We start from the raw sequence: 144,179 nt of genomic DNA on the forward strand, positions 1-144,179 counted from the left end.
ATAATTTTCAAGTATACCATTTCTTAAACTGACCATTATGCTGTTGGACTGACGCAACCAACTTGGCGGATGATTACGTTAGTCCTAGAGTCAAGGGCTGGCCTGTGTAATACACAGAGACCAACCAGATCTTCAGTTATACCATCGATGTAGCGGGGACGGTAGGCCTGCAAGGCTGTTAACTCAAAGAGACGAAGAAAAAACATCCATCGTCTCAAAAAGTCACAGTATATGCCTGTTTCCAGAACATAATTTCAACAAATATAAATATGTACAGTTATCCAAAACACGCACAAAATCAAAGTAACACGTTTTTTTTTTTACAGAAGGCCATTTAAAAAAATATTCTAGCTTGCATATTCAGGTGGTATTTTTGAAACTTGAAGAACAAGTTGTTTTCACAATCAGGTTTTTTTTTCAATTCAAGATGAAAAAAACAGTATTTATCAATAAAATCAATGGACTGGGATATTTAGTGTTAATTTATCGTTCGTGATCAACATAATTTTTTTTAAATGGCCTATATCTAGAAGCTCTACCATTCTATCTATAGGGGGGTGTAACTAGGTAATTTCTAAACATTGCATGGAATTTCTTTTACAAAAACAAGCAAAACAAAGTAGAAATTGGTCTACAATTAAAACAGGAATTATCCTATAATACATTAGGAACCAGCGTAACATTACCACAACAGCACAGTTACTAAAATCAATGTTTAAAACATCAAATGGGAATTATACAGGAAAGATGGGAAAGGCTTGAAAATTTCACCAAATCACAAAATCCATTTATGTAGTCATATACATATAATACATGCTATCAGTCTGAGGTATGAACGTGTGGATTTAACCAACTTGTACTATCTTATATTTACGAACCTGTAATTTTGAACCCATAAGTAAATTACTTAAAAGTAATTACCCTTATTTTACAATTTAGTTGTAATGTATATATTTCAAGCAGTTTGTAAAATACTAATTAATAACTGTAGATTTTGAAACTGTACATTTGCTTGTAAACTACAAATAACGCATACTCTTTCATAAAAGCACCATAGGGCTATAAACTCTCCAGCTAACATCTCTTTAAACACTGCTTAATAAAAACATAAAAATGCAATCTCTCCAAGTATCACACTATTTACATGCAAACCTATCTATTGCAGAAACCCTGATATCTACAAGAACTCCGCTAAAATATATACAAGGATCGTCAAATTAAAATGAAAAAAATAATATGTCTTCAATTTCAATTTCAATTAAACCAACTATGGCACGGCACTATTTCTAGGGTTTATCAATTAACTAAAATTAACTATTTCATTCTCAAGGTAAAGACTATGAAAGCAACCAACAATTTACCTAATTTTTACTAATTTATGCAACTTTTAAAAAATACTTTCATGGTCTGATTGTTCTGATTGCAATAATCAGCAACGTTTACCAAAAAAAACTGAATGGTATTCAAATACTAATAAACTCATTCAGAATTTTACATTTTATGCAAACTACTATTTCCTGCTGACAGAATTTCAGTGCATGAACAATAACTTGTTTTTTTTTCTCCAAGAAATTACAAAGCACCCTCCCCTAAAAAAAAATTGCAATAGTTCAGATTGATCACAAAATAAATTCATGCTTGGCACTTGCTCTAATATAAATTATCTCATAGTATTCGCAACAGTTTTACTTTATAAATATCAATTTGACTTTTTTTTAAAAACCATACACGTAAGTGTAACAAACATTTGTAATTCATAATAAGTATGTTAGAAGGGAAATGTAGTACCTTTTGAAAAGGGGGGGTGGTAGCTTGGGGCTTAGAATGGAAAGGGAAATTAGAATATCAAAACAGTTATGAACAACATTTCAGAGTTTAAAATTTAAATATAATGCGACTGATTGTTCAAAGCATTATAATACAAACAGTACATATTTTAGCATTTCAATTTCATCTGTGTGCTACAAAAATCAACACAAACGTTGTTATTTACAACAAAATAAATCATACACAGCAAACATTTCACTAACAGTCTAAATAAAATTCTGTTGTAAAAAAAGTCCTAATTTTTAGATACATGGAATTTGTTCACATGAATTCTGTACAAATTTGTACCTATAAATTGTTTACTTTTTTTAGTTTGGTTTGGAAAAAAACCCAAAGACCAATGACCAATTTGCTGATGTCATGTATTGTTAATTTAATTGTCGAATTTTGGTTTCCTGGTAACCTGGTTTCCATGGCAACAATATACTCTGTATCTGATATCATGAGGTAATCAAATTCGTACTAGAGAGGAATATGGAATGCTCTTCTTCATCAAAAGAAATGACAATAGCTAACCGGGCTGTACGTGGACTCGTACAGTTTGTTATAACCCAATGTCATAGCCACCGCAGCCTGATGCTCCATAGCACTAGCTGATAACGACACGGGGACTTTTTCACTGGCCACACCATTGTGATGCTCGGATAGGTCCATTGTTTCTACACCACCATTCCCCAGAGGAGGTTCCATTTGCATAGCTGATTCAGATTGGTGTTGGGAATGGTTAGACCCCAAGTCAGCTTCTGTGTATCGAGATACCAACTCACTGGACTGCAGCTTCTTGGGGTCTGTGTCTTGTGGGCGGGGCGGGTGCATGCAAGAAATGGGCGTGGCTTGGGTTCCATTACTGCAGTTGGGATGAGGGGCGGGGTCACCTATGGAGGGTGCGGACAGACCATTTGAGGTCAGAGAATCTGTAAGGAGATTGGGAGAATCTGGATTTAATGAGGTCTTGACTTCAGCGGAGTTGATGATGCACTACTGTGTCACTCAGAAATGGATGGTGTGTCATCTACAACTACATGTGCATTATGTTGAAACAATTACAGCTACATATGCAGTGCCAATGATCAGCATGAATGGAAATGGGCCAAACTGCCACCACATGTCAAAATGTAGAAAACATCTATGTGCACATGTGTATCTTGTCAGTACAAATCAATTTATCAAATGTGGGTGTGGTACCAAACATGACTAGTGCTGCTTCAATACAATACAAAGTGAGGATGCGTAAGCAGGATGTACTAATTGAAGTAATACCAAGAAGTGTGTCATAACTGATGACATACAAGTTAATCCCTGGGCAGATTTAAACTTGCACTAGATGATAAGAGCTACTTGGAGGAATCTGCAGTAGAAACTGATACCATCTTGCAGTGGACACAAAACGATGTCTTGGAGAAACACAGATTGCTGAAATTGTCTGGGAAGCAGGGGAATTTGGAAAGGCATAGGAGAACAGTTTCTTAGACATACTGTCCATTCAAGACATCCAATCTGCAGCAATGGAAACCAATCTATTTGATCTATTATCTCAGTAAGTTTCTAAACACTGAAACGTGTTTTGGAGACATTAATGAGAATCCCTCAGACCAACATACCACTTCACCAACAAGCCACCCACGCACCAAATACAAAGATGCGATCCTTCTGTTACCATAGCAACCAAACTACCATCACTCCCAGCAACCAAACCCCCGGAGATGCTAAGAGCAATCACAGGTAGTGGCCCATGAGCGCCCGACACTTCCTGGTCACTTGCTGCCTGGGCACAGAACACTGCATGAGATAATCCTCAGACTGACCAATCACACCACTGGCTTGACCATCACCTTGACCATTCAGTTGACCTTTGACCCCATCCACAGGAAAATGCTGACCGAATAGTCCATTACGTTGGGCGTTGCCATTGGTCATTTCCATGTCTGAAGGTAAAGACATTATTAAAAGTGGAAGGAAAAAATGGAAAACTACTAAGTTTTTTTACGGAAACTAAATTACACAAATATATTTCATCTATGTACAATTTTACCCTGTATTTTAACAGGAACAAATTACAACAGATATGAAGTATCAATGACGCATACAGTTTGCACGTACACTTGCTTTCATTATTTAGTCGACTGACCAAAACAAATGTCTGGATATCCTGCTTGCTAGTATAACAGCAGAGGACTTGATCATCCAATTCACCTGTGCCAACCGTGAAAATCCTAAGCTTTTAAAATGTACAGCTTCGATATGTATACGTCTACCACACCTAAAACACAAGCCTTACAAGTTACAGATAAATTTTTTTCAAGATGTCGCATATCCACAACACAGCTTCTGACTATTTTCATAACTTTCATTGCAGATCCTAGAAAAACAGGGGATATCTCCATCCCTTTTCTCTCGCAGATAATTTCCTTGAGGTCGTTGCCATGGTTTCTGGAGGCAATCTGGTGGGGCTCCCTCTATCTCCCCCACGGGCAGAATCTGTCATTGTGACATGATTGTCCTCTTTGGTTGCTATGGGAACACTATCATCTACATTCATTTCTGATGCAGATGCTGCCGTTTCTGATTCCTGGTTTGAAGCTATTTCTTCAACGGAGGTCCGTTGGCAAGCTTGGAGGAACAAAGTCAGGGTAAAGCCGGTTGACTTTTTGTTCTTTGTGGTGAAATTTTAAGTTTGCTTCCTCAAATGTTTACTATGATCACATACAATGGACAATGTTCGCATGCATACCGAGTACCAACAAATGAACAAAGACCAGCACATGCACTGTGAAATACTGAAATGAAACAAAGCTTAGGATTCCAAAATACGAACTTTCAAAGTTTTTGTGGTCATATAAATACTGCCTCCCCCCCCCCAAAAAAAAAGGTGTGACATCAAGCAACTAGTTATACAAACGTGTATAATCCTTACCCCATTTGGGTTTATCTTGGCATCCTTCTAAACGTAACCAAATCTAACACGAAACAACTACATGCACTCAGATCGACAAGGTCTAGAAGATATATATGCCCACTACTGGATTTTGCATGGTAAGGTTAAAGTTGACAGTATTACAATCTCACACATGCAGATAAAATCTGGGGGTCTTACTCTCTGTTCCGTTGGAGTGTTTGCCGTTGAACGCAGGTTGTGAATCCATCCCGTCCTCTGTTCTGGCCTTCTTCAACTCCCCGTTTGTGATGTCATCGGTACCTCTCTTTCTGCCCAGGTCACGCTTTGACGAGAAGCCATTGGTAATATGTGGGGGGCCCTCAACCTGCTGGATGTACATCGCACAGGATTTGTTGTTGCAGGACAGCGCCAGGTCCTTGGGCATATGGCCATTGTTGTTGGCTATCCTGAAATTCAAATGTGTTAAGATATTCATAAGACTGTATATTTATGACTTGAACTTGATACACATTTTGGATTAATATGGGCTCCGTGCACAGGTACCCCCTCACCGACAAGAAGGGGAGAGTTGGGGGATATCACTTGGAGTGACATTCGAACGCATTTTTGATGACGCCTGACAAACCGGTACCTACACGCTTCTCTTTTGTTGATGCACGAAGCCCATTGATTCATAAACTTTATTGGTCTCTCTGTGATACATACCTGAACATTGCCCCGTTGGCTTTGAGGATTCCTAGGCATTCCAAACCACCACTTCTTGCTGATTTATGGGCTGGGGTTTCACCAAGGTAATCCTGCGAAAAGCAAACGAATAATTGACAATAGATACAAAATGTAGCATTAGGCCTACTCATTCTTTTTGAAAATAATCAAAACTCATTGATTTCTGCAAATGCGTAAAAAATAAACAATTGTTCACATTTACCATATATGCTATTTTGTATTTTGCAAATGTTTTTAATTTTTTTGTCACTTTTTCCATCAACATTTTCCTTTTAAAGTTAATTTTGAGTCAAATTTTTTTAGTATCCACTATCACAGAATGCCGAGTGGAAACTCCAATTTAATTTTATAAATGCTGATTTTGAAAGTACAATCAAGGAATGTCTAATTCATGCAAATGAAGCCATTTTACATGTACCTGAGCATTAACGCTGGCTCCTGATTGGATAAGCCACATGAGGCAGTGAGGTTGGTTGCCAAACGCTGCAACATGGGCAGGAGTTTGATGGAAGCGCTGCGTTGCTACGTCAAAATTCACACCAGCAGTTACAAGCAGCTGCAAGCAGTCCAACTGTTCCAATGCAATAGTTAAACAAAACAGACTGAAGTGAAGTCTGAAAAGTAATCTAACAAAGTAGGCCTATGATGAGCATGGTGTGTATGAAAAATGTATGTCAAAACGGGAAATAAAAACTAAGGCAAAGTTAAGTTAAATACGCCTGAACATGCCAAAGCTGAACATACATGTATTATTTAAAATATTATTGAGAAAAGGAGTTTAAGTTACATGTTTAATCATTAAATATTCATGATTGATGGGATAATGACATTTGTTTTAAAAATTATTATGCATAACTTTGGGGAAATCATTTTCGAATATTTGATGCAACATGGCAATCCCCGATGTTTGACTTTGTTTGGTAATTTTGTTAGGCCTAAATTTAGTAAATAATGACATTTTCATGATTTTTGTTATTTCAATTTAGGCCCCTCAAGTCTTAACTGGCCTAAGCGCTAAGTAACATCACATTTTAATTTATAACACAACATTCCAAATCCAGCATTGTTCAGCAAATCAATTGCGATGCAATGGTTGCATTTGCATTGCAGTGAATACTGAACAGAATAACAATTTATTTATTAACTATTTATTAACATTTGTTGTTTTGGGTATTAACAAGTTACAAAACTTTTTTTTTTCTGTTTGATCAACGTTGATATACCTTGCCATAATACGCTGACCAGTGTGCAGGAGTCCACCCGTAGAACTGATCCTCCGTGTACAAATCATACTCGCCATGCGCCAGCAACACAGACAAAGCCCCCGCCGCTCCATCACGGCACGCACGGTGAACGGGAAACCGACTGCAGAGATGATCTTCACTCGATTTATCCCAAAATCCCAGGGCTGGTGACTGCTCCATCATACGCCTGATGCCCTCCAAGGCAAGCAGCTGGAATTTAGAGAGATTTCTCACCGATTTGGGTTCATTTTGAGCCTCCAGTTTGATCAGGAAATGCCCACAAACAAAGACTACAGTGCGCCTTCACATTGTCGCCGATCAGTAATTTTCAGGGCAACAATGGCGCCTTTTTCCTATTCAATTTAGTAAGTCTGGCTCTACACGCATACCCGACTGAAATTTGTTCAAAATCTCATTACGGGGGTGTGGGTAGTCTGGGTACCAGGTTACAACTTAAAGGCGCAGTCGTGGACCGATTTTTGGAAGGAAAATGTTTTCGCCAGGGTTGGGGATATCGAGGGGAGGCGGGGGCAGGGAAACCCTCACAGCATCATTTGAAGTTAGACTGTGAAAACCTCTTCTCGTGTGCCATGGTTTTTCCAGTGATTTTTTTCAAGAGATATATAGGCAGTGGCGGATCTGGGGGCGGGGGGGGGGGGCAAACCCCCCCCCCCCGCAACCCGTCATTTGCTGAATAATGATGTGATACTAGTACAATTGGGCCAAAACAGTAATTGGATGCTAAGTTCCTAAATTTATTCCAGAAATTGCTCACTCACCCCCCCCCCCCCCTCCCGTTTCCGGTTAGATCCGCCCCTGGTACGGCAGGGGTCGCGCTGGGTAAAATGTGGATTGCAATTTTGCATTTAATATGATTTGGACTTGGTTAATTAATGTTAGGCTAGAAAGAACCCCTCCCCGTCATGTGATATTTTTTTAGAGTAATACAAAAAAATGACTCCATTCTAAAATTAAAATCGGACAAAACGATAAGCAATTAAGTGATTGGTGCGGGGTGGGTGGGTGCATTGATCTCCATACACACAGCTACAGACGGGGGGATGCTGATGTTGAGAAAATAATTGAGGAACTGAAAAACGCATAGCGCCCTCAACAGTTTGGTAAAGGTAACTAACTACGTTAAAGGTCATTCACCGGATAGTATGTGCGATAGTGCATGACGTCCGATCACAGATCAGCGTTTTTTAGTTTCCTGGTAAAGGTGAGTTTCTCCAACTTTATTTGAAAATCTTTTTGATCATGTAAAAAAGCTTTTGCTGATCGCGTTTATTCGTAATATAAATAAAAAACATTATGACCTTTCGTTTTAAATGAACACTAGCACTGCATCCTTTTCGAGAGAAAACCAATAAAGAACTTAAGTTAAGAAGTCTACACTACACAGTACAGGAAAAGAATATAGGCCTATTCATTAACAAAAAATATTATTATGCGTATTTGAATGTTGGACATATGATAATCATGTACATTTTTTTTTAACTTTCTCGCCGAAGATAATCATAATGATTTTTGCCTTGGGCCTAGCCCTAGTATTATTTATTAAGTCAAGATCCTCAATATTTAAATTTTTGTGGTATGCATGTCATCGTCAAACAGGGGAAAAAATCCATCAGAGTAGCACTTTTTAGGAGCGTGAAATACTACTAGGCCTATGGTTTGAAAATAGGATATTTTTCTGTTGTCAACCAAATTTGTTTAAACAAAAACAGACATTGGTCACTCAAATCTACTTCAGCCTTTGGGTGTTTACAATTGTTCTCTCAGAATATGACAGCTCTAAATTGACGGATCTTATTTTGTTTTGTCAGAGAAGTTTTGTGTCTAATTTTACATTCTGTGATTGTTAGAAATAAGGTCCTTTATTTCTTATTTGTTTCTGTAAAATCCAACCAAACCTTTGAACTTGATGGTGTTCAATACTGTCAGAGCAAATATCTTACATGATTAATTTTTGACTATCTCTTTTCTCAGGCCGAGATATCAGCCAATCAAAAATGGATAAGATTCTGCTTGGCATTGCAGCCTCCACCCACTCTGAGGCAGTCAAGAGAGCTATCATCGAGAGAGTCATAAATTCTGCTGGCAAGGGTCATCCTGAAGATTTAGTCAAAGCGATCCTAGATATCTCATCTCACTGGATCACAGACAATGATTCTGAGTTCCTGCAGCAGATTGGGAGGCAGCTCTTCCACGCTTGGGCCAAGCACAACCAGACAATCTTTGAAGAGTTCTTCAATCACCAGTTCCTGGTGAGAATCCTCGGCTTGGAGATCCTGCATCCAGAAAGGATGGTCCACTTTGTCCATGATGGACTGAAGATGCTTCAAAATCGGGCCACAGCAGTGAAGATCGTCCAGATGCAAGTTGTGGCACTGGTCAAGAAGCACAGAGACCTAGTGACATTGGTAGAAGTTAGTCATCTCCTCCTGGCATTCCCAGACTGTCTACCCAAGGGAACTGCGGCTGGCTTGCTGTGTATCTCTGCTGTAGAGAATGTCGGCGCGCTAGAAGTTGCTCCATCTGAAGCCACCATGAAGGCTAACCTTGAAGGCATGATACACATCAGTGCTCTGCTGCATCACATCTGGCATGACAACATGGTCACGGTCCTGCCATCTCTTGCAGCCGTCTTTAACCTTATCTCAACGCTGCCCTCTAGTGACAGACCTAGTCCTTCAGTTGCCTTGGGTGCCCTCGTTCAACATGTTCCTGTCGAACTCATTGCAACTATCACCAAGAACGCAGCATCAGACATGTCCATTGTGGATGAAAGAATGACCACTGCCTTGACCAGAATGATTGAGTGGCTATCATGGCCTCGGGTCCAGAACATTGACCGCTGGATTGTCTCATTTCTGAAAAATCTGGCATTGGCGCAGAAATTTACCATCTTGATCAATGTTACCCTTGCATCAGTTAAAAAGGTAAACATAAACATTGTAATGATAGGATGTCAATGGCAAAGATAACTAACCTCAACTTACTATTATTTAATTGAAATATTTAAAAATTAAAAATGACTAATCAGTTACAGTGCAGACTTCCAAAACCTAACCTCCAAATATTCCAACAAAAATGAATTCATGTGTCTCATTTATATAACACAACAAAATATCAATCACTTGTCAATCTTTTTGACCTTGACCATATCCCCAGGTGTTTGTGAAGCTGTGTTTCCCTATTGTCAGGGACAGTGCTTTGCCTGTACTCACCCACATGCAGCTGAGTTTCCAGCACTCGCCTGAAGCCTTTCACAAGGTACTCCATCAATTATATTTTATTCTTCCCCATCCAGGTATAAATATACCTGTTTTCAAGGTACAGATACGATTTCATTTGTTATCTTTTAAAATCCAACAAACTACAAGCAACAAGCAGTATAATTTATTTTCAAGACACCATATTTGTTAATGTCAATAAAGACCTAAATGCCATGAATTTTATCCACTCATCCAGAAATCAACCCTTGCTAATTTTGTTTTTCTCTAAGATTGTTGCTCATGTCCCTGAGCTGATGAAGCGACTGAAGACAGAGAACTCAGCGTCAAGTCAAGACTGTACACAGAAGGTAGCGGAGCTGATGTACTGTCTGATGTACCATCATGCCGGCTACCCGGATCTATATGAACCAGTCCTTGATGCACTCAAGGTTTGTTGCGAATAAGTTGTACGCTTACTCCCTGGCAACTTGGCAAGGAACCTTCTACTTGTTCCAAATCTGCCCAAATTTAATATTGTAACAACACAATGGCAATGGTCGGTTCTTACCATCCCTGTATAAAAGGCAGTTAGAAACTGATTTGATGTGTGATTTCTTAAATATCTGAATGTCAAACAGAGGATCTTTAATGGAGTGTTTTGTATCAATGTTATCTTCAAATTAGCCCTAACCTTCTAGGGTGTATGGAAATCAAATTAAAATTTGCAGGATTCAGGACTGTTAGGGTATCAGTTAAATCATTTGTTTAGTATTTGTGTTTGGATATTCGCACATGTATGTTGCCCTAACCCTAACCCCTTGAGCACTTTTACTATAAAGTATCCTGAATCTGCCAAAATCCAACAATTTTGTCATGCAACAACTTGTTGGTGTCCTGAGTCCATTAGAATTCACCAGTGAGTACATCAGAATCCACCAGTGTTGTACATATACTCATACACACCAAACACATACATGTAGATACGGAGTTAAACTGTTGAGATCCTGAATCCATCAAAGTCCCCCAGCTGCTCAATATGGAGGTATCCTGAATCCATCAAATACTGTAGTACCGCTAGGCTTACTGTCCTGAATCCACCAAAATCCCCAACTTTTTCAATATGGAGGTATCCCGAATCCTCCAAAACAGGGGTGTGGATTTTGATGGATTCAGGCACACGTGCATTGGAACTGCTGAATTATTTTTTTCGCATTTTTTGAATTTTTATTTTTAAACCAGGACATCCCTCGACCCAGCGAGGAGGCCATGAAGGAGACTCTCAAGCTGAGTGCCTGGACATCTAGAGCACCGGTCAACTCGGCCTTCGCTACCAGATTCCTACCGCGGTCCGAAACGGGAAAGACAGGACTGGTCAACCTGGGCAACACCTGTTATATGAATAGTGTCCTACAAGCTCTGTTTATGACCAGTGGGTGAGTTGAACACTAATCATTTAATCAATTAAGGCAATTATTAATCAGTTAATCAATTTACAGGTTTAGGGTAGGCATGAAGTCAAACTGGATGATGATGATTAGCGGCGATGTCCAGTCAACTTTCTAAGATTCTGAGATTCTGAGAATGACTTAAGGAACATGTGCTTTATGAAGTTTCCGGCAAGTGCTGGTAATGGCTAGTGCTTGAGTTGAGCAGTTGATCAATTAATTAGTCAATCGGTCAATAAATCAGCTCATCAATTTTAAGCTATAATGATTTTCAAAAAACACCATCTTTGGAATTTCTTGCTTGACAGAATGTATCACAGTCATAGAAATGGGGCAAATGTACAAGGTATCCCTTGATTAGTTGTCACTTTCATCACGATCTCTTTTATTTTTAATTGTAAGTAAATTTCGTTTTTTTTTCTTTTCAGATTTCATGAAGCTATCATGGCCTGTCCTGTCTACAATGACCAGTGTGTGGTTGCAAGACTACAGACAGTGTTTGCCTTCCTCACACATACACAGGTAACAATAATCCTGACCCACAGTAGACATTCCCTCAGCACCAACTCAGTCTGAATCATGTAGCTGCGTAACAGTTAGCAGAAACAGCTACCGAACCAAAACATTGAAAAATGAAACAAAGAAAATTACGTTGATAGGCGTTTATGTTAGCATCTGTGATCCCTTTGAATGTGTTAAGTAAACAGTTGAAAAGTAAAGGAGTAAAAACTTATTAATCATGATAAAGTTCCTTGCCCAGGGACACAAGTACATTCTCTGTCACAAGATCATGGTTCTAGACTAGAAAACTACTGGAAGGAACAAATTAGTTAATGTATCTTGTGGGTTTCTTTTCTTTATGCAGAGAGCTGCTTACTCGCCCAGGGAGTTCTTGATAGCATCCAGACCCCCATGGTTCTCACCCGGTACTCAGCAGGACTGCTCTGAGTTCCTCAAGTATCTCCTAGACAGGTTGGATGAGGAGGAGAAGTCTATCCGGAAATTTGAGGCTGGGCTTCAGCGGACAAGGGAATGGGTGGAACACATGAAGAGGAAGAATGCCAAAAAGATGGAGGAGGAAGCAGGGAGGATGAGCTCAGAAGAGGGTGAGGTTGGAAGACGGAGGATTGGAGGAGAGACTGACATGGAAGGATGTGGCAGATTGGGAGTGGAGTCCTCGACTGAGATGGATACATCATCAAATGAGATTGCCACTAAGGAAGAAGCAAGCAAGATTGAGATGGAGGACAAAACTGAAAAGAGAAAGATGATACCGGAAAGAGGAGAAAAGCAACCTAAAGGATGCGATGAGGTTGTCATGGAGACATCAGTCAGTTCTCCTACAATAGACGCATCAACTATTTCATTGTCTCCATGCATTATCTCTGAGCAGGGACATTCAGTGTGCACTCCGAAGCCAGAGGACAACTCTGCTGCAACCAAATTGGTGGCAGTCAAATTATCTGGAATTCAGAGTGATCAGGCTTCAGGCGACACAAAGATAAAGTTTCTTGACAGAAACACAACGTCTGAACCACCCATTGGCCCATCAATCGTGGAGGAGTATTTTTCTGGCAAGTCAGTCACCCGCATCCGCTGTCTAACATGCAACAGTGTCTCCAGCAGGACTGAGGCCTTCTTTGATCTACCCCTTGCCTTCCCAGGATCCGACACAACCAGTAGCATGCGTGGAGGAGAGAGCTGCACCAACAAGGATGATGCCAGCAAGTCCTTGGGGCTAGCAGCTGACAGGCTAGCCCAGGAGGAGCTAGCATCAGGTAGTAAGCAGTGGGAGTTAAACGGCGGAGCAGCTGCATCCACCTCAGCCATCAAGGACCTGATGAGTGGTCCTGGACAGAGCGGGGAAGGCAGCAACTCCTCCACTGCTCCTCCGAGTAGTCTTGAGGAGCTCCTGGTTCACTATCTAAACCCGGAGCTCCTTACAGGAGACAACCAGTATCACTGTGAGAAATGCCGATGCCTTCGAGATGCTGAGAAGCGTATTGAAATCTCCAAAGCTCCAAAAGTCCTCATGCTTACCCTAATGCGATTCTCCTATGATGTTAAAACTCAAAGTCGATGCAAAATCCTAGCTGATGTTCGGTTTCCTAAGATCCTCAATCTGGTCTTAAATCATCCAGAAAGGGACAATGGTGATAAAGCTAACACAGAGGCAGATAAAGTGTCTGATGAACAGGACTTGAGCCAAGATCCTCCTTGCTCAAAACGATTGAGACAAAACAGTGAGAACCTAACTACCTCCAATGACGAAGAAACAAAACACCGATTTGCTCTATATGGAGTCATAGTTCATTCTGGTTTGTCATCAGAAAGTGGACACTACTACTGCTATGCAAGACACTCAAACTTTTCACCGGACTCTCAGAGAAAATCCAAACCATCAAAGATTAAAACAGAATGTGAATCAGGTGACAGTAAAATGCAAGACTTACTACCGGAGGATGTTGAAGAAGACCTTTTGCCCGACCAGTGGTTTCTTTTCAACGATAGTCGTGTTTCGTTCTCATCGTACGACTCGTTTGGCAACGTCACCAAACGCTTTCCCAAGGACACTGCCTATGTGCTATTCTACAGACAAGTGCCTGAGGAGAGTAACGAGCAGTCAGGATGCCAGACAGGATCCGACACATCCCCAGTTGAGCTACGTGAGAAGCCTTTGAAGAAGAATCTACAAGAACGTGTCAAGAAGGATAACGCTCAATATCTGAAGGTAGGAAGATTTAACATATTGTGTTGTGTTTCACACTACCATTGGTGTAAAAATTACAAAGTGGAGATGAGGCCCAAAAAATCATAAATTAATTTGTGCTTCCGATTGCAAATTAATTTCAAAATAGGGTTGGTTTGTCAGGAAATTATTTTTTTGCACTTTTGTTATGCTGCTTACCTTTGGTCATGCTTTTCTCGAAATAATACACGAAAATCTTTGCTTTTTTTCACGTATGGTTTTGTCATTTTTAAAGACTTGCTAACAAAAACGTTAGGGTCGCACCATAAAATTAGGTTCAGTTGGATAACCAGAAGGAGAATTATTACTTTTGTTCCTTTTTTTGTTTGTTTTTTTTTGGCCTTTTGATGTGATAAGAGACTAATTTTTCTTTCTCAGGCATGCAACTTTTCCTCAGATCCGCTGATTTCCTCGTGTTTTACTCCTCACGAATGACATTACAAATTGAAAAATACTGTACAAAGTCTTGTGTGGTTTGGAGTTTCCTCTTTTTTTGTAAATTCCCAGTTGCATGCCTGCTTTCTGAATCTTGTTATTTTTTTTATTTACAACCAGGAGCGTGAGTTGGAGGCCAGAACAATGGCTCTGCGGACCTCTCAGGGTTTGGAGAATTTCTCCTCAAACCGGCGGGATTTTGACGACAGGAACGACCCACCGAGTGGCTGTGGGGGTGGTGGAGGAATGGAACCGCCTAGACTAGTGTTCTGATGTTGGTGAGGACGATAGTCTGAATGAAACTCTAGAGACATTTTATATATTTAGGTGCAGGGTGACGCCCCAAAAAATGCATCAAAATGAATCTACCTTCGTTGCTCAAGAATTGAACAAAAACAGTTAAATTATTTAGCCAGGTCATCATTTATCTTGGATTGAAAATACAATTTTAATTGAATTTTCTGTTGTATTTTGTTCAGTAGGCTGTATTATTTACTTCTGTTGTGTATAAATGTTCAAGTTTTTTTTTTTTTATGTGTAAGCCACTGGATCATTTCAAAACGACCTCACCACCATTCTAAAGAGATCTTTCCATACTTCTACATGTAGAAACATTTTTCAGTTTTCTTCACCATGAAAACGTCGAATATGAATGTTATCTTATGTTGGTTTCTGTTCTGCTTTCATGAGCTTTAGATGTGTGTGAGGGGTTTCTTTGAAAATCAGTCTTGTTTCAAACCAAATGTTTATTTTATTTTATTGGTGAAACCGAGGTTAACGAACGTATGATTACTGAATTTTAAAAGACATTATGTACTATAGATATACGTCTGTTAGTAATGGATATACTAATAAGTAATAACTTGTCTTTGGTTGAATATCTAGAAAGGTTGTTATCATCTACATGTTTTCATCTTATTTTTAATTTCAATGACAGGGTTGATGTAACCACTGTACAATGCTGTATCACCTAAACTGATGGTCTGGTATTTCACATATTTCCGTTTTCTTTTACAAAGCTGGTCTAGTTAATTTATTTTGAGAAGATGAAAACGTTTACGATGCATTCTGTATTTTGCTGACAAAATGCTGACCCTGCTTGGTCAAGTATTAATAATAAATGAGCTTTAGCAACATAACATTAACATTTAACAGTGTATTAACAAAAGTAAAGTGTAGTATTGTACATGTGCAGTGTTAAAACATTAAAATGAAAAGATTAAAGATAAAGAAAATACCAAACAGTGCCATTACAATGTATGTTACTTCTTTTTGTTGCATGTATTCCAGTTAGAAGAAGTAGGATTTAAGCTATTAAATGCAATATTTGGTTGTCTATGCAACAACTTAAGGTATTATGCCGATTTGCCAATTTCGTAACACGAATGTTGCCCATAGGACAACTCAAGTAATGCATTTTCATGAAACCTTGCAGAACTCTTTCTAATTAAATTTAAGAGAAGTTGCCACGGGTCAATTCTTCAGTTCAGGGAAGTTGAGATATAAATCACTGACTGCAACATGTGCCACACCTCCAAGGTTGATTGCCTGTAAATCAGTTCTGTCCTTACCTTCAGCCAGTAAAAGACCCCAGTTCGACTTGGCCAATTTCAAATGCTGTCCATACAATAACTCAAGGAAGACTCGATGAATTGTCATGATAAAAGTCACGGCCAATATGGTCATAACAAAAATAAAGTGCACTTTTTGGTCGCTCTATTACTTGTATTAGTATTACGTAACGACTTCACATGCGTTGTATTTCTTGCGAGCATTTAATTTTTAATGCACTATCTGTCTTGATTCACTTGAGGGCGCTACATAAGTTTTAAGGACAAAGTTTGCAACCAATTATATTTCTTGAGGGGCTGTTTGAATAAAATCTACATTATGTAGCGCCCTCAAGAAAGTACACATTAAAATTTTTTTTATCTTTTTTGGAAATGTCCGCGTTATTTAAATATCCCTCCGTTATTTTTCACAAACACCCACCCTCTTTTAAAGTAAAGAATATTTTTTTGTTTAATGCCGCCCTCTATGAAGGAAATATTTTTTCTCTTTTTATTAAATACCGCCCTCTAGGAGAAAGGGTGTTCCCCCTTGTCTGTAAACACCGCCCTTTGGAAACAGTTCATCAATGAATTCAAATCTTACAAAAAAAACTTCGAGGAGAAAAAAATAGGGGATTTTGTTTTCACTTGCGGTATTTTTGACTGACCTTTTAAATAACTAAACAAACCAACGAGGCAAACAATTCTGGCCATTTCAATTTATTCTTAATCTTATTTTAAAACATATATTAGAGGATTATGGCAAAGTTCTAACTCTAAGAAATGTTTCCATACAAACTTTAAATACATGGAAAATAGTTGAAGACTACCTTTGAAAGTTATTAAATTTCATAACTTGATTTTTTGCATTTCATTAAATGGTTTTTCTTTCAAAGTTAGGGGAAATCATTTTCGTATTTGATACGACACATTTATTGTAAGTGTTACACGGTTCGAAATTAGCGGTACCCTGCTAGCCAAATGCAAGTCACAACAGCGGCGGGCTAGTCAAACTATTCCTTAAGTAGCCCGCCTGGCGAGACAAAAATTATTGGGATACGGCAAAGATGAAAGGACAGGAAGAATTAAATCATTAAATTCAGAAAGAAAACCTCATTAATTTGTGTCTAATTTTATGGTTAAATTATTAGAGCCGTTTCATAAAAACATAATTGCCTCAGAATTGAGCCTGAAAATATGCCATTTTGTATTTGAGCCACAAAAGAAAGGCGGGCTAGTGAAAATACCCGAGAGCTAATATTAAGAGTCTGTTTCAGTAGCCCGGCTGGCTAGTGAACAAAAAAGTTAAGGTCTGTGTTGTAACCTCAGCCTCATAATGCACGACTCTCGAGTGTTGTATTCGAGTCACCTACATGATTAGTGACCTACTTCAGAAACTACAAAACGACATCATTACCCTTTGTAACTGGGAGTCCAAGTGGCAGATGCGATTCAACATCACCAAATGTTATGCCATGCACATGACCCACAAAAGAGAACCTCTTCTGTCATCTTTTAAGATAAATGACAATCCTCTCCAAACAGTCACAAATCACACCTACCTGGGAGTAGAATTAAACAACAAACTGAACTGGGCTGAACACATAAGTAACTCTACTACTAAAGCAAACAAAGTTCTTGGACTGTTGCGCAGGAATCTGTTCAGCTGCTCCACCAAAGTTAAAGAAACTGCATATACGACCCTGGTCAGACCCAAGTTAGAATATCGCGCCAGCATATGGGATCCATACCATCAGGACCACAAAAATAAACTGAAAGCTGTCCAACGCAGAGCGGCAAGACTCGTCTGTAAGGACTTCAGGCGCACAAGTAGTGTCTCATCCATGATCACCCACCTCGGATGGAAATCATTGGAGGAATGCAGAACCATATCCAGACTAACCTTGCTCTACAAATCCATTCACCACAAAATCGCAATTGATGTTGATCAGTACCAAGTTGATTCCAAACGGGACAAAATCTTAACTAGAAAATTATATTCATTATCCTTTGTTCACCCTACATCTAACAAGGACTGCTACAGATATTCTTTCCTACCAAGAACAACAGCTCAGTGGAACCTACTTCCTACAGAAGTCAGGGAAGCTACTTCAGTGGAGTCCTTTAAGTCAAGACTCCATGAGATGCAGTTGTCTTCAACACTAAGGGCGCCTACTAACAAAATTGTTTAGGGATGCTGCTAGCCACCACTCACCTGCAACCTTATATCCCATAGTGGAGTTTGTTTGCAGTATGCTACAGATACAGATACTATTTCATTCAACAGAGCACAAAAAAATCACAAAACTGGTTTTAGTTTCCAATGATAATTCTCTTTCAGAGATTATTTGATTTTTTTTTTATAATTTAACACATTTTATGCCATACGGGTGGTTTACTCTTGCTCAAATGTTTACTACTGCATTGGGAAATTAATAGATTTTTTATCAATATTGGAAACAGACGGCAGCTATCGTAATATTTGAATAAACATGCCACAAAACACACAACTGAAACTGCAAATAAAATAACTAAATTGAAAGTTAGAAATCCCAACTAAGAAAGGAAATCACTGCCAAACATTTACTTTGTAAATGAGCAATTTCCCTCACCAACCAATCTGTTCTACTTTCGCATTGCAAACAGTTGCTCGGCCAGGCCCTTGATTTCGCCTGCCTTGGTGGTCTTACTCAGCCAATCAGAAGGCAGGGATTCGACCCCACCCTGAGCTCCCAGACAAGTCCCGATGAACATGAGACGAGAGACGTTGTCTCCCCCAGCAACCATGGAAGGACGAGCAGAGGTCACGAAGTCATCGGTGGCATTCACCACTCCGTGAAGGGCATTCTTGAAGTTGCCCGGCATCGCTTAAATATTACAAAAAATTTAATTTTTGGTTAAAAGTTTGATATTGTATGTTGTCTGTAAATTTAGATCCAACATTTTCCTTGGAAACAGCAGTTCATGTCCAGAGGGAGAAATTACAATCAAAATTTGCTCGAAAAAATGAAAGAGCCCCTTCACGTTTGAGATGTTGAATGCAAGGCGTCAAACGTTTTTACTAATTTGAAGGTATTCATAGGATGGAATTTTGCGTCGGGGTGATGTAAATCAAATTAGGTTTTGCCCCTCACCGATGTATAAACACTGTTTACTCAGTGTGTTACCTCCCGAGTGAAAGTTGGAAAAAATCACTCCAGTGGGACTCAAACCCACGACCTCCTGCTTTCTAGTGCAGATGTCTTACAACTCGACCACCGAGCTAACGGGATCGGTTGGCTGGTTCGAATCTGATGTACATAGCAGTGGGTACCGCATTAACTATTCATAAGATGTGATTTTTTCCAACTTTCACTCGGGAGGTAACACACTGAGTATACAGTGTTTATACGTCGATGAAGGGCAAAAGCTAATTTAATTTGAAGGGACTGCATGATTCGACCAAGCACCTCCCTTTTTGGGACAAATATGATAAAAAGTAAGACATCATGTCGGCCATAATTTGAGCCCTATACAAGTTTCTCCCACTAAGCAAAGAGACCTTTGTTCAACCATCAACTGCCACTTACCACAGCTAGAGCCGTTCTTCTTTACCACCTCAGCATGGGGTTCGGTCTTGGTCTTCAGTACCTCTTGAATGGCATCCTTAGCCTCGGAATCCACAGAGCTCATCATCTTGTCCACAGCCTGAGGATTGGGACCGTTCAAGACGTAGTCCTCCACAAGCTTAGCACCTGTGTGAGAGAAAAATAGCATGAAACAACTGAGAATATTGCTATTACCCTGGATGGGATGCCAGTCCATTGAAGGTTACTCTTAGCTAACGCGGGTACCCTTCTACTCCTGGGTGGAGAGAGGCAACTGGGGGTGAAGTGGCTGGATGTGAACCCTTGACCCTCTGATCATGAATCACAAACTGTATTCAGAGTACCAGGCAACCACATAGATTAAAATTTGGACTTTATACCAACCTGCCAGTGCAAACCTGACAGCGATGTCATTATTCTGAGTGATCCTCACAACAGTCTCCACGTACTCCATGAGTTTAGGATCACCAGCGTAGAGCGCCACCAAGGGACTAATCTTGCACACGCCATCCATCTAAGGAAATATCACACAATAATATGTGTTATTTTATAATACAGTTATCATGTCCAATATTCCCCTGTTTACATTACGCATAAATACCTGAATGTCAATGGGTCATGAAGAACAAACAATACAAATTTTGAGTATCGACTTCAGGATTTATTTTTGGGGGGGGGGGGGTGTTTAGGGGGAGGAGGATTTTTGCTGGTGTTGCCTAACTGAACTTTGATCAATAAAAACACTGTAACCACAAAACAGCTGTCAAGTTCCTTTTCTGTTCTTCCAAAAGAACTCTCTTGTTGGGAATATATCACATCCTGAAATAAAAACTCTTGTTGCTTTTCCATCAATCAATGAAAGGATGTACCAGCACTGCCTGTGCATAGTTGTCAAGCCTAGGCATCTCCTATGGTCCCTCCTGGACAATCATTCACAGAAGCACTGTGGGAGTGTCTGGCAAGCTGCTGTGAGGAACAGACCACAATGAACAGCAGTCTGACGACATGCCAGGCAAGCAAGATACACGGTCCATACATTAAAGTAATGGTCACAAAGTGAGTCCCATGTATGACTGACAGAACTCTAAAATATCAATAAATTTGTGTGTGAAGTGGAAAAAATGATATCCCCTTTTGTCAGGTGGCAATTTCAGCAAAGTAACTTTAGAATAATATCAATTTGTTGGTTTTTTAGGGGGGGGGGGGGTTGGGGGGGGTGTTAAGAAGACACATTGATTGATGATATTGCTAACTTTCTGTGCTTCATTCCAGACTCAGACATATTCTGTCACCATGATTTCAAGACAATAATTTCAGAACTTCTCTGGAAGGCCTGTCTTCATAACATCTTTCAATGTCAAACTCAATTTCTCATTGAGCCTTTTCTTGCATGTCACGTCAAGTCCCCCTGTGGTGCTCAGCAATTCCTACTTTAATTACTGCAAGAAGTCTCAGCTATTTATGGGAAAACAGTCAGGAACTCCAGGCCAGTGACTTCCGAGATAATTAGCAGACAATCGGCCATACTACAGGGGGTCTGAACCTCAACTGATACATCTTGGAAGTTCAAGACACAAGCAAGTTCTATCATGTATTTTTATGTTTGTGGATTTAAAAAAAACTATACTGAGGTCACCAAATTCCATTTACTGCTAAATAGAAAATATCTTTAAGGAAAAAGTGCTGCTGCAAGCTACTTACAAACTCAGATGATCTGAAATACATTGTGAACTTGGGAGGACCTTATGTTTTTGATTTTATATGCAGGAAGGTCTCAAGGCCTGAAGATAGGATGTTTGCACTTTTTAAAAAAAGTGCAGAGTCTTTTTTACAAGGTCATTTTACTTGATCCCAAAGAAAACTTCGACAAGTTCAAGATTTTATCTTTCATTTTGTAAAAGGGCATCCCTGTTTCATCACATCTTGAGGTCATCACAGGTTTAATAACTGCCCCCGAATTTAATGCATATCAGTGGCCGGGGATAATTTGGTAATCACACATGGAATTTGCATGCCTGGAGTTACTGCCATTCCGACTTCAGTTTTGCAAATACCGAGATCAAGCACAGACCATGGAGCTAAAAGCAATTTGAACCTGTAGGCGTCTCAACAACAACAGCGATGTACATTGTAAAACTAGATGTCGTAAGGCGTGTTGGTAAACCCACTACAAATTTTCTTTGGGATAATACCAATGCCCCGAGCAATGCTGCTGTTTTCTAACAGGATAATTTCTGTAAATAGAACAGGGCACCTGGACTTGGGAAGAGTTTAAACACCTGGATGGAGCTAAGAGAAAATGGAACGTGGAAATGTGGGCCCTTGGCAAAAAAAAAACAAGGATTATATAAATAAAAGGGGTCAGAAATTTTGCATTCCTGTTAAATGGCCGCTTTCAATTTGAATTTATATTTAGGTTAGGGATTTTCAATTGTCTGAATACAAATACTATTTGTTTTTCTTAGGGAAATGATTATTTTATCCATGCTATGTTTGTGTTCGTTTTTCATTTTTTTTGATAAATATATTAAATTCAGTTCCTCAGTGACTGTACATGTAGAAGGTAGATAGGTAAACAAATTTATAAAACAAAGTGATTTTAAAAGGTTAATCTACGAAATTAACTTAGCAATTCAAAAAATAAACTTTTAGAGTTGCAAAATTCATAATTTCCCAATTTCAAAAAAATAATTTAGCAATTCTGAATTCAATTTCTCTTTCAAACTCCCCACAAAAATGCTCCCTAATTCTCTTCCCAAACTAGTCCATGCCCTATCCTCCTTTTCAACATTCTCTTACGTTGATTGGAGTTCTTCAACGTCCTGAGGGGAGTATTTGAAAATGTTCCATGAGTGCCTCTCAAGGGCTCTGTGGCACCCACGAACACACAGGGATATAAACAGGGGGAATTACGGACCCAGACAACATGTCTGCTACTGAATGTTGGCAGTTATGACTTGCGCATTAAGTCAAGTGCCGTCTTGCACCCCCACAAAAATGAAACTAGATATTTAGGAATAGAAAGACGCCAAAAAAAATTGAACAGACGGATTTTGACTCAAGAGCCTGACTGTAAACCTCAAAGTCTGACCCTGACCCCCCCCTCCCCACTTGGGCCGCAAATATAGGAAAATCATTCAAAAAAAAATTGCACATCTGCTAAACCCACCCCCACCCCCCTAACATAATAGCTAACACCCCCCCCCCCCCCCCCCCCCCCCCCCCCAATGAGCCAAAGCTGGATCTGCCCCTGAAGACTGTTTTGAGAAAAGATAGAAAATTGTCTTTCTTTCTCAGACACAGACAATAAATTACAAGTGCCTCTTCAACTTTTTTGGGTGGACTCTGGGGGTGGGGGTGCGATGAGTTCCATTTTCAAGAGAAATACACTCAAATATTTCAAACCAGACTTTCAACACTAATAATCATTACCCAAGTTTCAAATTCAAGTCAAGTCCAATTAAACAGTCAGACCAGAAATCTTATTAATTTCTAACCAAATGTGACACAAACCTTGCTAGAATAGACTTGCATTGAATACAAAATGACGTCACGCTTTGTTTACATGTGCGCTTTCCTATGAGGTGGAACGCATCCCACCCGACTCTCATAGGAAAGTGCACATGAAAAAAACCGTGACGTCATTAAGTCTTAGGTCTATTGGGATTTTTGGGTTGCTTTCAACAGATAATAGAATTTCACATTCATCCCGTCAGACGCCAACATGTCTACAGTAGCAGTTTACTGCACTTTCCCCCTTGGTGATCCTTAAGTAGTGCCTCCATGGAACATCTAAGAATGTTTTCAGCTTACATCCTTCCTACATGCTTCTGTATCGCCCATGACTGTCCTATTTATCAGCTAGTCCACTTGAACACGCTGTGAATGCACTCTTCAAATTAGCCTACATTTTCTACAAAACGGTGTGAAAATAGCTGGAGATATTTGACAGCATGCATTGTTAGATGCTGAAAAATTGGCCACTACATGTATATGAGGTCAGTACACTTTCTGTGGGGTATTTTTTTTTGGAAAGAAAATGTTCCAATTTTACCTGACCTCTTTCAAAATTCTAACTGGATGTCGTTTGTGCTTGTATGGACCATTAACTCATTTATGTTCGCAAGCGTCATTAGTTAGATGGCGATGACACTAATGACACCTCGGAGGGTCGTTTGCCACCATGCTTGCCATCCTTCATGACACATTGTCATTAGGGTGGGGGTTATTTACTGGGCTAATTTTCGGGCACCTGAGATAAGGCTACTGGACCATAGTATATGTCAATATTTTTAAATGACTCTCTGCCAAAGATGTGAAATATATGCATACATCTCAAGATATGGCACAATAGACCGATATGTACGTGAGATGCACTATTTAACCCCTTAACGCCAGCTGATGCATGGCTGCAGTCCGCTAATCTGTCCTGTATGTTGTAAGCCATGCTATGCCGTGGAATGCGGTCTGTGGACAGTGCAGCTGTCACCGGACAAAGGCCGATGTGCAGTCATGCATGTAAGCCGGTAAAGTGAGGCATGACAATACCAGTGTCAAGGGGTTAAGAAAAGAAATGTCTACCTCCTGTTTTCCCGAGTACCTACTCTTCTTTTTATTTCTCTTGTAGCCCTGTACCTGGAGTGGTTTTCAACCTTGTTCCGGGGAAATATGCATGAAACACAATCCCTTGTTAATAAATTTCCTATTTAGACCAAAACTGGGAATTTATACTGATCAATTCATGCATGCACAGTATTCGAAATGCAAAAAAGACTTTGTTATCATGATATCACAAGTACACCCAAAGCAATGTGGAAAATTTGAACAGATTTTAACTCTGGCAAATTTTACTTCAACTGATTCTGGACCTCAAATTACAATGTACAGTGTACATGTACCTTAAAAATTGCATTGGTGTGAAGACCACGCAAGTCCACAAATGTCATGATGTCCTCTTCCAATCCTGACTTTTTTTAAGTTTCAAATCTCTGATTTCAAGGCCACCATGCTCACTTACATCTTTGCTTTCCGTGTCTCCAGGTTTCTCCTTGTTCTCATTGCAGTTTTTCAGGAAATTTGATATATTATGACTGATCCATGGTCCGTTGATTGGTTTGGGTCCCGAGTGGTCGATATCGTAGGCACTGCCGGGGCCAAAGGTGGACTTCAAACTGGACTTGTAACTGTCCACATTCAACCCTGAATAGAGAAATGAAGAATGAAACAGGAACAGAGGAACTATGAGTCTTCACTTGACTTACAAATGCATCTTTTCAGAATGTTGTCAAACATCTTTCTTGATGAGCTTAAAATTCATTGTTAAATTTGTACAATAGTGCCTTGAACCTTAGCTGAAAGGAAAAGTCCAGACGTTTAATACATGGCATGGTGTATGGTATTCAAAATATCGGTACATGGATAAAATTGTACAAATATTAGCAGAATTTGAAGGACATCCTACTTTAAATTAAAGTATAATACAAAACAAAGACATTTAAGAACCTCGACACCAATGAAAACATATTTAAACATCCGATTTTGAATATCTTGGACATTTTCAACGTCCAAGGAAAGTGCAAGATTATTGTTTACAAAATCTGGTAACGGGGCACGGATTTCATGATCAGTTGTTCTATCCAGGAAGCTACTTTTTGTGACAAACCAATCATTTTTAAAACAGGGATTTCATGCATTCATATTTTTGAGATGGGAACAGGATTTTTTTCCCTTTCCCACAGGCCAATCCTATTTGCAGGTGTGAGGATCATGCGATGATACTCCCTACATGGCTGACGTGCTTTCGTTGAGGTCAGCATGGCTGCAGTGTCAGGTGCACTCACGTCACATCGCGATGGACGCTTACTCACACCTGAGTAACTTTGCCATCTTGTCTCTTCTCGGGAAATTATATCCTCTTGGAGATATAATCTTATTTTCAAAATCCTTCACAGCACATTACATTTGCCATCTTGCGGGTGTTAACTGAGTCGCAAAGTGCATTATGTTGCAGAGCACAGTCCTGTCACAGTATTTTTTTAATTCAAAGAATAGAACTCAAACAAACAGAACAACATTGATTTTTTTTTTGCAGTTTTAAAGATGCATCTTGGAAAGGAAAGAAGCTTTTTTGTACCATGACTGCATTGAGTACCCTATGTGTGTACATTTAATAAATCTTACGAAATATAAATTACATTACCATCAAATTTCTCTGTAAGTAATATCTTCACTGAAGACAATCCCAGCTTTCTTTGTAAATGGTTGTCTACTATAAATATTCAGTCTCCTCACTATGACTAGAGCAGGCTAGTCGAAACTTTGAGACCAAAGACAATTTCTTTTAGAACTAAGCAGGACTGTTCTTATCAGAACTAAAACTACTTAGCGAAAGTTGATAATAAGCAGGACAAGTTCTTATTAGAACTAAATATCTACTGAGCGATTACCACATGGCATTACCACAAACCAATTCGATAATGATACTCCACTATGCAAAGCCTAAAATCTTGCATGCACTAATATTCTGTTCAGCTTATGAACTGAACATCATTTGGAAATCCATGCATGTACCAACACAAGGTGTACTCTTGTAGCCCGAGAAACAACATTTCATTTCTACCTGGCCAGCATTGGATTCCCCGTCTCCCAAGCAGTTGCCGTAGTAATAAACCACCAATGTCACTACCGGTAGAGCACTGAGGCAGAACACACACAGAGACACACTCCAGCACAGTCAGTGTGGCTCAGGATACCTGCGTCATTCCAGCCTTGTGAATCATCTTCATCCTTCTAGCTCTGTGAAGATGCCGGCCGGTCCTCCTTCCATCAATCTTGGCTGTCCCGTGTGAAAACATTGCAAGAGGAAGTCCACGAGGACTCAGGATTTCAAAGAAAAATGGATACGTTCTGACACCTTTGACTTGACGGCATCTTTAAGGTATGTTGAAACATCTTTTCTTTTCGGGAATAAAGAAAGTGAAGAAATACAACACGTGTCATGTGTGTAATATGATAGGTTGTGATGGAAGCAAACGCAGGTTTTTTAAAGTATAGGAAAATGACGAAAAACCTACGTGTGACAGAGTAGTAAAATGTACTTAATACAATAAGTCGGCTAAAGGCCTTCCACCTGGGGTACTGTTTTAATTGGGAAGAGATATAAGCGCCAAAACCCCTGCATGTTCAAACATATAACTCCAAATACTCCTTGAATGTTTGATGTGAAAACTGAACCAACGTCTCAAATTTCATGTTGTCTTGAAAACTGACGCCACTCATCAATGACTGATTGAAACACTAGAACAACTCAAGCAATTTGTAGAAGGAACGGCCATAAAACAGCACATGACAAAATAAGTCTTGAATTACACTGAGTTCCAACGACCAAATCAGACAGACCCAGACATCGATTTCCAGGCAGCGATTCGTCTGAGAACTTGATCTGATTGATCTTAACTGAAATTTAATATTCCCTTCCCCCTGAGGGCCTAGATACATAATCTAGGGTAAAGTGATTCTAATGAATATTTCAAGTTGCTTGACATTTAGAATGTCAGTTCTAAGACTCGTGGTTAAACAGACAGTGATGAAGGCTTAGTGTGTGTGGGTATTATGCTAATAATCAATATTCATTAGATGCATGGAATTCTTAATTGAATTGCCCGTAGGAATGTGATGTATTAGTGTTTCTTACTTTTGTGGCTTGACTTGAGGACGTAAAATGTGGTTCTAAATGCCCTCTCAACCTTTTTTTACATTTCTGATTTCATCTTTGATTACATGAATATTTGCTTTGTTTATTCCTGACCTTTTTTGACAATTCCATAAATGAAATCTGACATTATGTGGACTTCAGCTGTACAATACGTTATATAATTTGTATTCATAAATACCTCAGACAGTTTAGCCATTCCTATTGGTCGAGAGCCCGTCACGTGGCCGGTATTAAACGGATGATAAAGACATGGCTAGCTGGTCTTAAACACTTTTCCAGTGTCACAATAAAATGTGGACTCCTAAAAATCCAGTGCCTCTTACCGTTTCATTGGTTGAACGTCCACAATCCTCACGTAGGCATGCGCAACACTACAAGCGAGTCAGAATTTTATAGTTCTAAATTCAAAACGCAACGCCCCAGGTGCGTTCTGCGTGACATCGCGCAGAACATGTTACGCGCGCGTCAATCTCCATAAAAGGGTTGTTTACATCTTACTCGCCAGCTGAACACTCCATTATTTTGCTAGAGGGATGTTTCAAAAAGCATGAAGTGAACTTGTTGAACAAAATCGGGATTTTTTGAACGAATTATTTGAAAAATTTTTACGGATAAGGTATTTATGAATGGGAATAAATATGTGCTCGGTCGGTATTTATCACTCGTTTAATACCGCTTAGAGTCTGGGTGCTGATAATTACCCTCGCCTCCGGCTCGGGTAATTATCAGCACCCAGACTCTAAGCGGTATTAAACGAGTGATAAAAACCTCCAGAGCACACATTTATTCCCTTAATAATATGGTTATATTTAAGCTATTATTTTTTTTAAATAATTATTTCCTGTGCTACCCGTACATGTAAAAATGTGTACATGTTAATACATCTTTCAAGTTCCTGATGTTGTGACATGTATAATCTTGAATCATCTTATAGCAATTCTAGGCAACCCTAATTTAACTACTGGTACAATGTATTGTATCGAGAAAGCATTGTAAAATTGTGTTAGGAAAAGAAACATTACAACTCTCCACTTGGGGCGGGGCCATAATTGCTGATTAAAATTCACAAAATACACAACCCCTTTAATGATACACATCTCCCAAATTAACCCTTTTCAGAGAATACCAATTTTCTTTTATTTATCCTGCCGCAATCAGAACAAAGGCCTCATATTGGATTTGCAATGTGACCAACTCTGATACAAGATGCCGTCCCCATCAATAAATATCTCATCCATAAAACACGGTGACACAGCAACCGCGGAGTAGCCATGCAATCAAAATGTGTCCTTCTGTCATATCCGTTGACCGGTGCTTCTAATGACCCCCCCCCCTTCCCCAAAGCAATGCCTTAATGTAAAGATCAATATTCTTAACAGCACGAATGTAATTAACTAAAATCCCTCCATACAACTGACCAAATGAAATCATCTTTGCAACGGATGTCACCTTCATTAAAAAGATGGGCACGTATGAAATATTAGAACCCAAAGATAACAGAAGTCCGTGTACCAAACTTAGGTTTACAAACGAACTCCAAATCAGGATGTTTGAGATGCTTTCTAGACTTACCAAGGAGTGTATTTAAACAAAGTGGATCGGGCGTATTTCAGATTAACAACGTACCACTGGAGTGAATTTACTGATGACCCTTGCATTCCGGGCGCAAACCTGCTGACGGCCGCGCCGCTAATGACTAGGTATATTTAGCCACCGTGCCCACGGGATGGACAAATTTAGACAGCGCTAGACTAGTGATATTGTGTTACACGTTCAGTCTGCATCGGGAAAGTAAATTGTCAAGCAGTCTGTCTATGGACAGAGTCAAATAAAGAAATGATTCCTTTCAATGTGAAAAAACATTAGTGCTCAGTAAAAAGTAAGTTATTTTATTAAATTAGTTGTTATCAACTTACACTGAAGGTTTACCTAGCAAGAAAATCTTGAAAGTATAACAAAGTTGGAAGTTTTAAATTATTTTGGTTAAATATACAAATTAATTGAGACTAAAAACTAACTTAGCCACAAACTCTTGACAATGTAAAGATTGGAAATTGCAAAGTGAAAAATTTCACATAATATCCAGGTCTTATCATTGAGAAACCCCAAGATGCGATACTCTCTTTAAGCCTCCCATCCATCAGTCTCCAGTTTCCTCCCAGTTTTCCTTGACGCATACCCCCACGGGCCTTTCCGTAACAACCCCTGTCAAATATCTCCCCTCCAGCGCATATCACATAAATGGCCTGTCTAATCTTTCAAACCTCGGCCCAACATCACGACCCAGTACAGCAAACCATTCACAAGAAGAAAAAAGGGGGGAAAATCCATCCATTAAGTTACAACTTGAATGCACTTTAGCACATTTTGGAACATAAAAACCTGTCCCACGGCAGAAAATTCTAGCAGGTGGAGTCTACACACGCAACATGAATGGATCTCCCCAATCCCTGAGGCAAATAACCCTCAATTTAAGGCCGGGAAACTCTGATACCCAAACCGTTCGCAGACTCCAAAGTTCTTTAGTCTTAAAGTTTTTTTTCTTTTCGTTTTATCCATGTTGTGATTCATTCCTCTACTTAGAATCTGTCTCCTCTGCTGTCTGGGAACTAGCTGCTTTATATTCATGGAGTGGAACGTAGCATGTCGTGATGCATTAGTCGTTGGGTAATAAGACAAGACGAACCACTGTCACACCTTGCGAGTGTGCCTCGCGCGCTGACGTGGGCCGCGATGATCAATATTTCCCGGCTTTGTTTATCCCAACCGTTTTTACACTAAGCGGGAGGTGTTCGGAAACGACCTTGCTGATTGGGAAATCATGGAATTTCAAATGAGTGCTCTGCGGGAAGCTTTAAATGTAATGTAAAGTATTTGTTTCTTCCTCCTGGAAAAATTATGAAAACAATTAATGTATGTGCAGCACTGCTGATTTTACAAGAGATGTTAATACCTCCACCCTATTTAGTCAAGGATTAAACACTTTCATTTTCTCAATCAATAAGCACAATTTTTGGGCTCACAATTTGAACAGAAAAAAAAAACCTAAATTGAAGAATGCATGCCTTAAATGGTTTGAAAGCTTGTCATCATATTTTATTTTTTTAGTAGTCTGTGAGTCGGTACTTCATCTTTGAATCTTAAAGTCTTATTGTTCTTAATGTAAGGCGCATTTGATCAATTTTATTTGGATAATGCGCAGTAGAAATTTTAATATTATTATTATTATTATGAATGCTCGTGATCAATTTGAGTAGTTTAGTGTAGGCATTACATCTTTAAACGATCACTCTTTTTACAGCATCAATTAACTGGTTAAGCGTACCTTTGTTGTCCACCAAGGACTTCAGCAAGACATAGCACTGGTCACCATAGGCACTCAGAGATCCTGTGGGTACTTTGTAGAATGGACATTGACCCTCTGGAATGAACTCTGGCTTGTCATATTTGGCCACGATGGCACCGAGGTCCGCTGTGTTGTAAATCCAGTGAAGAGGAAGACCTTCATAAGTTAAAAAGAAGAAAAAAACAATAGGAAATTGTTCATGAAAATACTGTTACAAAGAATTAAATGCTATCATGATATTCAAGGCACCTTGCTTAAATCAAGGAGAAAAACTCAACACAAAACAAAGCCAGGTTATAGAAAAAAACTGGAACAAATTTAACAGCCAGTACATTCTTCACTCAATATGACAATATGGAATCATACAGATACAATGTCACTATTAAGTTTTGCCCTTCAGCGAGGTATAAACACTAGACGTCAGTACAACGTCCCTGCCAAAATTCACTACAATGTTTACATGTATGTATATATCTACTGCACAATTGTGAACTTTCCTTCAATTTTACACGAAATTGTGAAGTCAAAAATTCTGAATTGTACCAAATCTAAGTCCCAAGTGACAGCCTACTTTCATTCAGCTACTGTGCCAAACTCTGCACCAAGCCACATTAGAATCACTGTCAACATTCTCATGTGAGGCATTGAGGGAGTTTCTTTGCCAAGAGTGTGGCGTTCGTCGGTCTTAATTGGGCCGAGCTCTGCTGAGGAGTCCATCCTGCCACAAACCGGTAAGCACAGGATGAGCAAGCAGCTGTCCCAATACCAAGTCAAATAATCTGCCAGCGTTGATGGAGTCTTGGTGTCTAGATCTATAGTAATGTAGACGGAGGAAACATCGATAGGAAGGGATACGTGCAATGCAATCTCTCATCCGTATACAAGATACTTTTGGTGGGTCTATTTTCAGTAGTTGTATGGATTTGCTGCATAATATCTTTTACGTACATTTAAACCACATGATGTGATGCACTTGTTTCCTTGATCTGATATTAAACATTCACAAAAATATCCAACCCACAATTGACTGGTTTTTTGGTCATATCCATGACCAAAAAAAATGGTACAATATACTTGTTTCCTTGATCTGTAATAAATATTTTACACAAAAAAATATATACTTCCGATAATAAAGACAGAAATGACCAATAAACACATACATGTGTAATTCGATACACTTTAAATATTCTAAATCCCGTCTAACACGAGATTGCGTTTATTGAGAATGGCCAAGCAGGAGTAATATCCCAAGGATTAATCTGGAACAGTGAAACAAGCAAGTGTTCCTAATGAAATTCTTGTCTCTGAAGTTAAGTTAAGCAATATCGGGGTCTTTTGTTGGTGAGACGGGCCGGTAATTATATTTGTTACAGATATGAGTAATCGGATCAGCTGCAGCTGAGCGAGAATGGAGGGGAGGATGTAACGTGGGGCCTTGTGTGGTGGGGGAAGGAAAGACATCTTAGACGAGGAGAGACTGAAACAAGGATGAAATAAGCGGAGGTTATTTCTGTTGTGAAAACAAAAAATCCTACAGATGCTGGAAGATGTAAAACTGATCAGTTGGAATTTGAGAAAGATACCTTTCCTCAGATCACCCATCTCATAATATTAATAATTTCAACATGATTGACTTAATAAACATCTACTTTGCTATTGGCAGTGACATAAACCAAAGCACTGAAACGTCAGAATAAAACTCTCACATTTGTACAAATTTAGTCTCCTTGGCACAAGAATGTTGTTCGGTTGTTGATTTCACAATTTGATATTAAAATCACAGTGATAACCGCAACAAATAATCTATCCTAACTTTTACTTCCAAATTTGCTGAACTAGAAAGTTCTTGCCCAAGATTTGCAGACTAGATTGAGATTCAACTCTGTTTTCTTCCAGCAAATTATTTCCCACTTCCAAAAGATGAAGCACCCTGCACTTGACATTACATTGCCTCCTGGGAAATCTTCCAACATAACGACGATTTCTGGGATTAAAAAGATCCCAAGCATGATGTCATCTAGGGTGATGAACTGCTGGGGAGAATTGAATGTTTTGAAAACAGTCCCGTGTTTGCATAAAGTCTGGCGCTAAGCTAAACAGTGCAACATTCATCTCAGGCAGTGGAGCATTGCACTTTTGTCCAGAAGCTACTGTTAAAATGTTACATTTCTTGTTTATTTTGAAAGATTTTGTTTCCTGCACAAGGCAGTGAATTTTTAACCTTTTTGAAACTTTTTTTTTCAACTTCCACAGAACAGTGGGATTCTGTTAGGTTTACTATAAGAATGTGGGAATTTTTACCCAAATCTGAATTCAATGTCTCTTTTTATGTATCCTTTTAACACTTCTATTTATTCAATAAACCACCCTACACTGAATTTTACATGTACATTAAGTAGAATACTTTGTTTTCAACCAACAATGTAATTGAAATTCAGTTTCATATTCTGTAATCAGAATTTGAAAATGAAAACGCCTTATTTCACATATGTACATGCTACATACTTCATTTTCTTTTCACAAGCAGTGAAATTTAAATCCAATTTCAAATTCTGTATCGAAATTTTAAACTGAAATCTAATGTTTATGGAATGCATTACACATGTGGTACCACACACAAGCTCACTGTAAATCAAATGTGTACATAAATTGTGCAGAGTTTTTAATCACAGGGCTCAGTAATATAAGGTTTTAATCATCTCACTTAGTCCGACCAGCAACTTGATGAATGGAAAAAATTTAATTGAAACTTGACTGTCACTTCCTAAACAAAACAAGCACAAGGCTGAGAAAAGATACCGTCCTGAGACACTCAACAACTGTGTTGCAATCGTGCAAACCGGATTAGCGTGTGTGAGACGTTACAGAGAAATAATAACCAGAAAGAAAAATATGTTCTGATGATGATACAGATTTCACAAAGTCACAAGCGTGAAACAAGGTTTTCTCTGGCCGGCTGGCTGGCCGGCGCGCCGAGTCAAGTTTACCGATGACTCATCCAGTAGTGCTCCATGTTTCTCCTTTGGCGAAAGGACGTTGGAGAATTTATGATGCGAGATAAATTTTGTCGCCGATCGGGCTAGGAACTCGGAATGGAGAGATCGCAGAGGGGGGAGGAAAGAGACAGGGGGACATTAATCGGAAGAAAATAAACAGGATTCCGTTGGGAAGATGAGTAAAAGAAGAAAAAGGAAAGATGCGGCAGGAGTCAGAGATTGGAATGAGGAGAGGTGCATGAAATGTCAGAGAGGTAAATTATTAATTTATGATGGAGGATGAGTTTACTTCCCTGAGGAGAACGGGAATTTGAGGCGGTCACTGAGGATTAAGATCACTGATTGAAAAAAGTAGCCGTGATGAAACGCATACAACGATATATGGACTGACAATTACAAGAGACCAGGAAAGGAAATTGGTGATATATTTTAAAAGCTGAACAAAATATATCGGTTGAATTACAAACGGATTCTTAGGTGAAGTGTGATTATTTTTTTCTAAACTAAATCAAATTTACACTTTTCAGTAAAAGTCGACAATACATGCATGGACACTAAAGTTAGAATTCTCAAAAGGGGCGATACATCAAAATAAACCAATCATCTTAGAGCTTTTATAACGGTATTAGTCAGGGCTCCCCTATAGAAGAACGTGGAACAGTCTGACCCGACCCAATCACTGCACAAATCACATACTCCTTTCTTCCCCAGGCCTCAGTTTACTTTTGGGGATTGCCGATACTCACAGTCATCGACCCCCAAAACATACCAAGGATGCTAAAAATGGGGACAGTGGGACACTGGGAGTCTAGTTCCTGCCCAGATGCTGGCTATTTTCAGATTGATGAGATGCTCCATGGATCACTGCTACAACAATAATCAGGTAGATTCTTTTAGCCTGTTTATAAATATCTTACATGCAGTTAAAAAAAGTAGCTTTATTTAAGACATGGAGTTTTGTCAGTTGAAGACAAACACTTAGCTGCACATTTGCATGATTTTATCATCTTGTGTCACAAACCTTTAATATGCGCTTTGCAAATTACCGGTAAATACATATTTACAGTGTTACTGTAAGCTGGAAAATAGAGGAAAGGATCTCTTTTCTGAAGGTTTACAAGAAATATTACATAATGTGTGACAGAGCATACAGCAAGAAGCTCTATAATAAGGACTGAGTTATTTCACTGACTGTCGGTATTATTACGGTAATTTGGAAATTAAATTTTTCCGCAAGATTAAATGTCCGTGTAATGCTATTACACTACATGTACATGGAAACGTTGCAATAAAAAGGAAGCTGTTGAACTTTTACTCCATCTTGTTCTGACAAACTACATTTCCAACTTCCAAGCATTTATTTTCAGCAACACTTTTGTATCACTATTTTCTCAAACTTGATTATTTGTCTCAACTGTCCCTCATCACTGGAGACGCAGGTAGCGAGCTGTTTTAAATTGTTGTCATTCATAAGATGTCTTGTAGTTATCACTTGCTTCTGTTGCCATGTTTGTTTTGGCCAGTCAAAGCCCCACTGGTCTCCAGACAAACTAATCGTTTCCTCAGCTCCCACTTAAACTCCGACCAAGCTCTCTGCCAGTCAGGAAGCCTTTCAATCATTCCAGGGGGCTGAGATAAATCGGCCAAATTTAGCACCAATTCCCTTGAAAGGAATTTGGAAGCGGTATTGCTAAGAGCAAGCACACTGCCTCCCACAATAGGAGACATAGAGAAAGGTGAATGCTGGGCGTACATGTATTGATCACTTGAGGAGTTTTGCGGCTCATTTGGGCAAGTGTACAAGTGGTATGACTGCACGTTTTGTTTGTTTTGCTCGGAGGATGAGAGTGCAGTTGCTCGCTCGGAGAGCAGAGAAAGTGCAAGTTGTGCTCTATGTTACAAGTAAATGGGAGGTCCCTGCCCACGGCATCACAAGGAGGATTAAAGCAAACATGCTGTTGCCGTGGTAACAATGATGAGGATGCCGAGTTTGCTCAGTAATGCTGCAGTGAAGATGTTGACATGTAGATGTAATGCAATGTCATACAGGACCAGTGGTTTAACAAGCCTTATTCACGAGTTGGCCATTTTTGTAGAGTTACCTGAATGTATTTCATGGCGCCAGACTATTTATGCAGGCACAATGCAGCATTATTTTACTGTCATTTGTTTTTTAAATATGGCTTTAAACATTAGGGAATATTTAATTACAAATTTAAATTATTCATTGAAGCAGACTGGAATTTGTTATGAATTAACTTGCTTTCATTTCTCTTTCCAAGTTCCAAAATTTAAGATTGTACCTACATTTTGCTTGAAACTTTCCAATTCAATATGGCCGACTTGTCGCCTACTGTTTTTACATCAACTAATACTATGTACACTACTACAATCTATGTGGAAAATGTTAAGGAGCACACAATGTACTTGAAGTACTTATACACAATTATTTTGTCTATTATTAATGACTGTATGTCTCAGTCTGGATTTTCAAACAAACACATTTGTTACTGCAAAAGTTCTATGCACATCAGATGTTAAAATGAACGCCACCTGATAAAGTTTGAAACAGTAAAACCAATTGAACAATTTGACATTTTAATTTCAAACAGAATATTCCACGACCTTTTTTTTTAAGAGTGAAAATCTGGCATGGTCATCACGTTCAAATGCTTTGGATTCTTCAGATCCACTCCACATCCCATCTTAATGGATTTATCCCCAACATCTGAAGCCGAACCGACTCAAAATGTCAATGACGTCAAGATGGACTAACTGACTAAGTACTCAACCAAATAAACCTTATTAAGAAAATCAAACCGAGACAAACATAACTTAGTAAATCAGAATCAGATGTTCTGCAAATTAAAAACAGTAACATTTTTATGACTGTAAACCGAAGTATTGTGGAAAAAAAATCTAACTACATTTGTATACTGAAGTAGAATTTTTCTTATATACTTAATAAAAAGCCTGCTTTGAAATTGATATCATTAAGATTTCTAATCAGAGGGCCTACATGCGCAGTCTTATCCCTCTGACAGTTTTTTTCTGTGAAGACCCCCCTCCCGCTTTTCAAATTGTTTAATATACTGAACAAGAAATTGATAAACCCTAGCCAAAAACAAGTGCGTATATTCATGAGTGTTTATGAAAAAATAAATATTAACTTTGCTGATAACATTGTGTCCATAATTGAGTTATCAATCAAAGCTTGTTAGCTGACCACAGATGTCCCCAGCGGACTTCTGCTGAAGTCATTCAGAAGATGCATCAGGTTCATCAATTCCTTTAAGTTACAGCTAAAAGATTTCCAAACGTACTTTTTATCTGCTCAAAAAGGAGGTGATGGATGGCGTGTGCTTCTTTTAATACGGTCACAAGTTAATCATTTCAGATGTGGGAGATATAGCAACACATGGCCTTCATGAAGTCAACCATTTGTGAATAATTTCTAATCTAAGACTCATTGGAATGCGTCTGTGGCATACCATGGTCGGCGAAGAATTAAGGCGCTCAACTGAACATACTATTTAATCTCTTGCCATAGAAAGCCATGGGTTACCCTGGAGGGACAAATTTGTTTTTACTATTTGAGAACTGCACATGCATCTTTACCAATTTCTCGCCAGGTACATCGTACATTATCATGCTTGTCAAATTTCCTTTGACATTTAGAATTTCTACATACATGTAGTACGCATTCATGTAAATTATCAAAAATTGTACAAGGAAAGTTTAACAGCAATTCAGGGAAATGTGGCCCCACCCCCTTCCTTCCTTGAACTAATAAACAGTAATGCTTAAGTTCTTTAACCGCTTCTTGATAGGATTCAAATTCACACTGCAACACGATCCATGTAAAAGCTGAACCAGACCTTTCAATATACCAAAACCAAGGATGCGTAGTGCTTTAAATCCACTCAGACAGGACAACATCCATAATTCCCTGCATTCCAACGGAAGCGGGAAGACTCGATATGGAAATGCTGTGCATTTGATACCATTTTCACCCCGAGACATTTGGAGCGGAGCCTCGGGATAATTCTGCAGCATCTTGTGCCAATGAGCGGCAAGACGCTGTCTGGGAGAGAAGGGGAATCAATGAACTGGGTGAGGGAACGGAATTCATTTGCAGCAGGGTTGTCAATTTAGACACTGAGAAAACTTTTACCAACAAAGAAATATATATATGTTGGTTACCTTTCACCATTTGAATGGCAACATGTTATAACCAGTTTACTTTCATACTGTGATCACAATGAATAACATCAACCGATGTCGCCCCACTGGAAGAAATCTCAGGCCAGGGGGCAAGCCACAACATTCTTTTGTTGACCAAAATCACACTGAGGACTTAGGAGGCTCTGTTCATGAACTTGGACTAGACTGAGGGATTTGAACTAGCATTGAAACTGGGAATTGGCCACTTTACAGAAAGTTCTTTTGTATTTTGCCCGATGGATGCAGTTGCTGGAGAAATACTTACCTTAATTTAAAGACTGAAATTATTTTTTTTTTAATTCAAAAGGTAAACTACAGATTATGTGCTCCAGAAACAGTTGTGAAAGGGCCTTGTTTGTACTATTTTTGATATTTTAAAAAATTGCCTGGTAAAAATACACAAACGGCTTGCTGTTTATAGCAAAATAAGCAAACGGCTAAATTACAATTTTATGCAACTACCTGAAAAAGTACCAAAAATACTGTAATATAATCTGATGGAAGAAAAACAGAAAAGTAAAGGCTTGTTTTTCTTAATCACTACTGTAGTTTATGGATTCAACTGAATTAATTATTTAATGAACAATTTCAGGGACACAACAGCAGAGTCAGCACTAATGAATGAATTCAATTTCAAACAGTGAGGGTTGCATTAAGTACTGCGATAATATTATCTGATGTAAAGTGCATGAATATTTGATGTTGGCTCAGTCATCAACAAGTTAAATAGCACCTGCTGGAAGCATTCAATTGACAAGGCACAGACGCAGGCAAGCAAACAAGCCCACGCTGCATGGCGCCACTGACATCCACCAAGCCATGGCAAATTGGGTTTGAATAATCAGACAGTGTGATGGGCACTCTACTGAAGAAACTAAGATGGACATTTATCTATTTTGTAAGGCACATACCAAGAAACAAATGAGTATCTGAATGCAGAAATTCAAGTAGTCAATCTGGTTTTGGCAGCAATGGGGTGAGCCTGGGCCAGGTGTGGGCGGAGGGGGAGGGCAGGGAGAGGGGAGGAGTCCACAGGTGTCAAGAGGGGACAGGCAGAAAAGGTGTAAAAAATTTGACTGGATCAGATCATAATAAATGTATGTAATGAAGGGTTACACTACATATTGTATGTCATTTACTGATGCAACACACAACCGATGTTCCAGAACATGTATTCAATAAAGTGCAAAATATATTAACACAGGGATGGATCTGTCTGGGCCTTTTAATAGTTGACCTGGCCATGTGCAAGTGTGGGTTCAGGTTCAAGGCCCGATCAGTTAGCTAGTACAGTACGTCACAAGACAGTGTTGGAGTGTTTCACTGGCTAGTTCCTGTACCCCTCTCACCGAACCCCTAGTATCCGCCTCCTACACAAGCAGCAGTTCAGCTGCCACGAAAGGAGTTGTAAGGCTTGGCACTCTTTCATTTTTGGCCTTCTCTTTGTCTCCTCTTCGATTGGGATAATGGTTTATTCAACTATTTTTTCATTATTAAAAGTGCCTACCTCCCCAAAAAAATTTGATTACTAGGAGAGTCTTGTGGAAAAGGGTTCGTCCCTGGCTGTTTAGAGGCATACATGTTCATAATTATCGTATTCCATTTAAGTCTGGTCATGGTTTGATACCCATGGCCCGTTCCGTCACAAACCAGTCGGGCAACCCTAGGATTCTATACATTGCCATGGAAACATATTGTGTGGGTTATTATGGGTCCAAGGTTGTTGAATGTCACATGCATACAATTTACATGTATACGATCAGACATGCTTATGAACAGACTGCAAGGCTGATTAAATGACATGCAAATATACAGGTACATGTACAGGCTTTGTGCTCCATGATAGAATTTGTACTTCATAATGATATTGCATTTTTTTTTGTGCTCAAATGTACTAACTTGCAAGTAAATATTAATTAAGAGACAGTTTTGTTAAGAATTTTCATGAATTTTGTCAGAATATTACAAAGTACAAAAACCAATGGAACATTCTATGTATTACTATAAAACAATACATCATAAATAAATATCAAGTGCATTAGACAAACGTGCATGCTCTATATTTCTAAATCCATAAAATTGTCCCAAAATGGGTTGGGTTAAGTAGATTTGGGAGGATCAGGGTTAAAATGAATTCTATTACAACGGCTGAAAGCAAAAACAATACAAATCTTGTAATTTTACAATAAATGGAAAAATTTAAAATGAAAATTAATTTATAATACATTGGTATTCATATACATGTACATGTACATGTACATGTATGCACACTACCACAGAAATCCAGACACCTATAACAACACAGTTTGAAACTCCCCTAACATCTTATTTTCAAACTGATAAGGATTGACTAGTTTGTACTTGGCCAAGACTAATGGGAGTTGACACACTAACCATGCAGGTCACCAGCTGGTGCTAGCACCAGTGTTGACCTACATGTAACAAACAAATGACCACAAATACAAGAGTGTCAATCACATATCACCTGTCAATTACAAAGCAACTGGTCAATAGACAGCTTCCAAAGGACAAAACTGCAGGACCTCTGAAGAAAGTACAGACAGGTTAGTGCATTGTCATGGTGAAGCCTAAGGTCAAAATGGGGACCAATCATCTAGGGGGACAGTGGTGACACTGACAAATTCAGGCAATGCTTTATTGAAAATAAATACAGGCTTGTTTTAGTGCCCAACAGGCTACTTGCAATGATTTTTTGTTGTCCAATGACAAAAATAAAAATTGAAAAACCCAAACAATTTAGTATAGGATGAAATATTAGGCACTGAAGAAATAACTGGCACATTATTGGTATCAGGGGAGGTTTTTATGGTGCCATTAGAAGCCAAGTTAATGCTGTATTGGGCCATTGGGACCTGCCATTCAGACTATTGTCTACCCATGGCGTCTATACTAGTCTACCTACTTCTGTCATCACAAGCTTTTAATATTACTAGTATTCTGACATTTGAACAAATATAAATTACCAATTTGGAATAATCTGTAAATTATGCATATAAATGTATTACAAAATTTACAATTAGGGAGAAAGGCATCCGGCAATATGGTTGTCTACATGTTTTTTCAAGATGTCGTCATTCCTTGATAAATTCTTAGAAGGATATTGTAATCTTAGTGTGCTTATGTTTTCCCATAAAACATTGTCAATGTCATGGGATTAAAAATAATGATCCTAACATTCAAAGCACCCTTTGGAGTTCCATACACCTTTAATTGTTGTTTTGTTTTGTTCTAAAGCTACATTTTCTCACCCACAATAATAAAAATCAATGAATCAACACATCACTGACAATAAAACACCCACAATCTTAATGCACATAATACTTGAAAAGTGACAAATAAAAGCATGTATACCTGGAGCCACTCGCATGAATGAACTGAGCACACATGCACACACAAGGCAGTGGCACCACCCTTTCTGCATTGAGCGCACACTCCCATTTTGGCATTAATTAATAATTAAAAGAACGAATTGTTTATTGAACATGAACCGGTCTCGCATTTTATAGAAACTGCAATTTTTGTACGCAATTTACGGTTGGTGCTGTGCGATTCAGCGCGGTATTGCGCGTTCATGGTACATCGTGCGCATACGGTGATCCCCATCTTTATTTTTATGTTGCATTTTGTCGTCGTCAACATCATTTTACCCCCAAATTTTCCCAAATTTGTTCTAAATGTCACCAACTAGATAGGGAAAGGGCCCTAGACTATACGATTTCCCTGGTTCCCATCTCGTGGATTATGTCTTTACGATTACGAAGTCACGACAAAGAAAGCATGGAACCAGACGAAGATTCATCATGGTAAAAAAAGTTGTGCCGGTAAAAGAGCTAAATAAATATCGGAGACCGGTTCACACATGCACTCGGTCAAATATCCACTGATTTTACTTAAAATGATTATGTAGGTGAGTCAGTGTTAGCCCCATAAATGTGGCCAATTTACTGGACTACCTCCGTAAATAAAGGCCACACTTTGAACATGTGCCCGAAAATGTAGAACTTTGTCAAATTTTTATTTTCACATTTAGACTTTGTAGTTTATTTATGCTTTAGAAGCACACTCACCCTCTTTAAAGTGATAGAAAAGTAGTCCCTTCTTTTTCAGATGTCTAAATTTCGTATAATTTCCAGGTTCGTATGCACACGTTTGCATATCTAATATCCAACACGGAATTAGGGCCTACACGAAAAGTAGACATCTGAAAATGCGGGACTTCTTTTCTATCGCTATGAAGAGAGTGAGTGTGCTTCTGAAGCGTAAACAAACTACGAATAAAGTCTAAATGTGAAAATCTAAATTTGGCAAAGATCTACATTTTCGGGTACATGTTCCAAGTGTGGCCTTTATTTACGGAGGTAGTCCAGTAAATTGGCCACATTTATGGGGCTAAGACAAGTCAGTGCAAAAATTAATGATATAAATCTTGCGGATTACCAAGCAAATTCATATAGGCCCAACTTTGAAATGTGTGTGTGTACTCAAATTTGTATCCTTGTGGAGACATTTCCACAATAGGGAACAAAAGATTGTATAGGCCTACATGTATGTCTCAACAGGGCAATTTCTATAGATGAATAGTCTCCACAAGGTTTTCACGAAATAGATATATGGATTTTACTCAAAAACTAGGAATTTCCAAGGTGGGTTGATCTGTCGCAAATGGAAGAGTTTTAGAAAACTCTGAAAACTCTGAGCCACAAATCTGAAAAAGAAAATGTAATACTCTGCAATAAAATGTTTGAGACATGTTAAAATAATAAAAGAAGAATATTCTTATTTATTTGGGGATGGGAAAAAAAACCTTTAAAATGTGGCGGGGATCGGGATCGAACTCGAGTCGTCCCGCTCACTAGAGCTTTTGCTTAACCACTGCACCAAACGTGCTTCACAACTTTTGGTGGGAATTTAATACATCTTATAATGCAGCCCTATCTTAAAGAGTACAGCGCCCTCTGTTGATATGGATTGCCGCCGGCAAACCTTTAGTAAATGTTAGTTTGCCGTCATTACCTCCGGCAAAATATCCACTATCTATTATTAATTTGAAATTTCAGTCAAGGAAATTAATTCTGGTTTAAATAAGAGCATTTTGAAACTTCACTTTGAAACTCAAAAACTTTACTACACGAAAACAAAGAAATGTCTCCACAAGGATACAAATTTGAGTGTGTGTGATTTTCTGAAAGCTGTGTTTATAGCTCCATGACTAGCTCAAGCAACGAACCCAGTCTGTTTTGAGGGAGTGGCAAGTATTCGTAAATGCACGAGGCCCTACCGTACCTGCAGCATCAGCAATAAAACCTCCCACAATCGCACCGATAGCGCGGCTCGAAACGGAACTCATTTTGCAGATTTTTTCCCTTGCACTGGACTGTACAAATCGGAGATGAGATGCTGGGAAATGTGTGACACACTCAGGTCAGTGCAACAATGATATCAGCAAAATTTTCAACCGGAAAGTTAGATGTTTACGCACCGTCTATCTGCACAAATAAACGTTCAATGCACATGGGCGCAAATTCCGGGTGGAAAGAAAATCCCACTAACAGTAATTTTTATTGGCCACCAGTACACTGGGTTCTTGCGATAAACCAATCAAAAAGGCTTTGACTTACAGGCTTGTAATTCAGCAGCTTTGACCACTTGAGGGCGCCATATATGATTTAAAGGCCGCTCCTATTCCTAATCTGCCGCCTGCATATGCTTTGCTGTGCCGGGTTTGCTGAGTTCTGTCCGATTTCCTCAGCAAAATTCCCTTCTGGATTTCGGGATTTTTCTTCGATCTGTCTACTCTGATGCCAGTTCTGTATTCTTCAGGGTGAGTGGTCTTTCCTGTGAATCTGTTCGTTCTGTCATGTAATTTTGTCAAGTCACAATTATTCATTGCCGGTCAGTTGCTGTGAAATAACCATTTTGACAGATGAGATGAGATAGGCCTCGACAACACAGCAACTGAGAAGATCACGTAACGTTGCGCGTTGTACACGCAAGCCCAGGCACTCCATTGATTAAAGATTTTCAGTAATGTCACTACTGCTAACACTGTCTTAACTAGTCTTGTGTTCAGATCAACATTTAATTTGTCATGGTTCTAAGCTTTTATCTCCCATGCACATGATGCAAGACGACCTAGTCAGCTAGTGTGTTTGTATCTGTTTCTACAGATTTTAATTTTATGAATGTGTGGTGGATTTTTTTTTATGTAAATGTACATTTGGGGCTTTTACATTTAAAGACCTTAAAAATACATGTACACACTACAATTTAATTTTAGTAATACTGATATCTTTTAATTTAAATATAATAGGCCTGTTTGTTGCATGCAAAATGCCATGCAGAACATAAACAGGCCACATACATAGCCTTCAATTTATTACTTTTACAATCAAAGCCATAAAGGAATTCAATACATGCGTAACAGGTGAATTCAGTGACTGGAATCATGGCCCACCGGTGCAGAAATAATGCTCCTTGTGAATTGGTGTATCGAGGGATCTACCAGCCTGAGTCATGGTTATTCAGTGCAGTAATGCGCTGATAACATGGCTGGCGTGTTAGCTGTATAACCCAACCAGGCCAAGCATAGACGATCTAGTCCTGTACACTGTAGGCCTACATTGTGCGCCCTGGCATTAGCTGGTCAGGTACCATTGTGCTGCCTTTGTGCTTTTGATCGCCTCTCGACTCATTGGGTGTAACGCTCATTTCATGCCCTCCAATCATCAGAAATCTCCTGGGAGGATTGTCAGTAAAGACTGGGTTGAAGTATCTCCCTACAAGACATGAATTTATGTTGCCTGTGGATTCAGGAATGATTAAATATAGTGCAATGTACACTGTACATGTACCTGAAAGTATCACACAGATACATGTACAAGTTGTGTACAATGTATATTTGTACAGAATTTTATTTGTTTATTGTTTACAAATTAAAAGACCTCATTTGTCATTTTTGTTCTACAGATTTGGCTCTTTATCTTGACTCTGTTATCTCATACATGTAGGCCTATACACAACATTTTCATCGCATTTCCTCCTACCGGTAGGAGCTAAAATTACATACATGTAGTGAATAATATCTGAAATAAGTGACTGACTTTGGGCATATGTTCAATAAAATCAACATATTTTATAAAGTAACTTGTCTTCAAGTATTTCCCACACCCACAGAATTTGGAAAGGAAATCGACTGTTAATTTTGGGTCTGTTAAGGGATTTGAGCTGGACCTGTTAGGATACATTTGTACCTGTTTCTGTTTCTGAAGTAATTTTGCATTCTGCACAATTATGAAATAATGGAGATTGTTTTTCAGGTAGAAAAACACCTTTTTACCATTTGAATATTTATACACCATACATACATGTGTACAAGTCTCATAACCACCATCAACAATTGTATAGATTCCCACTTTATATTCACCTCTGTGCTACAGCCATGGGCTTCGAGTCGAAGGGCCATGGATGTAGTAAGAACTCCATATATTGTTACTCAAAAACTTGAGCATTGTTAGTTCACTATCTGTTGGACACTTAATACTGACACTCAATTATATCTCAAGCCACCTACCTAGGCCCACAATTTGTCAAATTCTGAAGACTATAAATAGCCGTTTTGTTTGAGGAAATGATTCTGAAAGTGTTGAAAGCATGAATGCCCTGCCTTGGGCATTGGAAGTATCTCATTACCTGGAGTAACTTCAGACCTGCTACCTGAATCATGGGTGTTGACTGTCACGCCTTGAGGCAACAGCTCAGAATCATTGGGATGTTGGGCACAGTGAAGGAAATTTGTTCTATAATTTGATTGAAATTGGGGGCAGGGTATCCACATTTCAATGACCTGCCTGTTTGAAGTTTCTTTTCGAAATTGAAAAACTTTGTGAGACAAATTTATACAATTGTAAACTTGTTGTTAAAAGTTCATTCTTTACTTTTAATACAGGCAGAATTTTGGTGTTCAGTAAATTACAAGAATTTTTTTGGGGGGAGGGTGGGAGTTGGAGTTAGCCCCACTAGCAGATCACTAATATTTTGTAATGAACTGTTGCAAATGTCTTCAATCCATAATTGTTTTACTTTTCTGTGAGATGAATTGAACTCAATGCTTTAACCTCTTAAGTATGGAGTTGGTAAACATACATTATATGAAAAGGCAGAGCAAAGGGCATCATCCCATTTAAATAAGCAGAGCGTGAAAGTGTTGAATCACTACACCTGACAATCTGCAACATACACACCCCTGGGCAGGATTGCAATACAACATCTGTCATTGTTAACGTTGATAGACTTGATGATAAATGTCTGGTAATGCTGCCTAAGGGTATTCAGTGGTGTACATTTACTGTGAGCCGTGCAGCCTTGCAGGTGCTACATTAGTGTAATTTCCAATTTTATTTCCCTATTGGTCAGCATGCTACTGTATGTCGTGTTACTGTATGATGCATCTGTCTAGTACAGGTGCCTTTGGAGGATGAGCCTCGCAGGTTTGCACTCTGCTTGAACTCATGGTGTACCGGGACAGTTGTAAAGCAGCTATTCCATAACCATTGCATCCCCATCAGAGATACTCATGTGGTGTTACTGTATTTTCAATACAAAACCTCAAATTTTCTATCAGTAGACTTCAGTAGTTTAGTGTGCACCGTTGCATCCCCATATATATCATGAATGTGGTGTTACTGTATTTTCAATACAAAACCTCAAATTTTTTATCAGTAGACTTCAGTAGTTGTGCATTCAATATTTTAGTGGATACAATTGAGCTGAATGCTAAAATCATACTTTTGCACACAAAAATGAAACTGTGAGATATTCAGTTAGAAAAAGAAAACGTGTTTCATGTTGGAGATGAACAATTCAATGTTTAGGTAAAATACTGTGGTACAATTCCTCGTTTGAATACTGCATCAAGTTCAAGATGACAACGCAGATGAGTCTCTCGCAAAATTGACACAACCGTCTGCATGATACGTTGTCAGGTCCGAGCAAGAAGACCACCAAAAATATCAAAGGTCAGATAGGCTTGACATTCAACAAGCCTCCAGCATCAAGTCCTGTCATCAGGTCCGTCTCCCTTGTTTGCTGAGGAGTCATTTGTCTTGGGAATGCTAACACTCCCCTGACAGTTTACAAGGGAAGAGGATGTGCGGCCCCACACCCGCGTTTTTCATTAAAGCTCCAATGTCTTTGCTTGCTACATATATTGGGCCAAATCTGGGGGATCTCAACTGTCTCCGATTTATCAAGACAAAGGTTATAAATTCCAGGCTGCTTTCGTAGCTCTTGGTTTTTCTAATATGCCCCTTTGGCAGTGTTCAAATTGAACTGTTATTCAAGAAAAAGAAGTGCATGTTTTATTGTAATAAACTTGACGCAAGCTTTACACCTGCTTTTTATACTAGAGTGCAACGTATAATCTCAAACACCAATCCAGGGGGCCAGTGTCATGCAGCTCTTTTAGTGATTTGGTTCACTTCTAGGCAATACTCGGGCCTATCTTTTTCTGTAAGTGTTGTTTTATTATGTGCCTGATAATAAATAAATAAAATATATTCAGATGATTCATGCTTCACACACAAATTTGCTCAGCATAATTATCTTTGTTAAATTGAGCTCAGGCCGGCATATGGGGCATCCTTGAGACCAGCTGAGATCAAGCAAACGATGCGTGAAGGCCCCACGAATCTCTCAGTCAGTGTGGAATAAGCCCTGGCCTGCTTGATTATATATTTTTCTTCCTGGTTCTACTAAAAGAGGGTGAGAAATAAATGTAATTAATGTCTCAGACTGAGAGAAGGAGTTAATCATCCACTGAGTTGATGGAGACACTCAAGGCAATTAAACACTCCACTTGATAAGGCAAATAAATAGCCACACCTGTCCAAGCATCTCTGGCTCAATTTATTGCAGATGCTGGGCACGTAGGCAGAATATCAGATGAGTATCTAGATATGATTTTGTTATGTATAGGTGTCCTTGGTGTCCAGCAGCAAGACCTTGGGAATACCTGAGGCAAACACCTCTCTTCTCTCTGATTTGGATAGGGTTACAGATCTATTTTTTATGGAGGCAACAGAAAAGACGAAGGATAATATACATGTAATTGCATGTACTATCTGAAGGGCATTTTATGGAGAGATTGTAATGCCAGTGTACCTGAACATGAACACAATGTGTGTCTGAATTCTTCACCTTGCATACATGAAAATGCATGCATCTTTTTTTTGTTCCTGAATTATCTTACAAGCAAAAATAAAAATCATTTTTATGAGTTGTCATTACCAGTCCTTTATCATAAGGAGCACACTTCATTCATCATTATGAACAATTATTATTTAAGCTTACGCATGGAATAATCCAAATGAATCAAGGACATCAAGGATGTTGCTCCTTCATAAATGTCCGAAAATGTCACATTTTTTTGTAAATTTTGGAATCGTGCAAATAATTATTTAGAGAATTGATATCAATCCATTCAAATCTACCGTACTCACACATCCTCGTTTGCAAGCTTACATTATCCTGAGATGAAATTCCATGCTCTCTCAATTTACCTTTAAATTTAACAGTGAATAATATACAGCCTCACAACCCCACCCAAATTCCCCTTCTCCCTTTCCATCACATCAATTATGATCCACATACACCGTACACGCAAGTAGAAACTGACATAAATAATGTAATATGAAGGATGAATGTTGTTTCTCCGGCAGACAACAATCAATATTTAGACAACCCACTCCATCAATAATAACACACAGTTGTTGCTGTGCTTTAATACAGGAACTGTTTCTGGTCGGCAGATGTTGGGGTTCGGTGTTTGATTATGACGATTAATGAATGAGATTTCACAGCTGCTTGGCAGATGACTGGGGGGGGGGGGGGGGGCAAAAATCACGCCAGTCAGAAATGAGAAGAAAAAGAAACTGTTACTTATTCAGCCGGAGGCTACAGGCATCATTAACATTGATGCCATGGATACGAGTCGTTTACATGCATGACTGCAGTATGCCAAGACTGCTATGTACACTACATGTAGACAGCATTCATAAACATCTACAATGTACATACTGCATTTAAACATCTTTAAAAATGTTGAAATTAAATGGGCAAATTGTTGATCGGTTGAGTAATGTATCCAATCTGATTTGTGCTGTACGTGTCTGGAAAATTATTACAACAAATGTATTGGATTCATATCGCAGAGTGTGTCTTTAATTTTAATTTTACTTAAGTGCACTTTTTTTCTGGCTCAGTGACTCATGGATGCACTTTGTTTACATTTCATTACAGGCCGAGTCCCATGCATATTTAATCCACTAATGCATCATCTAGATATTCCATTTTGTCTTGCAGGCACCTAGTATTGTGCATTGTACTTTTTCTCCCATCATTTTGTTGCCGTGCTTCATTAAATTTTCTCTCAATGTGTTTTATAAACGTGTGTGCTTTATAAATTTACTAGATTCAATGATGTTTCAATCCTTAAAGAAAGTAAATTATTTTCCAAGCTGCTGTCTTCAGAAAGGCTTTGGTACTCATTCTGCATCATTCTCAATAGCAATTCAAGTCTCTAAGACATGCAATTCTTGGTATGTACCGTAGATGTAGTCTCCATACCTGAACAAGCTTGTATTGTCTGCATCATCGCTCATACAGCATTATTTCCATGTACTTTCATGCCTCATCATTGCACAAATCCCTTCATCAGACATTCCCCAGCACACAGCTGCAACTCCTCAAGCATTCACCGTCCCCATCAGCTACATTCCCCCATCCCCTCAGACAGTTCACCTTCCTGTTTTCTCAAGACACACAAGGGGTAAGATAACAAGCCCTGGGGGGTCTACACATCCCCCATATGTCCCCTCATCACCATCATTCATGTATCTGCTGAGTAGCTCAAGGCATTAAAGCGACTATCTGAGCAATTTTTAAACTTGAATAATCGTGGAGTGAATACTGATTACTATTCTTTCTGTAATTTGTGATGGGCATTTGTGTAATTTCTTTTTCTAAGATGGAATTTCTCTCACAAGACGTACTGCGGACAACACCGAGTGTACAGTGTTTATAAAAATATGTTGATGAAGCTAAAGGCCAAAACCCAATATAAAAAAGGCTGATGTGAGCTTGTGAAGTAAGGGTTAAATCTGGAACAGATTCACATACTCAAAAACAGTGTCTTGTGAAATGCAAAAAAAATATGTCTTCAACTTACTACATGTATAATATGCCAGACTCTGAGGCTCTGAAGATTCAACTTTGTCTTTGATGTTTTGGTTTTTATATAAGCACTCATGTACAGCACCGTGACCTTACTATCCAAATAACAACACTTCATTTGGTTATTTGATTTGAAGACATTTCTGACTGTTTCAACCTATTTTTCAAACCATGCTCACATGTGAAGAAACAACAAAACTCCAGAAACTGAGGAAGCTGTGATCTCTGGATCCTCAACTGCCTGTGATGAGCCGTCCTCTTTAAGGAGGGAGAGAACTATGCAGACGTCAGTGATGTATCTTGGAATTGATCCGATGAGTGGTACCTCCATATTATTGCCATTCAGAGTTATGGGGTCGCCATCCACAAACCAGGCGTTATGAATGGGCGCAGCATCTGTTGCTGAAACATGTACAAATCTGACCTATTCATCTCTGATACATTTCTCAACCCAGGCCAGAACATTGCGCACAGATGTAGATTGCTGCTTCATTTTCTCACTGTATGATCCCATTTCTGTATGACTTGCACCAGCATGTGAACTCTGCACATGTTATTGTCATCAGTGCTAAACTTCCAGCATCGGGAGGAATTTGAAATTGATCCATGCTCACATATACCTTGGTTGGACGATTCCTTAAAAATGCCTCACAAGAAATAAGGGAGATGATTTGGCTGCTCGGGCCAGGGAAAGCCAGTTCCTAATTTGGACTCCTGATCCGTTGATTGAAAGCGTGCACACTGTTTCAGTTTTCTTCTATACAGTGAAGCAAATATTTGTATTGGATGGAGGAAAAGGAACTCCTAATTAACGCGGAAAGTCTTGCCTTCCAGCTTGAATCAATGATGGACTACTGCTGCATCTGATTACAATTTAAATTAGTACATGGCTAGAATGAACATGGGTCATGTATGTAATTATCAAAATGGCAAATCAAGGAAACACCGGGCACGATCGCTTTGTGTGGTCATTTATAATACTTCTGTGTGTGTCATAAACTTTGAAGAATGTATACAATCTGGAAGCCAGTAGTTTGAAATCTTAATGAAGCAAAAGAGATGTTATCAATGTTTCATTTTGGACTCACGAAATCACAAATGTATTCAAAAGAAACATCCATCAAAAATTTTAAAAATCCAGTTTCGAGTTGCAGTGATGTCCCCATTTATGTACAGCCAAATGAAGAGCATTACAGCAGAGATTCTCTTCTCCCATGTGGGCATGAGAGGAACTTGCATCCTGTAAGATCCAGTAGGAATTTCATCCCAAGTGCTTGAGAGGTTATTATCTTGCCTCCTGGCATCTTGGGAAGGCAGGCTGGCCTAGATTCTAATTTCAGCTTTGTCATATATCTGTTAATAGCCCTGCTGTCCCAGATGTGTGACATGCTTCCTTCCAGGCATGCGCTTCTCTCACTGTCTCGCTAGACTTGACTCACGTCTTGCTCGTCTCAGTCATCCTTCCTTCCAGAGAGAACAAGGGAGCATTGCTACATGTAATTCTTACCTGCCTCTTGTAAAAACCAGCAATTCTCAAAATATTCAATTTTGATCATCTTCAAGTAGGCCTATATTTAGATTATATCATATTTATAGTCCTCATCAGACCAAAAGTTGTCCCACTTCCTCCTCAGATGCCTTCTCATTCGTCGAGGCTGTAAGATGCTTGAAAATTCAAATTTCAACAGAACATCATGTCTAAAAGAAGGATTATATAAGCCCAGGATTCACTGATCTCACAGACTTTGTTCATGAAATATACACCTTTGGTCCTTAGAAGTAAGAAGGGCATGTCAGGCTTGAGAGAAGTCTACCGTCTCCATCTCACATGTTTGGGTGTGAATTGCTCCTGGTGCTTGAGTCTAAGAGAGTGTATGGAGAGTGAAATCAGGCCGGGTCTAGACACTTGGAATGCAGAGATCAGCTCAGCCTGTGCACTGGTTGTTATGAGGGAATGTATTAATTATCTTACATCAGTCAGGCGTACTGAGTGTTGGAAATGTACACATGAAGATAGGAAGAGGCCAGTTTGGGGTTGCTGTCATTTACAGGCATTGTTTTCAATGAAATCATTTTTTGCTGCATATGAGGCAAAATCTCTTCATAAATGAATCATTCTAATTCTAAGTGGAATGTTATTTGGCAACTTATGTATGTCATTGCCAGCAATGTTTTCTTTTAAGTGAGATTTTTTTCTCAAGTTGAAATTAATCCAGACTTTAATGAGTCCTATACCAACAACAGGAAGAAGCTAACCCTTACATAAATACCTTCATCTTGAAAGTCAAACCCAGAATATGGTGATATCCCCAGGCTTTGAGTTTAACCTTTGTAGATTTGAACCGCATCAGGTTGTCCAGATGATTTTTAAAACGATTGTTATGGACAAGAAATCAACCTACCAGCAAATATTTGTATTCACTTGAGTTTCATAATCAAGTGCACTATACACACCGGGAACAAAATGAATTGATCGGCTGTCACATTCCTATTGCATTTGTCATACATCATAATTTTGCACGTAAAAGAGGAAGTACATGTACCAAGACTGTGAATTACATGTATATTAAAGACCGCTGTCATTGTGATTGAAGCCTTGAAGGTACAATTTTTCTTTGGCTAGCGCTGTGATACTGATAGTAAACGGGATTGGTTGTTGATGGTAGTGTGAATGTTTTGTGGGCTTGGATGGTTTGCCATTTGAAACTTGTAACAGCTGTGTGCAATGCTTGAATTCTGCCAGGCAGGCTGCAGCCTTTGTAAAGTGTTGGCTGAGTTTAAATATTTAAACATTTGTGTGAAAAACTTTGCATCTACAAAATTAAACATAGTTTCCCATCTTGCGTGGGAGCTGGTGCCCAGAGCAATATTCACAAAGCATGCATCTGATTGATGTACCTTTTGTTAGGTGTTGCGTAGTACCAGATTGTATTAAACCCAACCAATTATTTTTTTTTCAGTAGCATGATTGAGCTGCTCATGTATCATAACACTTGAGAGTTACTGGGATAACAAGGAAACGATGAAGAAACTATGCTCCAGTCTTATCTAAATAGGGTCACATTAATTGATAAGATGATGACAATGGACGATTGTTGAAGTAATATTTACTCATTATTTCGCAATGTTTGTAATCTGTTAGACATTGGGTTTTTTTGTGATGATAAGGTATTTTGTGCTGCAGTAGGGTGTGCCAACGTACATTTAACGTCTCATTCATCTATCGGTCAATAATTTTTTATCATGGCATGTATGTTCAAACGATTAAACATGATCATGTCTAAATTGTTTTGCAATATCCAGATTTTTGAAATTGATAGCCTTGGAATTTTTTTGGGGGGTGGGAATCATTTCATGGACTTTTCATTGTGTGACAATTAAAAATTGCCTAGACCTTAAGTGCATTTATCTAAACTTTGTGAAGCAATGTAGCCTCAACATGTCAACACCAAGTTTTTGTAAAATTTTTCCTCAGTTTATATCACATGTCATAGTTCAGTGCTACTGTTTAAAACTTCTTTTTTTTTTCAAATCACAATTTATCAGTTGTGCATGTCTTGCATAACAAGATTTCTCATTATTGCAACCACAGTAAGAGGTCGATAACATTTTCCACAAAGACCTAGTTAATCTGTAATATGATATCCGCTGAAATCTTCAGGAAGCCCACATAATCAAATTATTAACCCGCATGAAATGATGAAAGAGACATTTGTTCTTTCCAGTGCCTGTTTTTTCCACTACTTCATGAAAGGCCTCCTGTCGCGCATTGCCCATGCATTCCTGATATTCAGCCAGCGTGAAGGTTCAATTCTCAATATGTTCCCACCACTTCCGCTTTCTTCTTTTCAACCCAGGCAGTGTGTGAGGCAGCCCGCTGAGCGAATGTTCTTCCAATGACCATGAACCGAGACTCATGATGTGTTACATTATTCTTGTGGTTCATTCATGTTGCTCAGCAGTCAGCAGCATTGCCATCATGGAGAGAGGGCTTAGATTGTGGGAGGGGCCACGATACCTTTTCTCTCATGAATTGGCCACATATGGTCATGTTAATAATAGAACATTACTGCCTGTCTGCATTCCACAAAATGGGTGACATTTTCTGCGTTAAACCATGGAGGAAGGAATTAAACCACCACTGTGTCGTAAATGAAACTACACCCACAATTTCTACGAAAAGGAAAACCATATCCACTAATGGCCATCATGACCCAAAAATCTGGATTTATTGTATAAATACACAACACCATATACCAGATTATTACTTTCATATATTTGAATTATATTTAAATGCCACAAAGCGTTAAGGGGAATCAATTTCTCAAAAAGTAGGAATGAGCAAAATCAGCTGGTCACCAGTCACATGCATTGTGATTCTTATGATGTTTTAGCTGGAAGTCTGTTTTTGCTTGCCACATTGGTCAGCTTTTGGCCCCTAGATCCACCATCAAAGGTCAAGCTTGTCTGTAACCCTTCAGGTTATTACCTCAGACCAACATGAAAATAAACATTAACGACCAGCAACAAAACCAGCTTTTCATCCACACCAGCTGATGGTGGGATGCATGAAGAATTGGGAGCTGATTGGGTGGGATTGTTGAGTGGCCAGACATCCCAAGGTCTCCTCATTCACAAGATATATGGGATCGGAGGACATTGTCCATCCTTTCCACGGAGATGATGGATGGGAGGCCTAGATCCTTGACAGGAAATCAATGGGGATATCCCTGTTAACCTTGTCATCATAAACATGTCTGTGAAAACCTGATGTGGCACAATACAATGGGAAGCAAAGTTTATATAGGATGACTGTAGAATGGGTGGTTGTGTGGTAACTGCGGATTTTGGTTAAATTCACGGAGCTATTAATGGAGGAAAGAGCCTGACAGATAATCGATGGGGATATTCCTTTTAACCTCATCAGCACGTTTCGACTTATGTTTGGGAAATCTTATTTGAAGAGATTGGACGGAATTGTGTAGGACACACTGTGAAAGTGTGAGTTGTAAGGTCGGTGGGCTTCACGATATATTCAAATCTTGCTGCAGATTTGGTTTTCAAGTTTGAGTAGAGCAAAAGTGGGAGTCAATAATGGGAATTTCCCATTCCATCATCACAAAATGAAAATCTGATTTGTTGCCTAATTGTAAAGAGATAAAAATTCTCAGAACAGAATGCCCATATTTTGATTCAATTTTTGCACTTGGACTGTATAGATACATTCGCATGATTCTAAAACAAACGATTCAAATACAGGATTTCTTAATGCCAATGACTTCAAAGTAGGGTTCGGTATCTGTTACACAATATGCATGGAAATGCAATGAATTAATAATGGCACTTTTACAGATGTAATTATCGTTCACTCGTGCATTAAGAAAGCATATGTTCAGATGCATGCATTGTGAATACATTGTGTATCACATCAGTCTCCCAAATTATGTGAAACTGTAAGCCTCAGATATTGGGCCAGATTCAGTTTCTATGCTCTTTATTTTTGTGTTTTCACATAATTTATTAACTTTGGCTCTATACAATACATGTACAGGTATAACTTGTGGCCTTCTGATTTCCAACACAAAGCCAGAACATTTTGCGCAAACACAGGATATTTAGTTAAAGAGACAAAGTCAACTTGAACTAACTCACTTACACTCATGTCCGCATTGAATTATAATCAGTCTGACTCACAAGTCATAACTCATTCATCATGGATGTGTGTTTAATCGTCACCCCCTTCAACAATCAATTTTGAAACTTGAAACAGGTGCTTGGACAACAGAAAAACTGAAATCAAATTGAAAATTGAATTGAGAAATGACTGAAGTGACGGGAAAGGTCAAAAGTTGACTGATCATTATATATAAACCTTGGGTTAGGCAGTTGGTTTGAAGGCTGGGTGATAATTCATTCTGACTGCATGGATTGATCTGTCTGACCAAATTCTGATAACTATATTGATAAATGCTGCAAATCTACGTCTAATGAATATTTCCACTTGGACAGGAAATGTCACATTAGATTCATGAATGAATAATGTATACTGTATGTGTTGTATCAGTTCACGACAGACCCAATTTGAAATGGGAGCTGATGATTTCCAGAGAATAACAGTTAACTCAGTGGCAGATCTGGGGGGGGGGGGGGGTCAGTAGTATCTGTCAAATATCATATTATTGTATTCCTTATGTATTTTTCTACATGTTTGTACATTTTGCACAGAATGACATCATTGAAATAAATGTTAAAGAATGAATGAATAAACAAATCTCTAAACATCCCCCACCCCCCCCCCCCAAAAAACGTGTCTGTTCTGATTCAGATAACAATGCCGGCAGCCTACAGTACAGCTTTTTTTTTTCTAGCCAGATGTGGCAATGCTTATTTGTGTTGTTCTTTCCAAATCCTGTACCACAACATATGGTACAGATATGATGTACACAACGCTCTGGGTGTGTCTTCACTCTCGTAAAAATACTGAAGATGGGTAATTTCATCCAATTTGTTTCCAGACAAACTGTTTCACTCACGGTACAAGTGACTGATTGGCTAAACCAGGTGTGAAAACATTCCACAATTTGGGGAGATTTTTACAACAGACCGGTGGGGGATCAACAGTGGCTGGAAATTCAGCTCTGGCCAGTGGTGGCTGGAATTGGCCCAGTAAAACCACACATTGGGGGGATAATTTCATTGTGTTTTTTATTAGTTTTGGCTGGATGGTGTGAAGTGATTGATGAATGAGATGTGAGTGGTTTTATGGTAAGCCTGGTATTGTCATCAAATCCTGAGTTGTGGGTTTCAAGTAGTCTGGCTTCTAGCCACAACAATTTTAGGTTTGCTACCAAAAAGTCAGTTGGCCAATTCAAACGGTGATTTTGATCTTAAAGGTGCAGCAATATCCTGAAAGGTTGTTGCTTTTGTCATAGTGAAATCTGTGACTCTTGTGAAAATCTAATGATGTGACACTGTACATGTAGGTGATGGTCATTTGCTCAATGGTCATTTGGAGTATGAACAGGAATGATGTCTTACAGAAAATTAAACCGTTTGACAGATACCCGCTATCTTTGTGGTCATGTGGTAATGGGGGGAATTTCAATAGAAATACATCCCATCATGCTTAGGATACAACGGCATGATGGGACATATTTCAATTGAAATGCCCCCTGGAGATTACCACGTGACCACAAAGATGACAGTATCTGTGAAACAGCTTAAAACCACAGTATGAGTTGAACACATTCATGTACATTTTGTACTTCGAAAGTCTCTACTTTTCCCAGGCAACAAAGACCGGCATTAATGTAACCAGAGAAGTATGTTTTCTCAATATTTTCCGCTCTCTTTCACCTTCCCAGATTGATGTAATCTCGGATTAAGTGATTCAGCACCACGATCATCATCATCATCACCCTCCGGTGGCTCCCAGACACGAGGTGTGACTCGGGACCCTCAACAGAGTCAAGCTATTAGCTGATTAGAAACACACAGGCGGGAGGTGGATTGAGAAAGCCGACCAGCCAATTAGAGTGTGCTCAGAGATTCACCCTGAACACTCATATGCCATATGGTGAGGATCTCCATCCTTGTACACGTGTGATTGTTGTGTCAGACCATGGTCAGGCATCGTCACTAGCTGATCCTGTCCCCCCTCTCCCTCTGTCCTTCCTGCTCACCAGACAGTGACTGATCATTTCATGCATTGGAGATGAGTCTGGTAAGTTTGTAGCCGAGATTGCGCATACTATTCACTTATAGTCCAGGATTTGGCCAATTCTTCATTTAAGCTAATTGCACTGTTGTATGCTGATCTAATCTTATTTCATTCTGGATATATTTTATGAGTCACTTAAGCCCTGTCCGCACTGGACTTTTTTTGGTCAAACTAACCGAGACTATGGGTACTTTTCCCATTTTAAGTCCAGTGCGGACAGCCTAGGACGTTTTCCTCTCGGTTACTTTTCCTGAGTCCAGCGGTTACTTTTACTGGCCAACTGCTGCCCAGGAAAACTTCCCACGCGCCCAGGAAAAATGACCAGGTCACTTTTCCCGAGACGATAAGTCCAGTGCGGACAGTGCGAGTCGGTAAAAGCGGCTCAGGAAAGCGTACATCCGGCCCGAGCGCCCCGTTATGCATACAGAGACCGCACGAACCTGCACGTGCAGTGGCCAAAGATTTTGTAGAAACACGCTGCGGTGTATCATCAAGTCGGAGCGGTAAAATCTCGTTAAAATATATATTTCAACGGACAAATACATACACAGAGAAGAGAGATCACGTTCTGAGAATTAATTTGCGGAAATTCTCTTTCTCCACCGATGTATGTTATTTTCTACGATCCAAATTCATCCTGATACGCTACTGTAGTCATGCACTGAACATCATGGTCCGGTACCGTACGTAGGCCGTAGTCACTGGTTCCTGGCCCACATCATAGCTTCGATTCTGTAAGCATGCGATGGGAACCAACGAATACTGATGGCACTGCTGCCGCACGGAACATTGTACAGCGGCATGGCTTCGACGACGTGCATCACAAATGCGTCAGAATTATAGGCCTTTTCGTCAAGATTTAGCGTGTCAAGATGAAATAATATCGTGTAAACGATTATGTTGTGCATGCAAATGGCGTGTGTAATAATACTGTGCGTATCGGCGGCTGAAAATGTGATCGGCAATTTGTTTTCTGTGTACGGTGAGTCATTATACTGACACTGTGACAGCTCGGTTACTTCTCCCACGCGGTCTGGGTAAATTTTCCCGTGTCGAAAGTCCAAGTGCGGACAGTGGTCACATTTGACCATTTCTCATTTTACCATCGTCTCGGTAAAACCTTCCCAAAAAAAAGTCCAGTGCGGACACGGCTTAAGTATGCGAGTTTGTGCTTGAGGATGGTAGTTTGGTGTATCATTAATTCATCTCAACTTAACCCATCAACTAAACAACAAAGAAACTTAAAATGTGTAAGTTCACTTTTAAACAGTATGGTTGGAGAAAGAAGAGTGCGCATAGGATATGGTATTCTCAAGAACACAGGTTCAAGTTCTCCTTCAGCCAATTTTTATTATTGTACACTAAAGCCAAGGGCAATTAATGTTTTGGGTTTGCAGCTAATAAGGGATATATATAGCACTTCAGTGCATCATGTTGCTGCTATCTTGCGCAGAAGTTAGATTAAGTTTAACTAGAAGCAAGTCACAGTATATTGACCTGACTAATTCTTTTTACAATGTCTTCAACTTGTTGTTTACCTGCTAAACTCTGTCTGCTCTTAACAGACAAACAGAAAAGTGTTAACAAGTCACTTATGATGATCAAGTGTTTGAAATTTACTTAAGCTTTACAAACATCCCTCTGCTTGTGAATACAAACACAGATGTGCAGTGCCACAGTTTCCCAACATAAAATTTTGGTGTGAATTATTGAAAGGTTGTGCTTTTAGATATTGTCATAAATCATGCGTGCCATCACAGCCATCACTGTTTTTACAGCACAGTGCTGCAAGCAAAGACAATGGTAAATTTTAATCACTGAGAAATTGTTCTAGATTGACCTACATTGGGTGAACTTGGAAAGGAGAAGAAACATGGAGTTCATGTATTGAATTTTAATATAGTAGAACAGTATGTTTTTGCACATAATGTCAACAGAAGGCTATGCCAATGAACAGATGGTGCTATCCATGTTCATGCTCTGCATCATTCGTTCCAAGAAACAGGAATATCATTTTTTGGTTCATCACGCCGAGAATTCTTATTTGCATTACACCGTACTTGTCATTTTGCTCTTTCTTCCTACAGTGTCTTCAATGTTCACCAACAAGTTTGGCTTCTATGAGTTTTTTGTTACCAATGTCTGCAAGCGGACAGCCAAGATTTGACATCGGGTGAATGACCCCAGTCAATCCAGGTGAGAATGAAAGAGAAGACCTGGATATTGATCAGTCTGGGCAGTCAGTTTGAATGAAGTGAATGAAGGGAGGGGGTTAACAGCACGCGGTGCTAAACCTGTAGGATTAAAGACCCTGGCAGAAAAATCTAAGCTGAGTTTGAGTGTGGGTATTAAGGTTTAAAGAAGGGGGTATGAAGTGGGGATGAGTGGGTTGAGGTTAGGCTCCTGGCGTTTGCGTGAATGGAATGGGGATTTGATTGTGACTGGCTCTGAGGATCTGGATGACTGTGGATATGACTTGATAATCTCATGATACCCCAGTCTGTCTGTCTAGTCTACATGAAGGATTTGGAAACAGTCTAGAGTCATTTGTGTTTCTCAACAGATTATGAGGCCATTTGGCACAGTGCAATATTTCAGATTTTTGACCATTCTCACTCTTGACTGATAAACATACAAATATTTGTGATGCAGGGATAAACCTTCTAAAATCAATCACACTTATGGGTTTCTTCTACAGTTGTTAGTACCCGATACAAGTGCATGTATCTACAATGTCTATCCAGTTAGTCTAGCCATTATGGGCTCAATTTAAGGCCTTTTCAAACCAGACAATCTTGTTAGCGGCCCTGGGGTGATGCAGGGTCCAGCACAAGCCAAGTTTTTCCAGGTGCATGTACTTTTCTGCCAAATCCAAATTACAATAAAAAAGCAATGCATACAATTTGTGTACATGTATCACTCAGTGGCCTATTTCCATTTTTCCCCAAAACACACCATGAACTTCTTGACACACATTAGTGTTGAGGGAACCGGATTGGCATGTTCTGGGTTTCAGCTGCTCATTGTGCATGTGTAGTGCAGACAGCATCTCAACCAGGCACATATGTAGGATGTATAACAGAGTTGTCATTGACAATAGAACGATGGGGTGGTCACGTCTATTTCTTAGTGCCCGGTACCAGTGTACTTTCTATTGTTGCAATTCTTTGCCCTCCATTAGCCATCCCTGACAGAAGAAGATAAATTGATTTCTGGGATGTTTGTGCAGAACTGTACATTTGAAGTCAGGCAAAACCTACCTAGTGCCTTATTTAGATCAGTGAATCTTTTTTCCCCCCCAGTCTTAACATTTTGTTGTCCATTGCATGTCTCTCTAAATGGGATGACTATTTTTGTGTGTTCAACTGCATGTACTAAGATAACTTGACAAATTTAGCAAAATGGTGAATTTTTTTTTTACAAATGTTTGATAAAATATTAGTTTGTTACGAGAACAAAACAAGTAGAGGAAATAGTTTCTTGAGTCTGAAGCAAAACACCTTAAGATGTGTGGTGTAGACAGGCCAAACAATTGTTGAGAACACACTAGTTGAAAGTCAGAAATGAGCACCCAGAGATATGGCTATTGTCTGCTTGTTCCTAAGCTGTGTAAATGGTCCGTGTCCTAGGTAATGTAATTGTGGCAGACCTAGACACAAAAGCTCTAGAAAAGATATTCAGACTGCTAGCTGTGTGCAGTGTCTTTTACATGGTCATGAGAGGTTGAAACCGCAACCTTTTATTTCAATCTGTAATCCGTAGATTAATTATTATGCAGGAAAGGCCTGGCGTTGTGCCTCTAATCCAGTTTATCCTGTATGGCGAGGGATTTAATCCCTCGCTAGTGATTCATCCCTCCTATTTGGGGGATTATCCGGATCAGCTTTCCTGAAAGAAAAGGTCACAGGATAAACACCGCAGTCCAAATCACTGTTGAGGGTCAGTATTAAGATTCAGGCTTAGAAATAAACTGGATTGTTACTTGCAGTCTGCTCTCAAGGAAAAACTCCATAAATATATTCAAACACTTGCAGATATCTGTGAAGCCACCATGGATCTATGAAGATACACACTCTGCCCCCTCTTCCCCTCCCCCCCCCCCACGTTACATGAACTTTTTAAACATTTGCAGACATTTACTTATTTTAGGATTAAATGTATGTTGTAAAGTCAAATGTTTTGATGCACAGGTCGGTCACTAGTGACTGCCCCAAAAAACTGTTACAATCTGTGCGTCTAATCCAAATAATCCATGCACCAAAAGGTTAATGCCACAATCTGGTGTCGAAATTTTGCTATCAAGCATTTTCTTCCTTCAAAATTAATTTAAACGCTCATAAATTTTCAGCCTTAAAGTACACCGGGTTGAAGCAACATACATCCAGAGGGTCTAGGGGTTTGAACTGTTTGATGAGAAATTTGAGATTTGTTTTGCCATTTGGCCCATTAAACCCATTTTCCTTGCTCTTTGGGTCAACACACCTCCCGGTATAGTTGTACATCTGCAGGTATTTGTGATTGACCCACAAAACTCAAATACAACTCGGCTGACCCAGGCACATTATAGTGCAACGTGATACCGTGTAATGTTTCAGATAATTGCCACTGAACCTCACAAACCAGACAGTTATGACAAACAAGATTTATGGTACATTTCACTTTGAGTGAAGCTTTGATGCCAAACCCAGCACCGACTATTTTCTTTTTTTTTATGAGGGGGGGTAGGAAGATGGAGATTCCGACATTTGGTAAAATACTTGAGTTGGGGGTGGGGGCTGCATCCAGCTCGTTTGGTATTTATAACAGGCTTGGTAACTTAATCATGAAATCCAGCCTTACACATATTAAATTAAAATTGCCTTAACACCTGGACCGGCCTGGAGTAAGGGAAGGGAACTGGGGTTATTTGAAGACAGAGTGGTCATTCAGAAATAAAAGTGGGTCAAGAGTCGTCACCAAAAGGGCTGATTTTTCTTGGATTAAAAAAAAAAACAGTGTATGTGTTGTGCAGATATTTACAAGCCACGTGTAATTGGGTGTAGAGGTTTTTAAAAGTCTTTTGATATACATAATGTATTTAATAAACTGCAAAATGTACGCAAATGATCTTTGTGCATATGGCGTCTACAGACTATTATGGTGTGGATTTCCCTTGGGGTCACAGGAAAGGGGGTCACATTGCCTTGCAAGGGGGCGCGGCCAAAAAAAGAAACACACATAGCAAAAGGGGGTTCAACAGCTACAAACTTTGAAACTTTGAAAAGAACCTTTTGAAAGATCGCATGTATTATATTTTCAAACCTGGGGCTAGAAATAAAACCCTGCATGTTTATCAGCATTTGAAACGAGTTTCATGGGTTGAATGAACCCTCTTTTTTGTCAATTCAATGTGAAAAAAAATAAACTGAATGTATCAAATGTTGATGTTTGTGCCACCAAGGAAGTAAGATATCTTGTCTGGTTTCCCAAGGGAAAGTGGTCTGAGTGATCCCCGTCTTTGCTGCTTGATCTAAGCAAACAAGAAGAGACATGAGAGCTGGCATAGGACAGAAACTTCAGGCTGGATGTACCCATGTTAGTTTTTCCTCCGATGAAGTGTTTTGAACCCACGGGCCAGTAATCTCCAGCTGAAAGAATATTGCACGTTTCGTGGAGGTACACGTGTTAGTTTTCTGGTTTTAGTTGACCTCAAAATGTTGCGTGTCAATCCCAGCTTGAGGAGGCTTCAGTCGTCTGCCATTCTTGATCTGAAGCCTGGTTAGTTATTCTCATGTAGGGCTTGCTGATGTGCTTGCAATTCTTCTGGGAACCCAAATGAATGCTGCAAACTGGAGTTTGGATTAGGACTGTCATTGTCAATCTGCCGTGTTCAACAATATTTTGTTTTCTTCTCATTTGGGAAGCAACTCAAGATATTGCTTGAAGGAATTTATCGTATAAAAAACTAGGGTAAAACAACTACCAGATTCCTTCATCAGCATTACAAGACTGACTGAAAATTTGGAATTGAAGTGCACACTCAGTTACATACATGTACATGGTCTAGTTTTTACATTTTTTTAAAAACGTATTATATAATATATAAAAATCAAAGAATCAAAAATCAAATTGAAAAAAAATTAAACATTAAAGTTTCTCGTGTAAACTTGTAGGGAGAACATGAAGTAACGGAACAGGTAAATTTTGGCCAAAACTTTGTCATGTATATCCATTTAATACATGTAGTTTGTCTACAGCTTTTTCTACAGTATTTTGTCTGCAAAGCAGCGGTTAGATAAAGTTCAACCATACAATATACACAATAGTGGCATTCATTTATGCACAGACAAGCGTAGTCAGGTACATCCAACCCTGACATCATACCTGCAGGTTTCATTTTGTCTACTAAACACAGACCACCCCTGCATGACCTCTTCATAAATGCTACAAGTGCCAAACCTAACTAGATGAACAATGAGAGCCTAACATTCAAGTCCCCTGAATGTGCAGGCTACAGATGAACAAACACTGGTAGCGCAACATGAACAATGGATCCCCATCGACCTGTCTGGCGGTGTAGTACTAGTAGCCAGGCAGTATGAGTAGATTGTAGGCTTATAATCCCAGAATGATTTACAGAGTGTTTCCTCCATCTGTCCTTCCTTTCCCTGGGTGATGGATGGGGTCTGTGGAAAGCTGGGATTACTTGTTTTGTTTGGGTGGATGTGGATGTGAACTGTTTAACCAGAGGTTGCATGTAATTTATGCTGTAAGGGAGTTACAATGTGGTATGGGGGTCACATGTACTGTAGTTCAGTCAACAAGCAAAAAATGTGTGGGGACAATTGTACCGAGTCACCAACATGGGAGCTAGCAGATTTCTAGAATGTTTGATCAGCAGTGTTGATCCTTTGTTGTTTTTTCACACAAGAAACACAAATGGTTTGGAAAGTTTGGATTAACTTTACACAAAAGCATCTCCCACCATTCCTCCATCCTTTTTATAGCTCCATGCTCCAACCCACCTCCCCAAGTCTCACCCATGACACTTGCAGAACTGATTCATGCAAAGTGCATTTGTTTTGCTCGGGGGAATATCCAATCAAACCTTCACAATTTTGTAATAGTGGACTCAGCCATCTAGACCCTTGTGTGTGTTGGTCTACAGGCCCAGCCTGTGTCTTTTATCCTTTACAAGTGCTTGTTTTGAATTTAACAAAATCTTACCTACCCCAACATTGACGTTGTTGTGTTTATGGACTCCTGGGCAGGTTAAAGAGCAAGGCCTAACCCTATAGACAGTAGTAATTTATTTTATTGCACCTGTGATTAGGTCTTAAGTGGACTCCACCCTGACATTGCAATAACCTCCCCTATGTACATACAGCCATTATAATACCCCATGCATTCAAGCAGCACTGTGCACACACTGCAAAGTCCAATAGGCAAATGACCTGACGGTGTCTCTGGTCAGGGCCATAGCCAGTGAGGTTTGAGCCCTTGTACAAACAGTGCGCTATTGCTCCCACCATTGTAAGGCAGGCTTGCACTTGTGCTAAGCTTTTCATTCAACCACCGTGTTCGCTTGCATCAACACCCATATCTTTTTGCATGGACCATAAGAGAGCAGGCTTGGATTGGACTCGACAACATTTTTTGAATCCTATTTTGTCGTACTCATAGATTCCATGCCTCATATCTGGACTTAGCGAAGAAGGAAGAAGAGTTCAAGAATTTCTACTGAGTTTTCAGAGGTGAGTTTTTCAAAATGTTTTCAGTTGGAGATTTAATAACTCAAATTTGTGGTCCTTATGTAAAACTGTTTGTTGAACCAGTTCCTAGTGCTTTTACCTTCAAAGTCACATGAAGGCCTAAATTTTGTCATCAAATTTCAAATTTGAAGTCCTCCTTTCAACAACCAAAAATCATTTTCATTATGTTAATTACTGACCAACTTATTGTTCAGAATACTTATCAGTACTATCATGACTACGTTGATAAAACAAGGATGAGTAAGACTGTATTGTGCTAAGTATTGGATTTTTTTTAGCCAGGCTGTACATTGTAAGATAAAAATCACCAAAAGTTGTGTGAGCTTGTTTACATTGACCCACTTTTTCTCTCACTGGGAATTAAAGAAAGAGCCGACCTCTAAATGATATGAAATACAATACATCTAGGGCAGTTGCTGTACCAAAAATGGCCAGCAGTTCTGATCTGGACTTGGATTGCATTCTCCAGATTGTAAACATTTGGAGGTGGATGTAATGGCTTTTCCTGTTATTTTTCCCCTGGGGGTTGTAAAATATCAAAGCAGATTGGAGGGGATTGGAGATATAAATATAGGCATTGGGATTATTGAACCAGTACCCAGTAGCATTATGATAAACACAACCGGACAATAAGTGAGCACAAAACACATTTTTCTCCAAAACTTTTAAAGATGTCGTGAGGGCGATTGACTGAATATTGCATTGAAAAAAGGCAGGCGTTGTTTTTTCAGGAACTTTGTTTATAAAGTTGGAGATATTGTTAAAGATAAACATGAGGCTGAATTGTTTATATTATGTGTATTCTCTGTGTTGTCTTCGCTTTGTAAGAGTTGTTTTGGGAACCTTATCCTTTGCAATTGCATGAGAGACCTGTTGAATGACACATGAACATTTGAAGCAAACTGGAGTGTTTGCAGAAGAGTGTGGTGTATGTCATTCTACATGGTGAAATCGGAGACGGGTCTTCGCATTGGAAAACAGAGAGTGACAAGTTGAGAAAAGAAGAGCGGCTCAAAGTGTGTACTAATATTTCCCAAGCATATTGGCGAATGCATTCTGTCGTCAACATTGACTGCCAGTACATTTGATACCCATGTCCGTTCCCAACATACTCAGACCGTACTGCGCCTACGAAAACGATACTGTAGGCACAACCCATTTTCAAGGCAATTTGAGATTTCTTGTCTGTCCTGCCACGGTCGTTTGCGATGAATCACTCAGATACAAATACACATTTCACAAATTAACAGATTTCTGTCTGTCAGTGCACATTAGTCCTTGTAATTGGCACACTAGCCAAGTTGTTGATGCAAACCCACTATGAAGGATGATGCAAGAAATGAATAGATTTCAGTGGATGATCTTCAATATGTGTATAACTTCAGTCAGATTTCTGCACCACTCCCCCAGCTACATTACACCTGTTACATTCACAAACATAAATAGACCTAGACTGGTCATAAATCAACAAGATAGAATTAACGCATTTAGTGCGCAGATTCTAATCAATTTACATGGCAGGTGTTAAAGTTAATGAGGCTATATAGCCAGCCCTGATAAACCTAATAGCCCCAATCAGGGACTGTGCCCCTGCACAACTATGCCTGAAGTGTCTACAGTGTCACAAAGGTCATAAATCACATCTATTAACCCAAACAAATCCAAGTCCTTGCATTCAAAGGTTTTCTGGATAGTTGTCCAGTTTCCTTCATATTTCTTTCCTAATATTGAAATTTAACAAGAAATCAAGATTTGCCTTAAAGCTACAGTCCATCATTTGTAATTCGTGCATTTTGTTCGTTTGAAGCAACAAAAGAGTTCAAAATCCAATGAAGGATACTAAGCAACTAACCTGATACAGTTTCAGCTAAGCTTCAGCTGTACATTTCGAGAAAAACAGCATTCTAAGATCTCAATTTCAAATCAAAAGTTACTGAATCATGTTTTGAATTGCAGCTATACGCGATGTCGCGCACTGATCCGACGAATTATAACAACCGCGCGCGCGCGTGTGCGTCTTTCCAATACTTGTGCGCGCTGTGCTGAATAACAAAACGAATTACTAATTTAAATTTTCCTACGGTGCTTCTTAAGAATCACCGTTGGAAATGCCTTCTTTCGTTGATTACTTCAAAATGACAGCTTCCCAGAAAGAATAATTTCACAGGGAGTTTAGTTCCCTTACTATCTTTCAACCAAGTTTGTTTTTCAACAATGATTACGCCAGTTACTTTTCGGATGGCTGCAAATGATGGACTCTACCTTTAAGTTGGAAATTCCATGCCCGAGTCATCACTTTTCCTCAAGTTAAAGATAAAAACAGGATACCCAAATTCAAACTGGGTTTAACCAAAATTCAAAATGTGGGTACCTGAAAAGACCCCTAGACAACAATCCAATAACTAGAGCATACATGTAGTACCTCAGCATCCTATTTTCTTGGCCTGAAGCCTCACAGTTGTTGAGCTTGGACTTGACAAATCACCCACTCCGCCCCCTCTGACCCAGGGGCACCACGAAGGTCCAGCATTATTGGAGCAACCTCCTTGTAGTTTACCCCCATCTCATCACTCCCATCTCAGACCCAGTCTGACCCTTACAAGTCTTAAGTGCCTGTTCCTTGACATTCACACCTCGCAAGGTTGCAGGGCTTGTATACATACCCTGTGCCCTTGTCATTGAAAATTGGAGGTTGTCAACGTGGACAGGGCTGTATCTCGTGACTCAGTTTTGTTGTCAACATTGGACTTGACAGCATAATAACAGACCCCAAATCTCTGACATAGTAAAGTGGTGAAGGCAGTACAGTTCAGCCTACAGGTGTAGTTCATTAGGAGGGGTCCATCCAATGTCAAGGTTAAGAAACAAAAATGATACAAGCAATTTTCTCAAGGATTGGTTGCCATAGTAGTCTGTCCTTAATTAACACTTGTCTTTTCTGGCATTTTATGGAAACAGTTGACTTCAAAACTGTGCAGTTTGGGTTTTCTTGCATGACCTACATGTAGCGTATACATGTAGGTACTAGTTGTATTTGGAACAAAAATGTACCCCCCTCTGATGGCACTTGTGACTAGCCATATGGTAATGAAGTAAATTTTGAAAAATTCAATTCAGGTTTTTGAGTTTTTAGAATTTACCTTTCCATAATTTCAAACACGGGCATCAATCGGTGGGGACAGGGGGACAATTTCACCCCCCCCCCCATTTTTTAAGAGGGGGGGGGGGGATATCATACCGTTTGTGTGACGCCCTTGATTTCAAGCATGATTTGTTTTCATCATTTGGTCCTATGGTCTTACAAATTGAAAAATAATTGAAAATGACGTAGTTATCTGTGTCGTAAAGATGTAATCTTATCAGGGATTTTTTTGTAACTAGGCTTTGCAATAGCTCACTGGAAATGATTTGGCAAAAAAGTTCCATTGACTCATCTTTGAGTAACGTTGAATTAGGATGAAGGAATGATTCTGCTATTTTGTATTTCTTGGATTCTAATTCGTCGCCGCTGCGAATAAAAGAATCCCAATGCCACAGACCGGATATCAATTCCTATTCACCCCAGGCCTGTCCTATTTGGAACAAGTGAAGGAATTTCACCCCACAGTTTTTATTTCATCATAAATATTCCCCCACAAAAGCAGGTGGGAATGTTTTAATCAGAGCCCTCTGAGAAACGGATCAATAGGAGTTCCTGAGTTTTATTCATAGATGCCAATCATCCCAACGGCAATACAAAAAACCTCCCCCGTTAATCCCATATTTCCGGCACCTTTTGGTGACTTTTTTCCAGGCAACGGGATATGATTTATTGCTCTGACAGTTTTCTTTTGTTGCGGTCTTGGCTGCAGTCAATGGGTAGGTTTGTGATGAATGGTGAACCATATTGAACCATGGACACACCAAAAATCGGCATTTTACTTGGAAATATAATGGAATAAAAGGAGGTTTTATTACTACCCCCCAATAATACAATCAAGAGTCACAGAACTGGAATTATTGTCGCCAAACTACAGACATTGTAATTTAAAAAGGAGATGATGGAATGTTTGCCTTTTTAAATACTTAATGCAATAGAACAGATGTATACATTCCAACTTAGTCCATCTACAATATTTGACCTTATAGATGACAATAAAAAGTGTTAACATTGTTACTGAGTGCACCCAGTTTTGGTTAGTGATTTTTTGTACATTTAGGTATGTGGAATTCTGTTCAGGCTATTTTTAGGGTAAAACCATATAAATTGAGATTCCTGGCATTTTATGCGTGTGGGTGAAATGTTTTTGATGTGATAAAACATGAAACAGGAGGTAAATTACCCAGCACATTTTAGAAGTATTTGAATTTTTGACAAAGATACACAGGAACTGTCGACTTCAAAATTTCCCATCAATTAAGTTAAATATCAGCAAGTCATTATATTACCATAACCTGTCTAGAAGGGTGCAGCGTATATCAGGTGAAGTGTGTGGACCCAGGGGAGTAACATGAGGGTAGGGCCCAACCAATACCCTATTCCTGTCTGGAATACAGTTTTTGTTTTCCTTGATAATCGTCATCCCATGTGAGGTTGAAAAATTCCACTTTGCCATTTTGTAATGTAAGCCATCATTTTCCAAGTGGTCATTGATTTGAATACTATATTGATCACATCTCATTCATTACCAACGACTTTTATTTTTGAAATCCAAACAGAAAGAAGTTGACCACAAATTCCACTCCCAAGTTTGCAAAATATTTCTGTGGGGTGCCTAGGGAATTCTTAACAATGATACTTCCTAAACTGTGATACATTTACGATCAGAAGACCCCTACTACCTGCTGTGGAGGTGTTGACTTTGGAAGCGAAAAAATATTTGTAACCAGAGGGGATTCTGCACTCAACCACACACCTGGTCAAATATGAAAATCAGCTCACTCTACACAGACAACACGAGCTTGGCTCCCCAGGGGTGCAACCTGGGCTGAGAGGCAATAATAGCCTCTGGTCTGACAGCCCACCATGACCTCCTACTTTTTTTTGACTGAGGTCACACCATACCCCATGCCTACAAATCTGGGGCAAGGGTAGCCCCACAGAAAAGATCTGTCTGTGGAGAAACATTCACAGTGGAATAATAAGGCACTGATTGAACAGTTGGTTTATTATTTATCCGATCATGGGAATGCGACCCTCAAACCGCTTGGTCACAGGGAGGGCTGGATATTGGCCCGGTGGTGTGACTCACAAAAAACTGAATTCTCCAGGGTTCTATCAGTCAGATTAATTTGGTTTAATTTGGAACGAGTCTGTGCAGTACATTACGGAAGGGAAATGAGGGAGATCAATTGAATCTGGAAATAAGATTACGCAAAATCGGATCTTTACATGAGCAAAATACTTCCTTTTGATGTCAGCGAAATCTCCTTGAAGAATTAATTCTCAAAAAGGTTCTTGAAAATCTCACATAAAATGTCTACTACATTCCAAACCCAGTCACGTTTACGTGTCTTGAAAGAGTAAGTCGCTCAAATAGGGGTAAATCTGACACCTGCTTGCTTGAGACACATTTTCGGGGGTACAAAATCCCCACCTTTTGTGTTCACTAAACACAGGCTCAACTGGAAAGTTCAGTACAAGTTCAACTTCGAGCATTTGAGTTGCAATTTACATTATTACTTGAACACCTGTAGCTGCTGGCCTTAGGGAGGGGTTGAGTGGTGGAAGTTGAATGGAACTTTCAGTCATAAGAGACTGTATACCCAGTAGAATTACTGCCATTTACTTGGGCAGGTTGGCCTGTCCCTCAACTGTTTGCCTGCTCCTTTCAGTCCACAGAACTTTAATGTACAAATGGTTTTATGAGCACAACCCAGCCTTTGTAATAAGAAAAATTCTCGAGCTGAAATCGTGAATAGCCAACTCAGCAGGGGTTGACTGGGCTGTAGAAAAGCCTGTGTGAAAACATAATCGTCCCGACCATTATAAATTCACTATCCCTGCCAGGTTTTGGCCATATGGGCATCAATCACACTGACATATTAATGTGGTTATCAAGTATGGGGTCTACCAGGCTATCAGAAACCTAGTCCTTCCTAAAGATTGTTTGATAGATGCTTGCAAAGATTTGAAGCAGTCAGTCATGTGAAAACGCCTTCAAATTGACCACCTTGACACTGTATTACTGATCCTAAAATCTCTCGCTTCATGCACAGTTTACAACCAAAGTAAACAATTTTTGGCTGCTTTGACCAGTTCAACCTATTATGGACTGGTTTATTTGTAAACATAGATAATCTGAACAATCCTTTGAAAAGAGCTGCTTAAAGTCACACGGCCTTTACATCTTCGGAATGGTCTTTGGGATAGGCAGTGGGACAGTAAATGAACCATATCTGTTGAGAAAGTTTCAATTTATTTATTTTATTAAACCTTCTTATACAGTTGTGAACTGATATTTAAGTAATTCACTCCGGTTGTGTTTATAGGTTCAAGATATGTAAATAACTTGACCTTTTGCAGGTAATCAAACAAATACCCAGATTATTATGGTCCATATAGGTTCAGTCTATTTTCAAACTTATTTTTCTGAATAAGGATAGGCCTACATTATAAGTAAAGGTACAGCAACTTGCCTGAGGACATTTTGATTAAAGCAGGCTTACTGCACGTAGACACAATTACCACTATAATAGCTATTTTCAGTTGCATGGAGATCATTGAATAAAGATTGTCCCTTTTTCTTTTGAAAGCTAGGAAAATCTGACTCAATTCAAAATATACAATGCAGTTTGTTAGTGGTTGCTACAATAAATCCATTATTAAACTTCTGTACCTGTCGAAGCATACAACGTGAACTTTTTCACGGGGTGAGTTTTCTTTTGTCGTTTCGGGTTACACTTTCAACACTTCTCAATCTCCGGACATTGGAGTATGTGAGCAGACAGCATGACTAATTGGTAATCCCCGAGTTGATCAAATATCAAAGACAAGTTGGCGTAATTTAAAAGACCATATGATTATACTTCACTCTGAACGTGATATTGCAGGCTAAAACCTAGGGTTTTTTTCTGGATAAGTGGATACCCTTCGTAGAGGCACCTGCAGAGCAGATGCCAACTATTTCTTCAACGACAAAAAGCACTCTTGATAGAAAAAAAATATTGAAAATGTAGAGCAAAGGCAAAAAGGCTTGGCATTTTACCGCAGCATAAGGTTAAAGAGAAACATTTCAAACAAATGTTGTGAAAATTTATGATCCAGGCTGAACTATTGGAAGCTCTCATCTGGCCAAATTTCAAGGGAAAAGATTCCCACTAGCTGACATGTCATTATTCAAGGCAAAAGTGGATCATAAAGAGATATCGTCAAATTGTCTAGATTTTCACTGACCTTTTTTTTAGTTGACTGATACAAAATCAATGAACTTTATTGTATGGTCACTATAATAAATTGAAAGTAGCACTGTAGAAACCATTGGTGTGTGCCGAATTAACTTTCCATGGTTTACTTTCATCTTTCGGGAGAATAACCCTAAAGAAGCACGGGCACTGGGATCTGACCTTCCAGCACTTGTCAATTTCACCTCACAATAATATGAAAAGCAGACAGCGTGACTTATTTTGTTGGGATATCATGAGTTCACAGCAAGTGAGTGCATGATATTACTTAACACCGATGGTTACAATTATACTTTTTATATATGAGCTTAAACAAAATATGAAAACATTGATTATCATCAATAATATTGTACTGTAAGTTAGAATGTTCTTTCTTGTACGGTTTATAGCATGAGGCCAAAGCAGCGTTTGTTGTATCAACACATTTGGTTTGTACAGGATAGGATTGTCCTTGAGACAAAAACGTACCATGAACTCTGCAAATGCATTGATCACACCTGGATTTGAAGATATGACTTGGGCTACATCTCCTGCAAGATTCAGGACAAACGTTCTAGAGAAAAAAATATTGATGACTACATTCTCCAACCCACCACTATGTGAGGAATATTTTGGTTTGTACTTAAATGTTTGAATTTGCAATGTATATCAATTTACACTAGTTTTTTTAAATACTACCTACTACCTCTAAAAAAAAAATCTTAATCTTCTATGACATGGCACTTCTGTCTGCCATATTTTATGGTATTAATCACCAATAATCCGAAACAGTTTAACAGTTCTCCTTGGTGCTTCTTGTGTTGCCTCCCATGTTCACTTGAATTTATGAAGGTTAAGACCCTGAGCTATGAAAGAAACCTGTAATTAATATCCCAATATGAAAGATTGCTATCACCTTCATACCACCTTTGTTGGTGTATGATTAATGATGGGAAAGTGCCAAATCAGATTAAAAACCAGCCAGTCGTTTCACCGTCCACAAAAGACTTAGATGACCTAGTTTTCAATTGACCAAAAACTTGTCAAAGCTTACCCTTTGATGCCAACAGATAATAAGCTTAATGCAAAGGACTTTGTTCTGACTGAAAGATAAACAGGGGGTCACTCATTATTGTGGATTTGGAGATGGAACAGTGATCATAAGATACCGACATCAGACAGATCAGGCCAGTGTAGTGAATGAAGTTCCGACCTCTCTATTATTCTGATCTAGAAACACTGACAGAATACTTGTCTCTTTCATCAAACAACAGAATGTGTCTTTCTCTTGATTTGTTATTACCGTGGGTCGTGGGAAACAAGTCAGGTTTCATAGTTCAGGGCTTGATATAAAGATGTTCCTAATTTGCCGAAGAACCGATAGAAATTAAGGTTTGTTACTCAACCGCTCTTATTATTTTGGTCAAATTAAGTTTGAACTAAAAGGGAAAAGTTATTCGTAAACCTTGTTTTAGTTTTACATTTATTTACAAAATAGACCATAAATTCCAAGAGGTATTAATCAGGGTAGGCCCTGCCATGGAGCTATTAAACAGTTTCATAGCTCCATGACCCTACCAATACCATGGCCTGGGAGTCCATGGTCAGATTCTTGCTTGCGTATGATTCATCGACTACCTGACCTTTCAGTGTTTACTTCACGTGAGATTAGCACCACTCTGTCTTTCTTTGTTGTTATCGTTTGTGATGTTCTTATACCGCCGGCTAATGTGGGTGATAATTGGAATGGGTAACTACTACTTGGAAGGTGTTTGGTTTGATAAGTGACGACGAGAGAATTGAAAGGCTTTGACAGATCCGGATCTTTTCGCACTCGGTCCTCTTGTCTCGGTCATCTTTAACCGCAAAACTTAACAAGTTACCGCATTCTTTATCCTTGGCATTGTGGTCCAATACGATGCTCTGCTTGTGATTTAGATACGGAATTGATTGAATCGATATTTTCTTGGAAGACCTAAATTGTCTTCTTTTCTGAAAACTTTTGAACTACCGATAATGTACAGTAAAGAAATGAGGGGTTTTTTTTAAGAATACGATTCATCTTTGAAACATTGAATTCGAAGGTTCTTGACCTAGGTTCTTGACCTAGTGGAGTCGGGTTCGGAGATTTGTTTCAAAGGTATATTTAAATAATGAGACTGAATGGCACTGCAAGTATCCGTTGTTATAAGAAATCAATATGTAAACTTTACGCCCGCATTGGTTTTTGTCAAACGGTTGATCAGAAGTCCAAATAACGAGGCCTGGTGATCGGGTGAACTGTGCGGTATTTTTTTTTCTCTCCTCCTCGACCGCTTCAAGGTTTCGTCAAGTGTTTGGTTTAGCAGGTGTGTGTTTCCGGTCCTGATAAATAAAAATGTAGTCTAAACATCCAACATCATGCGATGAGTCACATAACTAATGACAGCGGCCGACACCGCAAGGTCTTACCGTCGGCTTATGACGTTGACAATTTTTTTTAGCAGTCTAGATGGCATAAATCTCAAGAAGTCCATTTTTAACTGGGTCTCTTTGATCTGAAGGACTACCGTTATTTGTCTATATCAAATTCTGCAATTGGTAGATTGTACAAACAAAATTGATATATTTGTTTTCGAAATGATGAGGCACCAAAGGTATGGCAATCAACAATTGGTATCAGCAGGTTGATTAAGCCTGTCTGCCCGGTAGAAAAAAACTGTGACCGAATTCACACGGTACCAAAACAAGCCCAGACTTGCCTTGTACATGGGTGCAGTGGTGGTAAAAGTCCGGAACTCGAGTTTGGGTTGAAGCCGGCAAGTCAAAAGGCCGAGAGGGGCATTATCACCCCTGTTGACAAAAGCTCAAGGGTTCCCGCGGCCTAAGAGCCCCAGCAACAACCAGGGCTTCATGACGAAACATCAGGCTTCTTGTTGCAGCTACTTGGGTGGCTCCCCCTCCTTCACAAATCCCAATCCAACCCGATTAGAGAATACCAAAAAGAAACTTGGTATTATCCTGCGGTAGATATGCGCAGTATGCATTGGTATTGTTCTCTTTTCAATCAGACTGAATGGAAGCCGACACAGCTTCCGTCGTTCCGACGACACTTGTCCCTATTCCCTCCTGTCTCTTGCAAGATGGGCGGTGCAGCCCTAGCTGTGAATGCCTTTTTCCCGCCAGAAAGCCTTTGTGGATGTATATCGCCGCTGAGAAGTGGACAATAGATCAAAGAATCCATACTCCAGTTAGTTTAAAGGCCAGGTATTTAGTCTTTTGAAAGAATATGATCCCTGCTTTTTAGGTTTAGTTGGAAAGATCCCTTTGTCAAATTCGGTTGCGTGGGTCGACAATTTGTCAAATCAATGCGAACGTTCATTTTCAACTCATCGATTCTGACTAGAGGAAAGGACGTTCAGTGTCCTTCCCTTGACGCAAAAGCTTGACTAAAATTTATTTTCTAGAAAATGGACCGTTTGAAAGGGTGTGCCATAACATAACAGTGTGAAAAGACAGGCTTTAATAAGCTCCATTGCTTTCCGCGTTAGTGACCATTCACCAAAATTAAATTTCACAAGCCTGCTCGCAACATAACCCATGGAAGTCTGGTAATAGGTTTTTTACAGCTCGATTTGCATGAACGATTGTTGTGCAAGAACTATTAGTATAGTTTTGATCAAGGGCTTAAAATCTATTTAGTTTTTCCGTAACTTCAGCAGTGTGACCGATGATTGAACTCTGTCGTTGAAAAGAATAGTCGTGCGTAGCGATATGAAGTGCAAAGGAAATTTCTGATTTAACTTTTTAAGTTGCTTTGGCATTCAATGGGAGTTACGCTTTTGTCAGTAATCAATGCATTGAAAATGATGAAATTCAAGTTGAGACTGTCTGGCAAAATCGTCATAATAATTTCTGACGAACAGGAAGAAAGTCATTAAGTTGTTTCACTATGGGCCTAGTGGCGATAAAAGATTAACGTCAATTCGACATTTTGATTTAACTCTGGCTTTTGATTTTGTAACTACTACCTGTGGATTCGAATCAAGGTGTGAAACCACAGTCATATTGCAACTATTAATAGGCATTTAAATTATAATACCGTTAGCTTGCGAGGGAAAAAAGTTTATTGACTTCTCAGCATTCCTTCCACGCACTTGACAAGCACGTATCCTTTTACCTATAACAGTCACCGGATTACGGTTCTTGTGATAACTACAACAGCTTTGGGTAAGCAGTTGGTTTTGGACAAATTACCCTGCCCTCGGGCAACTTATTTCACACCGTGTTGTCACTTTCTGCGAACCGGATAGAAAAATGGAGGACGTGCGACTGCAGAAGAATAAAATGGGTGAGCTGACCTCCATATCAAGGTCCGATGGGTACAGAAATTGTGATGTTAGGATGTAAACTCTAGGAATTCGTGACTATTGGTGGAAATCGGGACGGGTTATAGAATTCTTCCTTTGATAAAATCACGCCGAATCCACGTTTAAATTAGGTCAGAGGTGCGAAGGGATGGGTCCGGCCGGCGTCCTGCGGTGTTCGCGTCACCGAACATCTTTGTTTTCATCAAGGACGATGATGACAGGATGGGACATCTTGCCCGTGTGGTATTATATCGTTAGCCGTGTCTCTGTTGGGTGCAAGCACGGTGCAAGTCACGATTCAGCCTCAAGGTAAATTCATGATGTGAGGCAGCGGACCGTGGCATTCTTGGCGCGTTTGACGTGTGACGTGTCCCCTTTAAGAAAGGAACCAGTATTGAATGTCTCCCTTTTCATCCCTACTGTGTCCTTAGAGACGGGAAAACTCACGGATGACCAACTTGCTCTTTGGTGGGTGGGTGTCGAAAAGTTTCCCGTCACAACACACGTGGGTGATGGGAAGTCACATGCGTCATGGGTCTATGAAACCATTCTACATGTACATGTACTTTAATTTTAAACACGGCGAAGTTTTAAGACAGTTTAATTTGAGGTAAATTGACAAACCTTAGCAGATATCTTCTAAAAAGGATAGTCTTACACGTGGAGTAATTTAGATGAAAGCACTTGGCATGACAGGTAAGCAGATCAGACTGGGGGGGGGGGGGGGTCGGTTAATAGTAGGTCTTTGTCGAGACTGGGGGTTGATCATTACTCGTTTTAAAATTGCTTCTTGGAAATGCTGGCTTGACAAAATTTTAAAAGGAGTTTCACAGTTTAACAGTATTCGTATAAAAAACTTTGCGCATAACACGAAAAGACACGCCCTGAGCCTCGATGGATGCATTTTCTTTTATGGACCCGAAGGTTCAGGATGCCAAAATATTTGACCCTTATTAGAGTCATGGATCGGTGGCACACACATATACGTCATATGTGTACTCAGAGATTTGCGAAATCTTCGGCACATGTTGGGCGCGGCACATACCGGTGGTAAGCTCGTGTCACTGTCCTCCTGTAACTTAGCGTTGCCATAAATGCTACATGATTTATCAGTCAGAAATGCCAATCCAGAAGGACTAGACGGGAGTTAGTCTTTGAGATTAACGCACACGTAATACAGCATATAATCGCATATATCGCCATTGGTATGTTTGACTAACGCAACAAGTGGCACAATCCACGGGCGGCGATGTCAAGCGGCCATCATGACAAGACGTAGAATGTTAAGTGAATTGTAAAACTTCAGGGATTACGCCCATACAGTGAAATATCTACTCACTTTGAATAAATTTAGGGTCAGACTTCCGTGTTTTATCTTGCTGTTTTAAAAGCCACTTAGATTTCAATTCAAAGTATTTTCAAAGATTTCAAATCAGTGCGAAATTAACTTTCCTTTGATTTTCACTGTCAAATCAAATTTTACCATTTGACTTCAAAAAAGTACATGTACGAGTTCCACATGATATGCACCACTTCTAAGATCAGGGAACCGCAGGCTGAACAGTTAATATGATAGTACGGATATCTACATAAACTGGCCTGAGCGGTTCATCCGCCAGGCGATTGGCCATAAATTAACCATCATGGGCAACAATTAACGCTTCCATACACCCGCATTGTTCCCAAATGTACTGCAAGGTGGGAACTTTACTGTTATTTTATTGGTGCACATTTTGAGAGCCCCCTCAAGCAACTTAGGGGAGGGAACCAGAGGAATGTCGGAAGTACCAATTACCAATCGTTTGGGGCGATTATTGTTTCGCAAGATCGCATGTCCGGTGTTCTGCAAGCAAAAGGTTACCAAAAGAAAGAGTGGCAATGCTTTTAGATATGGGTTTATGTTACATCTTTCATAATGGTTTCATCCTGGTCACTCTGACAGGCTGTCATGTGCCCGTAGTTTGCGTTTGGTACGTGCGTTCATGGTACTTTATGGGCCATTATGTGAAAAAAAGACTTCATCAAGTTCATGTCTGTCAATTGCTTTGTCTTGTGCGTGACTATATAGGAGAAAGATTATAACGATTTCTGCAGAAATCAAAAATGAAAATCATGCTCGGTTATGACTGGCTTACTTTTCCAGTAAACTAGTTCTAATTTCTAAAGGCTTTTGGGTTCTTTGTCCGGCGGTAGTTTGCTTTTAATTAGTTTCATACGGATCCTCCCCTTTTATAAACTAGGTCCTGTCATTCAAAATCTATCGGCACACAATCTTTCCCAATCTTTGGGGAGTAGAATGCTAAACCGCATTCCCTGTGGATTTCCATGACCAAGGGGGCTAGTACCGTACAGTCCGGAAGTCTCTTGTGTTGGCGAGGGCTGATCAAACATGGGGAACTGAACCTCGGCATTGTTTGTTCCGCTGCAAATTCAAAGTCTGTATACACAAAAATTACAATGGGAATATAGCACAATCGCTATGGCTTTTGATCCGAACGTCGGCAGTTATATATAGACGTTCTTGTGTATCACGTGAGCACGGTCTACCATTGGCGTAGCAAGGGATATTTTACTGTTTTTAATATGAAACATACCCAGAAAATAATAAGAATGTATCGAAAGACTGTAAGTTTAGGATTAAATGGAAGAGAAAAATCATATTCATTTTAATTTAATGATACTCGGGAAATGTTGATGTTTTTTTCCGAAGATGGAAAGAAACAAATCTGCGAAGCTCGTTTGAATTTAGGCAATGAATAATCTTTTGTTTCTTGAAAATACCCACAGCACAATTAAACTGGAAAAAGGAAGCCTATTAAGACTAGAGGATGTACTGATGTACCGTGCGTGTATTATGTTCCATCTCCACGTTTAGTACATGTAGATTGTAGAAGCACTGTAGTTGCCGTTGGGCCAATGCATTGTGTGAGCTGTCATGCACCACGAAACCCCGCCCACTCACCGGTCGGCGCACAGCTGCTCCCCTCACTCCGTATAATCCCATGCAGACTACCCGAGCCGTCCATAGTGTAGCATCACTGCATGGAGGGTCGACCGCATCGGCACACCGATCTGTGTACATAACCCAACGGCCGAATTTCACACGTACAAAACTGCCGTTACTTTACGTTCACTGCCGGATTTTTCGAGACGCATAACACGGATTTTATTTGTTGAAACGGCTTCAACTGAGTGGAATCTCCGTCTGAACACCTATCTTTGAGGTATTTATATTTTGCTTGATTGTAAACGAAATCGTTTTATGTCCGATGGTTTGGACGTGCGCGTGCGCCGCTAGCGATCGGGTACGCGGTGAGTTGTGCCGGCGCATGGGAACCGTTAACGGTAAAGAAATGACGTGCATAGCCGGCCCTGGATATCGATAATGGCCAGCAGAAATGTTGATTGTGTAAAAAAATATTCACAGAATGAGAAACGGGTTGTTTGGTTGCAGAAATGTTTTCTTTTAATACAATGTATTAAAGTTCCTTATATTCTCTTCTCAACATTTGTGCCTAGTTCCTGATCGTTGCAGAAATGTTACCTTAGGCTACTGACAGAATGTAACTGTTTGTGTTGTACGTTCACGGTTTGTGATTCTTTTTACTGATGTGCAACTAGCGTGGTATTATACACGTTGGAACTTTTGAGTAATTGTAACTAAAAAAGCGGGGAATTTTTTTTGAAGAGTTATTCTGTGACAATTGGAAATTTCATGTCGCCATAAAATTCGAGGCTTACTGCAACATGTCACCCAGAGAAAGGAAGATTTATTTTACCAAAGACTTGCAGTAAATCATTTATGTCAAAACAACAATGAAATCACGATTTTCAAAAGCACTTATTATTTCATGTTCTGTGACAAGATTGAAAAGGAAATTTTTTCCACCATGTATTTAAAGGCATGGTGCTTGTCTGTATTTTCAGAGGCTGTTGCATAAATTTCTGGTATGGTTATCGTATACATGTACATGTACATGTATATAAATAGTACTGTTATGTACATGTACACATACTTGCAACTCAATGTATTAAGAGATCATCACAGGAATTTCACGGCCATGTCATAACAGGAGCAGCATCTGTCTGATAATTGAGCGCAGCTTGATTATCCCATCAGCCGGGTCAATCTACTCCAGTGGTCAAATCTTCATGCTACATTGACCAAACCAAATGTACACTGTGCAGTACACTGTGCAGTACCCTGCCTGGCAGTTCCCATTGTTACCTACTATACAGACAAGTATTTGCCCTGGTGTATTGAATCAAGTAATTTACTCCTCGCTTTTTATTGATTATGTTGCAGATATTCACCCAGCCGCCTGTGAAAAGAGTGACAAGCTAAGACCCTGAAACACACCGTGAGGTTTTTTTTCTGCTGCAAGCTTAGACGGAGAGCCCCGTCACAACAACGCCCGGATTTGGAATGGAACTGGGATAGCCACATCAGGAGATATTAACCATGGCCACATGTACTCTACAGGGGAAGAAGTTCTACTGCCGGGAGTGGGCATTCCAGAAGCTGCTGCACAGTCTGGAGAGCAGACCAGCCTCCAAGACATGTGGCACTCTCATCATGGGTGGGCCAGGCAGTGGCAAGACAGCCATATGCTCTGAGATTGTCTGGCCAACATCAAACCATGGGAAGCAGAGGAGCCTCAACAAGCGAATGCTGGCCTACCACATGTGCCAAGCCCATGATCTGGACACCCTCTCTGTGCCTAACTTCATCCTGGGACTTGTCAGTTTGATTTCAAGATCAACGTTGATCCATGGATATGATGAGAAACTACGCAACCCTAGTGTGCAGGCAGTTTTGGAACCGGCTGCTTGTGAGAAGAATCCCGATGAAGCCTTCAAGAATGGAATATTACAACCGCTGTGCTCTCTGAATCCCCCATCTCGGAATTGCTTTATCCTCGTGGATTCTATCGATGAAGCCTATCCGAGGCTGGATGGAGATAGATGCTCCACTAGCAGAACGATTGCAGAGCTCCTAGCCAATCACCATGAACTGTTCCCGTCATGGCTGTGTCTAATATGCAGTGCACGCCGTCAGAGCAAATCAGTAACCCGTATGTTTACTGGGTTCAGAAAACTGAGCCTTGATGACCTACGGAAATCGCATGTGGTGCGTGATGTACAGCAGTACATTCTATGCCGCCTTGATCGAGAGGAATTGCTCAGGCAGCAGCTGAGTCGAGACACTGCAGAGATGCTGAACCAGCTGCACATCAAGAGCAATGGATGTATGATGTATCTTGAGAAAGTCTTAGATGGAGTTGCCAACAACTTCATACAGCTGAAGGAAATCTCGGACATACCAGGGACTCTCAATGGACTATATCTGTGGCTCTGTCACCGTGTGTTCATCAAGAAGCAGTTTGTAAGGATAAGGCCAATCTTCAACGCGATGCTGGCAGCCCAGTGTCCACTGACAGACGCAGAACTCTATGCATGTTCAAGAACTCAAAACACAAGTCTCACAGAAGCAGACTTCCAAGAGAGGCTAGTGAAAATGGGACAGTTCTTGGTGCGAGGAAAGGACCAGAAACTTCTCATCTTCCACTACAGTTTCGTGGAGTGGCTCTTGGACGTAAAACACTGCACACGGAAATACCTATGCAGCATGGCAGAGGGCCATGCCATGATAGCCATGAGGTATTCATGTGAGGCTCCAAGCCTCACCCCAGCACAGGTGCAAAACTTCGCTGCTAATCTCCTGCAAGCAAGGTTTGTGCCTCCACTTGAGCCCCACCACCTCACCCTGTGGCTGATGTGGATGGGAACTCCACTGAAAGACTGCCTGATGAGTTCAACACCTAAAAGCCAACAGGTGCTTCAGCTTCTGGTATCAGCGGGGGCAAAGGTCATTGACCTTGATGAAAGTTCCATTGCCCTCCAGGATGCACTGGACAGGGAAGATTCTCTCAAAAGCTTACTAGAGAGTGGTGCATCCATCAATCAAGTGGACAGCAACGGGCGCTCACTTCTTGCCAATGCTGCATATTGCGGGAATTTAAGAGTGGTAAAGTTCCTGTTGGCCAGAGGTGCAGACTCAACAATAACCGACAGGACTGGTCAGACTGCACTGGGACTTGCTGCACGCCAGGGGCACTGTGAAGTAGTCGGTGTACTCATCGAGTATCATGCTGAACTGGACCATGTCGATCATGATGGCTGGACACCACTGCGGTCAGCTGCATGGGCTGGACATGCTGATGTAGTGGCTGCTCTGTTGGCTGCAGGTGCAAAGGTGGACTGTAGCGACACTGACAAACGTACTGCACTACGTGCTGCAGCTTGGGGCGGCCATTGTGATATTGTCATGAATCTTGTGGAACACGGTGCTGACGTAAATCAGGCGGATAACGAGGGGCGTACACCTCTCATTGCTGCTGCATACATGGGACACAAGAAGATCGTTGAGTATCTACTAGACAATGGTGCTGACATCAATCACGTTGATTGTGATGGTCGCACAGCACTCTCTGTTGCTGCAATGTCGGTGGCTGTCTGCCAAGGCCACACAAGTGTCATCACTATTCTCATTGAAAGAGGAGCAAATGCTGATCACAGTGATAATGATGGTATGTCTCCACTGATTGTAGCTGCAAGTGAGGGACATCAGACTGTCGTCGAGCTCCTTCTTGAAGGTGATGCTGACATTGATCACACGGACAATAACAATCGCACAGCCCTGATAGCTGCCTCCAACATGCGTCACACTAATGTTGTTAAGACACTTCTGTACTGGGATGCAGCAGTGGACACTATCGATAATGAAGGAAGAACTGTTCTGTCAATTGCTGCTGCTGAGGGTAATGCTGAAGTTGTACGCATGCTTCTTGATCGTGGTCTGGATGAGATGCACAAGGATCATCATGGCTGGACTCCACTGCATATGGCTGCTTACGGTGGCCACAGAGAAGTCTGCAGGGTGTTTCTCAGCCAGAACAGTCACGTCTCTGTTGACATAATGGATAGAGATGGAAGAACTCCCCTGACCCTCGCAGCACAAGAGGGAAAGCTGGAGACAGTGAAGGAGTTACTCAACTACAATGCAAACATCCACCACACTGCTCACGATGGGCGCAGTGTTCTCAGAGCTGCTTCTCTGGAGGGTCATCAAGAAGTCGTCCGGCTGCTCGTTGAAGGAGATGCAGATGTCAACTACAAAGATGCAGAGGGGAGGTCCACACTCTATATGCTTGCTCTGGAAAACAAGGTACCAATGGCACATTTCTTGCTGGAGTGTGGTGCAGACACAGAGAACCCCGACTTTGAAGGTAGAACACCTCTTCATGTAGCTTCATGGCAGGGTCATACAGAGATGGTGAATGTACTCCTGAGTTTTAAGGCAAATCCAAATGCTATGGACAAGGAGAAGCGTTCTGTTTTGCAATCAGCTGCATGGCAAGGACATGTGATGGTAGCCAATTCCCTTCTGCAAAAGGGAGCAGATATCAACCACACTTGTAACCAGGGTGCCTCTGCTCTGTGTATAGCAGCCCAAGAAGGTCATGTTGATGTTGTGAAGTGTCTTCTGGAGCATGGTGCAGATCCTGCTCAATCTGACAAGCACGGCCGCACTGCCATGAAAGTTGCCCTCAAAGGTGGCCACCAAGCCATTATCAAGTTGCTGGAAAAGTGTGGAGTGCCTAATCCGCTCTCACCAATGCCATCGAGAGCTGCCCACAATCGGAAGAATGGTTGCGGAACAGGTGGCTCCTCATCTTCCAATCAGAGCAGTGAAAATGCAAAGACTGCATCATCGGGTATACTGGCCAATGGTGGGCTGATGCAGGCAAGCTCGTCATCCAACTCTCCTGACTCCACCTTTGACCAGAGAAAGTCATCAGTATCCAACCAGTCGTCCAAGTCTTCATCAAATCTGACATCGGTATCAACTGTTAACTCGACCTTGCATCTTCATCCACCTAAGGAGAATGGCCAGCGATGCTCCACCTTTACTGAACAACTGCAGCATTTGGCCCCTCACGGCAAGAAGAAGAGTGGGAGCTCTCATGGCAAAGCACCGGAGCCTTCCAGAAACCAGTCTGTGCTAGCAAAGGTCACACCAGCTTCTTCTTTTCAAACGATACCTGAGAACATCATAACTACTCACAGCACTGACAAAATGCAGCATGGAAATTCAAAGCCCCACACGGGAGCAGTACAGTCTCCAAGAAGATCCCCGTCTCCTCATATATCCTCGAGATCCACCTCGCCAAGTCTGCAGCCATCCAGTCCTCTGTCTCAAGCTTCACTGCAGTCTCCAGTCAGGCTATCCCCACAGACATCGCCATCACATTGCCAGTATCACAATAACAACAAGCCATTGTTCCCCTTCAAAAATCCTCAGTGTACATCTCAAGTCTCAGTGGAGGTACACAGTAATCCTGAGGTCAGATCTGCATCACCTCAACCAAGGATGGGCATCCACAAATCTCCCAAAATTGAGAGGAAAGCAAGGTCCTCATCTCTGAGAGAAAAGAAGTCGAGTAACCCCCAGATGCCTCCTCAGAATGGACATAATCACATCAATGGCCAGGCTCCCTACCAACCCCAACCTCAAGGTCATCAGCATCAGTCACTACAACACATCCCAGCTGCTAATGGAACCCATCACAACCCCCATCAGATGCAGTCCCAGGGTTTCCATCCATTCTACTCCCCTCCATCCCAGCGCAGGTTCCAACCCCCTATGCAACCCCAGTGTTGTCACAGGACTGGTGCGCAAACCCCTGAACAATCCCCTGAGCACAGACCCCCTGTCCACCAACGCTCCATCTCCCAGCCTGTCCACATGGTGGAGTGTCACTGCCACGAACATGTGCACTTCCAGCGCAAAGCATCCCTGCCTGTGTCTTTCAATCAGATCAACCTGCAGCGGGTACTCTCGACAACACAAGTCGCCCCCGGCTCACCAGAGATGAGACCAAGGCGCAATGGCATTGTGACCAATCCTAAATATAAGAACTACCACAATAAGACAAGTCTTCATGGGAGTCAAACCATGTTGACGCAACAACCCAGCATCATCGCAGGTGACAACCACAGAGGTCTTTCAGCTCTGGAACTTAAGCAGGCGATGAAGGCGAGTTTTGAGGGATCTTGCAGGAATGGATTCAAAAAGGAAACACCACTTTAATGGTAAGTCTGTTCAAAAGAATACATTTTTATAAAAGTGCCAAGACTGTTTCTAACACATTTTACAATACGTTTGTCCAAAAAACACAAATAAGGAAAGAGGCTTTTTCATTCACTGTAAAAACAAAAGTAGCAACAGACAAAGTATCAAAACAAATCACAATGTTTTTAAGTACGCAGTTTACTATGAGGTTATTCTCGCATTTTTTTTATTTACAACGTGCACATCCAGTCATTCACCATGATTTGTGTTTACGTGACATTCAAAATTGAAGTTGGCTTTCACAATGAGACCCAACGAACCAGTAATAATTCAGTCGATTGAAAAATAAGGTCAAGAAGTCTATTCAATTCAGCACAAACATCTTGAGAGTGAAACCGGGCGGATATTTTGTGGCCATAGCGCTGCAGGGCCAGGGCTTCATTCATATGATTCATTTTTATCATGCATGGATGGTAGGCATTTGCAACCCATCTGCATCATGATCATGGGACTAGCCATGAATGACTCGCGCCACAGGCAGTTTCATAAACCCTTTTCTTCTATCTGGGACCAGATCTAACGAAAGAGAAAAAATATTCATCAATTGGCTGCTTCCCTTGGGGATTTTGATGTCAGTCTCTGAGGCGTTATCCACTCCAACTTCTGCTCTGTGCTGTCGGTTTCATACATCACTGCCAATTACATTCGAGAGGGAAGTTAAGCAGTGATTTGATTTAGGGATGGGCTATATGCTAAGGGTGAAGCAAAGTTCACACATTTTTGTCTGAATTTTATGGGATTGGCGCTAAAACCCATAAAGTCACATTAATTCTTTGACAGTGAGTGCTTGGCATTTATAAAAAGCCTTTTAGTTTTTTAGATCACTATATGAAAATCATGGTTCAACATTATTAACATAATTTACAGAGTCAAATACATGTATCCTGTAACGGGGCAAGATTAAAAAAGGCTTTCATACCGGTATCTCTAGCTTGACAGTCTGTGGTTAATCAACATCTCAGATAGTGCAATACCTCCAATTATTATCTAAAAATACAAACACACGCACATGTTCTTCCTAAAGTCCTAATGGCACTAAATTGGCTTCGCCAATCAAGATGAGTGCGTAAGCATAAATCTGACATTTCATGGGTTTCTAATTGGCTTCTCCAATATTGTGTATGCATAGGCATAGACGTGTGGCTAGAGTTTTTTTTTCTTTACCAAACACTCATGGACCTTGCCCAGAGCCAGTAAAAGCAGATCTAATGGCCTGTTAAAGTTGCCAACTGAGGTGAAACCTTGCTTCAGGATTAAGCCAAGAAAATGCTTAAAACTGATCTCGCCCTTTCTGCACATGTCATGAACTCAGTTCAATGTACCAGTACTTTATACTTAAGGTTTCCATATTTTGTTATTTCATGTGTAGGTCCAACATCTGGTATGTACATTTTACACAATGCGCATTAAAATGTGAACATAAGGTACATATATTCCTTTCACGTACATAAAAATGTTACATACATGTACATTAAAGAACTGATCATCCAAATTGACACATTTTATACAATAATTATTGCTCACCATGCTTCTACAAACATTTTTTTTTCTGATCTGAATTCATATTGTAAGTTGTAACACGACACTAAATTTTTCCATTTTTTCCCCAATCAAACTATGGCACCTGGTAGGGTGTGCTTTTTGCACACAGGAGTGGCAAGTGCACTGGGGTTAATACTAAGTCAATATTATTGGCAAGCGCTCTGAATAGCAGGTGTATTATATCATGGCTAAACAGGCCCTTTAGGTTGTGCAGTATGGGACACCCTCTGCTGGGCAGGCCACAGGCACACCTCAAGATAACACATGTACCTCATTTGTTTAGCCTCTTGCATCTTGTGGGAAAGTTCAAGTGGGGTTGGCTTTAGGGGGAGTGGAGCCTAGAATTTGCAGAGGCTGGGATTTTTCAAAAAGGTCTGCTTATTGTAAATCACAATAGTTTATGCTGTTACATGCTACTACTTATGAACCATTCACTGCATAATTCCATAGGGAATTATGTTTACACTAAATCACATTGTCTCCAGCACAAGAAGATAGTATATTAAAAGTTCCACACATTTTTTTCTACACATTACAAAAAACACAATTTTGAATGTAAGGTACATGGTTGCAAAAGAGTTACTTTTAAACATGTCTCTGCTTCCATAAAATATGTAGTGCTTTGTCACTAGGATGTTTGTATAAAGACCTTTTTTGGTTTCAGTTTTCAGGACGTAGGCCTACATTTTTAAAAATTGACCATAAAAGATCACAATATGTCAAATCAAATCTTACGAGTCATAGAATTTACTTTTATAAAAGGACTATTATCAAGTTAACGTACATGTGCATGTACCGGGGTACCTGTCGAAGCAATGTTTATATAGTCAACATCCAACTTGCCGCTCCCTTTATTTGGTTTTAGAATGTGCAATTACTGGCCATTCACCCTTTTTTTTCGCTGTTATTGTGAATGGCTACACATATGGCAATGAAGACTGGTTTAATATGAACACTGAGGATGACCACACCACTAGTCCCATAATTCAGAATCAGGAAGAGAGTCTTATTCCATCGAGGTCAATTGACTCAGCATTATCCTGTTACCTTGTAAGTACTTAAAACTGACATATTTTCCTGTGATATTTTTTATTACCACAGTTACCTTACCTGCCGGGGCCACTGAATCCTGGACCCTGGGAATACCTGCCGACTCCTCCCCTCATATGGCCATCCCTCAAGGCTCAACCGTCTCTCCCTCCAAGGTTCAACGGAAGGAACAAGCAATCCTTTGCTTTGTGGGGCACAGCAAGCTGCATCCAACCAGAAAGAAATGAAATGAGACTCAAGGACAGATCAGCATCCTAAATCTGACTTGCCGGGGTGTGACTAGAGCACGTCCCCCTTATTGTCACTCAAAGGACACTTCAAATGAATAACTCAGACATAACTTCAGGTAATCTGTACATTATGCGGTCATTTCATTCAACAAATGGGACAAATTTTCCCACGCATTGATCTGTGAATGAGAGATGTAAATTATTGTGTTGCAACTTGTTCAGGAAGGCAATTGTTGAAATGCTGCAGTGTCACGTTCGATCATGGCAAGTTTGTCAAAGACCTAACTGCCTTGAAAACATTGTTGATGGCCTTTGATTGAAAAGTAGCATAAAATAGTGATTTACCCAATATAAAATTAATTTGTCACTCTGGATTTTGCTGCATGGGAACATTATTATGTCCACCAATTTTGTATTATAAAGAGTATGTAATGTAACTCAAGGGATACATGTGCAAAAACAAGCGTCAAAATTATCCGACAGTATTTGATTTCCTTTACAGCCAATTTCTTACAATGAATGACTTATAAAGTTAAAGTGGTTAATTGATCAAACTGTATATACATTGGTGTACAGAACTTAAGACTTTATTTACAAACCGTGGATAGCTAAATATCTTATGCAATCTCGTTACTGTAATATTTGAAAGTTGTGAACAGAAATTAACGTCATGGAGTAAAGATTGAAAGGAGTAAATGTATTTCACAAATGTTGCATGTTCTGTCAATACCAGACACACAACGGCCACATGTTTTATTTGCTTAATGCTTTGTTCAATCACGTGGCCCTTGAAGGATAGGAATGAATCTTGATTCTGTACTGCTTATGTGCATTACTTTCCAAATTGACAAGGTAAACACATGTAAGTTTCTTCAACATTGGTTGATGATACATGTACATTTCGGTTGGATTCAATGTTCACCATTAATGTTGGCACATGCTTACTGATACCATTTGTAATTTACTATCTTGCCACATCACATAATTAGCTAAATTTGACAGAACATGTAACTTTGTTTAAGAGCTTCTTACACTAGTGTGCACTTTGCATTATCAGAAACAGCACCAAAACATGATCTTCTATTGTACATGTTCATTGTAAACTTTAAATGACTCTCTGTCTTTAAATTATTGTAGAAAAAAATAAGGTGGAGGGTTTCATGTATTTATATTATGTACAGAGAGATTTATGCATGCTGTCTTTACTGGGGCAAGTGTACATGTTCATGTGTGTGTATTTGTAAGTATTCTATGACAGAAAGACTGTCAGAGAATTATAGGGTTTAATACGTGTCCATGTGTGACCCCTCCTTTCCATCAAGTCAAAAGTTGATTCTTATTTTCAGATTTAGCCATTTAGCAACATTCATCATATGACAGATTTGTCCTAAACAAAGTCTGGTAAATGTTTTTTTCAAATGCCAACGCTCGCCGTTGCACTTTGGACCCCCTCGGCCATTCTGTGAACCACAGCTCCCAAAAAAATCAACAATTGGCGACTTTTGACTTGGTGCAGTAAGACGGGGTCACATATGGGCAGTGTATTAGGGACAGAGAAGGGAAAAAATGCTTGCCAATATGTTTACAAGAGGGTTCTCTTTCTTCAATACCTATTATTGATTGGTGTGGGGAGCCTTTCATTCTTAAGGCTTCATACTGATGTGTTATTGATCTATAGGATCGGGGAAAACAAATTTTAGCAGGCCTGAAGCGAGAGTTGGGGGGGGGGATTTAATAATAAGGGCTTGTTTTGCAAGCTTGCCTGTTGGACTCTTAGCTGCGTGTCAACAAGTTGTTTATACTCTAATATTATAATGTGTGAGTGCAAAGTTGCCAGTCCTTCAAAAGTAAATTTACTGTGGTAATTTGTTGACGGAAATTACTATGTTTCACCAAACAGTGTGAATGTTTACAAACTGGGACAGACATTTATGAGAGAAATGTTTAACATTCAGTGTCATTCAGTAATTAAGAAATTTCTATATTGTAATGTTCTGACATACATTTAATGCATGTTTTGCATTTTAACTGTAAAACATGGTTTATCCAGACATTCAGTAGTATTCGTACTAACTTTTGAACTGAAGAACAGTAATTTACATATGAAATGTCTACTCAAAAGCAGTGACAAGTTTATCTCCAGAATTACCTTGTTCGGCAAATTTAGTGAAAAGTTGTGATATAATTATATTGCTTATTCTTTCATCCAAACAAGCTTTTGTTTACATTTGATTTTGTCCCAATATTGATAATTTCATTTCTATGAATTGACAGCCTGGTAATCAAGAAGTAAATTATTAAGCTTTTGTCAAGTCCATCAAAACATAAGTCTGTTTTGCATACAACTGAACCTTCATCGGATAATTCTACGAATCGAAAATCATTCCAGCTGTATTTGAACTGAGCCAGACTAATATTCCAAACCAATCAACCGTTCACATGACAATCACATCAGATGTTTAACAACCCTTGAAATTGCAAAGTGTTTACTCAAATAAACTGTTTAGCTATCAAAGCAGGAATGTGTTGCCCATAAAAACATGTCAACATGATTTGTGTTTTCCTCATTGTTTGTGGGTTTCTTTAATGGCTGGTTTTTCTGGCAACCTTGTCTTGTTTAATCTGAAAGCCAGTCAGGCTAGACACCAGGTGAGATAGGAATCCCAAGAATTTCAACATACACCTGGTTGGGTGCACAGACTCAAAACACACATTTGTGTAAGATTGTTTGGTCACATCTGGTCTTAATTGCAAAGTACTGGTCAGTCTGAGGTTAAGATGGGAGGGGGTCAATCAAGATATGGTAAACTATAAGCCCAAAACAGGAGGGAGTATTTTTTGATATCTTTGTATACTTAACCATGGACCAGTCTTGCAGGGACACTTTTTATCCCACAGTCTGTTTTTATTGAATGCTAAGATACTTTGGTTTTGGGTGGGTTTTTTTTTACTGACTGCACTGCCAATGCCACAACCAGCTCTTTCCTGCCTATCATAAAATGTATTTTGTTAAATTTAAAGCTACAATAACTTCCCTCAACAAAAGTCAAGTTCAAAACTCTTTAGTTCATCAGCTGTTTGTCAATTTGTGACTCAAACTAAACGCAGAAATGTCAAGTCAATTAAATTACACCTGTGAAGTTTTATCTGAAGCCTTTATTCAGCATATCTTGAAAGGATTTTATTACCTAATATTTTCAGATAATGAGAGGTCAAAATACATAAAATGAGCAACAGGAGTGCCATTTGGGGATCATTTCAGGCTGGAGTGGAATTATAGGTGTTAAGCTGGGTCAACATATTCTTGGATCTAATCTGCGCACTTGCAAATGTCCCTGGCCTTGTTCAGTTAATCAGTTACCAATGTGGAGTGAACTTGGCTGCCTTCCAAAGTGGGAAGTGGGTCTATTGTTTGCCATGAAGGTCAATTTCAGTCTGGCAATAATAAGCTCAAATGGGGTTAATGGTTTTGTATGGGAATTAAAGCGGCTTACCTTTGGAATTCTGAGTAAAGGGTGCTGATGATTAAACAATAGGGTTGAACTTTCTTTTAATCCCTGTTAAGAACCCTTCAGAACACAATTTTGGTAATTTGTAAGATTAATTACAAATGAGTCATTCAACTTGATATTTTGTTGGGTTTTTTTGCCCTTTTTTTGAATTGAGATCTCTCGAAAATGAAACCTTGCAAGATATGCAGGAGCCTAAAAAACTTTATGTAACTATGCAACCAAAAAATCCCAGTGAGTGGCTCAAAATTCTTTTGAAACTTGAAGTTTACATTCTACAAGGATTATAAGTACATTTACGTACACTAATTCTGGGTTCTTTTTCCTTGATTATTATAATGTTGTCCATTGATCTCTTGTATTAAAAAACATGGTTAATAAAGCGGACATTTATAGAAAGCGCCCTTGACTGAAATAGCTACATCTGGCTGCTATACAGTTCTGAAAGTCAACTTGATCACACATTTTTTTCTGAAATTGATGAAAATGACCATATCGATATTGCTTTTCAAGGTAAAGATAACTTTGTATTTCGCGATTATGACATTGAAATCCCACTTTTAAACAACTTGCTTTGCAGGTCTGTAATATTGTGCTGAAATAATTACATGTATACGCATTTACAGGATTACACATTTGCTGCGCGAAATTCAGTTGATTTAACATGACAAATTACTAGTGACCCCTCATGAACTAATTGCTATCTTTTTCACCTGTTTTTATCACAAATTGTATTTTAGTTCTTAGGAAACTTTCCTTACAACTTGGTGCTTATTTGGGCGGATAGACTCTTGTCTCACCCCATACCAACTGCTATTTGGTGCCAGCAACGGAGTATTATACATTGTATAGACTATTTATTAGTTATACCATAGTCAAGAATGGATGATATTCTAAATAGAATATATTTATATATATTGAAGATAATATTCACAGAAATCATTCTGATTACATGTATCATCTTGTCAAAAAATTCTCTGAAAGTACTCATCTTGACTGGTGACTTTCGCCGTATGTGTTTTAGCTTTAGAAATGTGGAAAAGTTCAGTAGAGCAGGATCATTATCAAGGTACATTTTCTTGGCTACATAAAGTACCTGAATTTCTGCTGAAATTTCTAACATTTAAGACTTGTGGATATATAAACGAATTGCTTAGGTAAACAGATCTAATGTTCATTGGCGCCGGTGTCCAGTTCTAACATTTTATGGGATATATTTTCTGTATAATACTTGTGATGTTCCAAGTGCCACATTTGTGAATACATGTATTCTGTGAAAGTGTGTTTTCACTCGACTTTGTTCTTCCATTCAAATTTTCTTTGCTGGTCTGGTTTTTTTTTTTAGCTTTTATCAAGAACTACTGTATAGGTGCATTAGTTCACACGACTTTTATCATACAATATGTACTTTGTTTACTTTTGTCTGTGGATCTGTCCTGGCCAGACATAAAAAAATGCTGCTTTATTTGCTCAAACACATTAGCAAAGGGTCATTATTTTCGCTGTCGTCTACGAGATATGAAAGGTTTACTGCCATAAAATAAATATCGTTGGTATTTATTGCGTTATTTGGGGGAAAATAATGACTTCTTAGGTTTTCGTGTGTTAGTGGAATACAGTGGCCACAGGATTTTTTGAGTGCACGATATTTGTATAAAGGTGGCATGTATGCATGCATGGTAAACTAAAAGTGCCCAAATGTTATTGAAGGCACTCAAGTGTAACATGGAAAAATTAAGTTCATATGTGATTCAGAGTGTGATAAAGAAATTAATGTTTTCACACTCGCCACTTAATGTCTGAGTGATTGAAAAAAATACTTAAATGAATTTCAGTTTAACTAAAATCATTAAAATGCAATTTGTATTATGTGCAGTTTTCGAATTTTGCTTGTTGGTGACATTCAAAATACAAGAAAGATTAACACTGTATGTAACCAGTAAAAACAGTTCAGACTATGTTGCGGAAGTGATGTGTTAAATAAAATAAGTTGAAGAACTCACTTGTGAGTGAAACGGCAACACTGCATTTGTGTACTTGTGTGAAAAAGAGTTTGGAAGGATGTTTGTCTTTTTGGCCCAAAAGGAAACATGGGTAAAAAAGTGCACGTTACAGGTGGCTATTCAATGCATTGTGTGCATGAATCCAAGCAAATAATCCAGTGAAAGAACCGGGTGCTTGGACTTCCCAAATCAAAATTCTCACACAACATGTTTGGAATGTTTCTGTTTACCTAGCTAACCAAAAAACGGTCTTGCTGATACACCAAAGGGTTTTTTTAGGGGGGGGGGCAACTCGGGGGAAAAAACAGCTGAAGAATTGTGACAAAATCAGCAAAGCAAGAAGGCTGAAACTGTCAAAATGCTGCTAGCTGGATGGTTGTTTACTCAAAAAACATGGTGTGTTTTTGCATTGTGAGTGAGATAAAAGGGCACCGAGCGAGCGTGTTCCCTGGCCCAGGTGTAGGCACGCGGTGGAGGGGAAGGAATCGCAACCCTGATGGAAGGGTGGGAAGTTTAACAAGTCCTACAACTATTCTCTGACGATGTAATTTGTCATTTTTTGTAGTAATTTCACAATACAGTGAATTACAATCAAACCTTCTGACTTGTTGAAAACTTGGGAAAAAGTGTTATTGAAAAGACAACAGGGCAACAAAAATCTGAAAAAGGTTTTAGGAAAACTGAAATACAGTGCAATGTTACTGCACTTCTGAGACAGCTGACAAAATTTTTAACAATAATCTGTAGCAAATAAAAAACTAAAGAAAATCTTATAATTGGGGGTTTATTCAATTCATTATCAAGTTTGGAATAGCTTATTATGCAAACAAAATTTACAAGTAACTACTTAACACTGTAATTGTTCAGTGCATCGGCTGGGGACAGAACTTATGAAACTAAATTATTGCATTTGGTTTTCCAAAATTAGATAAAATTGAAGTTGCAATGCCATTTATTATCGGTAGTCTTGCATGCTTGATTTTCAATTCAAGCAACACTATAGTTCTGAACCTTTTGTTCTTGTCTGACCTGTTATTCAACCCTATATTGTATAATTTGATGACCCTTGAAATGGCTCAACTGAACCATAACTGACCAAAGACCAGATGGACATGAACAGATGGAGGGTGACCTGGTTTCCCTAGGGGTCAGACGCTCAGACCTTGGTCATGGTCAACACTGGTCAGTCACCACAATGTACATGCCAGCAACATCCACACGGACAATCCTTTAATTCATGGAATATCAATACTGAGTGACCAGATCTATTAATATTTGTGACACCTGACCCGCATGCCAATGGATGAACCGGCCATTTGAGGGGCGGTCAGTAAACCTAATTAATGGTGACACTCTATCCATAACCAGACATCTGCAAGTCAAAATTTGTAACTTGATGATTCAATTGAAAGTTTTGGCCAGAGAAGGCTTATGAAATACAATCTGGAATATTTAGTCAACCAGTATTGAAATTCAAGAAGTCCTTTAACTATTCTCTGAACTAAATTGCACTGACTTTAAAGTGACAAAACTGTCATTTCAATTTTGGTCTCCAATTTTAACTTTTGGCAGGAACAACTTTCTATGAAAATTTGTTTGCATAGCTTCTGAGTACTAATTGATAAAGTGAGTAATAAGGATGTGACTTTGGCTAATAAAACTGAGCCATTTTGACTCAAAAAATGTTTATTCCAGTGATAGTGGTACCAGACTGCACAGATTGAGAAGTCAAAGCCACAAAGTTAAGAGTAACCATTTGGAAGCAATTGAAGCTAAAAATGGTGGGGGATTTTATTCCAACCCTTTTTGTAAAATAACTTTGGCCTACTTTTCCAAGCCCATTCATATATTATTCAATGTGCATTAGACCTTTAGGGCCACTGTTTGAAATCTAACCCTTTTATGAAGAGATAAAGAATTATAACCATAACTTATGGATCGGGTGCTGACATTTGACTGGCTAATATCTTGAATTCATGTTTAAGGGAAAAAACACCTGTTTGGAAAGGAGTTCTAATTGATTGGTCATGGGCGCAGCAAGGGAGGGGTGCAACAGGTGTGAGAACTGTGATAAATGATGTCAAGTTGACCAGGATAAATCTTCTCACCAATATTGCAGAATAAATCATGATAACGATATTGCCAGAAGTACATTCACGGTCTGGGATTTTCAACACCCCCCCCCCCCCCCCCCCTTTGCAGATTGCTGGTGATGTGGTTGAAGGAAAGGTTTGGTATTGAACCAATGAAGTACCTAGAAATACTATACAATCCCCTCCACAAGGAAGTAGCTGGCCCTGCCTCCATTTTCACCCCACCCCAAAGTCCATTCTATCACTCCCTCCCCAGAAGTTCAAACCTCCAATACACTAGAGGCTAAGTCCTCTGAGAATACCCTTTCCATATCCCTCAGCATGCATCACCTCAGACAAGGTGTCACAAGGAAAACCCTAACCATTCCATCAAAGCATACACCAACAACTTCAGAGAGTTCAAGAGTTGAATCATTATTGCAGATCTATGCACTGACCCTGCACACCTGAACTCGTCAGCCCACTGAACCTAAGTGCAAATACTAACTACCAGCAAGTCCATTATTCAGACCAGGGCCATACAAACACTGAAAAGGGCTGGGAAAAAAGGCAGAGTGGTCAATTAAAAGCTTGACCCCCTTGTATTGACCAGCCCAATTTGCTCAGAAGGATTTAAGTTCAGTGCATTGACAGGGACACCTCACTGATCAAAGAATTCATGAAAAGTGTTGATGGAAATCAGATAACGGTATTTGAGGTAGATCAAGCATATTTGCTCCAACAATGATGAGTGAAGTTATGGGTTGCTGACCGGAAATTTCATTTTTTTTTTAGTCTTGAAAGGTTACTGACCGCTGTATCTTAAGGAGCCTGTTGCAGGCCTGTACAGACCCTTAATTGTAATTTTCTTGATCTCTAATTGCATTTGTGGGCAAAATTAGCCAGGAAGTGGTGTTAATTGTATTGTGAACAGGCCCATTGTGAATGAAATGATGAAATAATTTTGCTGCAGGAAGTGTTTTGAAAGGTCTTAATTTACTGAGTGACAAATCACCCCTTTCAACAAAGTGACAATATATAGGTAAAAAACGAACTTGAAGGGATGAACGAAATTTTTGAAATTTACAAATGATTTGCTTCTGTGTGAATTTTGATTATAACGCTCCAAAGGAATAAGGAATCAAACATGATTTATCTTGTGTCTTCAGCTTTAAAAAAAAAAAAAACCTGAAATGAAGTCATCAAGATTTCCTTTATTTGTGTCTTTACATTTTGAACTTAGAAATGGATTCCATTTTTGGACCTTGGTGTTTCAGAATTCACCTACTGAAAATAACGGTGTTCAGAAAGAATAGAAAATGCAATCACAAAGACCACCGAGTACACTGCCAAAATGCGCTTAGCCTACCCCCGCTCAGGGGCATTCCCAACAATGTTTCCTTTTTCTGTAAGCCTAAAGGCAAAGGAAATGTTCCCGTTGTGGCCTTTGTTTGAGGATTTCAGGGGAGCTCAGCAGGGATAAGCCCAATTGTGGCAGGTCCAAAACAGTTTGGTTAAAATGACTGGGGAAAGAAAAACGCCATTCATAAGTTACACTATGAATGGAAAAAGAGAACCTCAGAATCCCTTTGGAAATGCAAAGAAAATTTTGACTTAAAATCAATTGTATAGTAACCACAATTTGTATCCTACATTTTGAAATGTACAAAATCCTTCTGAAATTTTCTTAATCTCAATGTTTCAAGTCAATCTTGAACACTACTTGTCTTGTACACTACTAACTTTTAACAAAATCTTTAGCTTTTCTATAAACATTTTTTTTTTTAGTCTTGTAAATTATGCAACCTGTTTAGAATTACTTTTATTATAGTACAAAAGATTGTTTTCCTTTACTGAGCCAAAAAGAGCAACTTCTCTACACCTGTTGCAGACCTCCTGTGTGAAAGTGTAGTTACCTGGTGTTAGCATTCAGTGTCATTCAAGCATGAGCAACAAAAATGGAGGGAAAATCCATTAACGTACCGAGGGCCCTTGAAATCTATTAATCCAACCCTAACCAAGATACCACAAAGAAACTGCCAAGAATAGACACGACCAAGATGGGAATTCAGCCTACTTGATTCTGACAAATTAAAGATCCAAGCCTGGTTGTAGGGCCAAAGGGAGGGCATGGGTGGATCTTAAGTGGGGTTTCTTTTGAAAAGGTGGGTTTTGTGAAGGGGTGAATTAGGGGGCATTTAGTGCTGAATGATCTGGTCTAGGGCAGAATAGGTGAGGGGGGTACTAGCGAGACCATTAAGAAGCATTTTTTCGTGGGGAATGCAACGGGAGGATGGCTTACTACTGGGTGGCAACAATCAATAGATCTTTTCTCCCTCATTGCGGTATTTAGTCAACGGAGAACACTGATGAAAAGAGATTGTTCCGAGTGGCGTAAAGTCTCCCAAGAGTTTGAAAGGGTGGTGAAGAAAACGTTTCAGGTGATCAACAAAGGGGAGGAGACAGGGATAAATACAGTTAGGGGATAACTTGGAAGGAGAATTAGAAGAAACTGTCATCAATGCTGTGAAATGTCAGATGTGTGTAGGGCTAAGGTTAAACTTTTTTGTGGGTGGTTTCTTTGCGAAACAAAAACTTCCCATGGCCATCCCCATATTTTTATTTGCTAATCTGATGTCATTATTTATAGATAATAGTGAATAGAAAATGACAACAAAAATTAAGCAATATAGGCCTATCATAGTATCAGCTTTAGATGACAATAAAACAATAAACCTCATGTTGTGGAACAATACATCACAGCAACAAAAAGTCAGACTCAGAATAACTGCAGAAAATCCTTGCTCATAAAATAAGGTCAAGATATTGAAGCAAAATGCAGCTAGCTAAGTAACTGGGGTTTTTTTTAGACAACACTTGTCCTTGAATGTCCAACTTCTGTGATCACAAACCTCCACACTCTCTCATTTGTCCTCATTTCCTCTGCAGCTATGTTCATTTTAGAAGGGTACAATTTTGCCCAAAGTTGCTACTGAAAACTATTCAAGTTAACGAATTCTTTTGTGTACCTTCTCTTTTATTATTTTAACAATAAAAAGAAGTACGTGTACAAAGATTGTCTTCTGAGTAGGTATCTTAGATGACAGTGACACGTTCCAAGTACTGAAGTAGACACCACCCACAACTTGTGCTAAGACTAAGTATAAAGACTTTTAGTTTAAGTTGACTTGGGGTTGGTCTTGGAATGGGTCCTTACATTCATTGGTTCAATTCAAGCTAAAAGCTAACCTGTTTTACCTTTTTTTTATTCCAGAGAAGCGGCTGAAACGTTCCAATAGTGATATTGACAAAGCACGGGTAAATTCAGAATATATATTATAACTTTTTCGATGTTCGAAAAGGCCTAGTCCGTAGACTACAGCAGAGCCAACCATCTTGTAAAGCAGACGACAAATGCACAGAAAAGTTTTTTTTACCAATGGGGGCGCTATTGAAAAAATCAGATGTCACATTTTCGACTGCCACGTGGGCGGAGTTGCGAAGAGGGGGGGGGGCGTGTCTGGACTGCCCTACACAGTTTGCACTTGTATCTTTGATTTCGGTTCGAAGAAATGGTAATTGCAGTTAAAATTCTTTGTTTTTTCCAACAATTCTACAATAAACTATCAGAGACAACGCAGAAAATAATCATTTGAAGAAAACAAAAAAACACACTTTTAGTTGCCAACTTCGTTTTATTTTGTGGAAGGCAAGTTGTTGCACAGGATTTTCCCATTGCATTAGTAAACAGAGAATAATCAACATTAATCTAAGTTGACACTTACTTTGAAGAACTTGATATATATAGAGTACATAAAGGGTTATCTACAAAATGTCTTTGTATAATTATGACAAAAACCACTAATCGCTCCAATTCAACACCGTCTCTCAAAAAACTTTCTCATAACCTTCCCCGTTCTGATCAGGTAGTTTTCATTTGAACTTAACTTTTTAAATCTTTGGTCTTCTTGAGTTGAAAGAAAAAACACACAAAAGTGACGCACAAAAAAATGCTCGGTCCAACTTCATTTTCTTACTGTGAATGAAAATAAAAGTCTAAAGTTGCCATTATACATCAACCCCACATGACCCAACATACTGGGTACAAGTATAAAAATACAAAAAGTTATATTTTTCTTTTCAAATCTTACCACTTCGTGTGACCTGTTCCATAAAATTTCTTTCATAGACCCTGCAACTTTCTAAACACTGTCTTTCAAACAGGAGAAACTGACACAATGTCAATGCCAAATAACAGGGTTTTTAAGTCAACAAAAACTGACCAAAAGCATCTCAAATATGTCCTTTTTATGTGAAAAAGTAAATTTTAAGAAAGGTCTATGTTTAGAAACACACACGCCTTTTCTTGCACAAAAAAAAAACAAAGGGGGAATTTTGAAGACTTTGGTCAGTGTTAAATCACAGACGCAGGAGCTGTGTCAAACAGTTAGTACTAGCCTTATTCCAAAGTTGGAGACCTTTCTAGAATGCAATGATTCCTAAAGTGTGATTTCAACACAAGTAAACCAGTGCAGTGAGGACAAAGTTTATTGACTGGTTCCAGACCCTGCCTTTCAAGGTCTAGCAGGTGACCCGATGGACCAAGCACCAGCCTACTTTGTTCGCATTGTGAGGCACACCCTGCCTTTCCTGGTAGGCATGTATTTTCTTTGTAAATAATAAACCAAAAAACAGCGAACCAGTGAAATTTTACTGCCCTTCACTTGCCGTGTTGCTAGGTTACAAAGCGCCCTCTTTTGTTCATGCTGAGTCAATACCTTGCTCTCTTTTTTAATGCAGCATGAAACAAAATGTATGCAGCGTGCAGCATCATTGACAAATTTCTTGTTTAATTTTCTACTCTCTACCTTTGAGATGTTTTCTCAGTAATAAATACAGGTATAAAACCTTTTTTTCTCAGTTAAATACACAACTGTCTGGAAGACTTCAACAATCTAATTTACAAGACGTACATACACTTCATGTGATATAAGCTTTGACACTCAAATTTGAAACAAAAAAATATCCGGCCAGAAAAAAACGATTTGGCAAAGACTGCAATTCAATGTACATTGGCAACGTTGAAATTAAAACCACTATTACAGCATTTCAGAGCAAAGCACAATTGTACCTAATGCCATCTTAAAGGGAATATACAACAATTGCAAACATCAAAAAATAAAACTACCAAGTTTTTATGAAATACCTTACTGGGATGTTGGTAAATAACAGTCTAAAGCATCCTGTAAAATTATGGCACCTGGTGTGAAGTCATTTTCAAGAAAATTGTATTTTTTGTATACATTTCCAACGGTGGTCGGCCCACCACCGTTGGAAAAACCTAACTATTTTTCAACTGCTGCTCCAAATTCACCACTTTTTCAATCCAAATTTTGTTTGCTATTGGTTACATGTTCATGAACGAGTGCAGGCCAGCTAGACTGGTTCCCTTACCTTACAATTTTCTGGCATCTATAAATTGATAAATTTTATCTTTTGTGCGGTCAGGGAACCAGACTACTTGAACATTTTTGTTTTTCTTGGTTTTTCCAGCATTTTCGATCACAAAACTTCAAACATGTCAGTGTAACAATATTTGATCTATTATACTAACCCCTCAAATAGCTCATTTCCGAAAATTACAGCAAAAGCCAATGATGTACATTCCCTTTAATGTACAATTTTATATTCAACAGCCTTTGATCTGACAGTGAAATCATCTTCTGTTTAGAAAACAGTTTCATCACTGACTTAAATCTTGATATTTTAAGGAACATATATCTGACACATACACGTACTTGCTATTCTGCATACACTAGTAACGACCAAAAGAGAAGAAAAATTTGATCAATTTTTGTTCACTTTTCTTGAATACTGATAGCTATAAATCGAGGCGTTACAAAAAAGGGAACAAATGATTAATATGAAGGTTTAATATAAAGGCTGGTATTTACATAACACTTATTGCACGTTGGGTAAATGTAAACACTCATAAATAACACAAAATGATGGAAGTTTAAAGATGACACAGCACAGAAACAAACATGTACTGAAAGCGCTATATCAAAACAAAGAACATCAAAGTTGCATTCAAAGACTAATTTGCAAAACAAGGCAAAAATTAAATATAATCAATAGAATTTCAAATAATTTTTTTTTGTAAATGAATACCTTCTGACAGTCTAATAATGTGGATATGTAAGTCAAATAATTAGAAAAATCTTCAATATGCAATAAATGTAAAACTCGGTGCAGTCCCTATTTTTCTGTTTCTTTTGGTACTCTTTTTACAGATGTTATCATTTCAGCACTTTATGTCTTCAAGCAAGTTTACTAAAACTGTATGCATTCATGCCATACTTAGTGTTAGGTATTTGATAACGTATCAACCATTTCTTTGCATTTTCCAACCAAGGGTTCATCCCCTGCATTTGAACATTGAAAGAACAGATGTTTACTTCTGTAACCCTAACCCCCTTGAGTGATTTACTAGGAAATTTCCTCACTCTTGCAAAATCCAACACCATATGGTAAACTCAACACCCAAACTGTTAGACTCTGATTATGGCGGTATGCCTGACCCCATGTAAAGCATAATCAGTTAACTAGTGCAGTACTCACTCCCACAGATTCTAACAAAAGTGCAGTTGGATTTTGAAGGGATGGGTGTAGTTAGGGTTAAAGATAAAGACTAGATTTTTGATGAGTTGTCTGACAATTTCGAGAAAATGCAAAATTTCAGTTTGCGCCGCGTTCTTATTTCTTTTGAAAACGTATAATTTTTTTTCAATTGAAAACTCATACTTGCTCACTTTTAATCAACTTCATAGACATATTGCAAGTTACACTCAAATGGATGTGTGCGATTAAGCAAAACTTGACAAGAAAAACAAAATAAGATAAATTTCAGCTCAAATTTGCAGCACAGTTATGGAGGTTATACAAGACTTTTAAAGACTGTTGGGAAGGTATTTATATGTAGACAATACATATGGTTTCCAGCAACGTACCAAGTGTTACATTATGAAGCCCTATTGCTGTAGATATTCTCATATCACAAACTTTATAGGTGTTCAGCCCGGTTCATACTTCATGTGAATGCGAGTGCGAAGCAAATTTGACGTCATGAAACTTTCGCTGCGAAATTCGCCCGAGTTGAAATATGTTCAACTTTTCGAATTCGCAGCGCGAATACTTGCCATGATGTCACAAATTCGCGTTCGCTTTCACTTTTGCGCCGAGTATGAACCGGGCTTTATGTTTTTTTCCATTTCTAAGTTAAAAAAACAAACAATCTGTCCACATCCACTGAATTTCTCCAATAAATATAATACATCCATTGCAAGCAAAAAGCAAAAGCATTTATAGCATTCTCTGGACATCCATGCATCAAATGTTTTAGCGGGAAGAAACTGAAGAAAATGTTCAACAGTTTTTAACTGAATAAGTTAACTTGGACACTATTGTTTCATTCACCGTGCCCAAAAGAGTACCACAGTTTTCCTGCGTATTCTGGTTCCCGCGCAGAGTTTACTCTATAGACCTATCCATTTAGCCCCACCCACACTTGCATGTGCTGGCCATGAATGGCTACGACGCAGTATGGGAACTTACTAAGTAGCCGCATTCTTGGTAGCTTCAACTCTAATGGCTAACTGTAGTCTCCTTCTGTGCCTCCTGCTGAGCTGTTATGTGAGCGGCTAGGTCAGCAAACTTAGCCACATAGTCCACACTGTTCTCATTCATCATGAACTGGAGATGAGCGTCCACCTGAATGGTTGATAGATGGTGAAGAATGTTACAAACTTTCATTGATGGGTAAACCAACTTCAGCAACTAATGCTTGGAAAAATTTGAGGGGAAAACAAACAATATTCCAATATTTTCCAATTCCTGTTTTTCAAAAGAAATAAAAGTACCGATGTTACCGATAATTATTATTTTCACCTTCTTTAGGATTTGGGTCTTAAATGCAGATGACTTTTGCTCTTACGTGCCAAAATCTTTGTCTTCTAAGATTTAGAATGGGGTAAGGCTTGTGGTGAAGAAATGCGGGAAATTGTTATTCATTATTATTCTCTTATTGGTTAACAATCAACCTTGTTATAAATGTACACAACTAGAGAGGGCCAAAACAAGGGCTTTTGACTTCGTTTCATATCTGCAACTGCCCCGTGATAAACTCACATCTTTTGAGATTGTAGAATCTCTGGAGGACTCACTGATGAGGCTAGGCTGTGGGATGGTTAGTGAGCCAGAGCCATGTCTGTCCTTCTTCTCAGGAGACTCCAGGGTGGCAAGAATACTGCTGTATGATATATCCGCATTCTGAAGAGGAATCACAGAAAATGATCAATTTGCAGAATGGTGAAAAACATCAAGCCCATGTAAGTTATGGTGGCTGGGCTGTACAGTCCCGAATCAATCAAAACTAAGGCTGCATCCGAATCAATTGTCTAGAGCTAGGTCTAGGTCCATGCCAATTGAAAATACGCGGGGACGGGCTGACAATAGATGTTGCCGTAGCTCTGGAAGCCCGTTTCGGACACGGCCTAAGTAAACCACGTACAGTTGAACTTTTCCAAAACAATGGCAGCATTTTACACAAATATTGGAACCAAAGCAGATGTCTGTTCAAGAGGGTCGGTATGGGCTCCATGCTCAAGTAACCTCTCAACAATTACAAGGGAGAGTTGGGAGGGACAATCGAATGCATTGCCAAAGACGCCCGGTACTCACGCGAAGACGCTATGGCTCTGTGCAGATTCAGAATAAAATAAGCCCTGCCTACTCTGCGCCATATGCATGTGTCCTGTCCACTAGGCTCGCAAAAGTGGTCGAAAAGCGCCGTTTATTGTTTGGGCACAGAGTCCACAGCAGTGTTTCTTATAGCAGCTTTGTATTGTATCAGATTTTGGGGTGGTGATTATAAGTAAACTTTGTAAAGGAATTGTATTGTTTTTAAACCAAATAAAGTCACGCGATACACATTGGTGATGACAGTTTCTCAGTTTAATTTAGTAAGCAATCGAGCAGATGAAAGTCTACCTCTCCATTGAGCCACTGGTTGTCCAGACTGAGAGAGTTGAGTTTGAACGGCGAGGAAGACGGACTGGTTAGGTGCAGTGGAGGAGTTGTGGTACCAGACTCACGCACTGGGGACATAGAGGGCAGCATAACGCTGGGGTTGCTGGTGTTTGGTGACAGCTGCTGGTTGAAACCTATGCAATGAAACAAAAATGATTCCATTCATTCAATTGTATTGTGGAGTTTTAAACACTGTTTCTTACAACACTAAACATTGTATCTTTGCAACACTAAAGACTTTTTCTATAACAAGAATACAAAAAAATGCCAATGAAACTGAAAACAATTCTTGTTTAATTCTTAGCCTAGAAACGTCAAAGCTATGCTGTGCTACATTAAACAAATGTGTTAAACTAGCATTTCAGAAAATCAGTTTTGCACGAAGTTGGATGCAAACTTTTTATAAATTTACATTAAAATATCTGACAGGAAAACGTTAGCAAATAATTTTCAAGAAACTTTGGACATTTCTGACATTACTCTCTTATGATCTGGGATCGGTAAATGTCTGTCACTTAAATTTCTATGAAAGAGAAGAAGAAAAAAGAAGCCTACCTGTGAATGATGCTGATCCTATGGGTATGTCCATCAGGCTATCGCCAGCTCCTGCAGCAGCTGAAGACGGTAACGAAATGTCCAACAACGAAGACAAGTTAGGAGCTGGGATACTAAAAGTCTGCCCCACCGTACCCACTGTGTCCAGAGCCCCGCCCGTCTCAGAGGTATCAAAGCTGGTACTGGGAGTAACGGATACAATCTCCATGGTATCGTCTATGATCTGTGGGCTGGGGTTCAACATGGGGGTTTTGGCGGGGCCGGCATGGGCGATGCATGACGTCGTGTCCATGGGTAGGGGCGAGGCGGTGGGTGGGTGCGTGTGCTCTGGGGGGCTGGGGCGGAGGGTGGTATCTATGCCTGCTGCTGCACTGGCTGCTTCAATCTGTTTAAAAAAAGAGAGAGAAATGATTTGACTTTAAATTTATAGAGTTGTAACAATTCTTGGTCTGAATTCTATTAAGATAAATATATGTGGGACTGATGAGAGACCGTCACGAATTAGGAAGGATTTGTTTTAATTTTTTTTTAATTTTCCAAATGAACCATAATCATTTCTACCTTTTTCAATCCAAGAGATTTGTTGTTGTCCCTACCATTGATAAGTCTGAATAACAGGTAGTTGCTACCTTAGATGAGATTTCATTGATAAGAATATCTGACCAGACTTTTATTTCTAAGGCACCATCTCACAACACTTAGAACATTCCACGATCACAGATATTCTACTTTGTATTTCCTGAAGTACATAAGATAACCCACCCTAGAACAGCAAAAATAGCAACAGTTATACCCGGGTAGTTTGATAAGAAGTATTCCAAATTGCAGAAACACTCAAACACTGAAGTGAAAGAAAGGCATATTCTCTGCATAAAGCCTTTGCCAAGAAATGTTAGCTGGGCTCGAAAGTGCTGCATCCATCAAATCATTCAAACCATATGTGATGCGATCAAGCTAATTGAGTCGTTTGTCGGGAACTTTCATTTGAAGATTCAGGCCAAAATAGGGCCACTTCATCACATCACTTCATCACATCTCTTGGTGTTCCAACTTTCATAATTTTTGAACTAAAGATGGTATCAGCATGCAGTTTTCCCAGCAGTAATGCTGAGATTGTGCTCTTTTGAAAACTGTAAAAAAAAAATTGACCAGGGTCGACAAACGACTCATTTATCTTGATCGCATCACATATTCTTTGGCTTAGCAAGATTATAACTAAGCTATCCACCTACCTCATTCATGGGTGCCACGCCTCCAGGCAATAACGATGTAGGCGTGGCCATGGCAAGCGATGAGACAGGGGAGGAAGCATTGAGAGGCGAGGCAACCATAGACTGGCCTGGACTGCCGATGGGGGATGCAGCATAGGCGAGGATGGGACTATTGGTACGGTCCGAGCTGGATGGCATAGAGGCCTTACCTGATGGTGAGATCATCAAAAGAACAATGTACATTGTATTACAAGGCAATAATATTTAGCGTGACAATTATCGGTTATTAGGGTCCCCTAGTAGAGCACGATGATTGAATGGGCTCAATTGTCGATCTGTAAAATAATGCACTGTTACACAAGGAATTTCACATCATATACAACACCAGGAGAAGCTTACACCTTCAATTAATTCGTGACTTTACCCCATTACCGATAAAATAAAATGGTAATTTCAACAAATTGGCAGGCCCAAAGCCAGGTTTTATCCCACTTTCATTCTCAAAGCAGCCAAGCCAACTCAGCAATCTCTAACAGCAGAAAAATTGAAAACCTGTTTCTTTCAACGAAACTCTACAAGATTATTTGTTCCACGTTCCGCATTTGAAAGATTAAGCAAGGGAAGACTTATAAAAACATGCACGCATTAATTCTGAAAGCATTGATAACAATTTCAAGTCAAATATATCAAAGGATTCGGGAAAAGTTAAATAATAACACATTTTTGGGTATATTGTATTATTAGCTCTGACTTACTTGATGCGCTGCTCGACGGCAGACCACGAGAAGCTGGGCCTGGGGCAATGGGGACTGGACGTACTATGGTCTTCTGACTGACGCTGTCCGGAATGCCCAGCTGGACGGGTGTAAACTGACCGGTCTTAGACATGGACATCATGTGTCTGGTGGGACCTTTGTGTTCACACAGGGGTCTGGGAAGTAATGTTCTCTGTGGACATTTGAGAAAAGAAAATCAAGTGAAAAGTTGAACACCTTGGGTTAATAATCATGTCGATTATATTTCCATGTTTTTGAAATTAACGAAAGCTTTACACAAAACACGTCAATATTTCTAGGGACCAAAGTATGGCATCATCACTTTTAAGAGCATGTTATACATACAAATTCAGTGTGTCAGCTGATTTGTAAATTACTAAAATTATTTCAACAATGTTAAAAAATTCAGAAGATTAAAAAAGGATTTACCTGTACAACTAGCGGCTTTCTTCCTCTTCTATTGTTAGGCTTGAGAAACGGCTGTTTCTGCAGAATAAATCAAACAACAATTTATCTACAATGGCTTGATTCCACCACAATGTTAAAACAAACCTTACAAACTGTTCAGGAAATGGCGGGCATGAAATATGTACACTGAAAACTTAAAGCTATTTAATTGAGAATCATACCCACGAACAGGAATCTGGCCAGCTTCAAGAGGAAGGTGACTCGCTATCTGGGCGACAAGCCATCAGCAGTCTCTATTAATTAATAATGTTTCTAGCTGTTAAGGCCCAGATATGCCTTGTTTAAAAAAAAAAAAAAAAAAAAAAGGTTCCAATGTGGTTCTTTCAATTCAGTCCATTTAATGTCTCATTTAACTATTGAAGCAAAAAACTAACAAACAAGCAATGAGTTGATAGTTAACATACCTGTAGTGACTCAATCTGAGCCATGAACAGCTTCTCCGCAGCAGTCGTTGACGACTCCATGGAAGCCGAGTGCTGCTGTTGTGATGACGGCACGGCAGGCTTCAGGAAAACCCCATTGTCTTTATCCTTGGCATTCCCTGTGCCGGTAGGCTTGCCGACAGGTCGCGAGTTGACTCGCATCAAACCGTTGCTGGTTGCGTTCCTTCCACCTCGTGGGGTACCTGGGCTCTTGGAGAGTTGCGAGATGAAGGAGGCCTTAGAGGGCGGTGTTGTGTTGTTGCCTGGCATCATGTTGAAGCGTGGTGGGGACGTTACTGTGCCAACTGAGATACTCTGCAAGAAATGTTATCACAAAATATTGAGATTGGTTGGTGTTTCATAATATTTATACAAGGGATGTCGTTTTTGTAGACGTTGTTTTATAGATAGCAATTTTAAAAATACTTTAACTTTGAAAAGCTTACTTAGCTTATAGTCAATCTATCCCCGGACTTGAGGATTGGACTGGCGATCATGTCTACTTGGCCTGATTTTTTTTCTCGGTAATTCCCAATTCCTTTAAAATCCAACAACATCTTTGGTAGGATTTTGGAGGATCAAGGGGAGTTCTGCCCAGTCACTACTATCTGACAGTGTTTGATGTCCATTGGTACAGAGAATGAGCCATTGATTTTTGCACAATAACAGATTTCAGAGGATTCAGGAGAGCTTCCAGAATGCCTTGGGAGTTTAGATCAAGATAACCAACACAGGATACTTTACCAAAGAGAAGCAACCTACCCTTCTAGGTTTCCTGATGTCAGTGAACTCTGTGCTGGCGAGTGCAAGCAGCTTGTGCAGAAGCTTGGACTCATTCCGAGGCTTATCATCAGTTGAGCCGCTTTCTTCCTTCACAAACTCATACTCAAACTTCAAACGGGTAGGCATATTTAACTGCAGATGGAAAGACAAATGCACATGAGAAACTAACTTCTGGAGAATTCCTCAGATCAATTTTAGCACAATTTATTATTTCTATCTATTTTACCAAGTTCCTCACATGAAAATTCAAGTACTGAAATATTCAAAGCCAGGCTACTGGAGTTTTTCTCATGAGAAAGATAGCTCAGCTGGAATTTCTCAAGGGTGAGTAGGCCAAAGCATCCTTCTCAAATTCATGCACAGATCCAATAAGGAACTGCCTATGCTTGCCTCCTTACCATTAAATAAATATCCGTCATGGTCAGATTCTTGGAGTTCTCTGCTGAAAGCTCTCCCATCAACTGTTCGTCTTTGGTAATTTCCTTCTCTGGAGCCACTGTCCATTGCATCTCCTCCAGAGGAATCGTCTCCATTTCTGATTTTACCTCTGGCAGCTCTTCAGTTTCCATTTTCTCTGTTTCATTTGCTTCCTCCTTTATAGGACTCTTTGACGAATCACTCTTGGTGACTTCCATGGGCTCCGAGTCCTCTGATTTTCTGCGGTGGTTTGAAGTGATGATGGGCACTGGTTGTACTTCCTGGTCCCCCGCCTCATTGCTACACTCGTCAATTTTGGCAAGCTTGGCCTTCTTACGAGGCTTATACTTTCTTGGTTTGCCTGCCAAGGTGTTGCTGTCGCAGTTGCCCTTATCCGCTGTCTTGTCCAAACCGGGAACATCTTTGGTACAATCAAGGCTACATCCAGAAGGAGTACGTGTCGACGGCGCAGCAGCCGCACGTTGGATCTTCGCAGCCTTTGAAGCAGCCACAGCCTTTGTGACCCGAGCCTCAGTGTCCAATGAGAAGACGGCCCTGCTGTCGCTGTGCATGTAGCGTCCAGTCACTTGGTTGTGTGGTGTCACCTCGACTCCTTCCGAAAGCAATAGTCTAAGTCGCAGAGAGTTTTTGACGTCATCTGTGGGCTTCAGTGTGTTCAACTAACACAAGGTTGACAAGTTAAGGTGAAATAAGTGTTCACAGAAATGAAATTACTACAATATTTACATTAATTCATGCAAATAGTGCAAATGGTGACATAGTTGTTACTGTAATGAAATTTGGACAGAATTTGAGGTTACAAGGATACAAGCTTTGAGTTATACGGTGTCCACTTGTCGTTGAGATAGCTGATGATGCTACTCAGGTTTTTCTTGAGAGAAATCACCAACCTGCAAAAAGAAAGCACAAAGGCATGTTAATGAATGAACTGTCCAAAGCAAGAATCAGTTACAACTTAAGCGACATACTGTCCTTGTGCACGACTCTCGCTGCAATTGCGTCTCTTCAACAATCCACAGAGAGCCAACTCGGCAGATTTGGTTATTGTACGGGCAAGACTTAAAGAGACCCGACATAGTTGCCAATGGACCGTGTATGCTTTTTCCAAGATGAGAGAGGTTTCACAAAACAATTCACTATCGAAGTGATTGCGTGAGATCTGCCAAAACTGGTAGTTGGCACAGCAACAGGATCACGCCGATTCAAACATTGCCACTACTCACTATGGATTCATGTATTTCCTGAGCGTTTTTGTGTTGTTTTGTTAGGAAACTGGACAAAAATCTACAGGTGTGACTTTTATTTGTACGATTACAGTCCGCAGCGAAACAGCTGACCAGCGTGAGGTAGAATTTATTGACCAATTTTCCAAACGATTTTACTTTGCTTCGAACACTTGTGCAGTACCAATGGCTGGAACAGTTGCAAAATGTGTGGCATGATCCATCACTAGGATAAATCCAGTGACCTCGCTCAGTATTACACAACACTACGATAGTTAATACTCATAGACTACTGCTGCCTTCATGTCATCCAATCCTGGCAAAATGAAATGCTTAGCTTCTACTTACCTGACTCTTGGGTTGTGTGCCGTGCCTTGGACTGAGGCCCATGCCTTGTTGTTCTTCGGCTGTAACTCCATCAAGACATGAGCTGGTAACTTGTAGGGCTCCGACTTGTTCTCGTCACCTTGTAATTGACAAAGAATACAAACACCATCAATTTCTTTCCACAATCTCAAGGGTCCTTTGCAAAAATCTTAGTGCCATTACATATTGTGAGGTGGAAAGTGAAGTAGTAAAAAGAGCATGACAATGATCAATTTAGCAGAAAATTAAAACCAAATTTTTACAAATTATTAACACTTTTTCCAGAACCATTTCTCACCTTTGAGTTTTCTGAGTGCCTTGCAAAGAGGTGTCTTGACTCGTCGGTTCTGGCCTTTGACACGGATCAATGTTTGCCTACAATATTCAAACAGTAACAAAGACGAAACTTTGAACTTCCGCTAGTTTATCCACATTCCCCCAAAATGTGAAACAGAAAGAAACCCTACCCTAAGATCCAAATTACCAATCAGAGAATTTTGTAACTCACCCATTAGTGACGAGTAGATTGAGTTTCTGTCCTATTTTCCGGGTGATGCCCCCTTTCAAACTCAGTTTCTTCCTCAACTCGCCAAAGTTTACCAAGGCTAACAGTTCACTGAAGGTCTTCCCTTGATCTGGAGAGAGCAATTGATAATATAATCTAATTTACCGTCATGAAAACTTGTTTGGAATGAAAGTCTTTATTCAGAATCAACTACTTAAGTAAGCCAAATCAGCTGTTTTCTAAGCTCTTGAAAGAAAGGACTAAATATATGGGTTTTCTTAATCAGCTATTTTACAACTTTGGGATAGTAAAACTGGACTCACCTGGCTTAGGATCGACAAAGCTGAACAGTTTATGACACGTTCTGTAGTACAGATGCCTCACCTGCAAACACAACATCCAAATCTTAATCAACCTACTTCCAAGTTTTTAGGCGCAATTAAGCAGTTACAATAACTCTACTTAAAGGTAGAGTCCATCATTTGCAGCCATCCGAAAAGTAACTGGCGTAATTATTGTTGAAAAACTAACTTGGTTGAAAGATAGTAAGGAGACTAAACGTCCTGTGAAATTATTCTTTCTGGGAAGCTGTCATTTTGAAGTAATCAACGAAAGAAGGCATTTCCAACGGTGATTCTTAAGAAGCACCGTAGGAAAATTTAAATTAGTAGTTCGTTTTGTTATTCAGCGCAGCGCGCACAAGTATTCGAACGACGCACACGCGCGCGCGGTTGTTATAATTCGTCGGATCAGTGCGCGACGTCGCGTATAGTTGCAATTCAAAACAATTCAAAACATGATTCAGCAACTTTTGATTTGAAATTGAGATCTTAGAATGCTGTTTTTCTCGGAATGTACAGCTGAAGCTTAGTTGAAACTTCATCAGGTTAGTTGCTCAGTATCCTTCATTAGATTTTGAACTCTTTTGTTGCTTCAAACGAACAAAATGCACAAATTACAAATGATGGACTCTACCTTTAACCTTTCTTAAATTGTACAAGAACAGTTTATCATGAATAAATTACCTGGTTTTTGTTCTTGATTTGATGAGCTGCCAAGCCGAGCTTCTTGTGTCGCTGTTCAATGTACTTCTGAATGGCATCAAAGTCTTTCCCGTACTGTAAAAGTGAACAAAAGATTGACATTCTAGAGATTTTTTTGCACTAACAAAGTCAAAGATGTGCGATGTGGATATATACTGAAGACAAGTTGGATTCTGAGAAGGAACAGTACATGTACATGTAGGTGGCACTTCTCAGGGAGTTTACGCATTGACACGCATGCATGTAGCATCAAGTACGCACGACCGACTTTTATCCGAGTCTGCACAACACTGACAGTCAATGGGAACGGGTACACACATCAAAGCCACGCAACATCAACCAATATTCAGAAGAATGTGCAAAATTGTTGCCAACACATCATACAAAGTGTAGGTGCTGGTATGTCTAACACTATTCATTGCCATTTTTCATGACGAGATTGTCATATCATTTGACATGCCTGTTCCTTTGTGAAAACAGTGATGAATTGTGTATGCATGAAACATCATGTATGCAATTTCAAAACACTACCTCGTTGACAGCTTCAAAGAACAGCGTTGTTTCTCCATCGCTCCATGCCTCCCAGCATCGCTTCCTGTCTGGCTTGGCTTCAGCCTTCTCTGTCTCATCTTTGAAAAAGGAAATATTACCAAATATTTGATACATTAAGCAGCTTCTTGGTTATTTACATAATGAAAAAATGATGTAAATACAAACATTGTAATGCGTTGCTCTGCTTGCAGGAAACGCATCAATTTGTGCCAAAAGACAAAAAAATTCTTCCGTCAGAACAATTATCTGTATTTTGTAATTATTATTTTGCTCCAGACTATAAATTCACATGTAGAAACCTCTGCTGTTCTTTAAACAATTAATAAAATCAAGGTAGGGCCTATCTCAAGAAATTAAAAAACTCGCAAAGTTACCGCAAATCAAAACAGACTGTAATGATCTGTTGTCATGGTAGTTTCTTGTGGTGCCCAAATTGCCTTTGTTCACATGCACACAATTACAGTAAATTTTAAGTTAGTAACAAAAAAGCGAAAAAAAAGATAATTCACCAGGTTTTGGAGGTGATGGTGGGGGTGTTGGCTCCTTTTTCTTTCTTTTGACACTCGATCTGAGGAACGGATGATTTAGAGGTGGCTTGGCAGCAGGAGCTGGCTGTTCTTGTTTAATCTCGTCTGCTGACATGTCTGGCTGTTGGGCTGGTCCGTTCTCGGGTGCACTAACGCCCTCGATATGGGACCCCTTCATTTCGGCTGGTTCTTCCAGATCGGGAGATTTTTCCCCCGAATTTACCTCCTCACTGGTGCTAGACTGCACTTGCACCCTAGAATTTGTGAAAAATCGAGCAAACATGAGACGTTCATCCACGAAATTAATCGGACATTCTTGTCACTGTAAAACTACGAGTGGGTGAAAATTCAAGATGGCGACTGCAATCCAGTCTGCTTTCGAACAACACTTCCTTTGCACAAAGTAAAAATCAAACGATTATAAAACGCGTTCCAAGACTCACATGTTCACCAAAAATTACTTTCACGAAAGAATAATGTCCAAATGCACTCACTGTTAACTTAATATGGACATAATTGCAAGACAAAGCAGGATTTTGGAGCAGACAACACATTCGTAAACAATTCGAACAGCAGAGATAGAGCGCACGTCACACATCCAATCGACAATCCAAATCTTATCCGTGCAAAACATTTTTGATGAAAAATATGCGAACAATTTTACCCCTTTTTGGCGGCGCTGGCCGGTGCCTCATCTCCCCTAGGTTCCTTCCTACGTTTCACCATCGACACTAAAGATGATTACACTTAGTCTGGATGAAAATCGGCGGTCATTTTTCGATAGAAATTCGAGTCTTTTTACACTGGCACTCTCTCAAACTGAACAGAATCCAAAATGTTCATTACATGAAGCTGCCTTATTGTCGCATTGCGCCGATCAGCGCGAACGTGATGCCACGCTCTCCCCAGCTCACTACAATTTAGTTCATATGTTTTTAATTTGCGATGGTTTTCCTTCTTAACAGCTTATTAGACGAATTTATAAAATTAAATCAAGCTCTTTACCACATAGAGTACCATTCCAGGTTCTTTTTTTTCCCGAGAGTTAAAGATTTGGGAAAATATAAAATGACATTCCATAGACAGCGCGCAGTAATTTCTGGGTCTTCATCTCCATCATGCATGCATCGAGATGTGAAAATGGAACTTCGCTTAGAAAGTTTCATTTTGTCCACTTTTTAAAATAGTGGGCCTATATTATCCGTACTTTATCACATTAGAATTAACTAGATCCAATTTGAAATATCTATTAAAAAAAGTTGAAACAAAAAAATACTTGACCAACCCTACTTCGCTAGGCGCACATGTCAAAGATGATCTACAACTTCAAGCATCCCTGCCGAAGAGCAGGTTCATTTTGGATGTTCAAATTCATTAAGTCATTTCAAGTCGGTGTCATTTAATCCAATTGGATATAAAACAAAATCACTAATCACACATTTCATACATGTTGATATTTATGCAATGATCTAAGCAAAAAGTCCAAGAAAAACTCGATCAATTAAAAACAAAAACCACTTGGTGTTTTTTTTAGCGGCGCTGTGCGGAACTTCAACATCCAAAGATTTATTGGCAAAGTGCCTGTGATATATAAATAATGCCCTCTCAGAGGATTTGAAAATCTTAACAATTACAGCAAGCTAAACTATTTCAAAACAGGTATTTAAACATGAGATATTTCAATTAATTATTTCATTTTAACCATGTTTGGTGCAATGCAATACAGCAATTGAGTCCCGTATATATTCTCATAAAATTGGGCATCTTCCAGTTCTCTGTCATCATGCATTTTCGTTTTTGCATATAATGATACAAAATAAAAATTAATGGAGTCCTCAAATTCCTCAATTCATTGTGAAATTTTGAGAACAAGATTTTTGTCATCAGTTACGTAAAAAATCGCCACTCGACAGTAATAAATTATCGCATCATCTATATCTAATTGACAATGCAACAAGGAGTGTTGAGCAGTATTGATGCAGATGCAGAAGGCTTTTTGGGGCAGTCGGGTTGTAATAATTGTGAGATGGAAACAACAAAAAAAGACTTCTTAATCACATTTTGCAAAACTTATCAACTTCATGGAGGATTGGTGACAATACAACAATTTCACACAAATCTTGCAATCAGATTAATTAAAATCTAAAAAGTACTGCTTGTTTAGTAAGCCTACTACACTGCCATGACTGCATCCCATGTTTACCGACGAAACTTGAAGAACTTCGGTTACACTTGCAAAAGTTGCAGTAAAACTCTGCGGGGTCTCACCTTTTTGTAACATCAGTTTCATTCATCGTACTTTTGGTCCTAAACCAGACAAATAATGTGGCAAATCATGGGGTCAACAATACTCAAAACTTGATAGAATCCAGAAAAGCTTATAATATCCATCTTAAATTTTAGCTAGTGCTAGTGAACTAGGTGTGTGTCACTCAGGTTGTACGTGTGTACTACGCGCTTTCTGGAGTTGTAGCACTGACTTGTACCGTACCGTACAGTACGTGAACATGGAGCTGGGCCTATGTACATGTACGTTCCCGATGTAAACACTGTGACTGGCGCCAAATGACGATTCATTAATTGGGAAATCCCATCTCTCATTGGTCATCTTCAGATCATGTGACAAAAGGAATCCCCTAAACCGGAAGCCTTAAAGCAGCAATCTGACGTGATATTATAAATATCGATCAATTAAAATTGTTGTTCCTGTTCTGTTCTCGTGTGTTTAGATCGCGTGGACGTGAGTAGTGTTTGCATTATTTTATTTTGTATATTTCTCTCGGCTCGTGATCTTGAACTTGAAGCTTTTCAGGAAGCTAATTGCCCTTTTGAACATATAATTGCATCTTTTTAACAGGTTCAGAGAGAAATATTAATGGGACTGGGAGAAGAGTAAATAATTGTGTAATATTAATCAGAGACCGAAAATTATTATTATCTTTAGCTTCCTTTACGGTAATTGCATTTGCAAATGAATGACTAAAAATAAATAATACAGCCCTGGCGATTGGCCAATTTTTGATGCATTAACAGAGCAAAGTCACTCATTATCCATACAATTTAGTAAATTATCATCAATATACTACGAATTTACCACTAAAAATAATTGTTATTGTACGAATTCATATATTTTTCTTAATATCTCCTATTCCTAAATCAAATAATATGACTGAGTACAAATATAATTAATCCATAAGCCAATCAAATAATGTTTTAGTACAAAATCATGCATATTCATGTATCACTCAACGACCGCGCCGAAAAATGACATGGGCACAGTACCTGAACTTCGAACGCGAATTAATTACAAGAAATATTATAGGCACCCGACTAATGCCATTACCGACAGGCGGGGACGGTGTGTAGTGTGTGTCTGCTAAATTTTGTGAGAAAAGAATCGACCAATAGAGTCAGAAATATTGCTTTTTTACAACATATTTTACTTCGGGGATAAACTTCATCAAAATTGTTGCCCAAAATGACGTCTACAGGTAACTGTGTTGGCATGGAAACTGTTGCTAAGCCAACCTCAAGGTGGGTGTAAGATCTCGTCATCCGTCGCCGTTGCGCAAATGGCAATGCCCGGAAAGGCGAAGCTGTTGCAGAAGTAGAAAGCAACGGATTTGTAAATCGCAGTGGCTATTGTTACGGCAGCCGTAACGCATTTCCCATTTTCTATCGTTACGGTAGACTGCAACCTGGCAACTTTTATAAAAAAAACATGACAAGAAAATATAAAATTAGAAGGAAAAAAGTGAATTTGAACTTTATGAAATTCGGACTTTATTTCCCTTTTAAAAAAAATCCTCCAAAGCCTCAGGTTAGAAAAGGAAAAAAATTCGAGTGCAAAACTGAAATTCGAACCCGCAACCTCGCGGTGCAAAATCCTACCCTCTATCGGCTGAGCTGGCGCACTGCTCGATAAAACGTGGGGAAACAAATAATTATATACCTGCGTGCGTATCAAAAAAAAATCGTAGAGGGCGCTAAACAACGAGTGCCGTAACGATAGCCACTTCGTTTGTAAATTCGGTGCGCCGAAACTAGGAATTTCAATTTCGTTATCGCAATCGCATTTGTAAATCCGGTATGGTACTGCTCGTTCACAAACATATTATGGTACGGCCGGTAAAACAAGGATTGATGTTGATTATTTTCATTACTAGAAAGTAGAAGGCCCCAAAAATTAAGTATTTTTTTTTTTAATTTTTTTTTTCTATATACATGTCCCTCCAAATTGCTTTTTTTTTTATAGCTTTGTCCCCTCCAGATGGTGGCATTTCCCCCCTTTTACCTTGCCAGGCCCTTTCAGGGTTCCCCCCCTGTTCCTACGCCTGAGTCCTAGGTTCCCCCCTTCTTCCTTTTTTTTTTTTTTACTGCTACATTGGTGTATGTAGTATGGAACGCCGTATTATCGCGGTACTTATCACGTTTCTCGTTCGGAATAGAGATTGCCCACTAACCTTCCAGAATTGTCATGTCTTATGTGTAGTATAACTCTTCCTTTTTAAATTAATATAAAAAAATCTGAAGGGTGGTGTGGTTTATTCCGTGTACGATGCCTGTGAAAATAGACATGCGCGGCGTGTGCGAACGGAGGTGGACTCCCTATTATCGCGGTATGCGGGAAGTGGTTTTTATAATGATCCCAACTTTTTTGTTCATAGTTTATGTTTGACCAAAACACCCCCTGAATAAAGTCTGATATTTTCCCTGTAACGTTCAAGTTGATTAAAGACAAAATGTCTGCAGGATGATTTCTTAAGACCCTGCCCTTCCCCCGAAAGGAGAACACAAATCCCCGAGGCAAGTCTACTGATCGGCGATTGAGGGCGCCATTCACTTTACACGGTGTGCCGTTTTATTTTCGCTAACGCGCGGTGCTTATTTTGATCCCGTAAAAGTTGTTACGATTTCGCGCTGCAAATATCGTCGTTCGACTTCATTTTACATTTGCAGCTGAAGAATGGGAACCAGACAATGGAACTTTCATGGACAGAGCGCAATTAAAGATTTATGTTAAAGTACAAACGGTACCTTTTAGCAGACACGGTGAGGGAAAATTTTGCAAGTTTTGGAAAACATTAATATTTATTAAAATCGTTAAAAGTCCCGAAAGACACAACATTTTTTAATCGTCCTTTTTATACAACTCGGTAGAAAATCCTTGATGACTGGTGAACTGGATAAAAATCGCCACTTGAAGGAGTTTTGACACTGTAAAAAGAGAAATTTCCCATGCCGCGATAATAGGGATGCCGCGATAATAAGGAGTCCGACTATACATTTGTGAATTTGTCCATGTCTGACGTTTTCTGTGTGATAATGAACAAAATGTAGATGTTTTTATTTATAAATAAATGTAATTTCTTAATGTTCTTATTGTATCACTGATGTGGATAACAATAAAGGTATATGTTAAAAAATGTAGGTAGTCCGAGTAACTTCAACTTGGACCCAACTTATCGCCTTTTTTAACATTTGGACATGGTCTGGCGATAGTAAGGTCCAAGCTAATACCGCGAGCTGGACAACACCGTCCCATTTTCCAACAAAAAACATCAGATTTCACCTTCAAAACAGCCTCCAAATTACTAGATATGCCACCTGAGGTACAAGTAGACATCGATAATTAAGATGGTTGTACTAAAGTTTACTTACGATCCGGAAAAAAAGTGAAATTTTCCGTTCATTTCGGAGAGCTCCCTCGCGATCTTGAACACGTTAAATTTCCGATCGTGTTTAATGTTTGAACGACGCGATTTCTTCTACATGCCCAGCGTACATTCGATGGTCCCCGTATCCCGAGTGCGATTCCGTTACCGAGCGCGCGCGATGCATCGATTATGATAATGAGTCACGTTTGTAAACACATACATGTGCATTTCGACTGTAAAAGGGAATCGGGAACCAGCTTGAACTGGTATCCGCCATAAAAGCTGCGCTAGTTCCCGACTCCTTATTATCGCTTGAAATGCACATGTGTTTACAAACGTGATCCATTCTACTCATTACGAACAGAGTCGGCCAATTCACCACACCGCCAAAGGTGCCATGATGTACTTCTAGACTTGTTGCCAGTCTGTGTAAGGTACTAACAAAAATAAGAAGAAAACCGTGAAATTTCGCCGTTGCAACTGAGTATTAATCATGTTCTTATAGTTAAAGATGTTTCCCCGTTCATTGGGCTTCATTCTTTGTATTACTTTACCTATTAATCTGCTTTATTTTGTATCGACTGTCTAACTAATCCATTGAATAGGCGCAGACTAGGCCCCCTATATATAATGAACTGTATCTTTTAACTTGAAATAGTTTTTACCGTCTACGTGTACAATGTAGTATTGCTTATTTTGTTTTGTACTCAGATAAGCACGATACATAATTTGTATTTATTTTAGCAACGCACACAAGTATTTGTAAACAAAAAAAGAGGAGAAAATAGAATGCGTAGAAAAAGGACCGCGTAGCTTTAGGGGGTCTGACAGTATATTGCCTGTGCGTGGATGGTCCCGTCCCGTTGCGTTGCTAGGGGAGCACATATGAGATCGAAATTATGTTGTCACTTGAAATTAAATCACCCCAGTCCCCAGCTAAGTGAGTAGGCCTATAGCTCATGTCACGGTCGTGGAAAGCAAGAGAACGACTGTTTCATGGCTAACCGTGCTAACACTTTTCAAACAGAAGGCTCTCAATGTCAGTGGGGATTTCAATAGCCCATAACGCATAAAACAGTTGTATGACTTTCTTACCTGCTTTGATGGTTAGAGATGTACCAGTCACAGTAGTTCAGACCATTTTCTGCTTCCGGGAGTTTTACCCCTTAATTTCCCTCATTAAACTAAACCCTGCCCTCTTTGTACAAAATAAGCCTGCTGAAAATATTCAACATAGTATCTTAGCGAACTATGCTGGTGTCATCGCCGACTATTTAGGTAGGGCCAAAAAAAAAATAGTTCTGCTTCCGATTACTTGCCTTTCAAAAATAGGGTCGGTCGGTCGGAATTTTTTTTTTTTTTTTGCCAATTTTTTTGATGCAGATTGAATGGGGTATTCAATTATATGCGAAGTTTTAGCCTGAACTATTTCCATTGCACTACGAAAGCTATACACGAAATGGCAACAAAAAGTGAATAAAACCTACCTTTAATTATTGTCAATATATTTATGTTCGATAATTTCAAAAAATAATGGAAAATTCAGGTCGTTCGCACCATATGCACAACGCTAGTCAAGACGCGGGGAGCTGGCCAAAACTCCCTAGGTGTGTGATGCAAGCATGTTTGGCGAGCGGCCCGCCATGGGCCGACAGACCTGTTTTCACAGTCAAAAATTTCGGGAAACACGCGGCATGTATCACTCCAAATACGAGTAGTGCGATCTCAAAATGAACTCATGAACACAGAAAATACATACACAGACAATCTAGATCAATTCTGTAAATTAACTTGCAAAAATGTTCTTTCTCCATCGGTGTTTTCTTGGCATTTTTCACGATGTCGAATCCGACCAGTTGACAGTGGCCTGCACTGCTAGTGCGCTATCGGTCGCGATCGCATAGCTATGGACTGATTACCGCATTTTCATCATGTCTTCTAAATTGGCCCCTGCGCAGCGCGGCGGGAACCAGTCGTCGCCACGTGATATAGTCACCGTACAGACATCGTTTATATCGCGAAGCGAATTTGTAAAAATAACGGAGGTTTCTTTTGAAAAAAAGCGAATGTAAGTAAGAAAACAAATAAATACAAGCATTTTTTTTATGCAAAAGGGTTGTTATGAGGTATTTTGTGAAGACAGAAAAGACAACAAAATTATATTTTTATTTATTCAATCTTTTTTTCTTTTTTTTTTTTGAATCGCCGATAACATTTTTAGGGTCGCAGCCTAAAAATAGGGTCGGTCGGGTAACCGGAAGCAGAACTATTCTTTTTTTTGGCCTAAGTCCGAAAACAGAAAGTATGTTTTTGTTCTCTACTCTTTTATGTGACATGAGGTGACATCTGGCCTTAATTTTTTTCCCCCCTTTGAAATAAGTTCTGGTCATAGTCGCTAAAAAAGTAACGAAATACATCACACATGTAGTCTACTTTGTCATTTTGTCGTGTTATGTATTTTGAATATTTCAGAGTACTAGCTCCACCGGGTGGTAAGACAAATATCGCTCTGGGTGGTTACGGGGAGGACACTGCATCAGCCACGAAGAGACAGACCAAGGAGGAGGTAGAGGAAGAGAAGCTACAGGCCCAGAAACAGGCACAAAAGGAACTGTACAAACCCTCGCCTCCACAGCCAATCAGACCAGCAGGTGAATATACATGTAGCTTAACTTGAAGTAATATCAACATTAACCTTAACCTTTCTCAATCAACCAAAGTCCTCCGTGCAATTTTGGAAGATTGAGGCTGAATGCAACATACAGTTTTGAATGCAACATGCAGTTTTGGAGGATTGTGGAGGATTTAGGGCACATGGACATTCGATATCGGTTGATTTTGGAGGATGAGGCTAAATGGTGTTTGAAGAAGAGGAGGATTTTGGTAATTGAGGCTGAATGCATTTTGAGAGGCAGGGCTGTTGGAGGATTCAGAAGGGCTGTTTGAAGATTTAGAAGGATTGAGGCAGTGGGTATTCTTCATTTGAACATAAGTGCAAAATTGTGAGGATTGAGGATGTTCCTAGCAAAAAAAAGGCCTAGGGGTAGGGTAAATAATTTCTTTCACAATATCAAAATGTCTTGTATGATACAAGCGATTTTTCTTAACCAACAAATTTTCTTGTACACTTACAGAAATTTCTTTTATGACAACAGTATTTATTTACTGGATCCCAAATTTCCTGTGTGGTATCATGAATTTCTTGTACAAAATACAGATATTGCTGAAAAAGATAATGAGCATTCTGTTGTGAAAGAAATACCCAATTTTTGAAAGAAATTTGTGGCATCATAAAAGAAGTCCACAGTGATGATCTCCCATAGTACAACTGCGCCAACCAGGAACCCAAACCCACCCCAAGTAGTAAACTTACTCTCATGACACCCCCCCCCCTCCCCATCCCATGCACAAACCTACAACCTCATTTCTCCTTTTTATGTTGACACCTCCATATACCTGTGCCATTTGTAATCTAGAGGATAGCTATGACAATCTCTTCGGGGAGGGAGAGTTCCCTGAGTCCGATAATCGCCATCGTGGCAAGAGACGCTATCCAGACCAAACAGATCGTATGTATAAAGATTGAAGGAGCGGTCACCATTTTTGCAGAGTTGTCGGCTACTTCCAACCAAATCTTGTTGTGTTTGTTCTGACTCATTTCAGAATTTGCTGTTCGTTTGATGCTCTTGCCAATTAGAATTTCCATGCGTAGTTCTTTCCAGTTTTCACGGCGTGTGTGCTCCTTGCGGCATATTTCCAAGTCTGCTGTTCACATGTTGACTTTAATTTTTCACAAATTTCTTGTCTGTTTCTTATATTTAAAACAGTTCACTTGTAATACATTTGAAGCAGTTTTCATGATAGAGGTCTGAATTTCAGATACTTCATTTTTATGACCATTAACTGAGACTTGTTTTACTTGCCAAAAACATTGATGCAAGGGTTAGATTCCTTTTGAAATCTGAAAAAAATGCACAAACTCTACAATTTCCTCGGCTAATAAGTGATTTTTGTTTATTAGTAGGTTTCATAAATAAAATTGTTCTGAAACATTCTTTTTTTTCTGGTTGGTTTTTTTTTTTGACAGTTATTAACAAAGTTGTTCTTTTTTGACTTTGACTTTCATTTTTTTGTTTAATAATTTTCTTCAATAAAGTGCTAACAACAAATGGCAATATTCCTTGTTCACTGAATTAATTCAAAGGAAATATTCCACAAAGTTCTGTGTTTTTCATCTTCTTAAATCAATTTAATGTTAATGATTAATAAAACAATCTCATTCTTCCTAGCTGCCCTCCCGAACTGGCCAATTGCTGTGTACATTGTACATCATTCACCCATTACACATCCATGTACATGTGTGACATTTTATCTTTCTTCCAGAAAGCACTCATTATATGCATAATGGATTTTGTTAACTGTTAGTGAAAGCAGAAAAAATCTGGGAAATTTTTTTTGGGGGGGGGGGTTGTGTGGGGGAACGAAAGATTTCTTAGAATGGCCTTTGACACTAGAGAAAAGTTTAGTTTTACACAGGGAGGTAACTTAAGAAAATCCGTGGGAAAAATACAGAATCAGAAACCTGCTGAAGCATGTAATCCATGTGATGCATGGGTAGGATGTGAACCCACGTCACAGGGCTGAAAGGAAAAAAATAGCCCCACACTATCAGATTTACACAAAATTGACTTTATTATCACAAAAAGAGGGGGACTTTGATTAGATTTCAATAGATCTGTGTAACCTTAATAAAAAATTCCCAAATCAACAGGGCATGAATCAACAACGATGAGTTTGTGCTTTTCATCAAGTGCTTTTTATAGCTAATGATTGTTGACATTAGATATATGCAAATATCCTAGTAAATTTAGACACGTTTTTCTGCAAGTAGTTCTGCTTTACTTTCTGCTCCACTCTTTGATAGTTAGTTTCCCTACATGTACTTGAAGTTCTAGCCAGTCTTGTGTCTTTTGGACACTAGTTTATTAAATGTTTACAATATTGCACCCTGCTTTGTTTTGTTAGAATTTAAATGTAATGCAAGATTAAATGGTTTCCAGCGAAAAGGGCCTAGGGGTTATCGTTATGGTCTATTGTTGAAGTTTTACATTGTTATTGCTAAGAGCAAATATATGCACAGAGCTCACAGCAAGTTGTCAAGGAGATGACTTGCTAAGTATAACTTTGCTTTAACTATTATTAACAACTAACAGCCCATGTGGTCATATCATACCGCTGTTTTTAATTAATTGATTGATTAATAACATAAACAAAGACCATGGATCATATTTTTGAGCAGTTTTAATTAACCTTTTGGACATCTGATTTTGAATTTAAACACTGATAGATTTTTCTCTCAGTCACAACAGTAAACAAATACGAGTATTCCACCATGCTTAACCCCAAATCATTCCTGATTGCAATTGTTGCACCTTTATGCTGTAGTCTCAACTCAAGGCACTAGTTGAGGGTACAATAAAACTCTAGGAATTCTGATCAAACATTGTTGCAAAGAATTTTCATTTTTACAGAATGGAACAAATTCTACAAATGTGCTGTCTGGTGCACTCTATTTTTGGGATGGGGGTTGAGTATCATCCCCCCCCCCCCAAAATAGAGGTCTTTATATTTATCTGTTTAGTTCCAGAATGTGCTGGGGTAAACATTGCCAAGACCAATATTTTAAACTAGACATTCCATTGCTAGATTGCTAATGCTACTCACATCAGTGACAACCACTGCATCTGCTCTTATGGATGGGATCAGGAAACAGAAATAAGGATCTTGAAAGAATAGAGACTAATAAGAGAACCTGGTTTATGGATCAAGGGCAAATGTGAAGTGTCTTTTGTATGTCATCGTTCTAGTATTGTAAAGTTGATCGTATTCCACCCTGCCAAATCCATGCCACATAATTCCATATCGTTAACTTCACCTGACTTCCATGTAAGGATGCTTGTTTACATGTTTAAAGGAAAACAAATTCTAAATACGTTATCAAATTTTACAAAACTAAACGAAACCCAAATTTAAACAAAAGAACCTACTTCACATGATCTTCCTTGAGTTAAATATACATAGTACAATGTTTTCAAACCTATTTGATAGACAAAACCTTAGAAGCACTGGAGTGCATGATTACACTCAGGGTACACAGAGTGAAGTTTTTACTTTTTCAATGACTGCCTGCTATTAAGTCAATCACGCTGGCATGTAGACATACATGTAGCAGGCATTGGCCTCTTTGCAATGGCTAAACGTTTAAACGATATTTAAAATATTTGCTAAACGTTTATAAAATTAAGCGTAAAGTCACATCCTTACTTTTATGTTCTTATAAAAACAAAAAAGAACTTGGCTGAAGTCTGTAGATTGGAACAAGATTTACCAACATCGAAACTCAGCCGTTCCCTTTTTTCCTCTTTTCCTCCAGTTGGAAACAACCCGGTGACTGGCGAGCCAAACAGAGCAGGTCCACCAGAGCCAGCCTCAGAACCAGCACCAGAGCCAGCATCAGACCAGGAACCTTCCCCCAGTGGTAGGCGTGCTAAACCTCCCAAGCTTGACCCAGCCAGCATGCCAGCAGCGGGCGGTAGAGTAGAAAATAAGGCTCCTATCAAAAGGCAGCCGCCCGGTGGAAAAGACTCCGGTATCTTTGGCTAGTAAGTCACTCGTGTTCCGACTATCCACCATTAAACCCCTGCCTTCTCAGCCAATATCATAGAACTCAGCGAACAAAAAATAAGAAAATCCGCTCAGCAGGTTTACGTGCTTAGTGGATTCATCCGATTGCCGTACATCAGCCATTGACTTGATGTTGGCAGGTAAACTATTTTTGCTTAGCAAAATTTGTAAGAACTGGGCAAATGTGTGTGCCCAATGGTTCTGTGATATTGGCTGTCAATTTGAGACATTGGCCTAGAACTTAATGGTACTTGTTGTTACGCCTTGTTTTGTTTGTATTTGCCAAAAAAACAAGGTGTGGAATTGTTCGCTTTAAAATTCAGCATTTAAACTTTTCTCGCTGCCTGTGTATGTAAACATTTACATGTGGTTGAACTGTTTTTGTTTTGTTACTGTACTAAAATACTGGTCATATTGACAGATATGTAAAAAACGGAAAAACTGCACTGCACCACTGTTGATACTTTTTGGATGAATGAAACTTAAATCAAGTTGATTTTACACAATTTTTTTCTGCACCCACAGAGCAACACTTAAGTCGCTTTAAAAGGCCACAGAAGTAATTGGGCAAATTCAATTAACTGAATTGCCTGCCATGGCTTTTTTTCTTCTTTTTTTAAGATAAATCCCTGTATTATTTCTTCCAAACAAATCAATTGTTACAAAGGAATTAGATACAAGGGGGGAATCCATAAGCACCTGCAGTAAACCTGTACAGCAAAGTCAGCATCTGCACTATTACTTTAAATTGTTGTGACACACATTTGCACATGAGTCATCATTGTTAACATGGATTGATACGAACTGAGCATTTTGTGTTCTGCCAATTGAATGTGCCTCCATATCATTTCCTTCCAGGTACAACTTATTGGAAACTCATTTTTTTAATTAAGAGCAATTAATAAGATTCATTATGTAGGATTCTTGAACCTATGTGCCTGTGTAGTATCCCATGTTTTATCTTTAGGATCACATTTGTTAATATTGGGGACAGGGTTAAGAGCTAGGAACATGTACTGTACATGTACATGTACATTGTACACACTGAGTAGTATAAATGTAGCCCCCACAACCAGGATGAAGTATGTAAATTTGGTACTTGAAATTTTTGCGCTAACTAATTTTGTTCTAGTTATTTAAGGTTGATCTAAAGGATAGTTTTAAATGTGGAATGCTTTGACGGTTGTTGATTATCAAACTTATGGAATGGGAGCTGCAAGCTAGTGAAAGAAATTCAGGAATATTTCAACATCTGGTGCGTTATGTATTTCATCATTGAGCTTGTGATTCAGGGCTTTCTGGCATCCTAGGTAGTAAGAAAATAAGTTGAATACTATAAAAACAAAATAGGAAAGCAATGTGTCACATTAAGAATATTACATTTTGGTTTACCTTATGCTTTAAAACATTGTGCAACAAATGGTGTGCTTTTTATTGATTTGGAATATCAAACACAGTTCACATTGTGTAAAATGATTATATGTCAGAAAATCCCTCCTTCACAGACATTTTTAATTTAAGGAAAACTATTGGTGCACCAAACTTCATGATGCCCAATAAAGAAATGTGGCCAGATATTTTGTTTGGATGATCAGGGCACATGTAATATTTTCACAGCAATTGTCATTTTAAAAAAATGACACTGGCAATATATAAAAAAAATTATAAAACCAAAATGCCTTCAGGCATGTTAAACCACCTATAAGTCATTTAAGTGTATACATTGAAATAAGCCTGATTGGAGGAGTTGACAGGAAAATATTTAGTGGATACAAAACAACAAAGGTTGATTTACAGTATAGAAACTTGGAAGAAATTACTAATTCGTCTGATACTTAGATAGTAACTTCTTGTGAGCAATTCTTGCAATATTCAGAAGCATCCCACCAATTCAACTCCCTTGACCTCTCATGAAGTATTCAATCAATGTTAACTTCCCCCAGATTTATTTCTAGCCTTGATCCTGATGAAATGAAATTACATCCAGACTGGATCCTTATGTGCTTCTTGTAGACAATATGAATAAACCTTACATTCATGGCATTACGCTGTAGCACCGTTAGTCATCATCTGTCTCGTGAGTCAGAACTGCTTATGTGAAATGCTAAGTCACATGACTGTCAATTTGTCTTCGAAATTGCAGCACATTGAATGTTATTGCAGTAAGTAGATAACACAAATAATGACTAATATGAATAATCTCTTTCATTCGTAAAGTTGTTTGAAGAATTTTGCAATGCAACAAAATGTTAATGATAAAGAAATTCCAAGTTTGTTTGACTACTATGCATTTTTCATCTTTTGTGAGTGATTGAGTGAGACGTGCATAGCACTTTCTTCATAGTGATGCATGTGTAATGAGTCAGTCTATACAAAAATGCTGCTCTGGATCGTTTAGCGATAGACTTGAAGAATACAAAAATAGCCCTAACAGTCCTGAATCTTCCGATTTCAATACGATTTTGCATACCCCCAGGGTTAACAATCATTAGTATTGCGTTTTGTTAGAGATTTCCATATTTAAGGGGACATGCATTATATTTACCTATTTCTCAAACTTGGCATTCGGGCTGTTACTGTACAATTGTCTCACATGTGAGCAAGAAAAGATTGAAAAGAAAGAAAATGTAGAGCTTAATTTCAATGGAGCTCTGTATTTTGTTATGAAATGAAGCCCAACTATGTAAGACCATGTTTTGAGAAATGGCAATTTTTTTCTTTGACCAAATTGTATTCGGTAGTGTGTGACTGATTTATAATTGTATACTTTATAAAATAATTCTTGTATTTTGATTATAAACTATTCAAGAAGTTATATCAACTTGTTGCAATATGTTTAAGTACTCTACCATAAACAGGTAAATCAAAGTACTAGCACTTAACTACATGTACTACAGCATTCTTTTCATTGTTTCTTTTTTAATAATATGAACAAGAAGTTCTAGTTAAATATAATAATTTCCAGCTGTTCAATTTCAAAGGAAAGAGTTTATAAATCTGTCAATTTCAGAAAGTTGCCCTTGAGAATAAGCATGCAAAAATGCTCATGATATAACGTAGGATTTAATGTCCAGTAATTAGCGCTACATGTGTAAAGTTTATTTATTATGCATTAATATTTACTTTAAAAAAAAATTGGTTGAAATTTAATATCTTGGTTTTCTTTATGTTCTGCTTTAGCTAGTGCTTGGGTCTTTCTTCAGTTCATTCCATATGATTTGGTTTTGGTTTTATACTATGTTTAGATGTTTTGTATAGTACTATTCTACTATTTAATATGGTATTCTCTTTGTTCTAGTTTAATGAAATATGAATGGAAATTTGTTAAAAGTATCAACGGGATAGCTATGCAGTAGATATATTATTGTGGATATTGTGGTACGGGTGTATATCGAGCATGAAATGCATTGTGGTGTAGTTGTGTATGTACAATGTAATTGGCTGTACTCACGCTACCCAAATTAGAAAGTAAACAAATGTACTTCTATTGGTTTTAATACGGTACAGTACTTGACGTGTATGTCATTGGATCCCACATGTGCATGAAGGCACACTAATGTTTGCATCACTGTAGCATTTATGGAAATTGTTGATGGAATGGTTGTAAGGGCCACGACACGAGGAAATTTACAGGCAACTTCTGTGCAATCTCCAAGAAAAAAAAGAATGCAAATTTTAATTCCATGTAATCTAAGGAATTTGCCTTAACTGTTGGGGGAAACAGTAAATTGTTCATTGTGCGGTTGCCCCCAAATTGCCTGTGATATTGCCTAGTGTGACTTGGCTCTAAGTTTACTTTTTAAAGTCAGAGGGCATTAAATATGTAAAGGAATGTAAGAAGTTGTAAAATGAAACACTTGTTTTGTTTTCGTTGTTTTTTTACTCTACATCTTTAATTCCACTGATTTGTCAAAATTAATTGTATCAGATAATTGTGATTTCAAAGAAGATTTTCTATGAGCAAAGATATGGAACCATCTTGTAACTGAGAATCCAATTTGTTAAATGTTCAAATCTGAAGTTATTCATAATTCACACAGAATATTCAGCATGTGCTGTTGTCAATCTAAAGAAATCAGTGTTGTTTCCAGTTCCTTGTGAATTCTTGCAGTGAGAAACATTAAAATAAAAAAAGTTACCTTGTGAGACTGTACCCCGCTTTTTACTGAGATTCATTCCCTAGTCTCGGTGTTAAGTCCCAAGTCAATTATAACCCCTTGACTTAAAAGAAACAAAAAAATTACTAATGAACTTTTTTCAAACCCAGATTTGCAAAGAAACTTCCACGTGTAATTGTCATAATATTAATAATATAAATAATGTGGAATTGTGTAAGCTTGACACTGTCCCCTTCCTCCAGCTTGTGTGTGCCCCTCAAAACAATCCCCAAACAAGGAACGATACATAATAAATTTTCACAAAATAAATAAAACAAATTTAAAAAAAAACCTATTTTTTTCTAAGGAAAAAAACTTTGTTCAATTTTTTTTGAAAAAAAATTACTTTTTAAAAATTTGAAAAAACAAAATTAAGCCCCCCCCCCCCTCCTCCAACCAAATCCTGGGCGCGCCACACTGCAACCAAGGACCCGCCGCGGGTTTCCCTGCAACTACCACAATTCCCTGGCCGGGACTCGCAGCCGGACCGCCCGCTTTGGTCCCGCCGCATATCTACCTGGTCTTGAAACAAATTTTAAACATAACCACAGCTATATATGAAAATGTTGTGCTAAAACAGTTGGGTCAATAATAAGGAAAGTTACGGCGCCATAAAAACAATAAGATTGCCCCAAGAGGTACAGAATGGCGATAGAAACGCGCATACCTCTAGGGGCGACCAATAAACGCGCGTACCTCTAGAGGTCGGACCTGATCGCCCCTAGAGGCTAGGTACATAATGGCGATAGAAACGCGCATACCTCTAGGGGCGACCAATAAACGCGCGTACCTCTAGAGGCGACCTGATCGTCCCTAGAGGCTAGGTACATAATGGCGATAGAAACGCGCGTACCTCTAGGGGCGACCAATAAACGCGCGTACCTCTAGAGGCGACCTGATCACCCCTAGAAGCTAGGTACAGAATGGCTATAGAAATGCGCATACCTCTAGGGGCGACCAATAAACGCGCGTACCTCTAGAGGCGACCTGATCGCCCCTAGAGGCTAGGTACATAATGGCGATAGAAACGCGCGTACCTCTAGGGGCGACCAAGAAACGCGAGTACCGCTAGAGGCGACCATCATAAGATCGCCCGTAGAGGTATAGAATGGCGATAGAAACGCGCGTACCTCTAAGGGCGACCATAAATACAACAAGATTGCCCCTAGAGGTACAGAATGGCGATAGAAACGCCCGTACCTCTAGGGTCGACCAAGAAACGCGCGTACCGCTAGAGGCGACCATAACAATAAGATCGCCCCTAGAGGTACATTTTAAACATAACCATAGCTCCTATGAAATTGTTGTGCTAAAACCAAAAAGAGTTGGGTCAAATAATAACAAAAGTTACGGTTTTGGTGCATTTTGTATGACACCGATAAACGGCAGCATTTCTTCAATATAAATTTATTGAAATACGAATTCGATATTCAAGTACGATGCCCAACTCTGAAATCATAATATTCTTCTCTCGCGCCTTTTTGTTTTATTAGAATTTATTCAAATGACTTAGAGAGCAAAGACACTTTCCTTCCTTTTTCGTAAGCAACTTGACTCAAAAGATCCTGCGATAAAACACACGCTGTAACTGGTTCCCTGCTCTAAAGCGTAAACCTTACGTAAAAACCGTAGACCAGCTTTTTGGACCGTGGCGAAAATCCCATTTGAACCGCGTATATGGCTGTTTTGTACACGGCCGATTGTACACACGTGTATTGGCAATAGCGAGCTAGAAAATCGGGCATAACAGCGTTTCCATCGATCATGCGCAGTGTGCACGCCTATATACAGTGCATGGAGCTAGAAAATCGGCCAATACGGCGTATCCCATGGACATGCGCATTGTGCACGACCATATGGCGTGTGTTCAGGTAGAAAATTGGGCGTTTCGGCGTTTCCCATGAACGAGCGCATTGTGCACGTCCTTATGGAGTACATTATGATGAAAATACAGGCATTTATGCGGTTCACACGGCGGCGTGTAATGCAGGGGGATGGCGGACCAGACTGAAGTGATCTGTGGTGGCGCTTTACTGTCTTTCATTGAATGCAGTCACTGAATCAATAATTTTAAGAAAAATGTAAACACTCAAAAGGAACATTTTACTCCCCTTACTCCTCAGTATTTCTGAACCTGCTTTTGATGAAGAGTTAAGTATTTCTGCAAGAGATGTTTCTCAATTTTTTGACTTGGGGGAGTACTTAGACAACACTGGAATTTTTTTCGCTGCCAAATTGTGTTGTTTTTTCCTTCATATCTAAACAAATGTTTTTATAAAAGGTCAAAGGTGGCTTCAAATTGCCGCCCTGTTGCCTTAATTTTCAAAAGGTTTTGGGGGTGTAAGGCGAGGGAAGGGGGGCTTTATTGATTTTGGGGATTTTTCAACGAAATATCAATTTATGGCATGACTAAGGCCCATGCAGTACTCTATTTGTCATAAATATCACTGTTAAATATCACTCAAAATACTCAGACAATGGAAGTTTTTTATCTTCATATGCAGCAATTTATCATAACTGCCCAGTTTAATATTTAATCATAACCTGGTTTACAATTCTTGCCCAGTTCAGGGCCATGAATACAATATTACAGCAGTTTAACACGGGTGTAAAATATAACAAAGTGCCGACTCCATAAACCATTTTATTCCCAAACTATTTTGGATTCCCAATCTTTGTCAAGATTAACGACTGTTTATCTTATCTATTCAGTTTTACTCCTTGCAGCTTTAAGGTGTATTGTGGGTTGGAATAAGGTTAATTTCGTCACCAATTAAAAATATTAATGCCACATCATGAAAAGTAATCTTTCAAACTTGAGCTGTTGGCTTTCCCCTGAATATCTCTATAATCCAGCTATTGTTTGAGTTCAGCTAAAATTTCTGGGTTTATTTTTGCAGTCCTCAAAAGAACAAAATTAACCTCTTATTTTCAAGAAACTGCCTTATGACTCTCCTTATCTCCCTTCCAAATTGGTGAAATATGTCATTAACATCTGATTTGGGGAAAACACAAACAATATTGATACAAATATTGACCCCCCAAAAAATGACACATCCCTTTCAAACGAAAACACTTAAGACAGCTCTAAGCCAAAAAAGTCCTTCACACCTGATAACAGTTTTTCAAAAATGTAAGTGACCCACAACTAAGATAATTATAATAATATCATTCTATCTGGTTAATACATCAATGATCAATTTCAAATTAAATGTCTTTTTTTATTTAAGCCGCGCCAACGACAAAAAGTCTGGTGAAATGTATTGAACGTACGACATGGTTCTGAGAAGTCATTGAATTACACAACCTAATAAGAGCTTGAATATTCTACAAATAAATAGCCCACACTGCTCATGCGTATTAACATCTTTGAGCCATTCCTGTATGCATCTTTCTTTGCAAATATAAATTTCCAAATTATTTGGTTTTGAGTGAAAAAAGTCCCAGTCCGCACTTAGATAGCATCATCCTCATTCATTGAAACAAAACAGTACCCCCCCCCCAAAAAAAAAAACAAACAGGTGTAAGAGCTTGCAAGCATTTTTATCATTTGTTGACAACTGTCTTCCTGTAATTTAGGCAGCATTTCAAAAGGCAATAACTTATTTTGATCCATAGTATAGTAAATTTAAGGAGTAACCGAAATATAAACATATATTAAATACATGTATACTGAAACTAAAACATGCAAATTATAAGACAATTATGTAGAGGGTCATTAACGCAAAAGTTAAAAAGAAAAAAATCATCGAGAGAGAATATGGACACAATTGGTGCAATCAGAATGTCTTAAAATAAAAATCTCTGCAGGTAAATTTGAAGTTTTTTAAACATATCATTAGCAGTGTGAAACTGCATTGTCAGGCTGGCGCCAGGTAGTTGACAACTCATCTTATAACTATATGATTTTGGGTTGGGTGCTAGACCAATATGTCTTCTCCAAAGTAATTAATGACTCAAAATATGTGTTAAGTTCAGAGAAGGATGTCAGACAAACATGTTATAAAGTGATGTGACAAAATATGCACCGTACCATTTTATTCCCTAACACAATTCACCATATAAACCTTGCGATTTCAAAAGATCCTTAATTTTACCATGGATGAATGCCATGATTTTACTCAACAAACTCAAGCTCACTGAGATACTGTCATGTAGAGAGTTGTCCATGGAACCATCGTCTTGTAGGCAGGTATCCCTGAACTCGTGACTGCTGCCACAATGCTGAAGTTGACGTTGCCACGGATCCATCAATATCCTGCCAGCCAAATTCTGTTTTTAAAGGCAAGGGGTAATTTTATTAAAAATTTGGTCAACATTTATAGGTTTTTTTAAAGAACGAATAGATGACTTGAAAACAAGATTAGCACATTTTTTGGTACTCTGGATGCTATTATATTAGAGCTGTAGACCGTTAATAATTTTTAAAGGGACATTCTTGGGGTCGGTGGTACTAAAATTTGATTGATGTAAAACGCAGATAAAAAACACATGTTTATTGTTTGAAAGGCACATCGGTCAACAATCTTTTGAATGTTTCACCACTGATCCATAGGATGAATTTTTTGGCTGTTCGAGCAAAAACCCGTAAAACTTGAACCATATTTGTTTAAAAAGACTTTTTCAAAAATATGTTTTTATTTATGATTGTTGTCAAAAGATATGTGCATGTACATGCCTTTTTTAACAATCGAAAAACATATTTCAGACTCAGAATGGACAAGAATTGCGGATTTATTAAATGGTTAGGATCAGCGCCCACAAAGAAGCAAGAAGTTCATAAGATGATGACGATACACAAAATCACCGCAGAGGGCGCCATCACGATAAACCGGACCGAACCACAGACATAATTATAAACGTTTTGACCAACAGTAATAGTGCGAGTTTCCAAGTTGAGAACCCTGGCAGAAAGGACGGACTATTTCTGTTATAAGCCCGTGTGTTCATTTTAAGAACATATAAAATACTTTTGATGTATGTTATACCAAAAACACACATTAAAATGTTGATTGTGAAAAAAATGTCCGAGTAAAAATAGCTAAACTTTGTGTGTCTGATAAATATCTTACCAAAGTAAATGGTCGGACTGTTTGGTCAAGTTTCTCAGATTTGTCATATTGTGACTATTTTTTTTCATACATGTTATTCAACATTTTATCACATAGTCAGTAGTTTCACATGCTTTTGAAAGGCAAAAAACGGTCAAAATCGGGCGATGACAATAACTTACGGAAAACCAATTTTCGGTGGTGCAACAATCTTATCAGAGACATTGCAAATGGGATAAATACAAAAATAGCCTCCTTACTGTGATGTTCATGTTTAGTCCTCCTTATTTTTAAAGAATTTATCCCAAATCATTATCATTCTAATAATGTTCTCAAAGCATTACCATTTCCACACGCTTTTGCGCACTTGCTGGATCGGATAGCAGCAAAGAGGCAGTGGTAGCGTACTGCACTTTAACAGCTTAGGCCGGGGTCGAGGTTGTTGCGCGCCAAGTTTGAAACCGACAATATTTGACAAAGCGTACACTACAGTGTTTACCTTTATTTAAATCGTTATTTGAGCCGATGCTGTTACTTACTTGATTAGCGACTGGTGTTGTATCTTATTTCTTCAAGATCAAGGTAAACAAAATGTTCGTTCTGATGCAGTGTTCGAATTATTTTAAGCGAGAAACATAACATTATTTACCAGTGGCAGTAGCAACGATGTTCGTGTGTTGCATCCGTGCAACTGCACTATTATTAAGTTAGTGTACGTACGGTGTCCGAACATTTGGGACTCTCACTCAGTCAAAGACTCTTTCTCAATACTGCGTAGGCTTTTAATACTGCGTCCCAAACATCGATAATCACATTACATAATATTTATTTCTTTGGCAGGTACGGTATCCGGGATAAGCTTGAACATGTGAATTAGGTGATAGCTGTGCTGAAAATGAAATAGGCCTATACTTTTGTTTACATAATATAATTATTAAATTGCCATTTTTTTATGATTTTAATTTTATGTGGTCTGAAGTTTCTCGAAGAAAACCTTTGCTAAACCATTTACATCAGCCTACATGGTAAACTGGGGAGTATAACTTTTCCTTTATAATAAAAACTTAATTTCTCACTTTATTATTTTATTATAGAATTTAAACAGACCAAGGCCAAGTTTGTAAATGCCTCGTTTCTTTTCAGCTGAAGCTGTGTTTAATACAACAATGATGCGTGTGTTATGATCTGACTGAGCATCACTCTCCGTTACCTGGTTCAAGATGTCACCGACCGGAAAAAGCCATCTGTGGCGAATGATAAAGGTTGCCATGGAAGCGCAAGACTTCTATCAGCCTCATCTTGAACATCTGCAGAACATACCAGAGGTAGCAATAGCATTTTTAACAAAAAGTTAGAAACAAAGCAAAATATGAGTTTTAATTTTGGGGACTGATTTTAAAATTTGTTTCCCATTTCCTTTCCCCTCGGCCCTTGTTCCTAAACTTGTCTCGACTCTCGTTACTAACTGATAACTGTTGGGATAAGTATTCATGGACAATTGATGAATCAAAATTAATAGGGTTAGTGTCCCCAGTAATTTTTCCGACCATTCAACAAGTAGACAAGTAGAAGATTCCTGCACAGATATAAGGTAGAGAGATCATTTTTTTCAATTTCTCTTTTCTTTCTTAAATATTAACTTGTTATTGAGGATGAGGAGAGTATTACTCAAGCCATGCACAATACACTCGTTGATCGACTACGCAGCTGGAATCGATTCTACAACCTGTCATCGGAGACATTCTTCCTGGCCGTCAATGTGATGGATCGTTTCCTCTCACTTGTCAAGGTGCGTAAAGAATGGGCGACGTTGTCAGTGGAAAGGTTTTGTGGAATTAAAAGTTTGGAATTTAATAGTTGCGTATATTTTTCATTACAAAATCAGTTTGTGTATTTGTTCTCAAAATACTTTATTTCATACACTCGATCTCTTGAAATGTAATCATTTTGAATTTGTTTGCCCCCTTTTGGTAGGCAAGGCCTCATCATTTGATGTGTGTGACTGCTGCCAGTTACTACCTCAGCGTCAAAATGCTGGAACATTCTCAGGTATGAATGTCAAAAACCGCCCCCAAAAAATGAGTTACAAAGTTGGGAGGACAATCTTTTCAGTCAAGAAAGTTGAACATTTAGCCATTTGTTATTGAAATGAGAAAGAAAAGGCACTATTTAAGAAACATAGCTTACTAAAATACCATATTCGTGTTACTTTCACAAGGAAAAGAAAAGGCTGCAAATGTAAACGCATGTATCTTCTTCGCTCGAAAACTGGTAAAATGTGCTTGAGTATCACTTCTCTAAAATAAGTCCTCATATAACTTTTAAAAAATCCATTGGAATATTCTTAAATTAATGCATCCTCAATCGTTTTCATCCTTTATAATAAATTGCATAACTACAGTCTGCTCTCCAGTCTCCCTTTTATACTTTTCCTTGAAAATAAAATAAGGCGCCCATAAATTTTCAAATACTGTAAACGTTTTTGACTTTTAAGCAATACAATTTTGGAGCTGTCTTTTATTTTTACTGTCTGTAGGATGTGATGTCGCCTGAGGATCTGATTCGCATCACTCAATGCGGCTGCACTGCCATGGACATAGCGCGCATGGAGAACATTATCCTACAGAAGCTAGGCTGGGACATGGAAGCACCCACGTCTCTCTCCTTCCTGCAACTCTACCACGCCTACTGTGTGGTGTCCGACATCTTGGGTACGGACGCTGGACTGCAGACGGACCACTTGGAGGTCATGACCAGGAAACTGGAGGCCTGCATGTGTCATTTTCCTCTGACGCTTTTTAAGGTTGGTTGGAGGAAAACTTCTGGTTTCCATTTTTATTAATTTTTATAATTTCACAAAAACCCTCCCTCTCTGGCTGGCATGCAGCTATGCCATCACAGCAGTCAAGATTTTTAGCAGTCAGATTTCCCTTCTTAATTGGATACAGCCATGCTTTGACTGGAGTTGATTGATATAGAATTTGACTATCACAGTGTTTACATGAATTTGCTTTGACTGCATTTTACTAGGCTGTATACAAATGCATGTCAAAGGAAGTGGAAGAAATTGCTGACTGTCTGTGAATGATCAATAAGTGTTTTTTTACAATCAAGAGATCATGTGTAAAACTCAAAGTTGCAGGCTTGTTAATGGGAGTCGGTGATAAAAAAGAACTCCAAAACTGTTGAGGGCAATCCTTGGCCTACTCGATGGGGGCACCTCAATGGCTAGCTAAGCTTACACACACTACAATCATGTATCACATACAGATATACACTGAAGACCTAAGTATACCTTGTTCATCATTCATACTACTGAATGCAGAAAGAGAAAGATTAGAGAAAGGATTTCAATTCCAATGAATGACTTCAAACACATTTGCTGTACTTGACTTAGAGAATTACCTTTGTCTGTTCAGCCCTCCATGCTAGCAATGTCGCTACTGTTATCGGAGCTACCAGACTTCATCAAAACCAACTGCAACATCAGCCACATGTCCTGGGCCAGAGTTGTTGCTGGCCTACAATACTCCATGAAGGTAAGACATTTCTCACTCTTGTCACTTCACGCTTGAATGACAAAAAAACAAAGACAGTTCCTGTTTTTTTGTCCAAAAAAAAGACAGCTCTTGTTTTTTTGTCACCTTATATAAACATTTTTCACAGGAATCTTCAGGAATCCTTTGAAATCCTTCACTGCACAGTAAACCAATGGAACAGACTATGTACTGCAACTGCAAACGGGCATAAAGCCCCATGACAAGTATATAGTGGCAGGGATCTACATTCCTCAATCCTACAAAATCCTCCACTGTGCAGGAACCCGATGACACACTCTTTGTACTTACCAAGTTTCAAGGGACTCAAGACTCATGTAAAGGAATAGTAGCTTTAGGCTCTACCTTCCTCAATCCTGCAAAATCCTCCAAAAACTGGTGGACTTTAAAGGGAATATACATCATTTGCTTTTGCTGTAATTTTCAGAAATGGATGGAATTGGGGGGTTGGAAATATAAAGCAAATATAGTTACACTGACTTTTTGGAGGTTTTGGGTTCGAAAATGCTATAAAAACCAAGAAAAACGATCATTTTCCTGTAGTCTGGTTCCCTGACTCCATATAAGAAGAAACAGAGCAGTTTACAAACATTGGGGAATTGTAAGGTCAGGGAACCAGTCTAGCTGGCTCGTACCCGTTCATAGGTTTGTAATCGATTGCAAACAAGTGCAATGGTCAATTGGGGCCAGTATTTGAAAAAAAGCCAGTTGTTTCCAACGCTGATCGGCCGATCAGCGTTGGAAATTGATACAAAAATACCACTTTTCTTGAAAATGACAGTATACCAGGTGCCATAATTTTACAGGATGCTTTAGACTGTCATTTACCAACATCCTGTTAAGGTATTTCGCAAAAACTTGGTAGTTTTATTTTTCGATGTTTACAAATGTTGTATATTCCCTTTAAAGGCTCAGGTTAGAATTACTTACTCACTAAATGACAGTCACGTGTGAGCCTGGCAGCACTAAAATGATTACCCTGTAACGCCAATGAATGCATGGGCTAACTTCCGCACATCATGCAGACAAGATGCATGAAAAGACTTCCAGTGAATAGCCATTCTGAATCAACTGTAAAAGAATTCTTTGTTCCTTTGGACCAGTTTTACTAGTCTTGCCTTGTCTTGTTTCCCGTTCATTTTGACCACAGATGTCAGACTGTGAGCTTCTCGAGTGCCAAACCATCTTGTCAGAGTTCCTTGCCTCCTACTCTTCTCCGGAGTGCAAGATGCCGACGAGCAGGTTGAGTTGGATCATATCGTCTCGGACAGCCAGGCAGTTGAGATTCAGTGCTCAGTTGGCCAGCACCCTAGCACCCATTCCTGAACACGAGGGGAGTGTTACAGATGACAACTGGTCTGATAGGTTAGAGCCTTGATTTAGAATCTATTTATGTAGTTCTGGTAATGAAACCAAGGATTCATCAAAAGCCCCCAGGCACTGTAGCTCACAAGCCTGAAGAAACCTGTGCAGAGAAGACAATGGGGAATTACAGTTTAAAACACGGGAGGAAAACCCCAGAAGAATATTCCGGGAAACAACCCATGGAATCAGGTAGTCCACGTAGACCAGGGCAGGAATCGAAGCCAGGCCATAGAACTTAAGTGGAAGGCGAGGAAAGAACCACTACACCAATCTGACTCCCCAAACAGAAGCATACTCCAAAACACTTGATCTTCTAATCCAAGCAAATATAGTAGTTTCAATCTGTGTGCCATTAATAAAAGAGACAAAAAGACCAGCAGTTGAAATTGGAATTGGTTGAGCACTGAGCAGCGTAAACGCCTTTCCGAACTTGGAGCATTAGAATATCTGTTTGTCAAGTAGTACTAATTATAAAGAATTCATATGAACTTTAGTTTCAAAGTTCCATTGCTACAAATCTGCGGATGTTTCTTATTAAAATCTTGGATTTTGGGGAGATTTACTTTGTCCATGCAAGACAAATGAATCCGTGTTTAGATTTGAGTACCATACTTCATCCACAAAGAAAGGAAAACAGACCATGTTTTTTTTAATTTAAACATCCACAAATAAAAAAGTTGGGGAGATAGTTGAACATTATTTTATGATTGACTGACATGCTGCAAGGCAAACTTTTTCTCTATCGTAACGATACCTATTTTTATTATTATTTTTGTGTGTGCATCAGTTCTTTGAATGACACAACCGACTCCCAATCAAGTGACGAGACTCCCTTCACTTCTACCCTCAATAGCAAAGAGTCTGTGCTACAAGCAAGTGAAGCAACAGCGCCCTCTGTTGGCCTACAGAGAGACAGGTGTCTTCTGTGGGAAGAGGCAGTGTTGTTCAGATACCAGAATGAAAAACTTGCGTTGTGTCCGCTGTGGGAAACTTATGCAGAGAGGTGATCCACAAGGGACCTCGGTGAGGTCACTGTGGCCAGGGTCAAGGGTTATTCCGGGTCATGGGTCATCCATGGTCAAGATTGAAAAACGAGGTCACCGGAGATGCACAATGCTAGGCAGGGAATTGGGACCTGATCTGCCATGGTGTGCTTTTCACCTTGTGCAGTATGCCAGTCCTCATAGGAAAACTTAAGAATGTTTTTTTCGGGGGAATGCTGTACCCAAAGTGACGTTTTAAAGGTATAGTCCGTCATTTGTAATTTGTTCATTTTGTTCGTTTGAAGCAACAAAAGTGTTCAAAATCTAATGAAGGGGGCTGAACAACTAACCTGATGAAGTTTCAGCTCAGCTTCAGCTGTATATTTCGAGAAAAAAAAATATTCTAGGATCTCGATTTCAAATCAAAAGTTGCTGAATCATGTTTTGAATTGGGCCTGAATTCAGCGTCCGAGACACGTTCTCACCGAGCCGATTGCAGCTACGCGATGTCGCGCACCGATCCGATGAATTATAGCAACTGCGCGCGCGTGTGCATCGTGTCAACGCTTGCGCACGCTTCGCCGAATAAAAAAACGAACTACTAACGGAAATTTCCAACAGTGGTTCTTAAGATGCACCATTGGAAAGGCCTTCTTTCGTTGATTTCTTCAAAATGACAGCTTGCCAGAAAGAATAATTTCAAAGGGAGTTTAGTCCCCTTACTATCTTTCAACAAAGTATGTTTTTCAACAATAATTACACCAGTTACTTTTGAGATAGCTGCAAATGATGGACTCTGGCTTTAAGTCCAACTCTGTGGTAGGTACAAAAGTTTTGGGATCAACTGTTGACCTGACACGCTTATGCATCCCTGCAGAGATGCTCTACAAGTATACTCCAGATAGAGCACTTGACCTCATTTCTACAGCCTTGCCCTTAACTAGTCAGGGCAAGATTTGAGAAACCAGAGTTTCAGGAATTCTGTTTTACTGCAGTGAAGTTCATTCCTGGCTCTTGATCAGAGGTTTTTGGGTACATTTTCTCTTTTTCTTCAATGACAGACCCTTATTGCACTTTTACAATCAGATATGATATCTTTCAAGAAAATGTTATATTATTTTGTTCATAGAATTTTAAATTGGTAGGAATTGTTTAACTTGGGTCAAAAGCCCTTAAGAGTAGAAACACTATTGCCCGTTGCAAGTTTCAAATTTCTTGTGATATTTCTTGTACTTCTTGAACTTTAAAACTTTCCCTTAACTTGGTAAAAAAAAAGTACATTATTGTATCCTTTGACTGAAATGTTCACCTAGTAGTACCCCATGCTTAGCATTTGCATTCAAATGAGTGGATAAGATTATTTAAAGTATAATTATGTACAAATGCATGAGAAAAGTCATCAATTATTGAAACTGTTTTTAATTTAATATGTTGTATTCGCGTTATCATTTATCATAACATTTATTCAGTAAATGTATATAAAAAAAAGCTCTAAAATTTTACAGAATATGGCTACATGTATTCATAGGTAAAATTGTGCGACAACAATATGATTTATTTGTTTTGAGAAATTGACAGCAGTATATATGACGGTACGTTGAATTTACCACCCTATGGTAAAAGAAGCAATATTACATATAATGGTTCCCGCTGTCTCCACAGGTATGGATAATTCCACTGCGATTTTAAGTCAGAAACGGCCGCAATAAATCTGTCACCTTGACATAAAACTTTCACTTGCTTTTCACCTTAGAGGTGAAACAAGGGTTTGTTCTA

General features: G+C 39.2%; 8 protein-coding genes across 17 annotated transcripts in view; 4 read left to right on the forward strand and 4 right to left on the reverse strand.

The window, feature by feature from the left end:
• Nucleotides 1-1,300: 1,300 nt before the first annotated feature.
• Nucleotides 1,301-7,055, reverse strand: LOC119727623 (ankyrin repeat domain-containing protein 10-like). Of its 3 annotated transcripts, none has more exons than XM_038199579.1 (5): nt 6,673-7,055; nt 5,868-6,020; nt 5,429-5,520; nt 4,922-5,169; nt 1,301-2,741 (listed from the first exon to the last, which is right to left on the reverse strand). In XM_038199579.1, exons 1-5 carry the CDS (start codon nt 6,874-6,876, stop codon nt 2,320-2,322), a joined length of 1,119 nt encoding a protein of 372 aa, XP_038055507.1. In that variant the 5' UTR covers nt 6,877-7,055; the 3' UTR covers nt 1,301-2,319. The 3 variants fall into 3 exon arrangements, with proteins under 3 accessions (XP_038055507.1, XP_038055510.1, XP_038055509.1); XM_038199582.1 differs by having other exon boundaries at nt 2,615-3,752; XM_038199581.1 differs by lacking the exon at nt 1,301-2,741 and adding an exon at nt 3,795-4,437.
• A 746-nt stretch (nt 7,056-7,801) lies between these two features.
• On the forward strand, nt 7,802-15,787 carry LOC119727625 (ubiquitin carboxyl-terminal hydrolase 38-like). Its single transcript, XM_038199587.1, has 8 exons — nt 7,802-7,915; nt 8,686-9,638; nt 9,871-9,972; nt 10,205-10,363; nt 11,154-11,347; nt 11,788-11,881; nt 12,225-14,090; nt 14,664-15,787. Exons 2-8 carry the CDS (start codon nt 8,709-8,711, stop codon nt 14,814-14,816), a joined length of 3,498 nt encoding a protein of 1,165 aa, XP_038055515.1. The 5' UTR covers nt 7,802-7,915; nt 8,686-8,708; the 3' UTR covers nt 14,817-15,787.
• Nucleotides 15,788-16,792: 1,005 nt separating this feature from the next.
• Nucleotides 16,793-43,497, reverse strand: LOC119727626 (crystallin J1A-like). Its single transcript, XM_038199588.1, has 6 exons — nt 43,265-43,497; nt 30,720-30,896; nt 24,698-24,879; nt 20,065-20,194; nt 19,663-19,827; nt 16,793-18,960 (listed from the first exon to the last, which is right to left on the reverse strand). Exons 1-6 carry the CDS (start codon nt 43,326-43,328, stop codon nt 18,719-18,721), a joined length of 960 nt encoding a protein of 319 aa, XP_038055516.1. The 5' UTR covers nt 43,329-43,497; the 3' UTR covers nt 16,793-18,718.
• Nucleotides 43,498-43,669: 172 nt separating this feature from the next.
• LOC119727624 (ankyrin repeat domain-containing protein 50-like) lies at nt 43,670-92,561 on the forward strand. Of its 4 annotated transcripts, none has more exons than XM_038199585.1 (6): nt 43,670-43,802; nt 57,574-57,936; nt 58,190-58,191; nt 65,592-65,662; nt 81,698-86,547; nt 89,231-92,561. In XM_038199585.1, exon 5 carries the CDS (start codon nt 81,854-81,856, stop codon nt 86,543-86,545), a length of 4,692 nt encoding a protein of 1,563 aa, XP_038055513.1. In that variant the 5' UTR covers nt 43,670-43,802; nt 57,574-57,936; nt 58,190-58,191; nt 65,592-65,662; nt 81,698-81,853; the 3' UTR covers nt 86,546-86,547; nt 89,231-92,561. The 4 variants fall into 4 exon arrangements, with proteins under 4 accessions (XP_038055513.1, XP_038055511.1, XP_038055514.1 ...); XM_038199583.1 differs by lacking the exon at nt 58,190-58,191 and adding an exon at nt 60,017-60,125 and having other exon boundaries at nt 57,574-57,932; XM_038199586.1 differs by lacking the exons at nt 43,670-43,802; nt 57,574-57,936; nt 58,190-58,191; nt 65,592-65,662 and adding an exon at nt 77,955-78,087.
• An 11,661-nt stretch (nt 92,562-104,222) lies between these two features.
• Nucleotides 104,223-117,477, reverse strand: LOC119727627 (protein cramped-like). 3 transcript variants are annotated; one of them, XM_038199590.1, is made up of 19 exons: nt 117,218-117,477; nt 114,932-115,203; nt 114,402-114,499; nt 113,853-113,945; nt 113,151-113,211; nt 112,831-112,957; nt 112,621-112,697; nt 112,305-112,422; nt 111,542-111,623; nt 110,694-111,392; nt 110,275-110,427; nt 109,495-109,827; nt 109,052-109,108; nt 108,602-108,794; nt 107,868-108,055; nt 106,636-107,020; nt 106,042-106,214; nt 105,181-105,321; nt 104,223-104,763 (listed from the first exon to the last, which is right to left on the reverse strand). In XM_038199590.1, the coding sequence occupies exons 1-19, from the start codon at nt 117,241-117,243 to the stop codon at nt 104,638-104,640; spliced, it is 3,402 nt and encodes a 1,133-aa protein (XP_038055518.1). In that variant the 5' UTR covers nt 117,244-117,477; the 3' UTR covers nt 104,223-104,637. The 3 variants fall into 3 exon arrangements, with proteins under 3 accessions (XP_038055518.1, XP_038055517.1, XP_038055519.1); XM_038199589.1 differs by lacking the exon at nt 117,218-117,477 and adding an exon at nt 115,614-115,870; XM_038199591.1 differs by lacking the exon at nt 117,218-117,477 and adding an exon at nt 115,393-115,574.
• Nucleotides 117,478-118,265: 788 nt separating this feature from the next.
• LOC119727629 (alpha carbonic anhydrase 8-like) lies at nt 118,266-131,443 on the forward strand. 2 transcript variants are annotated; one of them, XM_038199592.1, is made up of 4 exons: nt 118,266-118,483; nt 123,079-123,257; nt 124,083-124,175; nt 127,040-131,443. In XM_038199592.1, the coding sequence occupies exons 1-4, from the start codon at nt 118,428-118,430 to the stop codon at nt 127,267-127,269; spliced, it is 558 nt and encodes a 185-aa protein (XP_038055520.1). In that variant the 5' UTR covers nt 118,266-118,427; the 3' UTR covers nt 127,270-131,443. The 2 variants fall into 2 exon arrangements, with proteins under 2 accessions (XP_038055520.1, XP_038055521.1); XM_038199593.1 differs by lacking the exon at nt 124,083-124,175 and having other exon boundaries at nt 118,267-118,483.
• Nucleotides 131,444-136,972: 5,529 nt separating this feature from the next.
• Nucleotides 136,973-142,782, forward strand: LOC119728786 (cyclin-G2-like). Its single transcript, XM_038201181.1, has 8 exons — nt 136,973-137,080; nt 137,642-137,823; nt 138,150-138,287; nt 138,473-138,547; nt 139,035-139,301; nt 139,918-140,037; nt 141,206-141,420; nt 142,208-142,782. The coding sequence occupies exons 2-8, from the start codon at nt 137,719-137,721 to the stop codon at nt 142,425-142,427; spliced, it is 1,140 nt and encodes a 379-aa protein (XP_038057109.1). The 5' UTR covers nt 136,973-137,080; nt 137,642-137,718; the 3' UTR covers nt 142,428-142,782.
• A 1,113-nt stretch (nt 142,783-143,895) lies between these two features.
• LOC119728539 (vascular endothelial growth factor A-like) overlaps nt 143,896-144,179 on the reverse strand; it is a 10,045-nt gene continuing 9,761 nt past the window's right edge. For both annotated transcript variants that reach the window (XM_038200819.1, XM_038200820.1), the window contains one exon: nt 143,896-144,179. This exon is cut by the window's right edge and continues 1,045 nt beyond it. The gene's annotated coding sequence lies outside the window, so the exon portion shown is untranslated.

The sequence above is a fragment of the Patiria miniata genome, unplaced genomic scaffold (assembly GCF_015706575.1).
Source record: "Patiria miniata isolate m_02_andy unplaced genomic scaffold, ASM1570657v1 HiC_scaffold_20, whole genome shotgun sequence".
NCBI lineage: Eukaryota > Metazoa > Echinodermata > Asteroidea > Valvatida > Asterinidae > Patiria > Patiria miniata.

Excerpts from the sequence above, each read along its gene's own strand:
- LOC119727623 (XM_038199579.1), bottom strand. The coding sequence starts at position 6,876 with ATGATGGAGCAGTCACCAGCCCTGGGATTTTGGGATAAATCGAGTGAA. Across the intron at positions 6,021-6,672 it reads GGTCAGCGTATTATGGCAAG|TTGGACTGCTTGCAGCTGCT; the intron begins GTATATCAACGT and ends GCATTGGAACAG. Across the intron at positions 5,170-5,428 it reads GCCAACGGGGCAATGTTCAG|GATAGCCAACAACAATGGCC; the intron begins GTATGTATCACA and ends TTTGAATTTCAG.
- LOC119727625 (XM_038199587.1), top strand. The coding sequence starts at position 8,709 with ATGGATAAGATTCTGCTTGGCATTGCAGCCTCCACCCACTCTGAGGCA. Across the intron at positions 9,973-10,204 it reads CGCCTGAAGCCTTTCACAAG|ATTGTTGCTCATGTCCCTGA; the intron begins GTACTCCATCAA and ends TTTTTCTCTAAG. Across the intron at positions 14,091-14,663 it reads ATAACGCTCAATATCTGAAG|GAGCGTGAGTTGGAGGCCAG; the intron begins GTAGGAAGATTT and ends ATTTACAACCAG.
- LOC119727626 (XM_038199588.1), bottom strand. The coding sequence starts at position 43,328 with ATGAGTTCCGTTTCGAGCCGCGCTATCGGTGCGATTGTGGGAGGTTTT. Across the intron at positions 19,828-20,064 it reads TGTCAGGTTTGCACTGGCAG|GTGCTAAGCTTGTGGAGGAC; the intron begins GTTGGTATAAAG and ends TCTCTCACACAG. Across the intron at positions 18,961-19,662 it reads GAAGAACGGCTCTAGCTGTG|CGATGCCGGGCAACTTCAAG; the intron begins GTAAGTGGCAGT and ends GTAATATTTAAG.
- LOC119727624 (XM_038199585.1), top strand. The coding sequence starts at position 81,854 with ATGGCCACATGTACTCTACAGGGGAAGAAGTTCTACTGCCGGGAGTGG.
- LOC119727627 (XM_038199589.1), bottom strand. The coding sequence starts at position 115,675 with ATGGTGAAACGTAGGAAGGAACCTAGGGGAGATGAGGCACCGGCCAGC. Across the intron at positions 112,958-113,150 it reads CTTTGTCGATCCTAAGCCAG|ATCAAGGGAAGACCTTCAGT; the intron begins GTGAGTCCAGTT and ends TGCTCTCTCCAG. Across the intron at positions 108,795-109,051 it reads GAAAGCCGCTAGTTGTACAG|AGAACATTACTTCCCAGACC; the intron begins GTAAATCCTTTT and ends AAATGTCCACAG.
- LOC119727629 (XM_038199592.1), top strand. The coding sequence starts at position 118,428 with ATGACGTCTACAGGTAACTGTGTTGGCATGGAAACTGTTGCTAAGCCA. Across the intron at positions 118,484-123,078 it reads GTTGCTAAGCCAACCTCAAG|AGTACTAGCTCCACCGGGTG; the intron begins GTGGGTGTAAGA and ends TGAATATTTCAG. Across the intron at positions 124,176-127,039 it reads CTATCCAGACCAAACAGATC|TTGGAAACAACCCGGTGACT; the intron begins GTATGTATAAAG and ends CTTTTCCTCCAG.
- LOC119728786 (XM_038201181.1), top strand. The coding sequence starts at position 137,719 with ATGTCACCGACCGGAAAAAGCCATCTGTGGCGAATGATAAAGGTTGCC. Across the intron at positions 137,824-138,149 it reads ATCTGCAGAACATACCAGAG|GATGAGGAGAGTATTACTCA; the intron begins GTAGCAATAGCA and ends CTTGTTATTGAG. Across the intron at positions 140,038-141,205 it reads GCCTACAATACTCCATGAAG|ATGTCAGACTGTGAGCTTCT; the intron begins GTAAGACATTTC and ends TTTTGACCACAG.